The sequence below is a fragment of the Siphateles boraxobius genome, unplaced genomic scaffold (genome assembly GCF_051911475.1).
Source record: "Siphateles boraxobius isolate OS27281-9 unplaced genomic scaffold, OSU_SipBor_1 89, whole genome shotgun sequence".
NCBI lineage: Eukaryota > Metazoa > Chordata > Actinopteri > Cypriniformes > Leuciscidae > Siphateles > Siphateles boraxobius.
This window is the reverse complement of record NW_027509218.1, coordinates 2,273,423-2,417,601: the sequence shown is the minus strand read 5'-3', so window position 1 is coordinate 2,417,601 and position 144,179 is coordinate 2,273,423. Positions and strand designations below refer to the sequence as shown.

At 44.6% G+C, this 144,179-nt stretch overlaps 1 protein-coding gene across 1 annotated transcript; it reads left to right on the top strand.

The window, feature by feature from the left end:
• Window positions 1-81,837: 81,837 nt before the first annotated feature.
• LOC143731971 (E3 SUMO-protein ligase ZBED1-like) lies at window positions 81,838-84,181 on the top strand. Its single transcript, XM_077222591.1, has 2 exons — window positions 81,838-83,047; window positions 83,270-84,181. Exons 1-2 carry the CDS (start codon window positions 81,975-81,977, stop codon window positions 83,526-83,528), a joined length of 1,332 nt encoding a protein of 443 aa, XP_077078706.1. The 5' UTR covers window positions 81,838-81,974; the 3' UTR covers window positions 83,529-84,181.
• The last annotated feature ends 59,998 nt before the right edge of the window (window positions 84,182-144,179 follow it).

The following is a 144,179-nucleotide window of genomic DNA, read 5'->3' as shown; positions in this document are numbered from 1 at the left end:
TTTAGTGGGACCTTAGGAATATAACCCGGTCTAGGGTAGAGGAATGCTTTCACCATACTAGGTGCAAATTCCAGACATGAAGGAGCAACCGACAGAGCATGTAAATCACCAATTCTCTTGATAGACGAAATAGCAAGGAGAAATATAATCTTTAGAGTGAGGAATTTTTCTGAAACCTCCTCGATGGGCTCGAAGGGAGCCAAGGCCAGACCCTCAAGTACAATGGCCAAATCCCAAGCCGGTGCTCTAGATTGCAGTGCAGGCCTGAGCCTCAATGTACCACGGAGAAAACAAATAATAAGAGGATCTCTCCCAAGAGAAGAAGCCCCGAGAGGGGTGATAAGCAGATATAGCCGCTACGAACACCTTTAAGGTGGAGGGAGATAATCCAGCAGAGAAACGGTCTTGAGGAAATAGAGAACTGTACCAACCGGGCAGTTAACAAGATTTAAAAAACGTTCTCCACGCCATGTAGAGAACAGTTTCCATTTCAATGTACATAGTTTTCTCGTGGAAGGAGCTCTGGATTGAAGGACGGTCTCAACGACCTCAGTTGAGAGACCGGATTCTATGAGCTGGGCCCCCTCAGAGGCCAAGCCCACCGTTTCCACAACTCCGTTTAACCCTTTTCTATTATGTGCAGGACCCATAGAGAAATATTTGGCAGAAGTTTCCACGCTGCCAGAAATTCCGATAAGGGAACCAGTCTCTCGAGACTGGCCTCTAGATTTGATTGAACAAACATTTCGGCGCCCTGAAGCGGCGAACCGGCAGGGAACAACCGAACTGACCGTTCTACAACCCTCCTCAGAGGATTGCACGGGGACGCTGACACCTCTGCGCCCTGAAGCGGCGAACCGGCAGGGAACAACCGAAGTGGCAGCGCTGCGACCCTCCTCAGAGAGTCGCACCCCAGCAGAACTCCCGGGAGCATTGATAACGGGGGGAATGTGTACAGGTGCAGCCTCGGCCACACCTGCACCATAGCGTCCAGTCCGAGAGGAGCTGGATATGTGAGGGAAAACCATAGCGAAAATATCGACCTGAGCTTGACCAAAGATTTCCCATAGGAGCTCCACCACCACGGGGTGAAGTCTCCATTCCCCGGGCCTCAGCCCCTGCCTCAACAGGATATCTGCTCTGATTTACGAGATCGTCAGTGTGTTGTCCGGACCCTCCGCCGAGCGACCACTCATGATCACTTCCGACTTGTGAGGGATGCATCTGTCGATAGCATAATGCGTCGACAAGAAACCCCCAACACTGGGCCTGGGCGAGGAACCAAGGTTCTTCCACATGACCGAGGCACGTAGGCATAGCCGCGTGACCTTGATCATGTGAAAACGGATTTCCCCTCGGAGAAAACCCCTTGGTCCTGAGCCACCACTGCAGGGGTCTCATGTACAGAAGGCCAAAAGTAATTACGTTGAACGCAGCTGACATGAGACCCACAGTCTGAAACTGTTTCACAGTGAGTGACTGGCCTAGATAAACCCATATTACACCTAGAAAAGTGGTCCTCTGAGCTGGGAGGATCACACTCTTCTGGCGTTGAGTGGCAACCCCAACATCTTTAAATGAGACAGAACGACATCTCGATGCCGAACTGCCATATGCTCAAATTGAGCTAGGATCAACCAATCGGCGATATAATACAATACGCAAATGCCCTGGAATCTCAAAGGAGCCAGAGCTGCATCCACGTATTTTGTAAAGGTGCGGGGTGATAAACCTAGGCCAAATGGAAGAACCCGATACTGGTATGCTTCGCCCCATTTTTAAAGCGAACCTCAGGAACTTCCTGTGATGAATAGATACTTGGAAGTACGCGTCCTTCAAGTCTATTGTGACAAACCAGTCCTCGGACTGAATCTGTGATACAATCTGTTTGAGTGTAAGCACTTCCTGCTCAATAACCAGAGCCTGCTGTGAGTCCACTACCGTAGGGAGGACCCCTGAAATCTGGGCAGAGGAGAACCGCTGTAACCCTTTTCTATTATGTGCAGGACCCATAGAGAAATATTTGGCAGAAGTTTCCAAGCTGCCAGAAATTCAGATAAGGGGAACCAGTCTCTCGAGACTGGCCTCTGGATTTGCTTGAACAATCATTTCGGTGCCCTGAAGCGGCGAACCGGCAGGGAACAACCGAACCGACCCTTCTACAACCCTCCTCGGAGGATTGCACGGGGACCCTGACACCTCGTCGCCCTGAAGCGGCGAACCGGCAGGGAACACCCGAACTGGCAGCGCTGCGACCCTCCTCGGAGAGTCGCACCCCAGTGGGAGCCGAGGAGAAACGATTTCTCAAAACCGTCCCTCCTTTTATTTTTTCGACAGGACTTCTTGTCTAAGCATTATTAGAGATGACGACAGTCCTCTTTTTATTTAGATCTTGCCTACCTCTAACAGCTTAGTTCCTACGACCCTCCTCGGAGGATCGTAGGAAAAAGCAGGCACCTCGGCACCCTGAAACGGCGAACCAGCAGGGAGACCGAACTGACTGCTCTACGACCCTCCTCGGAGGATCGTATGGGGGCGCTGACACCTCGGTGCCCTGAACGGCGAACCGGCAGGGAACAACCGAACTGGCAGCGCTGCGACCCTCCTCAGAGAGTCGCACCCCAGAGGGCGCCGAGGAGAAACGATTTCTCAAAACCGTCCCTACCCCGGAGGGGACCACCCTTAGAAGCCTGATAGCCTCAGCATCAGGTCTTCTTCTTTGCACTCTATGCCAGTTTAAGGAACATAGATTGGTGAGGAAGAAACCTCTGGAACGCCGCTGAAAGGTTTAGTTTTCTTGAAAGCGGAGCGTCCAGAAGAACAGACATTTTAATCTTTCTTTTTCTTTATTTCTATATCAGAAAAACGTATACATATATACATATATATATATATATATATATATATATATATATATATATATATATATATTCTCGAATATATTCTCGAATAGAGTCAATGCTGACATCCTCACATTCATCTATGTCCTTAAATACTTTACCCACCAGTACTGCCTCATAAAATTTATTTATTATTAAAGATGGCTGGTGGGTAACGTCGGGGTTAAAAATGATGACGCCGACTCCGGAGAGAGAAAGCTCGCAAGCGTCTCTATAATCCAAGGCACTGTCATACCATGATACTTAATACCCATAACATTACTCTAGTTAAGACGTTTGGGTATTAAACACATAAAATAGAAACCGGTTTATTCCACAATCTCGACACCTCAGTGTGGAGATAGGGAAAAACCAGTAGTCCCCGACGAGGAGGCTGAGATACAGAGTTTTCCTGTTTTTTTAGATACCTTTCATCTAATAAACTCTTTTTATTTTCACTCTCATAATGTTCAGCTGTCCAGTAAATATTTAACTAGCAACAGCATTAGAAAAACCTCCTTTAAAAAGCTCAACAGAGTTATGAGCTGCCCATTTATTGAAAAATCAAACATCTGCCTTTTTCTTAATACTTTTATTTGTTTTGTTCACTTTTTCTTAACAAAACACTAACGATACCAATTCCTCGGAACTGGAAATCGCAGCACACTGGATCTGCAGGTGAAAGCTAAGATAGGGCGGAGCCCGTCCCAACCCACGCTGTCAGATCCGTTTACGAACCCCAAAATGTGTGTCGCCGCCGTGTCTAGGCAACAGCGGGACCCGCGCGGGTAGCGCGAACCGAACCATTCTCCTCAAAGAACGATCGGCGAGAGCGGAGCGTCTTCATAGATAGACTCATACAATGCACACAATCAGCCCCCTCGAGGACTGACTGGGCATGCTCCACTCCCAAACAAGCAACACAAAGCTGATGTGTGTCCCCACCCGTAATATAACGAGGGCAGGGAACAACACACCGTCTATAATCTTGCTTGCTCGCCATAATAATGATAGATTGGGCTTGACAGACAACAATAAATAGACAAGGACAGATATACAGAGAGCGCTTGCTGAAGGTACAGAAGCTGTCGCGGTCTGATTTCAGGGCTGCTATATAGTTTCCTGGTCTATGACGTCACCTATGTCGTAGTGGGCTTCCATTGGACTGATTTTACACGTGCTTCACGGCGTAATCACGCAGAGCGTTCCCATCGCGTCTCAAACGCAGCTCGAATTCCCTTGAAAGGGAACCTAGAATACTGTCTAACACTTGATGGCTGCTCTGTCAAGTCCTCGTCGTCGGTTAGGAACCTGGGTGTGCTCTTTGATAGAAATCGTTCATTTGAAAGTCACGTGAATAGTATCTGTAAAAGCGCATTTTTCCATCTAAAAAAACATATCTAAATTACGTCATATGCTCTCAATGACAAATGCAGAACAATTGACCTATGGCTAAGCCATGCCCCCAAAAGTGATTACCCAATCACAGTGCGCATAGCTATCCCATACACTCGGACATTCTCTGCTTCCTCGTCCATTGAAATGGCGTGATTTTTTTTCCCAAACCACTTCAGCGGAAATCCCGCCCTGCAGCCGATTCTAAAGTTTTCATTGGTCATGTCAATCACTGTACTGATTGCCTACACCAAACACTGATCCCTAAACCTACCCGTCACTGTAACCTAAACCAATGAAATCGGCTGCAGGGCGGGATTTCCGCTGAAGTGGTTTGGGAAAAAAAATCACGCATTGAAATGCATTGCAGTTAGTCAGTTTTCATTCGTTTTTATATGTTTTTCTTGTCATTTTACATTTAAAATGGTCAAACGGTGTTCATGGAGCACATGCAACTCCGACACTAGGTATCCCGAGGGCAACGGTGTGTATTTTTTACCCTTTCCCAAGCCACATCTCAACCGAGATAAGTGTCTGGATTAAGTTATGTGGTAGACCACAACACCAACTAAACGTGGATAAATTAAACAAGGATGTCTACATCTGTTCTAAGATAAGTCAACAACGTATTTGAACGTTATCTTTAACATCTCTAATGTAACGTTAGCCTAACATTAGAAAACGGTAACGTTAGCTTCTAGCTGCGTTGTACATCATGTCACTTAGCTTCATTAACGTATCTGTAAATAATCGAGATAACAAATGTTAGCAATGTTGTGCTGAATGATTCATGTAAATACTGTAGCACCAAAATAACGGAGAGGTACTCTTGGTAAAGATGGTAAAAAGGCTTGTCCTGGAAACATATGCAACTTAGACCTGTACATATTTAATTTTATCATGAACCATTAATTACATATTAAAGCACAACATTTTAGACAACTTTCTACCAAAATATATATCTATATAATCTTCCTGTCTCCAAAAATCAACAATTACCTCCTGTGAAATGTCTCTTACTGTGACAGCTGCCTTAGCGCCTGTCACCGAATGTTGACTGTTTGTCCGAGTGAGTGGAGGGGGCGTGGCTTAGCCATAGGTCAATTAGTTAATGTGTCCATGACATCAAGGATAGATTATTGCAATGCTCTTATGGGTTGTTTCTCTGCACACTTAATAAACAAATTACAGCTGGTCCAAAACGCAGCAGCTAGAGTTCTTACCAGAACCAGGAAGTATGACCATATTAGCCCGGTTCTGTCAACACTGCATTGGCTCCCTATTAAACATTGTATAAATTTTAAAATATTGCTGATTACTTACAAAGGACTAAATGGTTTAGCTCCCCAGTACTTGAGCGAACTCTTAACGCATTATACTCCTTCACGTCTATTGCGATCTCAAAATTCCGACCAGTTGATAATACCAAGAATATCAAAATCGACTGTTGGCGGTAGATCCTTTTCCTATTTAGCACCAAAACTTTGGAACAATCTTCCTAACATTGTCCGGGAAGCAGACACAGTCTGTCAGTTCAAATCTAGACTAAAAACACATCTCTTTGGCTTAGCATACACATAACACATTATAGACTTCTATAATTCAATGTTATGCTGCATAGTTTATATCAGCCGGAACAGGGAACACTTCCCATAAATCCTGATGTACTTTGTACATCATAAGAAGGATGGCGTCTACGCTAATATTTGTCTCTCTGTTTATCCCGAGGTTTACCGCAGTCTGCTGGATGCAGGCCGTATCCGGATCTGATGAAGGACCTGCACCTGGACACGACGACAACGCAGTCCTGAAGTGTCAACTAGTCACTCCCTTGTGAAGGCCTCCTTCCCTTTACCTCTGTACTGATAAAACCTTGTCGGGATTATTCCGATTCACGTGGCTTCGCGGAAGCGATAAAAAATTCTCAGAGCCACCAGGCATTGTTTTATGCAAAGGAGCGGCCGAATCGCATTAAAGAATTTTCTGTTAGAACGGTGTCATGTTAGCGGCCCCTAAGTTAATAAGTAATGATCGTTGCGACGGAAGTGAATCAATCAAAACTAAGTTTAGCTGGACAATAACTTTATTCTAGAGATGCTGTAAACAATCTCTGTTACTTTAATTTCCTATTATCACTGTAAAGCTGCTTTGAAACAGTCCATATTCTTAAAAGCGCTATATAAATGAAGGTGACTTGACTTGTACTAAACCTGTTAGTGGGGTAAGGGACCTTGTGTTGGTGTTTTTGTATTGATGTTTTTCTTTTTTATTTATTGTATTTTTATATCTGTTTATTTTCTTTGAATTGATTGTTTGTCTCCCTGTTGTTGTTAAAATACAATAAATAAATCATAAATAAAATTAAAAAGACAATGTGTCCTATAAGTATTTTGCTGTCAGATCACTGATAGTTCACTCACTTGGAATTCACACATTCAATGGGTTTGTGCTCTTTTGCATTGCAGACTATTTTTAAGCAGACTGTATTTTTATTCCGTTGACAAGAAAATAACAGTACCAATTGCTTTCTTCTGGGAGAAGCTACAGATTTTTACACTCTAAATTAAATAGGTATAAGAACTCATTTGTGTATGTATCAGTGAAAATTGGCAGTAGTATATCAAATTGATTATTGGTGCTATAATGTGTGTACCTTTTAATATTTATGTGAATGTAGCAACATGCATCCATACCAAATCTTGAGGGGACGATGAAGTATACTTTGATTTTAAATAGTAAATACCTTAGTAAGAAGTATGGTACAATGATGTATCAGATGTTAATACCATAACACTTTCATAGAAACCATGGCACTGCATGATTATTCATACACCAGAGTATTTACCTACAGTATCACTGATAAAAATGATTCTGCCGTGAAGTAAACACTACGGAAAAAAAAAAAAAAACAATTGTAATTTCTACCTAAATAAGTTAGTTCAGGCAAGAATTTATAAAATAAAGTAAACTCTATATCAGTACTCAGTTTAAGCATGTAGATATTAAATTAAATATCAATGTTTGCAATGAAGTAAAACCTACTCAACTTTCTAATACTTGTGTTCCCATCATGCACGGGGGCATGCATAATTAATAAGGTTGAAATTTTCACTGTTTTCCAGCCGTTTTAACCCAGTTTTATCATTGCTTTTGTTGTTAGGTTTAGTAAAATAAAATTACACATTCATACTCAGAAATGATCCGATGAATGTTACCATGTTGTATATAAAGTATTGAGATCTCTATGGGTACCATATTGCTTCTATTATGTAGATATGTTGTATAGACAATGTATTATTGCACTGTACTGTATTATTTACTGTAGCGTATGGACCAATCAGACACATACTATTTATTCATTATATACAAAGGTTTATGAAACTCCTCACACAGCCCAAATGAACAAACACAAGTGAAAGAAACAGTGTCATGTTACAGGGCATGATAAGGAGATTTTACGACCTCCGAGGAATGTGGCCACATACTCAAGAGAGAGACTATGAAACAGAAACCCTCTTTAAAACAGACTTTGCTGCGTTAATCATGGACTAACTGATCTATAAATGAACATGCATAAAACTGTGAAAGAAACAGTGTAAATGGTTTACTGTCTCGTGTACTATTAGGTATATATTATGGTATGTATCCTGGTATACAACCAACTAACGATCAATGTAACCTCACCTGTATAATGCCTCCTACCTAAATAATCCTCATTTAATGACTCACACTTTGATGTACATCACCTTCTTCTAGAATGCAGTGTGGATGTGTTATAGCTATTTTAGCATTAATGAAGGTATAATCATATTATGGGACAAAGATCCGTAAATCAACTAAGAGCCACTTTCCCTCTCAGACATGTCCCCTTTCTGATTGGTCGAGTTCAACCCTTAGGGGAGGATCTTCTCCAGGCCTTATTAGAGACAGTCCACATGTGACCTCGCTCTCTTAGTTCTTTCATCCAGCCGGAACACTGTTCTGGGGATACTGGGGAAACCCCTCCCCCTCCACGGGGGCCCAAGGGCCCAGCAGGCCTCGATTCCAACCAGAGGTGGGCTCAGGCAGGAGAGAGAAGACTCTCTCACAAAGAACCAAGGACAATCTCAGGAGTTTTGGAACAAAGACTCCAACCAACAACGACTCCAATCACCCATCCTTCCGACTTCCTCACTTCTCCTGGGTGCTCGGCGTGGCCTCAACAGAGTCCCAGGCCTTGCCCAAACCAGCCATGCGGTCCTGGAGAAAGAGAACGCTCAACCAACTTCCACTTGACACTGCCGGAACCATCAACGACTTCAATTTTCAACAACTTCAAGAATTGTTCCCATTACAAATGCAAGTATTCAATTCAATGAAGTGTGAAATGAAATTCTGATGGTTCTTCTCATAGACCCTCTTCCGGTTTCCAATTTCATTCTATCACTAACCTATTTATGTATTCATGTGTGTATGTTGTTTAGTTTATTTATATTCATATAAATATCTATATTTAGTTAATAAAACTTGTACATAATATGTATTTGGTTCTGTTTTGCTTGCAATACAAGTCACTTTACGATCACGGTTTTTGCTACTGGCTCAAAGTACAAGTACAGGCGAAGAAATAATTATTCTTCGGTGGCCATGGAAGATACCCTTTTCTTAGAATAAATGAATAATCAAAAGAGTTTGTTGGAAGAACTGATTAATTGATTGTAATATTAATTCAGCCACATCAAGTTAATCCAATTAACTGACCCAAATATTTATAATTAATAATAACAAGATATTATTGATTATTAATATTTCCAAAAAGCTGAGTTCCTTACATATATGGTGGAGAATTTTAAGGCATCGTATTAAACATTGTATGCAAGCAGACAGTAATCAATCATATGTTGTCCCATAAGTTTTATTAACATCTCATACATGCACGTACAAGTTTCTGAGTAAATCAGCAAAACTATAGCTTGAATATGCCTTCCTACGAATGGCAGAAAGTTCACAAATGCTATAATGCATATTTAAATCGTACGATAAGAAACTCCTGATATTAGCGAAGAAAGCCTAATTTCAGATATAAATCGAGCATAAGCCTTCTCTGACGAAGAAATCTCAGATTAGCCGCGCGCATAAATGGTACCAGAACTAATTAACCTGATATGGACGAAGAAATCTCCATTTTCAGCATTTTTGAATGTGATCTGAGCGATGTTCCTCAATCACCGATTAAGGCCTTATTATGCGTTACGTCATTGTATTCATATTAAACCGCTGAAGCGCTCATATGAAACAATCGCGTCGAATTAGTGGTATAAATTCTAGCTTAGCTAACTAGTAATTTGCCATTGTCTATGAAAGAACGGTGCTGTTTTGATTTGTTAAAAAGAGTCACTCACACGCAACGTCGTGTCTAAGCGAGAGACTCAGTGCAAACTGTCAGCACAGCTCCCCCGCTGCTCCGGCCGATCTGTGTTGTTGGTTGGCATTGCGTCCGGAACGCGAGCAGGCGTTCCTATCTAGTTTTTCTGACAACAGCACCAATCTCACAGACCCTCGTGTAAACAAGCGACGGTTGTAGCCAATAGCTCCCTCAATCCTAACTTACACGCATGACTTACAAGTAAAACCCTCTACCTCGAGTGATAGTTTTAGCACCGCCTAAAAACTTAGACACGTTAGAGCGTAAAGTGTAACCTTAAACCAAAGACTATAGATTTTGCGTGATTTGAACTGAGTGATTTGAACACGAGTAATGAGAGTCAAAGCTCTTCGAGGCTTTGAATCAAAGGAGTCAACTGAGTCACAAATGATTCTTTGTTTGAAGCGCCCTCGCTGGCGACCCCTGCTGGTCAAAACAGTGGAAGTGTAGCGGAAACTCAAATCAACGGAACACCTTTTACAAACCAATCGCAAAGGTTTTATCAAAAGGTGTAATCAGGTAATGGCAATCCGCGAGCTACCTAATATCGTTTAATATGAGGTGTCTTTCAAGGCATAATATCTTAGTAAACCGTAGGGCTCGTTTTATGAAAGCTTGACTTGAAAGTCAATCAGACCCTTTATCAAATGCGTCATTAAATGTGTACGAATCTATAAAGTGATACGAGATCACATAGAGACCAGATACACAATGGTTCACGAACCGTTGAAATTTAAAACAATTTCGAAACAGCTATGACGCGTAACGAAGCCCAGTTTAATAAAATCACGTGACCTTAGCAGTGATACACTCCGAATGATTTGAGACGAATGATTCACCCTGGTGTCAGAGCTTCACGAAGCACGTCTCATAAGAGGGTTAAACCACCCTCTTCTCTCTCTCTTTCTCTCTCTCGACCCCTTCCTCTTGGTTTCACTTTCAGATTGAAACCCAGATACTTTGGGTTTTTATTTGTGTTTCTTTTATTTTTACTTAAATCTACCCCTATTTTATTTTGTGTATTTACACCTGTTGAGCCTGAATAGTCCTATTCAGTTAAATTGAATTTAATTAAATTGGGAATTTAATTAAATCAATTTGCTTAGTCAAGTTCCCCTCTAGTTACCAGAGCTATGAGAACACACAATGTTTACATACATTTTTTTTATTTTTTTTTATTTTATTTCAATTTAGTTATTTACGTTTGTTTCAGCCTGAATTCTTATATTCAGCTAAAGAAAAAAAGAAGGGCTTAACTAAATTTGAAATTTAATTAAATTACTTGATACGCTTCCCTTTCCTTTTAGTTTTCTTAGAGCTATAAGGACGTTCTAACTTTACCTTTACCTTATTTTAGATCACTAGTCACTATCCTCATCTTCTCTCTCTCTATAGGATTACAATATCTAGCGACTGTTGTTTCCATAGCGAGTTACACAGGTCATTAATATCCTACTTCCTGTCTGTGTTTTACCCATCCTCACTCCTTAGCACCAAGCTAAGTACATGAAGTACGGCTAAACACAAACGCACAGTAGGCCCCAGACAGAACTGGAAACACTTCCCATTGTTTCTTCTTCTTCTTTTGGACCTTGAGATGTCTGATGTGTCCCTGGTAGCTTAGTCTAACAGCAGCATAACCCATAAGTGACTCCTGTTTACCTATGTCTCCTAGCTAAACCTAAATAGGTAAAACACTCCTTTCTTCCCCTTCTTTTCTGGTTTCATCCCATTGTTTTAATTTGGTTTTGCTCTATCTGTTACTCTCGTAGCACAACATGTGAGAAGAACCATCAGCATTTTTGAGTAATAGGTTATGACATGTAAGAGCCCAGTCATCAGTCGATGCTGCTTAAAGCACGTCAACTAAGATACTCAAAACTTTTTTTTTGTTGTGTGTGCTCACCAACACTACATTTTAGCTGCTCCACATAGCCATTCTCCCACACAGATAGCTCACCACCTCTGTAGAAACTTGCATTTGCCTTTGCCATTTCTCTCTCGTGTTCCCACAAGTGTTCCAGTAGGCCTCAGACACCCAGCCCTGCCACCAGGACCACCTGAAGACCCGGCAGAGCAGTGTCATGGACATCCTTCAGCCTGAAGCAGGCAACGACCTGCCACGGCAGAGGAAGGAACAGTTAGGCAACAATGAAAGCAGACGTCTAACACCCAGCCTGAGCCACCAAGAGCTGACCAGCATTATCTTCTCCTTGGCCACGCTCCCGCAGGCCTCAAACAGGAGGTAAATGAACTAACGCTGCCAGCCACAGGACTCCACAGAGAACGAACCCTGCTCAACGGGAGAAGGCACAGGACAGATGCAAGGACCCTGACAGAGCAGAGCAACTGAAAGAGATCATCAGTTTTCAGGCGGACGACAGCTCTGAGCACCTGCAAACCGACGGGTAAAGAACTGTTTCACTCAAAGAACTTAAAGAAATGGTTGAACTCAAAGAGAGCTAAAGCCATCAATGTGCAGCGGAAGTCCGAACACTGACTTAGCGATGCTGTAACATTATTGACGCACTCCATGTGGTCCAAAGAGAGCTGCAACAGTCCAAACCACTGCAAATGGACCACACAAGAAAGATGGACCCTGCTGACCTTCACATTAGCAGCGTAAGCTTCCCCAGCCCTGCACAAAGGGGGGGAGGAGCCAAAGCCCTCGGCTTAACACTTCACCAGACAGTGTCCTGAGAGCCCCTGCAGCTGCAGGAGGAAAAGGTAACTCAGACAATCCCTGAAATGGCACATGAAGTGACACTCAACAATCTCAAGTGAAAGGTCAGAGACATCCCTGCCAATCCACGCGACATTGATTTTCACCTGCAGTCTGCACCTGCAGCCGGTGTGGCACACCGAGACAGACTCCATCTGATCTAGACACATCCAGCCCAGCTGGGCCCTGCCCAAACACCAAGCAGGACAGACCTAGAAGGGCCTGTGCTACCACCACCGACTCCGAACGAGTTTTCTGTGGAACTTACAACGAACCTGTGACGGAGGAGGACACCAGCTTCAAGAAACTTTTCCTCCAAAACCAGTTAGTCACCATATTTTCACCTGCCCCCACGCAATGCCCACTCAACGATGCGTGACCTGATGCAGAAGGCCTCTAACACAGAAGGCCTCCCCAGAAAAGGTTCCTAAGACCCCATTGATTCTGAACTGCAAAGCCAGAAGGCACACAGCATGAAAACAATGCAAGACTCTGCTAAAAAGTCCCTGGTCAACATAGGACATAAAACTTTTAAAGTAGATGAAAATGTGTGCTCAAAGAGCAGCAAGACTCTGCATTAGTAAAAGTAGAATTTTACTGATATAAAGAAAATCTTGAATGGACGTGTAAGCCTCACCTGCCAACAGACTATGCACGACTCTTTTGAAACAAACATTTGCTACATGCTGGTTGAATTGGCACTGCTACACATTAGTTTCCATGACAATGAAGGGTTACAGGAAACACTAGCTCCAAATAGGGCATACCTTGACGCCATAGTGTAGGAAAACCACCTGAGTTTTAAACTACTGTTAACCTACAGGCGTGCATTTGACCATTGCGGTCCAACTGGAACACAACATGCGATACGCATTTTGATCACTGGTTGCTGGCTTGTCTAAATGCAGATAAAACGATAGCGGGAATTGACATCTCTACTGTAAGTGAAAGAGTTTTAGATTTCCAACTGGTATCAGTAAGTTCAGCATTAAAGCGTAAGTCTGTTTGACAAAGGAATCTCATCTCAGCAGCTTGTAAACTGTACCGATATCTATCCTGCTTTGGTTAAAGAAATCCAAATTGCAGTATTGCTAAACCTGTTTCTGACAAAGAAAGCTCAGGAGAGTGTTATATATACGTAGACCTGGGTGATGCTCCCCTTTCTACAATGTAAAGGCCTTACAAATTATTGTTAGATTGATGTAATTCACCTAAATTTTTAGCTGCATCCACAAGCAGAGAGCTACCTAGTGATCAAAACTGTTCACTCGCTGAAAAGTCAGCATTTATGCATGAGAGGGACGTAACTATATAGGCTTAGACAAGCTTTGACTTACAGCAAATCTATTTCCTTACTCTGTAAACAAATAGAATAAGGTGTGTAAAGTAAAGAGAAGAGTTCCATGAGTAAAATTAGCAAATGCCAAAACACATTAGCATTTTACTGAATGTAACATCAAGTTCTTGAAAGACTTAAAGTATAGGCGCCCCCTTTTAAACCGTTTAAACATTCATAATTCAGTAAAATGTGTAGACATTCTTCAGGTACTGTTGAATTGTTCTGACATGCACTGGTTCCCATGACAACGGCTTGTCACAGGAAGTGCTAACTCGTGACGTCATTTTGTAAACAAACCAGCCTAGGTGGCTAAGCTAACTTAACCTAGCGTCCATCCAGCTTAGGCTAAGCTAAGCTAACCTAGCATCAATCCAGCTTAGGCTAAGCTACATAATAACTTCTACAGTTAGCGGTTAGCATCATTTACTTGAAGCCTTAATTACAGCTTTTATGTATACAGCGCAAAGTATTCTAAAATACTTTCTTTAACCCCATTTAGGGTTTCTAATTTTTCTCTTTCCTTACTTTCAATTCTTCTCAGCTGAATTTCACCTTCACTAGTTTAGGCATAGTCCTTGCTGAGCGCTGTAGGCTAAATTTGCAGATGCCCTGTCAATTAAACCCAAGTTTAATTACATGTAAGCTGTGTAGCTAGAGAAGAATTCTTATAGTTATGAGAATTTTCATCAGCATGTTGACTAAACCTTTGGAGGGACACACACGGTGTGGTCTTAAACACGCAACAGCTGTGACCCACTATGGAGTGTTGGTCCAGGCAAATCTAAAGGTTAGTCACTAGTGCTATTGATTACTCTCAATTTCAGATCATTCCGGCTGTTTTGATCACTTACTTAAGTCCTTTTTATTTTTATTTTACTTCGATAATAATAGCAGTCAGCTATTCACTTGTCTATACTGTCATGTATATGATTTATTTCCATTTCTTCTCTTGTTCAAATGTGGTTCCATTTCCCATAGGGCCCAGAAAGGAACCAGAGACACCTTTATTTGTGATTTTGTTTATTTTCAACAAGTGCACTAATTTTTATGACCCTGCAACACAAGTAACTTCAACGATTACTAGGGCATAACTATAGTCCTGAGGATTGATAATAAGCATAATTTGAATAGGAAAGCTGTCCTTTTTCCTCCTATTCTTCACTTCGTCAAGCCGTAGTGAACCACCAGTTAAGTCCAGAGAAATATTTTAGTCATAAGAACCATCTTAAGTCATTTATTTCATCTCGGCTATGCCCTTTCCAGGAAATACTCTCGGAACCACACAAGTCTTAGCCTCCTAACATTCACAGCTAAGATGATAAGGATACAATACACACTTCACTAGCTAGCTACACATGAAATACCTAGCTTTATGCTACATATCTAGCGAACCCATTAAACCGTGGCTCTGAACTTTCTAGGGTCATGCATTAGTCTCTCACCACAGGTGTGCCAAAATGTTGCAGATCCTCTGCTTAACCTGACCTTAACCGGTTAGGAGAACGAAAAGACTGACAAGCCATCGCGAGGAACACTGTTCCACCCATGGCTGCTGACATCCGACGGCACCGGAGCCAACGGAACTGCACCATGAGAGAAGAGGACAAACGACCCATGACCCAAGCCAGAGTTACAGCAACACCGGGGTGATCAAGATTCTCATCTCCTTACCCCACCTTATGGGTATAAAACAGAAGGTAAACAACCTCACATAATAGATCACAGCGTCCCACAAGGAGCGGACCTGTGCCCAAAGCCTTACAGACCAGCTAGACACTGAGGTTCGAACCAGATTCAATGCAGCTGGACTGAGCATGCCCAGGACCAGCACAGAACTGTCACCATGGCAACAACCCAGGTACCAGCCAAGCCCCTTGGAGAAGCCATGGAGGACAGCACCCTCAACCTGCAAACACCACAGGAAGACCACGGCTGTCAACGACAGCATCCTCTTCCATACCCTTCACACAGGTGTCAATCTGAGGCTCCGCAAGGACAGCTGGACGCACCTGCCTCAGAGTTACTGGAGCCGCTGACACACGCAAAATAGCTTCCTGCACAGGACTCACCCGAGGAGTCCTGTAAGGTACAAGCTTCCGACTCCTTGCCCACCCCAGCTTAGGCAAGCTTGCGTCGGCACCACCATAAGGACAGAACAACACTTCAATCCTTCAGACCTCTCGTGACTGAGAGGCTAACAACCACCTTCTGACCTCCGGCCACCAGCACCATGTCAGCTTGAAAACCTCTCTATGCTACATAGAGGCCTAACCACTTCCTGCAACCACAAGGAAACACCTGCCCCAAAACTAATGAACTTCAGAATGTCCCAACACCTGCTGCCTCAACACCTGCTGCAGAGACCTGGACTTGGCTACTGTCCACATCACCAGCCGTGGAACGACCACCGCTCCAGAAGACACGAGCAACCAGAGGCCACCATGGCCTTCCAGCCTTCTATGACAAGTGTGTGTCCGATCTCTCTGCACTTCCAACTTCGCTCATGGTTGTCCTTGAGGGGGGACAACAACGATCGAGAGGGGGGATCTGTAGGGTATGGACCAATCAGACACATACTATTTATTCATTATATACAAAGGTTTATGAAACTCCTCACACAGCCCAAATGAACAAACACAAGTGAAAGAAACAGTGTCATGTTACAGGGCATGATAAGGAGATTTTACGACCTCCGAGGAATGTGGCCACATACTCAAGAGAGAGACTATGAAACAGAAACCCTCTTTAAAACAGACTTTGCTGCGTTAATCATGGACTAACTGATCTATAAATGAACATGCATAAAACTGTGAAAGAAACAGTGTAAATGGTTTACTGTCTCGTGTACTATTAGGTATATATTATGGTATGTATCCTGGTATACAACCAACTAACGATCAATGTAACCTCACCTGTATAATGCCTCCTACCTAAATAATCCTCATTTAATGACTCACACTTTGATGTACATCACCTTCTTCTAGAATGCAGTGTGGATGTGTTATAGCTATTTTAGCATTAATGAAGGTATAATCATATTATGGGACAAAGATCCGTAAATCAACTAAGAGCCACTTTCCCTCTCAGACATGTCCCCTTTCTGATTGGTCGAGTTCAACCTTTAGGGGAGGATCTTCTCCAGGCCTTATTAGAGACAGTCCACATGTGACCTCGCTCCCTTAGTTCTTTCATCCAGTCGGAACACTGTTCTGGGGATACTGGGGAAACCCCTCCCCCTCCACGGGGGCCCAAGGGCCCAGCAGGCCTCGATTCCAACCAGAGGTGGGCTCAGGCAGGAGAGAGAAGACTCTCTCACAAAGAACCAAGGACAATCTCAGGAGTTTTGGAACAAAGACTCCAACCAACAACGACTCCAATCACCCATCCTTCCGACTTCCTCACTTCTCCTGGGTGCTCGGCGTGGCCTCAACAGAGTCCCAGGCCTTGCCCAAACCAGCCATGCGGTCCTGGAGAAAGAGAACGCTCAACCAACTTCCACTTGACACTGCCGGAACCATCAACGACTTCAATTTTCAACAACTTCAAGAATTGTTCCCATTACAAATGCAAGTATTCAATTCAATGAAGTGTGAAAATGAAATTCTGATGGTTCTTCTCATAGACCCTCTTCCGGTTTCCAATTTCATCCTATCACTAACCTATTTATGTATTCATGTGTGTATGTTGTTTAGTTTATTTATATTCATATAAATATCTATATTTAGTTAATACAACTTGTACATAATATGTATTTGGTTCTGTTTTGCTTGCAATACAAGTCACTTTACGATCACGGTTTTTGCTTCTGGCTCAAAGTACAAGTACAGGCGAAGAAATAATTATTCTTCGGTGGCCATGGAAGATACCCTTTTCTTAGAATAAATTAATAATCAAAAGAGTTCGTTGGAAGAACTGATTAATTGATTGTAATATTAATTCAGCCACATCAAGTTAATCCAATTAACTGACCCAAATATTTATAATTAATAATAACAAGATATTATTGATTATTAATATTTCCAAAAAGCTGAGTTCCTTACATTACTTATGTTCTAAGTAAAGCATACACTTTAAAAGCATGGCGTAATTCAGTGTTATATTAAAATGTACTTGAAACCGAGTATTGCAAATCAGAATCAGAATCAGAATCAAGGGTAGGATCCAGAACTTAACTTAAAGTAACTTAACTGATTAATTTTACCTAAATAGGTAAGTAGATTTGACTTAATTCCATGTGTGAAATTTACTTAAAAATCTGCATGCAAAAAACTTAAGAAATTATTTTTTATTAAATTAAATTAATTATTAAATTAAGAAAAATAGTTCCCCTTCAGGGACTACCGCTGCGTGAAATCGCAGTGGGAACGCCCTCAGCGTGACGCGTCTGAAGCATGAATGAAATCAGTCAATGGAGAGAATGAGCGTACGGCGAGTGACGTCATCGACCAGGAAGCTATAAATATCCCCTGAGTACACAACACGCCAGCTTTTAGTTACTTCAGCAGCTCTGTGTGTGTCTGAATCTGTCGATTGTGTTTGTCTGTTTTGTCAGGAGTTTTCGCTATATATTTTTTATATAAAAAAAAACAATATGAGCGAGCAGTATAAGAAGTGTGTTCCCCCCTGTACTCGGCACATCACGGGTGGGGATTCACACGAGCTAAGTGTGGCTTGTTTGGGAGTGCAGCAATGCCCAGTCGGCTCTCGAGGGAGTCGATTGTCAGCATTGCGAGCGTTTTCCCTTGAGAACTCTGCGCTCGCGGCGATCGCTCTTCGAGGAGAGTGATTTGCTGCGAGCTCCCCGAGGCTCGGGTCCCGCTTCTGTTGAGGCAGAGTGGCGGCGCTTGTCTTGGGGCTCGCAGATGGATCTCGCTGGCGACGTTGAGACGGGCTCCGCCCTATCTCAGCTATCTCCGACGAGATCTAGTGCCTCTCACCCGGCTCTGTAAGCACGCGCTGCGGCGGTTACTTCTGCCCGGGTGGAGGCACATGATGATGTTGAATTGAGATTTTCCAGTTCTGAGGAGCTGGATGTCGAAAGTTTATTATCAGAGAAAACTAGTTTATCACATTATACTGCAAATGAAGAAGGTTTGATGGATGTATTATCTCGGGCTGTTGAAAAGCTAAAAAAAAAATAAAAAAAAATAACAGTATCGAGTGGCCAGCTGATAGACAGGTTTCTAGAATTAAAAGCAATCTAGATGATAGATTTCTGTCTGCACGACCTCAACCTTCTAGCCGGTGCTTACCGTTCTTCCCAGATCTTCATGCTGAGTTTTCAAAGACCTGGGTTAGACCGGTTTCAAGCAGAATTTACACAAATCAGTCCAATGCTTATGGTAACATTGTTGGTGCTAAATCTGCTGGTTATGTGACGATACTGTAGGCGGAGGAGACGCTTGCGAGCTATCTCTCTCCTGCTTCATCGTCTTCACTTAAAGCACCGGCTCTTCCACCAAAAAATAAATAAATAAATAAATATATATACCTCTGTGCTGGTGGGGAAGGCTTACTCGGTGGCTCGGCAGGTGGCTGCATGCTCAAAGGAAATCTGAGGGGGGTCCCCGCCGAGAGAGACTTGCGTTCACCTCCCTTAAGGGTGCCCTGTCTCTCCCGGCGCCCTCAGGGGCCCGTCCTACTAACCCTGCCGAAACAGGGCGTAGAAGGGTCTGGCGAGTGCTTTCCCGAGGGACGCTCGCCGCCTCTAAGGAGGGTTCTAGTGTGTTCAGACCAGTCGTTCCCTGCCGGTGCGCCGTTACAGGGCACTGTGTCTGTCACGCAGAATGTTCAACCAGAGCAAAGTCTTTCTTCGAGTTCGTCTTCAAAAAGAGCACAGCAGAAGCGGAGTGTCACGTCTAGTGCCCCCCTGCAGAGAAACTGGAGGGACGAGGCGGGGTGCTCTCCGGCGCGGCCTTCTCGGGGCAGGACTGATCTGAGGACAGTCATTGTCGCCAGAAAGGCCGCGTCGAAAAAGTCCTGACGGGCTGAACGTCAGGACTCTGAGGGTGGTCCCCATCGGGAAAAACTTGAGTTCACCGCACAAAAACACGGTGCCCTGTCTTTCTCGATGCCCTCAGGGGTCTGTTCTACTAACCCTGCCTATACAGGGCGTAGAGAGACTCGGCGAGCGATTTCCCGAGGGACGCTCGCCCCCTCCAAGGAGGGTTGTGGAGTGCTCAGACCAGCTGTTTCCTGCCAGTATGTTACAGGGCGCTGTGTCTGTCACTCGGGATGTTCATCCGGAGGCCAGCCTCGAGAGGCTGGTTCCCTTAGTAGAGTTCCTGGCGGAATGGGTCCCCCACCCAGCAGGGAGTTAGGATACTACTTCATCGAAAAAAAAAAGTCCTGACGGGCTGAACGTCAGGACTCTGAGGGTGGTCCCTATCGTGAAAGACCTGAGTTCACTGCACAAGAACACGGTGCCCTGTCTTTTCCGATGCCCTCAGTGGTCTCTCTACTAACCCTGCCTTCACAGGGCGTAGAGAGACTCGGCGAGCGATTTCCCGAGGGACGCTCGCCCCCTCCGAGGAGGGTTGTGGAGTGCCCAGACCAGCTGTTCCCTGCCAGTACGTTACAGGGCGCTGTGTCTGTCACTGGGGATGTTCAAATCAGATCCGAGGACTGGTTTGTCATGATAGATCTAAAGGACGTTTACTTCCATGTATCTATCCTCCCTCAACACAGGAAGTTCCTGATGTTCGCTTTCGGGGGCGAAGCGTACCAATATCGGGTTCTTCCGTTCGGCCTAGCACTGTCACCCCGAACATTCACGAAGTGTACGGATGCTGCTATAGCCCCGCTGAGGTTACAGGGCATCCGCTTTCTGTACTATATAGACGATTGCTTGATTCTAGCTCAATCGGAACAACAGGCGGTTCGGCACCGAGATGTCGTTCTTGCTCATATCAAGTGACTGGGGCTGAGGCTCAACGCCAAAAAGAGTGTTCTTTCTCCATTACAGAGAACCACTTTTCTAGGTGTAGTGTGGGATTCAACGACGATGCAGGCACGATTGTCACCTGCTCGTATTGCTTTGATTCTCGCTGCAGTAGATCAGGTCAAGCTAGGCCAGTCATCCACTGTAAAACAGTTCCAGAGACTGCTAGGTCTCATGGCAGCTGCGTCCAACGTGATACCTCTTGGCCTCTTGCACATGAGACTGTTACAGTGGTGGCTCAGGACCAAGGGATTCTCCCCGAGGGGAAATCCGCTTCGCATGATCGTGAGTTTGCGACGGTGTCATCACGCCCTGATCATGTGGAAAGATCCTTGGTTTCTGTCCCAAGGCCCTGTGTTAGGAGCTCCTTGTCGTCGCGTTATGCTAATGACAGATGCCTCTCTCACGGGTGGGCTCAGGGTCTGTGGGAGGACCATCATCGTCTGTGGCACTTAAACTGCCTAGAGATGTTGGCGGTGTTTCAGGCTCTGAAACACTTCCTCCCAGACCTAAGGGGCCACCATGTTCTTGTCCAGACAGACAACACATCGGTGGTTTCTTATATCAACCATCAGGGGGGTTTGCGTTCTCGCCCGCTTTACAAACTGGCACGTCAGATCCTTCTATGGTCCCAGGGGAAAATTCTTTCTCTGAGAGCTTTTATCTCCCGGGGTATTTAAATCAGGTGGCAGACATCCTGTTAAGACAGGGGCCGAGGCCCGGGGAATGGAGTCTTCACCCCGAGGTGGTGGAACTCCTATGGAAACATTTCGGTCTTGCCGAGGTAGACCTATTTGCTTCTCGAGAAACATCACACTGTGGTTCTCTCTCAGCCATCCAGCCCCGCTGGGGTTGGATGCGATGGTACATCCGTGGCCGAGGTCACGCTTGTACGCTTTTCCCCCGATCGCTCTGCTCCCAGGAGTTCTGGAGAGGGTTCGCCGGGACGGGCTCAGTCTCCTGCTAATAGCCCCGTTCTGGTCGGCCCGGGTATGGTTTGCGGACCTAGTGTCTCTCCTCAACGGCTCTCCCCTAGAGATACCGATCAGGAGAGATCTGCTCTCTCAGGCGAGTGGGTCGATCTTTCACCCCCGTCTAGAGCTATGGAGGCTGTGGGCTTGGCCTCTGAGGGGGCCCAGCTCATAGATTCTGGTCTCTCGGCTGAGGTCGTTGAGACCATCCTCCGATCCAGAGCTCCCTCCACGAGGAAGTTATATGCCGCGAGGTGGAAACTTTTCACCTCTTGGTGTGGAGAGCGCCAGCAGGACCCAGTTAACTGCCCGGTTGTTACAGTCCTGGATTTCCTGCAGGACGTCTCTCCACAGGGTTATCCCACTCCACACTGAAGGTGTATGTGGCGGCCTTAACTGCTTACCACACCCCTTCAAGTGGAGGTTCCCTCGGGAAACACCCGCTTATGTCTCGCTTCCTTCGTGTCACCTTGAGGCTGAGGCCTGCAGTTCGCACAAGGGTACCAGCTTGGGATCTGGCCGTCATCTTAGAAGGTCTCTCCCTTGCTCCTTTCGAGCCCATCGAGGAAGTTTCGGAAAAGTTTCTTACTCTAAAGACTATCCTTCTTCTCGCTATCTCATCTCTAAAAAGAATTGGAGATATTCAAGCACTTTCGGTGGCTCCCTCGTGCCTGGAATTTGCTCCTGGTTGGTTAAGGCCTTTCTCTTTCCGAGACCAGGTTATGTTCCTAAGGTTCCAACTGTTTCAGTTAGACCTATAGTTCTGCAGGTTTTCTGTCCTCCGCCTTTTCTGACGTCAGACCAGGAGAAAATTAATTTGCTGTGCCCAGTTTGGGTTTTGATGCTTACGTCCACAGAGCTGCCCTGTGGAGGAGATCGGAACAAATGTTCGTCTGTTTGGGTCACCTAAGAAAGGGTGTCCTGCATCTAGAAAAAGGATGAGCAAGTGGGTGGTCGAGGCCATCCCACTTGCTTATGGTTCGGCCCATCAGCCTTCACTTTGGCTGTAAGGGCTCATTCCACCCGGAGTATGGCTGCTTCTACAGCTCTTCTTTCAGGAGCTTCTCTTCAGGACGTTTGTGATGCGGCAGGCTGGTCCTCACCGCACACTTTCGTTAGATTTTATTCCCTCGATCTTAGCTCCACTCCCGGGGCTCAGGTTCTCTCGACGGTTTGTGTCTCCTAATGACACACGACGGGGATTTGGTCGTATGGGGATGTGGGTATTGCGTTCCCACTGCGATTTCACGCAGCGGTAGTCCCTGAAGGGGAACGTCCCGGGTTACGTATGTAACCCTAGTTCCCCGAAGGGACGGACGCTGCGTGTCCTGCCATACTCTCGGCATCCCCTTGGGTCGCTGCTTCAGTAACTTTTAAGCTGGCGTGTTGTGTACTCAGGGGATATTTATAGCTTCCTGGTCGATGACGTCACTCGCCGTACGCTCATTCTCTCCATTGACTGATTTCATTCATGCTTCAGACGCGTCACGCTGAGGGCGTTCCCACTGCGATTTCACGCAGCGTCCGTCCCTTCGGGGAACTAGGGTTACATACGTAACCCGGGACGTTTTCAGAGTAGGGCACTTCAAATAAAACCATGGCTCTTCCATCCTGCATTTGAAGAAAAAAATATGTTAGTGTAGTTAATATGGAGGTGTGTTGTCAGTCATAGGCTCATGAGATATATCCTCTAGAGCTTTATGAATAATACAGTAAGTCAGTAGAGGAACTGAAAAGAGAACTCCAAGCACCTCCCACTCCACACACACCGGTCTTCGACCCCTGCATTCTGCTCGCTGAAACACTAACTCTCACATCACCTGCCTGCACAGGTAATCAATCCGCCCGGACACGTACCTGTAATTAGAAGGTGATAATGAATGTGTCCATCAAGATAAGGCATTTTTTGGCATTGTGCATCAACATGTTTTCTCTGCCAATAGTTCTTGGAGTGGAACCGATGATTTCATTGTGATGCTATACACTACTATGGAGGGATGGATTATTGGGTCAGATTGAAAACTAAAAGTCTAAAATTAAAAGTCTTAAACGAAAACGTACTCGGTTACGTACGTAACCTCGGTTCTCTCTAGAAGAGGGAACGAGTATTGCGTAAGTTGCTTACACTACGGGTAAAGTCATCTTTTCTCGAGATGTGAAGCCAAAAAATTATCCTTAATTTTGTATTTATTGTCAATGCAGTGCGTAACCGAGTACGTTCTCTTATGAGAGGTTCCCTCGTATTGCGTAAGTTGCTTACGCTACGGGAACCCCTTGTCAACGCCGTTTGCGCCAAGCATCTACTTCATGAGTCCCAGGGAATCCCGGGGAACATAGATAAGTGGGTTTCAGGTGGCCAGCAACACGGGCCAGCACATATACATACGCACTCACAGGGAATACAGAGCGGCGTTGCCGGTCTATATAAAGCATATCAACCTATATAGTGCAGCTCAACCAGGAGAGTCACGTTAAGTCACGTGAGAGTAGTCTGCGCACGATCAGATCTGGGCAGAACATACATCCAACTCATACTGACAGAAGTCTAGCCTGCAAGGCGGGAACTTCCAGGTTATAAAACCTAACAAATGTGGATGGGGAGGCCCAGCCCGCCGCCTCATAAACGTCATGAATGGAAATCCCACTGGACCAAGCCCACGACGAGGCCACGCCTCTAGTGGAATGAGCCCTGATGCCCAAAGGGCATTGCAGACCTTTAGACACATAAGCATTCGCTATAGCTTTCACTATCCATCTGGATAGGCTCTGTTTCGAGGCGGCGAGACCCTTGGTGCGCCCACCAAACGAAACGAAGAGCTGCTCTGAACGCCTGAAGGGGGCGGAGCGCGTAATGTAAGCCCTCACCGCCCTGACAGAGCTCTCACTATCGGATGCTGGCAGAGCCGATAGGGAAATGACCTGCGCTTTGAAGGGAGTGCCCATCACCTTAGGGACATAGCCATGTCTTGGCTTGAGGATGACTTTAGAGTCATTAGGTCCAAACTCAAGACACGCAGCGCTAATGGATAACGCGTGTAAATCCCCCACACGTTTAACTGATGACAGAGCTGTCAGAAAAACGGTTTTGAGTGAAAGGTACTTCAGGTCCACGGAATCTAGCGGTTCGAAGGGGTATGCTATCAGGGTCTCTAGGACCAAAGAAAGATCCCATATAGGAACCGACGGGGGTCTAGGGGGATTCATCCTAGCGGATTACCAGCTCGTTCCTTCCTATTGACTGGCCGTGCGTCGACTCAGCGAACGCTGCAACGCCACCACAAATACTTTAAGCGTAGAGGGGGACCTGCCCCTGTCCAACACCTCTTGAAGGAAGGTAAGCAACCACGATACCCCACATGTCCGTGGGTCCAGATTTCTGTCGGCACACCATTTGGAGAACACAGACCATTTAGACGCGTAGAGCCTCATAGAGGGAGCTCTGGACTGCGTAATAGTGTTCATAACACCTACTGGCAAGACAACGGGTACAACAAGGTGGACCTGCCCCTGTCCAACAGCTCTTGAAGGAAGGTAGGCAACCACGATACCCCACATGTCCGTGGGTCCAGATTTCTGTCGGCACACCATTTGGAGAACACAGACCATTTATACGTGTAGAGCCTCGTAGAGGGAGCTCTGGACTGCGTAATTGTGTTCATAACCCCTACTGGCAAGACAACGGGTATCCGTTGATTAACCATACGTGCAGAGGCCCGCGCTCTGGATGGGGATGTCAGACTGAGCCGCGATCTTGAGAGAGGAGATCTCTCCTCACCGGAATCGGCCAAGGGGCTGTGCGTGACAGCCGCATCAGCTCCGGGAACCAGATTTGGTTCTCCCATCGCGGGGCTATAAGGAGCACCGAGTGGTGCGTTTCCCTGATCCTCTTGATTACCTGTGGCGACAGAGAGACCGGAGGGAAAGCATAAAGTGGGCAGCTGGGCCAGATATGGGCCAGCGTATCCTCGTTCTTTGAAAAGAACATCGGGCAGTGAGCGTTTGCTTTTGACGCAAACAGGTCGACTTCCGCTTTGCCGAAAATGCGGCATAGCAGCTGGACTGTCTTGGGGTGCAAGGATCATTCCCCTGGGGGAATGTTGTCCCTGGACAGTTTGTCTGGGACGTCGTTCAGGTGGCCCGGCACATGCGCCGTTCTCAGCATCTCTCGGTCTCGTATGAACGGGAGAAAGTGCTTCAGCGCGTTCTCGACCGCTATCACCTCCAGACAGTTTATGTGAAGGCATTTCAATCGGTTTGACCACAGGCCAAAGACCGGTCTGCCCTCGCAGAGAGCGCCCCAACATAAGGTAGAGGCGTCCGTCGAGATGACTTTTCGGTATGAGACGGCTCCCATCGTCACCCCCCGCTGGTACCAGTCGGCCGCTAACCAGGGCTGCAGAGCCAAAATGCAGCTCTGAGTCACTCTGATTCGTCTGCAGCCGAAAGCCCAAGCTCGGTGAGGCACTCGAGCATTCAACCCAGCGTTGCAACGGGCGCATGTGCAGCAGGCCCAGCTGGAGCACTGCTGCAGCTGATGCCATACAGCCCAGCATCCTCTGAAATGTTTTCAGAGAAGTGACGCTGCCCTTCTGGAAAGACGCGGCCAGGTGTCGCACACGGCGCGCAAGCTGTGTCGACAAACGGGCTGTGATAGCCACAGAGTCCAGTTCTATCCCCAGAAAGGAAACTGACTGACTGGGCAGTAATGAGCTCTTGGTCCAGTTGTCCGTGAGACCCAGGCTTTCCAGATGACTGAGGAGCACAGTTCTGTGAGATAAGAGTTCTATCTCTGACTGTGCCCGAATCAGCCAATCGTCCAAATAGTTCAGAATCCGCATGCCCTGATTTCTCAGGGGGGCGAGAGGCGCGTCCATGCACTTCGGAAATGTAAGGGGGGCTAAAGACAGGCGGAACGGGGGGACGGTGTATTGATATAGCTGACCGTCGAAGGCGAATCTCAAGAATGGCCTGTGACGGGGTATTATCTGAATCTGAAAGTAGGCATCTTTCAGATCGAGAGATATAAACCATTCTCACGGGCGAATTTGCGCGAGAATTTGTCTGGTCGTGAGCATTTTGAACGGTCTTCTCATGAGAGCTTTGTTCAGATATCTCAGATCTAAGATAGGTCTGAGAGCTCCGTCCTTCTTGGGTACGAGAAAATAGCGGCTGTAGAAGCCTGACTCGCTCAGAGAAGGCGGTACCGGTTCTATGGCCCCTTTGCACAGCAGTTTGGCTGTTTCTGCACAGAGTAGATGCGCTACTTCCGCTTTCACTTTTGTCGCGGTCCGAGCTCGAAAGCACGGGGGCCGCCGAGTGAATTGTAGCGAATAGCCCTGTCTAATTGTGCTCAGCACCCATTCTGATACCCCTGAAATGGCTTCCCATGCTTCCACATGTATAGCTAGGGGCATAATGGACTCCGGATTCCGATCGTGTTGTGGTTTTCAATTTTTCCGAAAAATAACTTCGCAGAGATCTTTGATGCCAGAAATAATTAGACTTTATTTTCGAACGCCGTCCCGTTCCATAGAACGGCGCTCTAACGCTCTGGCCCTCCGGCCGACTGGCCGACTGGCCTTCCAGTGCGCTCCCGAGTATATTTTGGTTCAGAGTTATATACATACATCTTCTTCCAAAGAAGGTAACACACCCTATAGATAGTTTTGGGTAAAGGTCTTTTACCATGTGACTTCTCAGAATAGAATTTTCTGCAGCAAACAACATTCCATTCAAGGTCTTTCACATACACAGAGGAAATCCAAAGTCACAGACAGAAGAAATAATTGTGTCCAAATATATAGCAAAATTACTTGTTTTCTAAATAATAAAATCTTCAACAATCGCCGCACTTCGTGGGCTCGGGAAACTGAACCGGAGGTGTGGGCGCGGCGCGCGTGCCTTTGGTGCTTGGATACAGCGGCTCACTGACAGCGATACCTGGCTGTTTCATGTGTGACGTCCCGATTACTCTGAACAGGGAACGTTTTGTGAGAACTTTGTGATGTGCGAGCAGCGCCTGGGGCGGTGTGTTTGTTAGTAAGCGTGAGCCCTCGTAAACGGGCACGAGACTTATGTTCATAACCTCATCCGATATGAGGCGATGTGTGACAGAGTTGGTAGCGAGTAGGCGTGGGCACAGGGATGTGGGCCCATTTCCTACATTCAACACTTGAGCCGCATTTTCCAGCTTTATGAGAGTGGGCTGAGTGTGTGAGACACGGGGGGTATAGTGCTTGTGTGTAGGGTTGAAGACTGAGATGTCAGTGCACCAACGGCATGAGCCGGATAACCAGACATTATACACTTTTTGAGATTTCTCTGGGTCGCCGGCGGTTGTGTGCAGGCAAGAGGGCTGTGATGCCGGCTCGTTGGCTGCTAAATATACTGCTGCAGTAGCCTTCTCTGAGGGGACTGACAGGGCGAGATACTTTGACGGTGGTCCGGCCGCAGCGGGACTCAGCCATCTTTTCCTCCCTGTTGCTGCTAGGAGGACTTCAGCGATACTCTAGGCCGAGGCCCTCGTGGGGAGGCGGCCTGTGACGGCTGGACGAGCGCGACCTAGGGCGGCCGCCCTGTCGTTGCTGCGAAGAAGGAGGAGGCTGGGCTGGATGCTGGCTAGTGCTTCACGCAGGAGGCTGGTCACGCGAGCGGCCTGCAGTTGAGCTAGTGCGTCGAGGCAGGAAGAGGGTCATGGCCTGCAAGGTCTTTTGTACTTCGGAGAACCGGTCGACGATCCTGTTAACCGCTGGGCCGAAGAGACCTGTAGGGGAAAGCAGCGTGTTAAGAAACACGGCGCGCTCAGATTCCCTCATGTCAGCGAGCGTCAGCCAGAGGTGTCTCTCTGTGACGGTGAGCGAAGCCATGCACCTTCCGATCGTCTGAGTCGCTGATTTCGTAGCACGAAGGGAAAAGTCCGTCGCGCTTCTTAAATCCGTGACGGCGGCTGGGTCCCTGCCTTTCTCGACCCATTCACAGAGGAGATCGGCTTGAAGGATCTGAAGCACAGCCATAGAGTGCAGGGTGGAGGCAGCTTGTCCGGCGGCTGAAAATTCGCGGCTGATGAGAGCTGACGTGGTCCTGCAGGCTTTAGACGGGAGGGCAGACTTTGAACGCCATCTTGCATGGGGTGGACAAAGGTGCGCTGCTACCGCCTCCTCCACTGGGGGAATAGAGTTGTACCCCTTTTCGGCAGCGCCGTCCACTTGAGAGAGCGCCGAGGAGACGTGAGAGTGGAGCCTCGCGGAGAATGGTGCATTCCACGACTTAGCAAGCTCCGTGTGGAGCTCCGGCAGAAAAGGTGCAGGCCTGGATGCGGGCGCTTGGGGGCAGTGATGTAAGAAACAGCCATCCAGTCTGTAGGGCACGGGCTCTTTCGGCGGTTACCACTCGAGGCCGAGCTGGTCGATGGCCATGGACAGAAGGGGCATAAGCTCCGCATCCACGCCAGCACGCGTGCGGCTGGATTCCTTGGCCGAGGAAGAGGCGGAGTGGTGAGAACCCGACTGTGGCGGGGGAGGCGTGGTTCAGCGAGGTCTGCGACGAGAGAGAGAGTGGCGAGACGAGCGGCGGTAAGTGGGTCAAGTGCAAAATGACTAACACCTGTGTCTCGTTGCAGTAATTGGCGTGGGGAGACCGTATAAAGTCAGACGGAAACCAGCATTCGGGGAGAGAGGGCTGAGGACTCGTGGGGATCGTGGAGATCGTGGAGGAAAGAGGACTGTGCTGACGTTGCCGAGTACTTTGATTTGTGAAAGAGATTTATGTTGACGAGCGCATGTGGCGCGAGTGTAATTTGTGTTCAGCGAATAAAATAACCACGAGCCTCAGCCAGCCGACCCCGGTCTCCTTCCTTCTCGCACATACATAGAAGGGAAGTACTACACTGGTGCCGAAACCCGGGAAGGAAGGAGAACGCCGCCGCCAAGATGCAAACTCCGTCAGGAACATCGGGAACGCCATTTGCGGACATCATTACATCGCTCGCGGGTCTGCATCAGGAGAACCACCAAGCCCTGCTGGACTTGCGGGCGGATCAGGAAGGTCGGTTCCAAGCCATGATGCAAGCCCAGCAGGCGGACCGCGAGCTGTTCCGGAGCTTGCTGGACCGGGAGGTTCGGACGGAAGGGGCTTTCCCCAGCTCCACTCCAGGCGCTCACATGGCACTCATGAAGATGGGTGCCTCTGACGATCCCGAAGCCTTCCTGGATTTATTTGAAAGAACGGCTGAGGCATGTGAGTGGCCATCGACCAGCTGGCCGGTACGGCTGATACCACTGCTGTCGGGGGAAGCCCAGAAGGCTGCTCAACAACTGCCCGTCCAGAACCTCCTGGTATACGCCGATCTAAAACGAGCCATTCTCCAGAGGGTCGGCCTTAACCCCGAACAACACCGTCAACGTTTCCGTTCACTCGAACTGGCAGAAGTAGGCCGACCCTTTGTCTTGGCGCAGCAGCTCCGGGACTCGTGCCGCAAATGGCTGTTGGCCGGAGGAGGCGGCGCCGAGGCCATCATCGACAAGGTGGTACTGGAGCAGTTCATCTCACGTTTACCGAAGAGGACTGCCCAGTGGGTCCAGTGCCACCGGCCGGCGTCGCTGGATCTGGCCATCCAGCTGGCGGAGGATCAACTGGCGGCGTGCTCCGGGGTCGGCGAACCCTTGCCATCTATTTCTCTCTCTCTCTCTTCCCCTGTCTCTCTCTCTCCCCATTCCCCTAAGCCCGTTCCTGTTCCCAGGACCCGTTTCACCGGACCACCGAGGGCACCTCCCCGTTGGAAGGCTGGAGCAGAGGGTCCAGCCGGGACGCGTGGATCCGTCAGGGGAGGGGGGCCGGGACATCCTGAAGGGCTCGACACGGTTCCTGCGCTCTCCCCACGCCAATTCCTTGACCCGCTTCCTGCCACTAGGGCGGCGGGGAGGCCTGGGCCGGCCTGTTGGCGTTGCGGGGATCCGGGCCATTTCGTGGACCGCTGCCCGGTCATGGAGGTTGGGACATTGGTCCGGATCCCGGACGTCCCACAGGCCGCCCCCGATCAAGCCGGGTTATACCAGATACCTGTGAGTATTAAGGGGGGTACCTATCAGGCCTTGGTGGATTCAGGTTGTAACCAGACCTCCATCCATCAACGCCTGATACAATCCGGGGCATTGGATACGGGCCGCATGGTTAAGGTGAGGTGTGTGCACGGGGATATAGTGGAATACCCCTTAAAGGCCATCACTATTAATTTCAGGGGACAAAATCATTGTGTGGAGGTGGCAGTTAGCCCGCGCCTCCGGCATCCGTTAATTTTGCGAACGAATTGGCCAGCTTTTGAACTATTATTGGGTTGTTTGACAACGGATGTCTCTGGGAAAAAGAAAAGGCGGGGAAGGGGGGCGAGCGCTCAGGTTGGAGAGGCTGTTCCTGGACCCAGCGGAACTGGTTCAGGGGAACCGAGCGGCGTGGCGAGGCTAAACCTCTCCACCCGCGATGACTTTCCCCTGGATCAGTCCCAAGATGAGACGCTCAAACATGCGTTTGAACAGGTCCGTTCCATCGATGGGCAGATCCTCCAACCTGACCGCCCGCTCTCCTATCCTTATTTTGCCATTATTAAAGATAGGTTGTATCGGGTGACCCAAGACACTCAGACAAAGGAAGATACAACCCAATTGTTAGTACCACGGGGCCGTCGGGAAATGCTTTTCCAGACGGCACATTGTAATCCGATGGCGGGGCATCTAGGGATGACAGCTACGTTAAATCGTTTAATGACCCGATTCTTCTGGCCGGGCATTCACGAGAACGTACGCAGGTGGTGCGCGTCGTGTCGTGAATGTCAGTTGGTAAACCCACCGGCCGCCCCAAAAGCGCCGTTGCGCCCTCTACCTCTCGTGCAGGTCCCCTTCGAGAGAATTGGTATGGACCTCATCGGGCCATTAGAACGATCGGCACGGGGACATCGCTTTGCGTTAGTTATAGTAGACTACGCAACGCGATATCCTGAAGCAGTGGAGCTACGCACTATATCAGCGAAAAGTGTGGCAGACGCCCTGTTTCGTTTAATCTCCCGCGTGGGAATCCCGAAAGAGATTCTCACGGATCAAGGCACCGCGTTTATGTCACGCACGTTAAGCGAATTATATGAGTTATTGGGCATTAAATCGGTGCGTACCAGCGTCTATCACCCACAAACGGACGGACTGGTCGAACGATTTAATCGCACATTGAAAACAATGATTCGTAAATTCGTACAGGAAGACGCGAAAAATTGGGACAGATGGCTAGAACCCCTCTTATTCGCCGTGCGAGAGGTCCCGCAAGCCTCCACGGGGTTTTCCCCCTTTGAGCTTCTTTTTGGACGTCAGCCCCGTGGGGTGTTAGACGTCCTAAAAGAGACTTGGGAGGACGGACACTCAGATAGCAAAAATGAAATTCAGTATGTCATGGACCTGAGAGCAAAACTCCATACACTGGGGCGGCTCTCTATGGAGAATTTGCTTCAGGCTCAGGACAGACAAAGCCGGCTGTATAACAGGGGAACTAAGCTTCGAGAATTTACACCGGGAGATAAAGTGCTCATTTTACTACCAACCTCCAGCTCCAAATTGTTAGCGAAGTGGCAAGGACCCTTTGAGGTCACACAGCGGATAGGGGATCTCAATTATGAGGTAGTACGAACAGACAGGGGTGGTTCACGGCAAATCTACCATCTCAACCTCCTAAAAAAATGGAGTGAGGAGGAGTCAGTGTTGCTTGCGACGGCAGTGAGTGGAGAGGAGGATCTCGGGCCAGAGGCGATCATCAAAGGGAATTCTCTCGCCCTGGCCCCGGGGAGGGATCACCTCTCGTCCTCGCAGCTCACTGACATCACAAGGTTGCAAAGAGAGTTTGCCGATGTGTTTTCACCCCTGCCTGGTCGTACTAATCTGATCCAGCACCATATTGAGACAGAGCCGGGCGTGGTAGTTCGCGGCCGGCCATACAGATTGCCTGAACACAAAAAAAAAGTTGTTCAGACGGAATTAGAGGCAATGCTGGAGATGGGAGTAATTGAGGAGTCCCACAGTGACTGGGCAAGCCCGATAGTTTTAGTTCCTAAAACGGACGGCTCGGTACGGTTTTGTGTGGACTATCGCAGGGTGAATGCAGTGTCGAAATTCGACGCTTATCCAATGCCGCGGATTGACGAGCTGCTTGATCGGTTAGGTACGGCTCGCTTTTATTCGACGCTGGACTTAACGAAAGGATATTGGCAGATCCCCTTGTCTCCCATGTCCAAAGAAAAAACAGCCTTCACCACGCCGTTTGGATTACACCAATTTGTAACACTTCCTTTCGGGTTGTTCGGGGCTCCCGCCACGTTTCAGCGTCTCATGGACAGAATTCTGCGACCCCATGCTCCATATGCCGCTGCATACTTGGATGATATTATCATCTACAGTAATGACTGGCAGCGGCATGTGGAGCATTTAAGGGCCGTCCTCGGGGCGCTGAGACGGGCGGGGCTAACGGCCAACCCGAAGAAGTGTGCAGTTGGGCGGGTGGAGGTAAGATATCTGGGCTTCCACTTGGGTCATGGTCAGGTGCGTCCCCAAATTGACAAGACAGCAGCAATTGCAACCTGTCCTAGACCTAAGACCAAAAAGGAGGTGAGGCAGTTCCTGGGGCTGGCGGGATATTACAGAAGGTTTATTCCGGACTATTCGGACCTCACCAGCCCGCTGACTGACCTCACTAAAAAGGAGGTACCAGATGCGGTCCAGTGGACGGAGCAGTGCCAACAGGCTTTTACCCAGGTTAAGGCTGCTCTGTGTGGTGGCCCGCTCCTGCACTCTCCTAATTTCTCTCTTCCTTTTCTGTTGCAGACTGACGCGTCGGACAGGGGGCTGGGCGCTGTCCTGTCCCAGGAGGTGGAGGGGGAGGACCGCCCGGTGCTGTACATTAGTCGTAAGCTCTCGAAGAGAGAGACTAAGTACAGCACCATAGAGAAGGAGTGTTTGGCCATCAGATGGGCGGTCCTCACCCTGCGCTATTACCTCCTGGGGCGGGAGTTCACCCTCTGTTCGGACCACGCGCCCCTGCAGTGGCTCCACCGCATGAAGGACACCAACGCGCGGATCACCCGTTGGTATCTCGCTTTACAGCCTTTTAAGTTCAAGGTGATCCACAGGCCGGGGGTGCAGATGGCTGTGGCTGACTTCCTCTCTAGGAATGGGGGGGGGGCTGCAGGCCGGATGGCTCCCCGGCCTGAGTCGGGCGGTGGGGGTATGTGGCGGGGGAGGCGTGGTTCAGCGAGGTCTGCGACGAGAGAGAGAGTGGCGAGACGAGCGGCGGTAAGTGGGTCAAGTGCAAAATGACTAACACCTGTGTCTCGTTGCAGTAATTGGCGTGGGGAGACCGTATAAAGTCAGACGGAAACCAGCATTCGGGGAGAGAGGGCTGAGGACTCGTGGGGATCGTGGAGATCGTGGAGGAAAGAGGACTGTGCTGACGTTGCCGAGTACTTTGATTTGTGAAAGAGATTTATGTTGACGAGCGCATGTGGCGCGAGTGTAATTTGTGTTCAGCGAATAAAATAACCACGAGCCTCAGCCAGCCGACCCCGGTCTCCTTCCTTCTCGCACATACATAGAAGGGAAGTACTACACCGACCAATCCTCACTGTCCGAGGCCAGGAGAGAGCAGCTGTCACCTGCGGCGTCGCCATCCGCCTCGTCCCCTGAAGCGGTGGCAGTGAGAGCGGGAGCCGGCATCTGCGCGTCCGGGAGGGGGGGCGGAGAAGGCGAGGGAGAAGCTTGAGGGAGAGGCTTAACGAGCGCTTAACCGCCACATCAATCTCCAGCTGTCTCTGGGAACGGCGCTTCTTCTTGCGCGGTTTCACAGAGGACGGAGAGAAAGCTTCAACATTGAAAACTTCGAGTCGAGCCCACAGGGTCGACATCGGAAGTTCCTCACAATGGCGAGACGAGAGCGCGAGGGCTGCGTGTTCCAGGCCCAGGCAGAGAGCGCAGATCACATGACGGTCTCCGCTGCTGAGCGGGGCTCGGCACGAGCCACAGTAAGTGCGAGAGATTTTTAGAAAAACATCTCGTTCTCTTTTAGATAGAAGGGTGTCGCAGCGGCGAACACGCATAGTAGAGCAAATGTAGCGTATCTGGACTGTGTCAGGACGACTCATTAACTTATACATGTAAGAATGCTTCTAACCTCTCTGACTCTGGTCCATAACTCAGGCCGGGCATCACAGAGTTTGTTCCTAATGGCGTTCATTGACACTTTCATAGCGAACTGAGTTAAAACCAAGCCTCCCCCTTTCCAGCAAGAAGGAACTTGTGTACAACAAACACACACACACACACACAGCCGGGGGTCAGGCCTCAAAAGAGATCGCTATCTCCTCAGAGCCAGGCCAAGGGGCCAGAAAGCTCTCTACGAAACACACACACACACACATTCCGCACCCAAGCACATGGCCTATAATGCCACTGCTTCTCGTGTTTTTCATGAGCATGAGTAGAAGTTAAAACATACAGTCAGGATGTTACATATCCCTTCTTAAGATACAAATGCCATTACCTAATACACACAACATTAATTCCGTGAACATAACAATTGTGCTTAATGCATACATAAGCATTCTGAAAAGTACAGTCTGTGGTCATCATTAGTGTTATTGGCGTAATGTAAACAAGTACGGGCAGCATTTAAATGACATAAGATGTGGATGTAGATAAGTCATTAGTTTTATAATCAGAAAAAATGTTTTGATTTTTGTATGATTCAAGTAACTTGAAGGTGAACTAGTTGTGAAAAAGACAGAGCAGGCAGTCAAACTGATTTCACAGTGTTTCGGAAGTATCAGGTAAGTAACAGGTTTGTAAACACATTTTCCTTTCCACATTTAGTAAACATTTTCTTTTCACATTTAACTTTTTTTTTTTTTTTTTTTTTTTAGGGCAGCGATCCACCTACACCCTTTACATTACAAGTCAAGGACTTGTCTTGGCCTGGAGATGCGGCCAAACCGTGTTGTGTAATTGGGCTTTTGTTGGTTTGTTGGTTGCGGGTGGTCTGCAGGTTCAGGTTGTGGTGGCTGTGCGTTATTGGTGTGTGTTTCTGCATGCTGTGTGTCTTTAGTGTCTGGAGCATCTCTGCTTCCGCGGAGGTGCCAACGGTTGCGTCGTAGAGTTTGTCCATCTTCTGTCTGGATGTGGTAGCTCCTATGTGTGTGTGCATGTTGTGTTACCATTGCAGGTCTCCAGGAACCATCCTCTTGACGGAAGCGAATAGGTGTGCCAGCAGGAAGGAGAGGCAATGGCTTGTTGGCGGTGTTGGCACGCCTTCCGTCTGTCTTGTATAGTTTCTGAGGTGCTACCTTTGGCTGCAGATGCCTACTGGTCGCTGGGAGTATGGAGCGTAGTCGTCGGCTCATCAAAAGCTGGGCCGGTGACTGGAGGTTCTCCACTGGGGTGTTCCTGTACTCCAGCAGAGCGAGGTAGGGGTCTGTGTTTCCGGCTTTTGCCTTGTCCAGGATGCGCTTTGTTGTCTGGACAGTCTTTTCAGCAAGGCCGTTGCTCTGTGGGTAGCATGGACTTGTGGTGGTGTGGGTGAAATTCCACGCGTTTGCGAAGCAGCGGAACTCCTCAGAGCTGTAGCATGGTCCGTTGTCACTGATGACTGTCTCTGCGATGCCGTGACGGGCGAACGCAGACCTGAGTTTGGCGATTACTGCAAGTGAGGTGCAGCTCGTGAGTTGCTCCATTTCAAAGAATCTACTGTAATAGTCTACAATGACGATGAAGTTTTTGGTGTTCCATGTGAAGAGGTCTGTGCCTACCACTTGCCATGGTCTCTCGGGTACGTCATGTGACCACAGGGGTTCTTTTTGGTTAGCATCACGTCGTTCCTGGCATATACAGCACTGTTCTACTATGGCTTCTATTTGTTTTCCCATTCCAGGCCAGAAAAGGAGGTCTCGTGCTCTATGCTTGCTTTTCTCCACACCCATGTGTCCTGCGTGTATGCGCTGGAGCATGTCTCCCCTGAGGCTCTGGGGAACTATGATTTTCTCACCTTTGAAAAGTATTCCATCCATTTCAGAAATTTCATCTCGGTGGTTCCAATATTCCTGGATGTCGAGCGGGCATGTCCTCCTTTCGTCAGGCCATCCGTTCTGTGTGACTTTTCTGAGTGTAGCGAGCTGTGCATCTTGTGCGGTTGCATCCTTGATCTCCAGTAGCTTGCTGTCACTCACTGGAACAGTACTTATGAGTGTATGTACCTGTGCTTCCATGCTTTCCATAAGGCTGCTGTCTTGGTTCTCGATGGATTTCCGGGACAGGGTGTCGGCCACTGGGATGTCCTTTCCGGGCCGGTGGATGATGTGAATGTTATATTTCTGAAGCTGTAGTATCATCCTCTGTAGCCGCGGTGGTGCTGCGGCCAGCGGTTTTCGGAGGATTGCTTCCAGGGGTTTGTGGTCAGATTCTACAATCACGCTCCGGCCATACATGTATTCGTGGAAACGCTTACAGGCGAATAGAACTGCATACAGTTCCTTTTCTATTTGGGCGTAGTTCGCTTCGGTGCTATTGAGTGACTTGGAAGCATAGGCGATGGGTTTTCCGTCCTGGAGCATGACAGCGCCGAGGCCGCATTTTGAGGCATCTACCTGGAGTCTGAGTTCTTTTCGTGGGTCAAAGTATGCGAGCACAGGGTGATCTGTTATCAGTTTTTTCGTCTGCGTGAATGCTTTGTCGTGGTTTTTGTCCCATAAAAATTCACTGTCCTGCTTTAGCAGTTGCCGTAGTGGTGCGTTTATCTCGGAGAGGCGTGGTGCGAATCTGGCCAAATAGTTAATCATCCCAAGGATGGTTTCCAGCTCCCCTCTAATTGTGGGTGGCTGCATTTCTCGTATCGCTTTCACCTTCGCCGGGTCTGGCTTGACGCCTTCTCGCGAGAGCGTGTGACAGAAGTAGCTGACCTCTGATACACATATTTGGCATTTGTCAGGATTTAGCTTTACCCCTCTTTCTCTTGTGCGCTTTAGCATGGCCCTGAGGTTGTTGTCGTGTTCAAACTTTGTCTTACCGAAAATGAGTATGTCGTCGACGATGGCAGCTACACCTGTGAGGCCTTCATATGTCTCGTCGACACGCCTTTGGAATTCGTCTTGGGCTGAGTTAATTCCGAATGACAGCCTCAGGAACCTGTATCTGCCAAAAGGGGTATTAAATGTTGTTAACCTGGAGGACGTTGTACTCAGCTTTATGGCACAGTAGCCTGATCTGGCGTCGAGGGCGCTGAAGTACTGCGCTCCGGCGAGCTTTGTGGTGACGTCTTCTAGAGTCGGCAAGGGGTAGTGGGGCCTTTTTATTGCCTTGTTGAGTTCTCTGGGCTGGCATTAATTGCATACTTCCCCTAGCTTGGGATATGCTTCCCAGTGTACCTTGGTATTCCTGTGTTAAATGGAGTCCTTCGTCCAGTCTCGACAGGGATCTCAATTTACGCAGGGCACTGGAAGACAGCTGAGAAGGTGGCGTGATTAGACTGGTAACCCCATTCGTCGTCATCCGACGTAACTCGGAGTGACAACGAAAGGGAACGTCTACGGTTACGTATGTAACCCTCGTTCCCTGGGTAGGGAACGGAGACGTTACGTCTGCCTGCCACTTTCCGCTGTACCGCGGGGATCGCCTGAGCTCAGTCTTGGCTCCTCAGCGAAGAAACATATCTGCTTGCTGCCGGCTTCCTCCTTTTATACCCACGAGGTGGGGCGGAGTCGCGCCATGCAAATTCCGCAGACCCATGGTATTTCTTTGCCATTGGCTCGTTTTGTAATACGCGAAGTTGATAGGCTTTCTAAGCGAAACCCCATTCGTCGTCATCCGACGTAACGTCTCCGTTCCCTACTCAGGGAACGAGGGTTACATACGTAACCGTAGACGTTTCTGTCGGACGTGGGTGCTAGCCTCTACTCTGACACCATGTAATGTTTGCTCACTGGCTAAATCATACTTTACATATAATAACTGGAATGGACTTGGACCGTTAGAACTGTGTGCTTCTTTATTCTCATTTCAGCATTCCACACCATGTAGTCTCGCGAGCATCGCGAGACTTGCCACAGGGCTACGGTGTCCCTTTTAGGACATACAGTCAGGATGTTACAGTAGGGTTTGAGAATATCATCTCGGCTTCGCGTATGAACAAAGCCGTGGTTGTGTTTTTAAAAACGGAAATGATGATTAATAAATTGACAGTGAGCGGAGTATGGGTAAAAGGCAGCTTTGCTACAGTAACCCCGCTTTCTGGCCCGGCGACGAAAATAATAATCTCAAACATCCCGACGTTTATCTCTAATGAAGGAATTGCAGAGATTCGGCAAAATTGCAAGCCCTGTAAAACTTATTTCATTGGGCTGTAAAAACGCTGCACTAAAACATGTGCTTTCCTTCAGAAGACAGGTATATATGTTTCTGAGTTCGCCGGAACGTAATTTAGAGGTGTCTTTTCGTGTAAACCATGGAGAGATGGTTTATGCAAGCGCGGAGAACTGGAAGTGTTTTGAATGCGGAGAAATTGGGCACAAACGTGGCGTATGCCCCCAAAAAAATGAACAGCAAAACGATAGACAAGGAAATGAGGAGAAGGATGGAGGGGTAATAGAAAAGGTGAACGAGCAGAACGAAGTGATTGAGGATAATGTTAATAATGAGAATGTGCAACCTGGATGCAGTGCTGCTCCAGATAGAACTGAGAATGAAACTACTGATGTTATTGATGACAATGAGGAACAGAGTGGTGTTGAAAATGTACTTGAGGTTAATGATGAAGCACAGGCAGGAGGCTCAGAGGGAAAAATGGATGAGGAATTGGATAACTTGTCTCAGTGTACTGATGATGGAATGAAAGATAGTGAGGAGTGGTTAGATACAATGAATGAAAGAGACTTGTATACTGTTGAGAAAATTAATTCCTTTCTTGATGCAACCAAAGGAAAATCAGGAGAAGAAATAGAGGATTTTTTCCCTGATAGTGATAAATTTGTTGCTTCCGTGATGAAAGCTAGGAAACTGAGCAGCTGTGAGGAACTCTCACAGCAAAAGCGGTTTCGACTTAAAAAACATATAACCTCGATAAGACAAGGTAAAAGGAAAGGAAAGGGAGGACTGACGAGGGGAAAGACATAGGAAATCATGTTGTTGAACAAAGCTTGTTTCTACCTTTCCTGTTTTCTTTTTCTCTTTATTTTCCTCATGAAGGGCACGCGGGTGGGATCCCTAAATGTGAATGGAATGAGGGATGGGAGAAAAAATAATGTATTATCAGAATTAATTCTTATAAAAAATTTAAGTGTTGTATTTTTACAAGAAACTCATAGCGACCAAAGTAATGAAGTTGACTGGGATCTATGGTGGAAAGGAGAGAAATCTCTTAGTCATGGTACCAGTTTAAGTGCTGGAGTGGCAGTGTTGTTTTTCCCTGTGATTAAAGAAAAAATAATTTCTAAAAAAGAGTTACAACCTGGAAGATGTTTAATTGTAAGGGCTGAAATTAGTAATCTACATTTTCTGTTTGTTAATATTTATGCACCAAATATAGGAGCAGATAGAGTACAGCTTTTTAAAAAATTAGAACTCTTTCTAAAACAGCAGCAAGATGATGATTTTATTATTATGGGTGGGGATTGGAATTGTACCTTAAATTTTACTCTGGACAGAAATGGGGAGGAACAGCATGCACAATCATCTTTCTGTTTAGACAGTATAATTGAAAGTTTGCATTTCTCAGATGTGTGGAGAGAATACAACCCTACACCACGTCAGTACACATGGGTGAAAGTCACCAACAATAGAGTTTTTGCTGCACGTTTAGATAGGATTTATGTATCACAAAATATGAGAAATAGAATTTTAAAAACTGCTATAATACCAACATCGATTTCTGATCATAAACTTATCACAGTAGAATGCACACTAGATAGAATAATTTGTAAAAGCTGCTACTGGCATTTTAATATCAAATTATTAGAAGATAAACATTCCTGTGAATATTTTAATGGCTTTTGGGAGACCTGGAAAAGAGAGAAGAATTATTATGAAGATATTACTCAGTGGTGGGAGGTTGGAAAAGTGCATATAAGGAATTTTTGTCAGCAAAACACATCTCATTCCTCGTTGGTTTTAAAAAATACATTAGATTGGCTAGAAAAAGAAGTTATGGAGATTGAAAAAGACATGATTGAAAGTGAACCTACAAATTTTAAAGATTTGTGGGAAAGGAAAAAAATCAACTGAGCTCAATTCTAAATGAAAAGGTCAAAAGAGCACTTGTGAGGAGTAGGTTCACTGCAATAAGAGATTTGGATGGTCCTACAACTTTCTTTTTTAATTTGGAGCGTAAAGCTGGGAAAGAAAAACTAATGTTCCCTTTCAGTCGATAACGTCAGACGTAGTCGACGTCGACTGAATTGGGATCTCGCTAGAGAGCCTATCCTCTTCGAGTACTATTGAACGAGCCAATGTAATTGGCGTGCGTGATTCGCATCACACACTCCGCCCCCGCGGCGCGGGTATAAATACGGAAGTGGATGCACGCACTAGTTGCCTTTCGCTTCGGAGCCGATCGTTAGATGTCTCTGAGAGTGCTGTTGTCTACCACGAGCGAGTGTGTCGGTGTTCTTCAGGAAGACTCTCCCAGTGCTGGTGTTCTACAGCGCGAGTGCAGCGGTGATCGCGAGCTTTGAGCTCTCAACTGCTGTTTTAACAGCAACAAATTTCTAAATGTTTGTGTGTGTTGATGGCTGGTTAGAGGGTGGAAAAGTGAGTGCTTCACTGTTTCAGTTCTCTGTTCAGTGTTGTCGCGGTCATTCCCCTGTGTGCTCCGGCACTGGTGACGGTCCTATTTTCTGAAAGAGCAACATGGGTGCGTTTGCGTCTTTTTCAAGATGTCATTCCGCCAGTGCGTTTCTCGGTGCGGTCGTTCCCTGTCTCTCTCTGATGGTCACAACTGTTGTGTCACGTGTTTGGGCTTACAGCACGCTGAGACAGCTTTTGTGGACAGCTCATGTTTTCACTGTGGGAACATGACTGTCGCAGTGTTGAGGGCGAGACTCGCCTTCGTTCGCGGAGAGCGAGTCCCCATTACCATGCCCCACCCTCGGGTGCTGTGTGGGATTGGCGACCGGAGGATAGTGTTGGATGTCCCGCCCGGTAACCATTCCCTGTGGGCTCCTCCTTCTCCCTTCCACTGCAACCACTGGAGCCTCCTGTGTTGTCTGCTGGTCCATCTGTAATGGGTGGGCCAGCGGTTTCACTCGGGGCTCCCCTGGAGGTCAGGACGCCGACTGCAGCATCGGAGGGTGAGCTGACTTCTAGAGATGATGACTCGGCTGCATTGTCTCCCTCCGGGAGTTCAATGTTGCCCGAGCCGGATCCAGAATTATCAGCTATGCTGAAACGGGCTGCCGAGTCTGCCGGGCTCGAGTGGAACCTCCACCGTGTCCCGTTCAGTCTCGGTTGGAATCTGGAGTTTGGTATCTTGGGGCGGGCCGCGCTGGTTCTCTGCTCGCCGCCCCAGTGTCTTTCTTTCCCGAAATGCATGGAGAGCTTATCAGGTGATGAACAGGATCTTTCTCTGCCAGAAACTGCCTGAATAGCTTTTGCCCCTCATTACCCTTGATGGAGGAACGGTGAAGGGTTGCGAGGTGTCCCTCCATTGGAGCGGTCTGTCGACACAGGTGCACCTGTGTCCGGCGGCCGCTGCCTTTTGGGGGGATCCTCGTCTCCCCCCTAAGGCCTGTGAGTTTTCGTCCGTTCCGACAGGCAGAGCTTACAAAGCCTGTGGGCAAGCCGCTTCCTCTTGCGTGCCATGGCGTTGCTGCAGGCTAGGGCACCCATGGCATGCACAAGGGTAATCCAGACCGTGCGCTCATAGGTGAGCACCGCAATGCATCCGACCTCACCCTCCGGGGCACGAGTGTCGTAGCGTGCGTGATCGGTCTGGCGGTGTCCACCTTGGTGGTCCAGTAGCGCCTTCGTTGGCTCAGCCTGGTTGGTATGGCGGATGCGGACAAGGTTCGGTTCCTGGTCTCCCCAATTTCCCAGGTTGGGCTGGTCGGCGACGCGGTGGAGAACTGCATCCAACAGTTCTCTGCCGCTCAAGTGCAGACGGAGGTCATCCGGCACATCCTGCCCCGGTGGCCAGCTGCTGCCTTCACCCGCCGCCGGTGGCAGCTCCTCCGCCTGCTCGTCGCCGTGGGCGTTCCCCGGCCGCCACTCCTGCTGGCCCTCCGCAGCAGCCTCCAGGCCTCAGCATGGAGCCGGCCGCAGAAGAGATGCCCAGCCCGCTCCAGGCGCTGCCAAGCCAGGTGGCAAGCGACAGCGAAAGCATTCCGGAATGGATGAGATGTTCTTGGAGTGGCACGATCACTCCCTCCCCCCGGGTGAGGGCCGGGTGGAGCCTTTGTTTGTGTCTGTTCCGCCGCTGGCTCCCTAAAAAAAAAAAAAAAAAAAAAAACGGAGCAAGCGGTACCCACACTTCAAAGAGAGAGCAATTTCATCTGTTCCTGGGTCCCAAGAGGGCCAGTCTGGCGGGTGTGACCCTGTATAGCCTTACACCCCTCAGCTCCCCCTTGGTCGCCAGCAGGCAGCTTGGTGCGTTCGAGGACCCGGTCATCCGCCTTATCACGCGCCCCCTGCCGCTAGTGGAGACAGGTAAGTGTTGCACAGCACACTAACACCACTCTCTCTACTTTGCTGCCCCACCTCAGGCTCGGCTACCCCGCTCAAGTCAGTGATGATCATCACATTAGGTGTTGAGCAGACGTGCTCCTGAAAATTCAGTGATATTCATCACACCGAGTGTTGAGCAGTGCTCCTGACTTGTGCGTGCTTATCTTATCCTGCTGGCGAAGGATTTGATATAGCCGCTCCTCCAGCCGGTACGAAGGCCAGTTGTAAACTCGTTCTTCGTGCTACTAGGTGGTGGGTCGTGACCATCTTGGCCCAAGATTGGTCTGCAGCTCCGACCTGAAAGACATGTGCTTCAGATCTCTACCTTCCGCACCGCAGGCCATCCTGTGTGTTGCGTGTAAGGGTGGAGTATCAGTACAGTGTCCTTCCCTTCGAGTGCTCCAGAGCCCGTTGGGTCTTCAGGTCAACTGGAAGAGAGTAATCTCGCCCACGGGCTGAGTATCTCTTTTTCAGTTTTGGAGATGGACTCGGTCTAACACGTCTCTCCAATTAGAATGTGTTCAGCTGGTGTTTGAAGTGAGAAAGGGTCCCACTGAAAGAACTTTCAGAGGCTCCTGGGGTATATGGTAGTTGCAGCCATTGGCTTCCTCCATATGTGACCACTTCAGCGCTAGCTTCATGATCGAGTCCCGAGGTGACCGTGGCAGAGCAGCTCACCCTGTGTGACGATAGTTCATCCCGGTCTGCTGCCAAACCCTCTTCAACAGAGGGGCCATGTACAAAGGGCGTGTTTTAACGGGGGCCTGGGCGACCCTCGACTACACGGGCATTCGTGCCTCGAGTTGTTAGACATTGCGACCGTTGCGCAAGCTTCCCTTGCATATCACAACTCACCCGTCACCTCCGCCTTGGAGTCAGAAGCTTCTGAGGACGCTTTGTTCCACTCTTCCCGCTCTACTCAATCGTGCCGCCATCGGGCCTCACGACAGTTATAGCCAGGGGAAGTGGAGACTCCATCCCCTGGGTCCAGCTGGGTCATGACCATTCCGGGGCCGCTCAGTTGCCCCTCCGGTTTCATCTTCCTGCCAGTGTTTGTATAAACCGAGCGGACTACCCTTGGACAAACACTGGCTCTCAGCTGCCCCAGGGGCCCGCAGAAATGTGTTTAACCCCAGTGAGCCTTCTAAAAGCGACTGCGACTCATGGTCGCCTTGCGCCTGCTCAAGTCAGTGAATTCATCACACTTCATGTTGAGCAGAAATGCTCCTGAAACTCAGTGAAGTTCATCGCACTCAGGTGTTGAGCAGCAATGCTCCTGTAGCTCAGTGAGTTCATCACACTCAGGTGTTGAGCAGAAATGCTCCTGTAACTCAGTGAATTCATCACACGCAGTGCTGAGCAGAAATGCTCCTGTTGCTCAGTGAAGTTCTTCGCACTCAAGCGTTGAGCAGAAATGCTCCTGTAGCTCAGTGAGTTTATCACACTCAGTTGTTGAGCAGGAATCCTCCTGAAGCTCAGTGAACTTATCACACTCAAGTGCTGAGCAGAAAATGCTCCTGAAGCCCAGTGATCTTCACATGTTGTGTTGAGCAATGCTCCTGTCTTTTTGCGCCCGTCGCTTGCACCTACGTGCCAAGTCAGGAGAGGAACAGGTCTTCGTAGTTGCCCCTTATTGGCCCAACTAGACCTGGTTCCCATCGACAGCCTTCCTCACTTCCCCTGAAAACTCTTTCAGGGACGGGGCACGATGGCACCCGCGTTCTTCCCCTGGAGATTCCGGGCGGTCTTACATCTGAACGCGGAGGTTCAGGTGGCTATCACAAGGACATGTGATCGTTACCATCACTTCTGCGAGCACCCCCTAGAAATGGGTAGCGTGCTTACGCCTATAGAAGTGGAACCTAGTCGTTGAGTGCGTCTTCTCTCCAGAGGAGATCCTGAAAGCTTTCGATCACTTCAGTGCTCTCTTTCCTGAAATTTGGGTTGGAGTAGGCTGTTTTCCTTCACCCTCAAAATGATGTTGCCTCGGTGTTTAAACGACGCTAATCGTGTTGCAGAAGTGTGCAGAAGCACGTTCTGATCGTCAGGTTCCTGAGGAGCAAGGTCTTGTAAATCCTTGCGTCCCTCTTTATCCTCTTGGGCCTTGTCCCTGGTGCGACTGCACTGCAGAGACCGCCCCTGAGCCACTGCAGGCAGTGAGTTAAAAATTCTGTTATATCAGTTCTCCTGCTCGCGTGGTCTCTACTAGAGGGTAGGGACTTGCTCGCTTTCGGTCAACGTATTGTGCCTGGAGTCTAGGCCGGCTAACTCTCACAAGCTGAGACCCCGGCTCGGATTGTGCCCAAGGTTCCTACCTCTCCCGTAATAGGAGCAGGTGGTGAGCCTGCAAGCGCTGCCCTGGAGGAGGCAGATCCAGCCCTGGCTTCTCTGTCCGTTCGCTTGGACGTGTACAGAACGCAAGCCATAGACCTCAGACCAGCTCTACAAATATCTGTTGGAATTCAGCAGAGAGGGAAGGCTGTTTCCATGCAAAGTTGCACTTAGTGCTTGCCTTCATTTCGGTAAAAATCCGAGATGCAACATGTCCACTTAGGTGTTGAGCTCCTCTATGATGAGTGTAAAGTGCTCCGCCTGGGCGTTGACGATATGCTTTGCTAAACAGATTCTAGAGTTGGGGGCTGGATGACACTTAGTTGAACCGCTGCTTCCCGTGGGCTCCCTTTTCATGAAGCCAGTTTTACCGTGAGCCCGGTTCAAGTGTCGGCTTGCTGCGCCATTCCCCTCCTAAGGACTGGATACGTGCGCCTTTCTACTCCAGTTGAGTTCCCTTAAAATTGAACCCTGTGAGTTCCTCCACACCCCTCCGACGTTGGACGTGCGGAACGTCTGGTGTTAGGCCTACCACTCATAAGCAGTGTGGAACCTGTGTTAGGCTGGGTCCATATGTTTCGGTCCCTACGGCGACCCCATATGTGTACTCTTCCACGATACAGCTCCCTGCGGCGAGCCCGTGTCTTCCCTCGAGAGAGTCTCTCTGCCATCACTGTCCAGTGTGTCTCCCCCCGTCTTAGGCTGGAGCCACCCCAGTGACATTTCATATGTTAGACTGCCCGGTTTCCGCCCAGTTCATATGTGTATTCTCCACGTTACCTCCCTCTGGGTTGGATGTGACTTCCGCAGCATCCCTTCCTTCCAATGTACGGGGAACGCTTTCCCAGTGGTCCTGTAGGAACAGCAGTGACTTCCCTGGCCTAAGCCCTGTCCTTCCCCGCCTTAAATTTGCAGGGGCATCAGGAGGCTTTTGTTTAGGCACTGGAATGTGGCAGCTTTAGTGGCATTTTCAAAGGTTATCCCAATTCAGTCGAGGTCAACTACGTCTGACGTTATCGACTGAAAGGGAACGTCCTGGTTGCGTATGCAACTCACCGTTCCCTGAAAGAGGGAACGGAGGACGTAGTCCCCTTGCCACTACCGCTGGACCACCGCTGACCCCGGGTTACTCTCGGCTCCTCAGCGAAAAAGCAACTAGTGCGTGCATCCACTTCCGTATTTATACCCGCGCCGCGGGGGCGGAGTGTGTGATGCGATTCACGCACGCCAATTACATTGGCTCGTTCAATAGTACTCGAAGAGGATAGGCTCTCTAGCGAGATCCCAATTCAGTCGACGTCGACTACGTCCTCCGTTCCCTCCTTCAGGGAACGGTGGGTTGCATACGCAACCAGGACGTTCTGCTTAAAAGACACTAATTGACATGACACCTCAGACCCGGTGAATATGAGAGGAATTGCTGTTGATTTTTATTCTGAACTATATGCTGCTGAAATTGCAGATGAACAATGCAGAAATGATCTGTTGCAAGATCTTCTTAATATAACTCAAAGAGACAGACTTTCTCTAGAAATGGATCTTAACTTTGAGGAAGTTACCAGCGCTGTCATGGGACTCTCCTCCGCCTGGACCGGATGGATTACCTTATGATTTTTATAAGACTTTTTGGAACATTATTGGAAAAGATTTTTTTGAAGTACTTCAAAATTGTCTAAGTAAAGGATTCCTTCCTACAAGCTGTCAGCGTGCAGTTTTAACGCTGCTACCCAAAAAAGGAGATTTGACACTGTTGAAGAACTGGAGGCCGGTGGCAATTTTGTGCTCGGACTATAAAATTCTCTCTAAAGTTCTAGCAAATAGATGAAATGGTGTACTGAATGGAATTGTTCACAAAGATCAGTCTTATTGTATCAAAAATAGATGTATTTCTGACAATCTACATTTGGTGCGAGATTGTATAGATTTTGCTGTTGTAAATGGCACAATGTTGGCTTCTTGTCCCTAGACCAGGAAAAGGGCTTTGATAGGGTTGATCACTTTTTTCTTTTTAAGACGTTAAAAGCTTTTGGTTTTGGGGACAATTTTATTTCTGCAGTAAAAATGTTATATACTGAAGCCAAATGTAAGGTAAAAAGGGCTGGTGGCCTCAGCTTTCCGATAAAAGTACAGAGGGGAATTAGGCAAGGTTGTCCTCTGTCTGGTCTTCTTTATAGTATAGCAATAGAGCCTCTGTTGTGCAGACTGAGAAGACAGTTAAAAAGGTTGAATGTCAATGCATCTTTTTTCAGCAACCTATTAAACTTTCTGCTTATGCAGACGATGTTACGGTTTTAACCTTCAGAGACCGACGGCATCGTCGACGACGCCACACGGCACCTCCGATAAATATTTATTTTATTCGACGAGAGATTTATCTATTTTCTTACCGTTTTTTCCAGCAGAAAGCTAACGAGCTAGGCATCACGGGGGTGTCTTTGGTGTCTTTCTAGCCTTTACAGAAGGTTTTCTATCCAGCCTGGAACTTGTGCATCCTTTCAAAGTTTTTCAGCAATAAATCCAAACGCTTATATCCAAGTATGAGCCTCTTGATGTCCATAATTTATAAATATTCCGTCATTTTTGCCGCTAGCTCGAAGCTAACTGCCATTTTGGATATCACGTGATGTTTTCACGTGATGGTTGTTGACCAATTACAGGCTGATCCGTCGTAAACATTGGTGTGCGTCATTACGCAATTTTTGATGCCATGCAGGATGATCGATTTTCAGGAGAACAGAGCTTTTTGACAGATGAGAAACTAGATTACCAGGATAGACCCAGCTGAAGTGCCATTTATTTATTTACTATAAAAAGTATTATAGTAGTATAAATGTAGTATAAAAGTATAAAAAGAATATAATAAATAAAAGAATAAATAAAATAAATAAAATAGAAATGCAAAGCCACTGGCACCAGTGAATTTCATGAGGCCCAAAACGCCTGGACTTCTTTTGGAAAAATTTAAATAGTTTTGGTTCTGTACAAGTTATAATGTTTATTCCTGTGCTCCAGGACTCCAAAGACATGAACAAACTGTTTTCCAGAGAAAATTTGCTTAGCTTTTATTTATTTGTGTGTGATTTCAATAAATATTTGAGTGATTCAATTTCCGATTTATTTTTTCATTTGTGTTTGTGGTCCCATAACTTATTTTACATTCAGGTGACATCAATGCAACACAAATATGCTGAAAGTTCAATTTGTCCTGAAAAAAAAGAGGTGTGTCAATTGTCTGTGCACAAAAGGGTTGATGTTTTACAAGCTTTTTTAGTGAATAACACCAGACGGAAAATGTATTGTAAAAATACCCTTAGGTCTCTGAGGGTGTTAATTAGAGATCATAATGATGTCAAATTGTTAGAAAAGGCGTTAGAGTGTTATAATAAAGCATGTTCAGCAAAAGTCAATTGGGGCAAAAGCGATGCTCTGTGGTGTGGTAAAGAACTTCAAAGTCCATTACTACCAGGTGATTTAAAATGGGGGAGGGCAGGTTTTAAATATTTAGGAGTCTTTTTAGGGACTGAAGAATTTAGGAAAAGAAACTGGGAGGGTTTATTGGAAAAAGTGTGTGCAAGGTTGTCTTCCTGGAAATGGCTGCTACCCCAGCTGTCCTACAGGGGAAGAGTGCTTGTCTGTAACAACTTGGCCGCAGCATCTTTGTGGCACAGAATGAGGATTCTGGAACCGCCAGAGGATATAGTAAGAAGATTGCAAAAGTGCCTGGTGGATTTCTTCTGGTCGGGACAGCACTGGTTGAAGGCATCGGTGCTGTATCTACCTATACAAGAGGGAGGACAAGGACTAGTAGACATAAGATCCAGAGTCAAAGCCTTCAGACTCCAGACCGTGCAGAAACTCCTGTATGGGGAAGATGTGAGCTGGGCTGAAGTCGCCTGTACCTTGCTGAGGAGAGCGGGGAATATGGGACTAGACCGCTAATTTATTCCTCATGGACATTAACAAGATAGACCTGTCTGGACTAACAGTTTTCTACAGGTCCATTTTAACATCTTGGACAGTTTGCAGAGTATCTCGAAAACAAAATGGTGTGCAGAGAATGTGGTTGAAAGAAGAACCGATCCTTTTCAATCCTGCATTGGACTTGAATATTTTAAAGTCAATAGCTCTAAGAAATACTCTAAAGACTGCAAAGTTATTGAAAGTTTGACAATTTTTATCTTTGGAAGGATTGATATCAGCAGACGTTTTGGCTGAAAAACTGGGTATAAGATCAATTCGGCTCGCCCAGAATATACTGACTCAGTTAAGTAAAGCCCTACCTTTGGATTACAGACTGTCTCTAGAAACGCATGATGATGAAGAACGTCTCGGGTTACGTATGTAACCCATGTTCCCTGAGAAAGGGAACGAGACACTGCGTCGGTGACGACACTAGGGGAACGCCCTTCAGCGTAGCGCGTCTGAATTTATGAATGAAACCGAATCCAATCCTATTGGCGTTGCGTGATGATGTAGCGTGTGACGGCATAAGCGGATGTATACAAAAGCACGCCGGCACACAGAAATGTCAGCTTTTGCTATGAAGCAAGTGCTCCAGGCGGGGTGAGGTGTGGCGAACCGACGCAGTGTCTCGTTCCCTTTCTCAGGGAACAAGGGTTACATACGTAACCCGAGACGTTCCCTTTCGAGGGAACTCAAACTGCGTCGGTGACGACACTAGGGGAACGAGATACCCACTATACCACAACGAACCCCGCTCATCCTAGTGTGAAGCTGTCTTCAGGCACAACTTAGGACGAAAGCACTAGTGCACCGGGTGTAGAGGGAAGGTCCAGACTGTAAAACCCTATGAATGTGTGCGGAGTGGCCCAGCCAGCCGCCTCACATATGTCATGGATAGAAACCCCTGAAAGGAGGGCTCTAGAGGACGCCATGCCTCTGGTGGAGTGAGCCCTCACGGCCATAGGTGAAGGCAAATTGCGCACCTGATAGGCCAGGGAAATAGTCTGAACGATCCAGTTGCTGATGGTCTGCTTAGAGGCGGGAAGCCCCTTCTTGGGAGACCCAAAACACACCAGCAACTGGTCCAACTTCCGCCATGAGGAGGACTTCTGGATGTAATATCCGAAGTGCTCTGACAGGGCAGAGCAGATGAAGTCTCTCCTCATCCGCCGTCACATGAGGTGGAGGATGAAATGCCTGCAGAACCATAGGCGGTGCCACAATAGATGACACCTTGGGCAAATAGCCGGGCCTGGGATGTAAGATGGCCCTAATGTTGCCTGGAGCAAACTCCAAGCACCCATTGGAAATAGAGAGTGCCTGGAGATCTCCTACCCTCCTCAGAGAAGTAATGGCCAACAAAAAGACCACCTTAAAAGAAAGGTTCTTGGCCTCAGCCGACTCCAATGGTTCGAAGGGGGCCTCGGCCAGCCCTTCGAGAACCATTGCCAGGTCCCAAGAGGGAACCCTGGTGCGAGTCGCAGGTCTCATCCTCCAGGTTCCACGGAGGAAGCGTACAACCAGGTGATGCCTCCCCAGAGGACCATCACTCAGAGGATCGTAGGAAAGCCGCAATGGCAGCCACATAAACCTTGAGTGTGGACAGGGTAAGCCCGGCAGAAAGCAGTCTTGGAGAAACTCCAGTACTGAAGCCACTGGGCAGTTAACTGGGTCCAAATCCCGCTCTCTGCACCAAATGGAAAATACATTCCTGTGGCGAGGGGGGCGTGGTTCAGCGGACTCTGTAGCAGGACGCTGCGAGGGGCGGGGCTCACGGCCAACCCAAAGAAGTGTGCGATTGGGCGCGTCGAAGTCAGGTATCTGGGCTTTCACTTGGGTCATGGGCAGGTGCGTCCCCAAATTGATAAGACGGCAGCAGTTGCGACCTGTCCAAGACCTAAGACCAAAAAGGAGGTTAGACAGTTCCTGGGGCTAGCAGGATATTACAGAAGGTTTGTACCTAATTATTCGGACCTTGCTAGCCCGCTGACTGATCTAACTAAAAAGGAGGCACCAGATACCGTCCAGTGGACGGAGCAGTGTCAGCAGGCTTTCACCCAGATAAAGGCTGCCCTGTGTGGCGGGCCGCTATTACAGGCTCCTAACTTTTCTCTCCCTTTTTCCCTGCAGACTGACGCGTCGGACAGGGGGCTGGGCGCCGTCTTGTCCCAGGAGATGGAGGGTGAGGAACGGCCGGTGCTGTACATCAGTCGTAAGCTCTCAAAGAGAGAGACTATGTACAGCACCATTGAGAAAGAAGCCCTGGCCATCAAATGGGCCGTCCTCACTCTCCGCTATTATCTCCTGGGGCGAGAGTTCACCCTCTGTTCGGACCACGCTCCTCTGCAGTGGCTCCACCGCATGAAAGATGCCAACGCGCGGATCACCCGTTGGTATCTAGCTTTACAGCCTTTTAAATTCAAGGTGATCCACAGGCCGGGTGCACAGATGGCTGTGGCCGACTTCCTCTCCCGCAGGGGGGGGGGGGAGGCTGCAGGCCGGACGGCTCCCCGGCCTGAGACGGGCGGTGGGGGTATGTGGCGAGGGGGGCGTGGTTCAGCGGACTCTGTAGCGGGAGAGCGAGGGCGGAGCCGAGCGGTGAGTAAGTGGGTCAAGTTCAAATGACGAACACCTGTTTGTGATTTCAGTAATTGGCGTGAGGAGACCGCATATAAGCGGGCTGTGCTGATAACGGAAGAGAGAGAGAGACTGGAAGCTCGTGCACGCTGGCGGTCGGGACGAAACGTCTGTTAAGCTGTGAACAGTGGAAAGAGTGCTGCCTCGTTGGATGTTTATGAAGCTGTGAACAGCGGGAAGAGTATTGCCTTACATGTGCAAATTGACTGTTTTTGTTTTGAGTTAATTTTGAGAGCGCAAGAAAGCGCTGTGCAAAGAGGACCTTTAATAAAGTGCACGAGCTCCACTACTTGCCGACCCCGAGTCTCCTTCCATCACCCACACACGAACCCTGAGTTACATCACAATTCCATTTAAGGCCGTATAACTTCCTTGTGGAGGGAGCTCTGGAAGTTAGTATGGTTTCGACCACTCCAGCTGACAGGCCGGCTTCTAGGTACTGAACCCCCTCAGAGGCCAGACCCACAGTTTCCACAGCTCGGGGTCGAGGGTGGAGAACTAAGCCTTCCGCCTGGGACAGCAAGTCCCTCCTCAGAGGGATCTGCCATGGTGGGCCTGCCAGGAGTGAAATGATGTCCGAGAACCATACTCGGGCCGGTCACAATGAGGCTACTAAGAGTAAACTGACTCCGTCTGGACGGACCCTTTCCAGAACTGCTGGGAGCAGAGCGATCGGGGGAAAAGCGTACAGACGTAGCCTCGACCACGTCCGCACGATGGCATCCAACCCCAGCGGGTCTCCGCTGGGACCACAGGAGGATCTGATGCGCCAGTCTGCACAGAGGGCGCGACCTCAGACCCCCCTGGCGGTTCAAATAAGACACCACCGACATGTTGTCGGTTCTCACGAGGACATGGCCACCATGGAGGTCTGGCAGGAAGCTCCTCAGAGCCCGGAACACCGCCAACATTTCTAGGCAATTATGTGCCAAGAGGAATGATGGCCTGCCAGAGACCTCTCGTAAAGCGGCCGTCCATGACCGCGCCCCAGCCCGTGAGGGAGGCGTCTGTCGAAATAGATACTCGGCGACATAACGCTCCCAATTTGGGACCCTGGGACAGGAACCAAGGCTTCTTCCAAATTGATAGGGAACGAAGGCATCTGCGCGTAACCCTTATCAAGCGGAATGGATTTCCCCTCGGGGAAAACCCCTTGGTTCTCAACCACCACTGTAAAGCTCTCATGTGTAGCAGGCCAGATGGTATCATGCTGGACGCTGCTGCCATGAGACCCAACACTCTCTGAAAGTGTTTGACAGTGACGGCCTGGGCTAGCTTTATCCTGGACACTGTGGTCAGGATAGAATCGATCCGAGCAGGAGACAACTGTGCTCGCATCGTGACCGAGTCGCACACCACTCCCAGGAACGTGGTTCTCTGGGCTGGTGTCAACACGCTCTTCTTCGTGTTGAGTCTCAACCCCAGGCTCTGGATGCGGGCGTGGACGACATCTCGAAGCCGAATCGCCAGCTCTCGCGACTGGGCCAATATTAACCAGTCGTCGATGTAATTGAGCACCCTGATGCCCTCGAGCCTCAGGGGTGCTAGAGCTGCATCCATACACTTGGTAAAAGTGCGAGGGGAGAGTGCTAGGCCGAACGGAAGAACCCGATATTGGTAAGCTTCGCCCCCGAAAGCAAACCTCAGGAACTTCCTGTGAGATGGAAGGATGGAGATATGGAAGTAGGCGTCTTTAGATCTATCGTGACAAACCAATCCTCGGATTGAATTTGACTCACGATGATGGGAATAGTGAGCATCTTGAACCTGAATCTCCTCAGAGACCGATTCAGATGCCTCAGATCTAAAATAGGACGCAACCCTCCATCCTTCTTTGGAACTATGAAGTCTTCCTCCCGACGCCTTCCTGGTTGAAAGGCTTTGGGCGAGAGCGCCGCCTAGAGTCCCAAGCTCAGCTTTTTTTTTTTTTTTTGAGGGGGACCTCTAGAAGCGATACTCTCCTTCAGATGGTAGGCTGAATTAAAATATCTAACCAAGTTCTAAGTCAGATACAAATTTTAATTACTTTAACTCCTCGGAATTAAATGCAGCCATAACACTGAATAAGTGAAACACGGTCTGAATGGTAGGCTGTAGGAAATAAATGCAGCCATAAACACCAGAATACTGTTTTATATTTAATTATACGATCTCGTAACCAACACGCTGCCTCTGCAAACGCGAGATTCGAGCCGTTATAATTTGGCTTTCATCCCTGGAGAAGAAAGTCAACAGGCGCGAGACTGAAACACCTGACAGCGCACGGCTGTACGCGTCAAGATATTTCTCAATGAACACAGCCAGCACCCTCAGGAGCTGACTGTGAATGCCTCGCACCTAAACAGTATTATTTATCAGATCGCGTGTGTCCCTTTTATTGCAGACCCGTAACGCGTTGCCTTAACAAACGCAAGATTCGAGTAGTACACAATGTATTTGGCTTTCATCTCTCGAGAAGAAAGTCAACAGGCGCGAGGCAGAGATACCCGAAACGCACGTGTGCGGCGAATTATATCTCAATGAACACAGCCAGCACCCTCAGGAGCTGACTGTTCATGCCTCGTACTCACACAGCAAACTGCAAAGTAGACTCGTAACCTACATGCTGCCTCGGCAAACACGAGATCCGAGCTACTAGATTCTGTATTGCAACTGCAAGGCGACCTTAAACCTACGCGCTGCCTCGGCAAACGCGAGATTCCAGCCACAGAATCTTATTGCAAAATACACTCGTAATCCAAGCGCTGCCTCGGCAAACGCGGGATCCGAGCTACTAGATTCTGTATTGCAACTGCAAGGCAAACCTTAAACCTACGCGCTGTCTCGGGAAACGCGAGATCCCAGCCACAGAATCTTATTGCAAAATACACTCATAATCTAAGCGCTGCCTCGGCAAACGCGAGATTCGAGCAACTTACTTTAACAGGACATACAAAACCAAATAGGACAGACTTGTTCATACATACACAGAGCGCTTGCTGAATAGCAAAAAGCTGACATTTCTGTGTGCCGGTGTGCTTTTGCATACATCCGCTTATGCCGTCACACGCTACGTCATCACGCAACGCCAATAGGATTGGATTCGGTTTCATTCATAAATTCAGACGCGCTACGCTGAAGGGCGTTCCCCTAGTGTCGTCACCGACGCAGTTCGAGTTCCCTCGAAAGGGAACAATTTTTTTCCTTCCCAGAGGTGTCTATTTCTGCAGAGACTGGATTATGGAATGAATCGGAGGGTGGACTGTTGTCTTTCGAGACCCCCCAACTTGGTGCTTTCAGTAATGTTGGAAAAAAGCTCTTTATGTACTGTGTGTAAAAGTTGTATACCTTCAAACGCTGGACGGTGTAAAGGAGTCTAAATAGCAGGAAGTGTTAGGAGCAAGCGCTTCCCCTAAAGGTAGCTGGCGGTCCCTGTACAAGCCTCCTACTGAGAAGAGGACTGGAGATCTTCAGTGGAGAATTGTGCATGGTATAATAGCTACTAACAGACACAGAGCACACCTTGATCCAGAGGTAGGGGAGGGTTGCCCTTTTTGTGGGGCACAGGAAACAGTTTTCCATTTGTTTTTTAATTGTGAGAGATTGCAGATACTTTTTTCTGAATTAGAGAAGTGGTGCCAAACGTTGGGCATCGTTTTCACCCCTTTGGTTTTTATTTATGGGCCAAAATATATTAGAAGTAAAAAAGAAGTAATTGTTTTACTAAACTTCTTAATTGGACAGGCAAAAATGGCCATATGGGTGTCACGTAAAGGAAAACTGAATGACACGGGGTCAACTGATGTTTTAGCAATTTTGAAAGGATTGATAAAAACACGTGTTAAAATAGAGTATTATAAACTTTTAAAACCATTTACATTATTTTAAATGTAAATGGGAAGTAAATCAATGTGTGTGTGAAGTGGATATTGATGGTAATCTACAAGTTAATGTTTAAGGTGTATAAATGATGCATGTGTGTATGTGTATGTGTGTGTATGTGTGTATGTATATATATATATACATATGGTATATTGTTATATTTATATCTATGGTATATTTTTTTCCTGTTTCTAAAAAGCTTTGATTGTAAAAAAATATTTTTGTAAAATAAAAGAGACCCTAAAAGTCAAAGTCAAAGTCTCTCTCTCTCTCTCTCTCTCTCTCTCTCTCTCTCTCTCTCTCTCTCTCTCTCTCTCTCTCTGTGTGGAGTGTTCGGGAGGAGTGTGTGAGTGACTGAGCGGCGGTTTTGAATGTGTTTCAAACTTTTTCCTTTTTCCACTTTCCTCTTTATAGATTGAGGTACATATTGGTTGAGCAGTTTTTTATTTTGCTGACTTCGTCGGCAAAAGAGTGCAGCAATGGGGTCGAATTCTGATGGATTTCCGTCCTTGACCGCATGCCACGGGTGCAAATGTTTATCAGAGGAGACAGTGAAGATTGTTAAGTTGCTGTTGGTAATGCAGTTGGTGCGGCTAACATCTTGTCTGCATCAAGAATGAACAAGGCAGTTGTTATTTTTCTGAGGGAAACGTTTATGGTTGATGATTTGGTTGAACGCGGATTATCAGTGAGAGATGCATTTATTCTGGTTTTGCTGCTGTCTAACCCCTCGAAAAAAGTTATCCTTTCAAATTACCTCCGTTCATTCATGCACTTGAGTGCATTCTTTCGAGTTGCGGCAAATTAATGTGACCAATCAAAATTATTTCACTTTGTTTAAAAACCCCAGAATTAAAGCACACCATGTAATTTAGACGTCACACGTACATTATTTTGAATGCTGAATTTCAAAATCTGGAAGTTGCTGTAAAACTGACGTTGAATGGGAAAAATTATACGATATTTATCTCTGTTGATTCAATGAAATGTTTTACATGTGGGAAACAGGGCCATGTAAGACACTCGTGTCCTTTAAATATGGAGGCTGAGAAGGAGAGTAATTCTGTAGTGGAACAGGTAAATACCGTTGTGGATAATAATGACATTGCAGAAAGTAGGCCTACTGATAATGTACAGCCAGATGAAACTGTAGTTCTATCTAATGGTGTAGAGGGTTCTGGTGTGCTTGCACAAGATGGTCCCACTGAAGATACAGATAGAGCCTCTGTCACTAGTACACATGAAGGTGTAGCAAATCATCTCTATGAAATATTAATAATCAATAATAACTGGTTATAATTGATTATGAATATTTGGATCAGTTAATATACCGTAAAACTTCAAATAATAGCCGAGTCCCAAATAGACGCCTGTCTCTTTTACACGCCTGGTGTGGCGACAGGTTTGGGTAAAAAAGGCCGGTCTCAAATAGAGGCCCGGTCTGTTTTTTAGTTTCGGGTTGTATTTAATCTTCTAAAACCTGTCAGATCGTCCGCTTTTTGGCAACCGTCAAAGCAAATATGTGTCCCGGCAAAGTCTTTTTTGATCGGTGAGTGATGTAATAGAATGACTGCTGCGCTTGACAGGGCGCAAACGAGCAGAGAGAGCGCCCCGGCCGCGTGCGCATTCTCACGTCTTCAAACAACACGAGCACTGTATTGCTCTCTATCCCTCGCGCATATTAATCAAAATCGATTGTCACGATAGTAAAAGGTCAGAAGACCGCAGTTTCACATGGAGCATTTGGAGATTTTTAGAGATTAGAGACTCTAGGAACAACATCTCAATGAACAACATCTCAACACTAAATTATAAAGGCCTGTCTCATATAGACGCCTATCTCAAATACAAGCCAGTGCAGTTCGACGATTTGGGAAAATAAAAGCCCGGGCTATTATTTGAAGTTTTACGGTAATTAACTTAATGTAGTAAAATTAATTTTTACTTCAACCCACCTGTTTGTCCCGTGGACACTCAGCGTTAATTGTTTATTAATTCTAAGAAATGTTCATTTCCGGGGAAGGGAATTGTCTTTCTTACTCTACAGTACTATTGAGAGCATGTAGTCACAATCTAAATCGTAAGGTAAACTTCGTATGCAAATACACATTGTGCACAAGTTTTATTAACAAAAACACGAAAACATAATTAAATAATAATTATGAAAACATAATTAACATACAAACAATTACACATTCATTCATGCATTCATAGGTAGATGGTTAAAGTGAAACTGGAGGTAGGAAATGGAACTATGGAAAATCCATTTAACTATGAAAAGAACCATCAATATTATAATTTTCAAAGCACCTTCTTAAAAGCACATTTGCATGGCCTTGCAGTGAACACAATTCTTGAAGTTGTTGAAAATTGACGTTTGTTGGTTCTGTGAGTGACATATGTTAAAGTTGCAATTGTTTTCTTCTCCGTTGGATGAAGGTATGATGAACTTGCGTGGTTAGTTTGACTCTGTTGGGAGAGTGAAGGCCTAGTAGTCTGTGGTCACAGTCTGCTGGGGCCCATGGGCCCTGGTGGGGGGTCCATGCAGACATCAACCCAAGGTAGCTGCAGTGAAGGCCAGAGGAAGAGAGGACTAAGAGAGCCAATGGAAGGAGTTGCGATGGACTTCTTCTGCGTTGAATGAAGACGTTGTGCCAAACTGCTGAGGTTGTCCTGGATTCTGTTGTGGTTGAGAGAGTCCTCTCTCTTCCGAATGAGACCTGGGGCCTGCTGAGGCCACGCAGGACAGCACACCACCGCGAACGTACAGAGAATACCAGATACGAGATAATACAAGGAAGAATATTACGAGTAGATGTTACTTTAGGTGACACGGTTTTTTCTCTGTTTAATGTGTATGCTCCAAATGATGGCCGGGAGCGTATTGCTTATTTTGAAAAACTATCAGATGCATTATCGCACTGTCCCCGGGAAATTTGTTATACTGGGGGGTGATTTTAATTGCACTTTAAATCAGCAATTGGATCGGAATCATAATGAACCACATCTTCCTTCAGCCAAGATTCTGAAAAGTATCATTGATTATTATAATTTTGTCAATTTGTGGAGAGATGCATTTCCTGGGCTAAGACAGTATACTTGGATAAAAGTGAATTCAAATAATATGTCTGGAGCTAGACTTGATCATTTTTATACTGAATTATGTAATAGTGGAAGGTTTTTTAGGAATTCTATTTCGCCCACTTTTCTCTCAAACCATCATTATATTTGTATGGCTATTTCTGTTCAGACCACTAAATCTTATAATTCACTTTGGCACTTTGATAACGGGTTACTTCAGGATCACTGCTTCGTCCACTCTTTTCACCTCTTTTGGGATTCTTGGAGAGAGGAGAGAGTAAATTTCCGATCTTTAAGTCAATGGTGGGATGCGGGCAAGGTGCACATACCAGGGGTGCCCTAGTGGAGAAAATGAAAGCCTTTGAACAAGAAATCCTTGGAGAAAGCAGTCACAGTGCCACAGGATTCATCTCCACTGACTCTTTTGAACGAAATAAATGTATTTTACGCAGCTTATCGGAAGAACAAAGAACAAGTTCACCTGCCTAAATAATATGGATTCTCCAACTTCTTTTTTCTTTGGACTTGAAAAAAAGCCAAGGGCACATAAGCATCTTCATCAACTGAAGCTTCCAGATGGAAGAATATTACCACAACAAACAGAAATTAATGCTTTTGCTATTTCTTTTTATGAAGATTTATACCGTTCAGAGCCATGTAATGGAGTAGAAGCTGATGTTCTTCTGAGTGACTTGCCTCAATTATCAAACAGGGCCAAGATGGATCTTGAGAGCACTTTAAAAATGGCTGAACTTTCGAGAGCTGTCCAGGAGTTGAATCCTGGAAAGTCGTCTGGTTTGGACGGTCTTTCATCCGAGTTTTATAAGGCTTTTTGGAACTTAATTGGCCAGGACATGTATGATGATTTGGCGGAAAGTATTGAAAGAGAGACCCTTCTTCTAAGCTGTCGGAGAGCGGTGTTAACTTTGATCCCCAAAAAAGGACACCTTAGTTGCTTAAAGAACTGGCGCCCCGTCTCCTTGCTCTGCGTTGATCTAAAAATCCTTTCAAAAGCATTAACCAAAATATTGAAGAACTGTATAGAAACTGTTATTCACAACGATCAGTCTTTCTGTATTCCTAACCAAAGAATATTTGACAATCTTTTTTTGGTTAGAAATATTATTACAGTGGCAAAAAGACATAACTTGGATATTGGTCTTCTGTCTTTGGACCAAGAAAAAACCTTTGATAGAGTGGACCTCTCTTATTTATTTAAGACTCTTGAGGCTTTTGGCTTTGGTCATCATTTTGTGTCTTTTATTAAACTCATCTACAGTGATATTTATAGCATGTTAAGAGTAAATGGAAACAAGACCCTTTTCAGTGACAAGAGGAATAAGACAAGGTGTCCTCTATCAGGTTTACTCTATTCTTCCTGCTCAGCTACTGTTCGGACGCTCTTGCTTACTGCTCCACGCTTTGCTCTATCGCTTTTATATTTTTATATTTTATCTTCTTTTATCACCTAATTTTAACTTCAGCAAATCAGCACAGTGCTCAAACGCTTGGATTACTACAAAAAAAAAAGCACATTTATTTTATTCGACCAGCCACCCACTGAAAGCTTACATTCCGGGGAAGAGAAAACACACCTATCATCAGGACATTCATAAGGATAAGAAAATGCCTCCTCTGGAATCTAATTGCTGCTCTAACTGCCACAGACTTTTACAAAGGATTGCAGTTCTTGAAACAAAGTTAATTGCGGGACCACCAAACCAGACGGAACACACAACAGAGCTTCGTCATGGACGCCCTCAGCATAAAGCCGGTGAGTCCCATGAATCTACTGCTCCTCGACAGGCTATACTAAGTGTAGAGAAACAAGCCGATCGACTTACAAATCGATGGCACAAACAGGGAGCGAGATCCAAAGGCACTCGAGACATCAGATTGTTCTGAGCATCACATATTGCCGCAGTAGCATCCTCTACCCAGATACGGCTCTGACAAGGATTGCAAACACTGGTCTCCTACCACCGCCTATACATCTTGAGAACAGATTTGAAGTATTAATGAATGAGGAATCCCCAAATTTGATGAATGAACACAGACTGAATCAGCCTGTAGCTAACACTGATGCTAACTGGGGCTCAAGGTCGAGAAGACAGAGGCACTCAGCTAAGACTGCAGCCGAGCCCAGGACTCTGATAGTGGGCGACTCCATAATCAGAAACATTAGTAGCAGGGATACAACTACGTGATGCCTTCCACAAGCAACAACTTCTGATGTAAACAGGGAACTTCAGAACATTCTTCAGAATCTGACATTCTTCAGAACATTCGACAGTCTTAGTCAAACGGGTTGGCACGTATGGTTGGGTTGCGGAGAGATTGTGAGATTGTGGTTAGGTCTCAGCAGCAACTGTTGGTTTATTTGGATAGGTTGTATAGTATTTACAGTCATTACGTTCCTGTGTATATTGCATGAATGACGGTGGGGCTCACCAGTGGGGCTCGACAGCCTTAGTCAAACGGGTTGGCGCGTATGGTTGGGTTGTGGAGAGATTGTGAGATTGTGGTTAGGTCTCAGCAGCAAGAGGCAAGTAGAGGCCAGTAAGCTGGGCTGAGTTGAGAGGGGGAAGGATGGGGGTGACTCTGGGATGCCAGAGTCACTGTCAAGCCCTCTTGAGGTGTCGTGGGCTAGTCAACGAAACACTGAGGACGGAAGGTGCCCACTTGAAGACCCTAGAGATGTTCCCTACTCCGCTCAATCCAGAGGGTTGTTATGGGGGGACCGCACTGTGGTTGCAGCCGTTGTGTGTGCTGACGCGCAATACACTGCAGCTATTAACACCAGACAGAAGGAGATTCACGTCACCAGATGGAAAGAAGCGTAAATGGATGGAGAAGCATAGGTTACTGTAAAGCTACGTCTTAGTTGGTGATTATCTTGGCGAAAGCCGAGTACAAATCAGCATGAAGTTTTAACACCTACTCTCGTGTAATGGAAATCATGTGTCTGTCAACAAGAGATGCTTAAATGAGAACACTAGTGTACTATTTATGAAGGCTATATCTTTAACACCAAGCATATCTGCTGACTCTTTTGATTTTCTCCTTGATTCTTTTAACTCAAAAGTTAAGAGTGTAATTGATGATATTGCTCCTGTGAAAGTCAGGAAGAAGAATGGCAGACAAAAAGCACCTTGGAGAAACTCAACAGCAGTGCAAAATATGAAAAGACAATGCAGAAAAGCAGAGCGCATGTGGCGGAAGACAAAACTTGTAGTCCATAATAACATCTACAAAGACAGCATCCATGCTTTCAATAAGGAACTAGGCAAAGCTAGACAGACTTTCTTCTCGAATATTATAAACAGCAATATAAACAACACACGCACTCTTTTTGAAACCCCCCAAGACAGATTCCCAGTGAAATGCTCTCAGAGAGCAAGTGCAGTGAGTTTGCTTCTTTCTTCTCTGAGAAAATCAATAATATCAGAAAGGGGATCAGTTTTTCCTTGATTTGCGCTGGGGTCAGACAGACCAGACAACAGCCTGAGAAAGTAGTCACCATGTCTGATTTCAAAGAAATTGATGGCAAAATTTTGGAAGAAACCGTACAGCACCTTAAAACATCAACCTGCGCCCTTGATGCACTTCCCACATCTTTTTACAAAAATCTGTTACACAGCTTAGAAGCAGATCTCCTAGAAGTGGTAAAGTCTCACTTCTCTCTGGGAGTTTTCCGAACTCCCTGAAAACTGCAGTTGTCAAGCCCCTCCTGAAAAAGAGCAATCTGGATAAGACCATATTAAACAACTATAGACCGATCTCAAATCTTCCTTTCATAGGCAAGATCATTGAAAAAGTTGTCTTCAATCAGCTGAACAAATTCTTAAGCTCAAATGGATACTTTGACAATTTTCAATCTGGTTTCCGACCGCATCACAGCACAGAGACAGCGCTCAAAAAGATAATAAACGATATTCGCTTAAATACTGATACAAGCAAATTATCAGTGCTGGTACTACTCGACCTCAGTGCTGCATTTGACACTGTCGATCACAACATACTTCTTGACAGGCTGGAAAACTGGTTGGGGCTTTCTGGCATAGTCCTAAAATGGTTCAGGTCATACTTGGTAAGGAGAGGTTATTATGTGAGTATTGGAGATCATAAGTCTGAGTGGACACCCATGACATGCGGAGTCCCTCAAGGCACAATTCTTGCGGCACTCCTATTCAACCTGTACATGCTCCCAATGAGCCAAATAATGAGAAATAACCAAATCGCTTACCACAGCTATGCAGACGATACACAGCTCTACTTAGCCTTATCGCCTAACGATTACAGCCCCATTAACTCTCTGTTCCAATGCATTGATGAAGTAAACAATTGGATGTGCCAAAACTTTCTTCAGTTAAACAAAGACAAAACTGAAGTAATTGCGTTTGGAAACAAAGATGAAGTTCTCAAGGTTAAGGCATACCTTCAGTCTAGGGGTCAAACAACTAAAAATCAAGTCAATAATCTGGGTGTGTCTCTAGAGTCAGACCTTAGTTTCAGTAGTCATGTCAAAGCAATAACTAAATCAGCATACTATCACCTGAAAAATATTGCAAAAATTAGATGCTTTGTTTCCAGTCAAGACTTAGAGAAACTTGTGCATGCTTTCATCACCAGCAGGGTGGATTATTGTAATGGACTCCTCACTGGCCTTCCCAAAAAGACCATAAGACAGTTGCAGCTCATACAGAACACTGCTGCTAGGATTCTGAGCAGAACCAGAAAATATGAACACATCACACCAGTCCTCAGGTCTATACACTGGCTGCCAGTTACATTTAGGATTGATTTTAAAGTATTATTACTGGTATATAAATCATTCAATGGCCTAGGACCTCAATACATTGCAGATATGCTCACTGAATATAAACCCAACAGATCACTCAGATCACTAGGATCACATCAGCTAGAAATACCAAGGGTTCACTCTAAGCATGGCGAGTCTGCTTTTAGCTATTATGCCAGCCGCAGCTGGAACCAGCTTCCAGAAGAGATCAGATGTGCCCCTACAGTAGTCACATTCAAATCCAAACTCAAAACACATCTGTTTAGCTGTGCATTTACTGAATGAGCACTGTACCACTGTTCGTCCGACTGTTTGTACTGTATTTTATTTTGTTTTAATTATTCTGATTTCTTTTGATTATTTCTGTATTTTATCTTTTATTCTAAACTGTTTTAATTATTCTGATTTCCTTTGATTATTTTAATTTCTTCTATGTAAAGCACTTTGAATTACAATTGTGTATGAAATGTGCTATATAAATAAATTTGCCTTGCCTATGCTATTTCTATTGTGCCTTTTTTAAGTCTGCTGAGAAAAGACTATGTGGTATTGGTGTTCCTGACTGTCCCAAAGTACCCCAAGTAAAACTTCTAGCGTATGCTGACGATGTAACTCTGATAATTAGAAATTCAAATATTGATAATATCATTTCATGTTTGAATATTTTTCAGAAAGCTACCTCTGCACGGGTAAATTGGGAAAAATGTACTTCTTTGTTGATGGGAGATTGGCATAGTTCAGGACCTCCTAATTTGCCAAAGCATTGTAAATGGGCGCAGGATTGTTTAAAAGTTCTTGGTATTTATTTTGGAACTGACCAGTACATAAAGAAGAACTGGGAAGGAGTGGTTGACCAGGTAATTGGTAAAATTCAAAAGTGGAAGTGGATTCTCCCATAGCTTTCATATAGAGGGAGATGTCTGGTGATTGATAATCTGGCAGCTTCAATGCTGTGGCATACGGTTACAGTGTTAGATCCCCCTAAAGAACTGCTTTTAAAGGTTCAAAAGGCATTTGTTGATTTCTTTTGAAATGGCCATCATTGGCTTCCTCCTGGAGTGCTTTATCTTCCCGTTGCAGAGGGAGGCCAAGGCCTTATACAAAATTGCAGCAATGAGATTACAAACATTGCAAAATCTGCTGTACTGCTCTGATGGTATGCCATGGATTGATTATTGTATGTATATTCTTAAAGAACTTGGAGGAACAGACCTTGGCAAAGAGTTATTCTTAATTGAGAAGCCTTGTGTTGAAAATGTGTATTGTTCTCTTTTTAAGTTCTATGAATTAATTTTTCAATCATGGAGTTCAACAGTGGGTGATGAAAATGATGGATGTGCAGAACCTTTGTTTTTTAACCCTCTTTTTAAGCTACAGCCTCAATTATCATTGAAATGTTTTTGAATGCTGGAATAAATAGAGTTATAGATCTGTCAGTCAGTCAGTCATCCTCATTTATATAGCGCTTTTAACAATGTAGATTGTTTCAAAGCAGCTTTACAGAGATAAACATATAATTTAAGGAAACAGAGATTGGTTTGGTTTTATAGTGGTTCTTGAAAAATGTTTTTTCCAGCTAAAGTTAGTTTTGATTGATTCACTTCCGTCTAAATGATCATTTGTTATTAAATTAGGGGCCGCTAAGACGACACCGTTCTCTCTAAACAGAATTTAAACGTGAACCTTTGATAGACGCTAATGGCGTTCACATGCGCATTAAGAATTGATTCTATAGTTATGTGCATTTGAATATATGTGCGCAGGTTTGTATTTCCCTACAAACCATGCCTAAACAAACTACTTGTCTTGTCTATAAATTTTGATGCAGAATTTTATTTTATCTTCTTGATAAGAGGTCAGTGGCGAACGGCTCAGTCACTTACTGACCAGGTTGGGATGAGGTCAGTGAGAATAGTGGAAGGGGTAGTTAAGAGTTTTAAGGCTTGCTTCCCACCTGTATTCACATCATTTGTAAATTCTGTTTTAAATAATGGGTTGTTATCAAAGACTTTTCCGGCATTATAAGTTGTCCCAAAAAATGTGGACATTGAAGAGAACACTAACGTTTTTTTGTTAAAGTGGTTTGAAATTTTGCATTTCCAAAGTTTGGAGAAGAAAACAGTTTATCATATTTGTGCTAAATCGGTACACTTTGAACAGTTGAAGGAAAGGATAGAAACGTCCCGGGTTACGTATGTAACACTAGTTCCCTGAAGGAACGAGACGCTGCGTGAAACACTGCGGGAACGCCTCTTGCGTTGTGCGTCATGAAGCACGTATGGAATCAGCCCCAATGGCAAGACGGAACGTCACGAGTGACGTCATCGACCAGGAAACTATAAAGCACACCCCTGAACACAATGGCGACAGCTTCTGGAAAAAGTCTGAAACAAGTCGATCAAGGGAATGCCGGGAGTATGGCAACGACACGCAGGGTCTCGTTCCTTCAGGGAACTAGGGTTACATACGTAACCCGGGACGTTCCCTTTCAGGAACGTCGAGCTGCGTGAAACGCTGCGGGAACGCTAATACCCACGTCGCCATAAGAGCAAGTGACCGACTGTGTGAATCAAAGATTAAATTCAGCCGAAAGCACCTGCGCCCCAGGGGTGGAGCTGAGGTCTAGGTCATAAAACCTGACGAAAGTATGCGGTGAGGACCAGCCTGCCGCATCACAAACGTCCTGGAGGGAGACTCCTGACAATAAGGCTTTGGAAGCCGCCATACTCCTGGTAGAGTGAGCTCGGACAGCCAAAGGTGAAGGCTGACCAAACGACTCATAGGCAAGTGAGATGGCCTCAACCACCCACTTGCTCATCCTCTGCTTAGACACTGGGGACCCATTCTTAGGTGGTCCAAAACAAACGAACAGCTGTTCTGATTTTCTCCACAGGGCAGCTCTGTGGACGTAAGCATCTAAAGCTCGAACAGGGCAGAGCAGATTAAGTTTTTCCTGATCAGATGATGTAAAAGGAGGAGGACAGAAGGCCTGCAGAACTATAGGTCTGGCCACATTGGTAGGAACCTTAGGGACATAACCTGGCCTGGGGTGGAGAAAAGCCTTCACCATCCCAGGTGAAAACTCCAAACACGAAGGAGCAACCGAGAGAGCCTGAATATCTCCGATTCTCTTAAGAGAAGAAATGGCAAGGAGAAAAATAGTCTTCAAAGTAATAAACTTATCAGCAATTTCTTCAATAGGCTCAAAGGGAGCTAGGGAAAGACCTTCTAGGACGATAGCTAAGTCCCATGCTGGCACCCTCGTGCGGACTACAGGCCTCAGCCTCAAAGTACCATGAAGAAAGTGAGTTATAAATGGGTGTCTCCCAGAGAGACTCCACTGAAAGAAACATGGTAAGCAGCAAGTGCCGCCACATACACCTTTAGTGTGGAGGGGGATAGCCCTGAGGAGAAACGCTCCTGCAGGAACTCCAGCACTGCACCCACTGGGCAGTTAACTGGGTCCAAAAGGTGTTCTCCACACCAAGAAGTGTAGAGCCTCCACTTCAAGGCATATAACCTCCTCTTGGAAGGAGCTCTGGAATGAAGGATGGTCTCAACAACCTCGGTTGAGAGACCAGCCCCTACGAGCTGGGCCCCCTCAGAGGCCAAGCCCATAGCTTCCACAACTCTGGGCGGGGGTGAAGTATCAACCCGCTCGCCTGAGAGAGAAGGTCCCTCCTGATCGGAATCTCCAGAGGAGAGCCGTCTAGAAGAGACACTAGGTCCGTGAACCATACTCGGGCCGGCCAAAACGGGGCTACCAATAATAGACTGACCCCGTCCCGGCGAACCCTCTCCAGAACTCCTGGGAGCAGAGCAATCGGGGGAAAGGCATACAGGCGTGACCTCGGCCACGCCTGCACCATAGCGTCCAACCCCAGCAGGGCTGGATGACTGAGAGAAAAACCACAGTGGACAGTGTGATGTCTCCCTGGACGCAAATAGGTCTACCTCGGCACGACCATACTGCATCCAAAGGAGCTCCACCACCTCGGGGTGGAGTCTCCATTCCCCGGGCCTCGGCCCCTGCCTCGACAGGATGTCCGCTCCCTGATTTAAATAACCCGGGAGATAAATCGCCCTCAATGAGAGAAGCTTCCCCTGGGACCATAGAAGGATCCGGCGAGCCAGATTGTATAACGGGCGAGAGCGCAGACCCCCCTGTTGGTTTATGTAAGAGACCACCGATGTGTTGTCGGACCGGACAAGAACATGATGACCTCTCAGGTCTGGCAGGAAGTGCTTCAGAGCCTGAAACACTGCCAACATCTCTAGACAATTTATATGCCAAAATCGATGATGGTCCTGCCACAGACCCTGGGCTGGGCGACCACTCATGATCGCCCCCCAGGCTGTGAGGGAAGCATCTGTCGTTAGCGTTACACGACGACAAAGAGCTCCCAACACAGGTCCCTGGGACAGAAACCAAGGATCCCTCCACATGACCAGAGCACAGAGACAACTCCGTGTAACTTTGATCACGCGGAGGGGGGTTTCCCCTCGGGGAGAACCCCTTGGTCCTGAGCCACCACTGTAATGGTCTCATGTACAGCAGGCCACAGGGTATAACACTGGACGCTGCTGCCATCAGACCCAGCAGTCTCTGGAACTGCTTTACAGTGAGCAATTGGCCTAGCTTTACTCTTTTTACAGCTGAGAGAATCGAAGCGATGCGGGCAGGTTACAGGCGAGCCCGCATTGCCACAGAATCCCATAGTACCCCCAGAAAAGATGTTATCTGTGATGGAGATAGAACACTCTTTTTGGCATTCAGCCTCAACCCCAATTTTTTGATGTGTGCGAGGACGACATCTCGATGCCGAGCCGCTTGCTGCTGCGATTGAGCGCTAGGCCAAACGGAAGAACACGATATTGGTACGCTTCGCCCCCGAAAGCGAACCTCAGGAACTTCCTGTGTTGCGGAAGGATGGAGATGTGGAAGTATGCGTCCTTCAGATCTATCGTGACAAACCAGTCCTCGGACCTGATTTGTGACACGATTTGCTGTAGCGTAAGCATCTTGAATTTGAGCTTGGCTACAGCACGATTTAATAGGCGCAGATCTAAAATTGGACGCAACCCCCCATCCTTCTTTGGAACGATGAAATATCGGCTGTAATAACCTGACTCCTCACTGGGAGGAGGAACCCGTTCTATAGCCTCCTTTTGAAGGAGCGTTTTCACCTCTTGTTCCATTACCAGAGCCTGCTCGGGGCCCACCACGGTGGGCAGGACCCCGTTGAATTGAGGAGGAGGAGATCTGAACTGAATGGCATAACCCCTTTCTATCGAATGCAGAACCCACTGAGATATTTTTGGAAGACTTTTCCACTCTGCCAGAAAATCTACTAAGGGTACCAGCCTCTCGAGGCTGGCCTCTGGAATATTTTGAGCAGCAGACACAGCGCCCTGTAACGGCGCACCGGCAGGGGACAACTGGTCTGACTGCTCTAAACCCCTCCTCAGAGGGGGCGAGCATCCCTCGGGAAAGCGCTCGCTGGGCCCGTCTGCGCCCCGACAGGAAGGCGAAGCCTTCCTAGACTTCTTAGACGAAGCCTTCCTAGCCATAATGACTGTCCTCAGATCAGTCTTACCACTAGAAGGCTTAGCCTGAGACTGTCACGTCTGTTCCCACTGTTTAGAAGGGGGGCCACGAGACGCGACACTCTGCCTTTGTTGCGCCCTATGTGAGGAGCTAGTCGACGGCTTGATCTGCCCTCGCCCAGCAGACCCTGGGACATGAACTTTAAGTGGGAGGAATTTTTGAAAAGCTGCAGCTTGTTTCTTTTCTTCCTGAAATTTATCTATGACCGTGTTTACCGCGTCACCGAATAAACCAGATGGAGAAAGTGGAGCATCCAAAAGAAAAACTTTCTCTTTATCCTTCATATCAGACAGATTAACTCACAAGTGTCTCTCTGCGGCCACCAGGGCTGCCATAGAACGGCCCATTAGTTCCCTGGTGGCACGCAGAGATAAATCTGCAGCCTGACGCAGTTCTCGAACCACGTCAGTGCTGACCTCCTCACTCTCACTCATATCTTTTAAAAGATCGGCTTGGTATGCCTGCAATATTGACATCGTGTGCAGACACGCCGAAGCCTGACCAGCCGCCGAATAAGCCTTACCCACCAGAGCCGAAGTATTTCTGAGAGGCTTGGTGGGTAAAGCTGGTGCCTTAAGAGACGAGGAAGACTCAGCAGAAAGATGGCTAGCTAGAGTCTCCTCCGCCTTGGGCATCGTTCCATAACCATATAACTTAGCCCCCGATATATTAGAATATGAGAAAGTCTGGGGGCTAAACACACGATAAGAGGCGGGTCTCTTCGACGACGTCGACACCTCGGTGTGGAGATTGGGAAGAAACGGAAGGCACGAAGGCAGCCGTGGAGGCTGAACGCGGGAAGGCAAAAATCGTTCGTCAAGCTTGCTTTTAGAAACATATTCCTGCCTAACAGCTGGCCACTCAATGCTTAGTTTTGACACAGCACGAGTGAGCACCTCCATAAGCTCCTCGTGTTCAGGGGAATGAGGTGACGAGTCCTCAACATCCCCTGTCTCAATACTGACAACATCCAGCTCCTCAGAACTGGATAGCTGCAGTATTGGTGCCTCAGTCTGGGGGGAAGAAACCGCAATGCGTGCTTCCACACCCGGAACTGAGGCACTGGAACTGGCAGGTAAAGGCTGAGATAAGGCAGAGCCCGTCTCAAACCCCGCTGACAGATCCATTTGCGATCCCCACGACAGCGCCGCCGCTCTGCCTCGACAGAAGCGGGACCCGAGCCGTGGGGAGCGCGAACCGAACCACTCTCCTCGAAGAGTGATCGGCGGGAGCGGAGCGTTCTTAATGGAAAACGCTCGCAATGCTCACAATCAGCCCCCTCGAGAGCTGACTGGGCATGCTGCACTCCCAAACAAACAACACACAGATCGTGTGTATCCCCACCCGTGAGAAAACGTGTACAGGGGGGAACACACTTTCTGTATTTCTGCTCGCTCGTCATACTGATATATGTGAATATATATATCATTTTTTTTTAAGTGAAAAACTCCTGCCTAGCAATCACTAAGAACAGACAAAAACACAGGGACAGATTCACACACGGAGCGCTTGCTGAAGACAACAGAAGCTGTCGCCATTGTGTTCAGGGGTGTGCTTTATAGTTTCCTGGTTGATGACGTCACTCGTGACGTTCCGTCTCGCCATTGGGCTGATTCCATACGTGCTTCATGATGCACAACGCAAGAGGCGTTCCCGCAGCGTTTCACGCAGCCCGACGTTCCTGAAAGGGAACTAAATGGAGGACGTACCTTTCAGTGCCCAGCGATGTGAATCCCTCATGGAGGCTGTTGTACAAGCCTCCTATTCCAAAAAAATTTGGAGATCTAGAATGGAGAATACTTCACAGAGTGTTGGCTACAAACAATTTTGTTTCTAAATTTAACGAAGTGATTTTACCTGAATGTTCGTTTTGTAAGGCTTCCGATACTGTATTTCATTTATTTTGTGAGTGTTCAAGGCTGGTACCACTTTTTGGACTTTTGGAAAAACTAAAAACTTTTTTTTTTTGCAAGTATAAACAGTCATGGCGCGAACAGTGTGTGGTTGTCAAATTTTTATTGGGCCAAGCCAAGTTAGCAATCCTGAAAACACATCAATGCAAAAATGCTAGTCAAGATGTGGATTTGTTGTTTCTTTTTAAATCATTGGTAGAATTTAGGGTTGCTATTGAATTTGCATATTACAAACAAACTGATAATGTACCTTCTTTTACATTGAGGTGGGGTGTGAGAGATGCTTTGGTGACAATTAGTGAGTTTGGAAATTTGTTTTTTAATTGGTGTTTTTTTGTGTTTTGTATACTAGCTCTGTAATGTTGTGGAAAATGGGGTAAATTAAAAGGGTTTTAAAAGTCAAAAGTCTCTCTCTCTCTCTCTCTCTCTCTCTCTCTCTCTCTCTCTCTCTCTCTCTCTCTCTCTCTCTCTCTCTCTCTCTAATGGACAAACGCAGAGGTCTAATTCAATCAGCTGCCCACAGGCAGTCAGTGCTGGATAACTACATCAGCGTTAAGGATCTTGACTTTATCAGAATTACAGAAATTGACAAGTGAACTTAACGTGAACCAGAAAGTGCGGGTGGAATCCCAGTATTGGCATTTCTTAATCTAACCGAGTTGGTACAGGAAAATCTATAGTTCCCTTACGAAGGGAACTCAACGATGCGTCCATCGACACCATGGGAACGCCCCCAGCGTGACTGCGTCTGAAGCATCTATGTCAACTAGTCCAATGGAAAGAATGAGCGTCACGGGCGTGTGACGTCATGACCAGGATATGATAAAAGCACATCCGGTGCAAACCGGCATTAGCTTCTGTTGCCTCAGCAAGCGATCTGTGTCAAACTGTCTGTTATATTTACTGTTGTCTGTCTGATATATATATTTATGGAAACTAAACAATTGCACAAACTCTGTGTTCTCCCTGCTCGCGCTATTTAACGAGTAGGGACACACACGAGCTTTGTGTGATGGGTTTGGGAGTAGAGCATGCGGTATCAGCCTCCGAGGGGGCTGATTGCCAACATTGTGAGAAGCTTTCGCTTCGCATGCTCCGCTCCCGCCTGTCACTTTTCGAGGAAAGTGGCCGGGCTCGCAATTCTCAGGGTGACAGGTCCCGCGTCTGCCGAGGCAGCGCGGAGAATGCATTCCTGTGGATCGCGAATAGGATCTCTTTACGGGGTTGGAGACGGGTCCGCGGATCTTATCTCCTCCCTTTCCACGAGGGATCCAGTGCTCTCTCGCCGGTCTCGGAAGCCCGCGCTGCGGTCTCTTCCGCCCGGGGAGAGAGAGAAATCAATGCTTCAGTGCTCTACCTCCGAGGAGGTAGATGTGCTGGGCATTGAAAGTGACACAATCATGGGGGAAGTGAATTTGCCATCTCTTTCCCCAGCGTATGAGAAATATATATAGCCTATATATATATATATATATGATAGTTTATATATTATATATAAAATAAAGTGAATATATATAAAAAATATATATAAAAATAATAAGCTGGTGGAAGTGTTTACTAAGGCTGTAGATAAATTAAATATTTATGGCCAGCAGAAATAAGGGGGCACTCGTCCTAAAAATAAAATAGATTAAACGAGTTTCCTTCCCTCTGTTTTTCCACCTCCATCACGGGGCCTTCCATTTTTCCCGATCTGCACAGCGAGCTGTCTAGATCATGGAAAAAGCCTTACTCCTCTTGTCTTTTAGCCCCCACATTCATGTATATTCAGATATTTGGGGGTTAAGAGGGTATGGCTATGGGGCAATACCCCGGGTAGAACAGACGCTTGCGAGCTATCTGTCTCCCGGTTCAGTATTGTACCTGAAGGCGGCGGCTTCTCTCACTAAACCATTAAAGAAAACTATTTTTTAATCTAGTGGGAAAAGCATATATGGCAGTGGGTCTAGCATGGGCCTGCTTGCACACCATAGCAGTGCTACAAGCATATCAGGCTGACCTGCTGCGGTATTTGGACAGAAGTGAGGGAGTTTGGCCCGATGGGGTTTGAGAACTCCGTCGGGCCACAGATTTATCTCTCAGGGATGGCAGCCCTTGTGGTCACTGAGAGACACCTCTGGCTCAATTTGATGGGAATCATAGAGAAAGATACAAGATAATCTCTCCCTCGCTATGTCCAACCCCCTGGGGCTGCTGGGCGTGAGCAGCTCCAGCCGTCTAGTTTCTCATACACAACACAGCAGCCAAAGCCTTCAAAGCAGAAGCCGGATCCGAGGACCGTTCTTCACGCTGAGAAGGCTGCGGCTCAAAAGAAAAAAAGGTCCTGATGTTCACGCATCAGGCCTGTGAGGACAGCCCCGACCGAAGTGGAGTGGTGTACACCTCATTTTACGGTGCCCGTGCCATTTCGGGGTCCTCACGAGACCGTTCTGCCAACCCTGTCACCCTCGGTGCTTCAGGGCGCAGCGGTCTCCAGCGAGTCGCTGATGCTATTCTGCGGCACAGCATCGGTTTCGCGCCCTCTGAGGGGGGCCTTAGAGCGGCCAGTTCAGGTAGTTCATGCCATTATGTTTCAGGCTCCGGAATTGGCTGTCTCGATAACACCAGAGACCAGCCTCGAGAGGCTGGTTCCCTTAGTAAATTTTCTGGCAGCGTGGAAGCTTCTGCCGAATATTTCTCATTGGGTCCTGCAGATTGTAGAGAAAGGATACAGAATCCAGTTTGGTTCTCGTCCTCCTCGTTACAACGGGGTGCTGCCCACAGTGGTGCATCCCGAGCAGGCTCTGGTAATGGAGCAAGAGGTAAAGGCCCTGTTAGCAAAGGAAGCTATAGAGCAGGTGTACTCACCCGACATTGCGTCGGGTCTTTACAGTCGTTATCTCATTGTTCCAAAAAAGGATGGAGAGCTGCGTCACATACTAGATCTTCGTCTGTTGGAGTGTTTGGTGCTGGAACTCAATTCCAAAATGCTGACACTCAAACAGATCGTGACTCAAATCAGATCCGAGGACTGGTTTGTCACGATAGATCTAAAAGACGCATACTTCCATATCTCCATCCTCCCTCAGCACAGGAGGTTCCTGAGGTTTTCTTTGGGGCAAAGAACACCAGTATCAGGCACTTCCTTTCGGTCTAGCTCTATCACCCCGCACATTCACGAAGCGTGTAGACGCAGCTCTGGCCCCGCCAGGCTGCAGTGCATATGCATTCTGAATTGCATAGATGACTGGCTGATTCTAGCGGAATCGGAACAGTTAGCGGTTCGGCACCGAGGTGTCGTTCTCGCTCCTATGCAGATGTTGGGGTTGAGGCTCAATGCCAAGAAGAGTGTGCTTTCTCCAGTACAGAGAACCACTTTCCTTGGTGTGGTATGGGATTCAGTGACGATGCGGGCCACTCTGTCGCCCGTTCGTGTAGCTGCTATCCTAACAGCCACAAAAGAGCTGAGGCTAGGCCAGTCACGCACTGTAAAACAGTTAGAGAGACTGTTGGGTCTTGTGACAGCAGCGTTCAACGGGATAACTTTTGGCCTGCTGTACATGAGACCTTTACAGTGGTGGCTCAGGACCAGAGGGTTCTCCCCGAGGGGAAACCCACTTCGTATGATCAAGATCACGCGGCGGTGTCTCCGCACCTTGGTTATATGGAGGAAACACTGGTTCTTAACCCAGGGTCCGGTGTTGGGAGCTCTTTGCCATCGAGTTGTGATCTCGACAGATGCTTCCCTCACCGGCTGGGGAGCGGTATTGGAAGGCCGCTCAGCTCAGGGCTTGTGGAGGAGTCATCATCTCTCTTGGCACATGAATTGCCTAGAGATGATGGTCGTCTTCAATGCGTTGAGACATCTCCTCCCAGACCTGAGGGGCCATCATGTGTTGTTCTGGAACAGTGACTGTTAGGCCTCAGGGCAGCAGCGTCCAATGTGATACCCTTTGACCTGCTGTACGTGAGACCTTTACAGAGGTGGCTCAGGACCAGAGGGTTCTCCCTGAGGGGAAACCCACTCCTTACGATCAAGATCACGAAGCAGTATCCCCGCGCCTTGGTTATATGGAGGAAACTCTGGTTCTTGACCCACAGACAACACGTTGGTGGCATCTTATTTTGGTCCCTCAAGAAATTACGCTGTCTGAGGGCAGTGTATATTCCGGGGGGGGCCAGAATATTGGAGCAGACACCCTGTCGAGGCAGGGGCTGAGGCCAGGGGACTCCACCCCGAGGCGGTGGAGCAAATATGGGAGTTTTACGGCCAGGCAGAAGTGGATTTGTTCTCGTCTCAGCATACGGCGCACTGTCCACTCTGGTTATCCCTCACTCAACCAGTCCCCTCGGGGCTGGATGCTATGGTGCAGACGTGGCCGAGGCTACGTCTGTACGCATTTCCCTCCGTTGCTCTGCTCCCAGGAGTTCTGGAGTGAATCCGCCAGGATGGAATAAGCCTATTTAGTAGCACCACCCTGGCCGAGCTGAATTTGGTTTGCGGACCTAATTTTTCTCCTCGACGGACCTCCCTTGGAGGTCCGGATCAGGAGAGACCTTCTGTCTCAGGCAGGGGATGCAATATTGCACCCCCGGCAGGGGATTTGGGAACTGTGGGTTTGGCCTCTGAGGGGGCCCAACTCATAGAGAGTGGTCTCTCAACCGAGGTTGTTTAGACCATTCTAAGCTCCAGAGCTCCCGCTACGAGGAAACTATATTCACTATTTCGAGAGTTTTTCACTTCTTGGTGTTACCAGCGTCAGTGGGATCCGGTTAACTGTTCAGTAAACACAGTATTCGAGTTTCTGCAAGAACGCTTTGTATCAGGTCTATGTCCTTCCACGCTTAAGGTATAATATGTGTGGCGGCCATTGCGGCTTTCCACGCCCTGGTGGGTAGTACATTTTTGGGTCGAGACCCCCTGATCACTCGTTTCCTTCGTGGCACTTTGAGGCTGAGGCATGCAACTTGCACTAAGGTGCTGGCTTGGGACCTTGCTATTTCGTCCCTATAAGAGTCAGACCTTCAGGCCCTTTCGGTCCCCACCTGCCTTGAGTGCACCGGGATGGCCAAGGCAATCTTACCCGAAACATGGATATGTTCCAAAGGTGCCTACCATTATTCCGAGGCCTATTGTGCTGCAGGTTTCTGTCCTCCCCCATTTTTCGGACCAGGAAAAGCTGAACCTCTTGTGCCAGTGCGAGCACTGGACACTTATGTTCATCGGACTTCTCTGTCGAGAAAATCCAACCTATTGAGCATATAGATAGTCGAGACTATTCTTCTTGCTTGTGAGTCTTCTGGCTAACCATTTGGTGGTCAGGACTCATTCCACTAGGAGTATGGCTTCTAAGCGTATTATCTGGAGTTCTCTCCAAGACGTTTGTGATGCGGCGGGCTGGTCCTCACCGCTCACATTCATGAGGTTTTACAGCTTGGACCTGGATGCTGCCCCAGGATCCCAGGTGCTTGGTGCAGTGTGACAACAGGCTGACACTCAGGCATTTGAAAGTCTGGCGCTTTGGGTATTCTCGTTCCCATGGCGTCGATGGACGCATCGTTGAGTTCCCTTCGTAAGGGAACGTCTCAGGTTACTATTGTAACCATAGTTCCCTGAGAACAGGGAACGAGACGATGCGTCACCCTGCCATACTTCCTGCATCCCTGTGATCGGCTTGCTTCGGCAATTTTCGAAGCTAATGCCGGTTTGCACCGGATGTGCTTTTATCATATCCTGGTCATGACGTCACCCGCCCGTGACGCTCATTCTTTCCATTGGACTAGTTGACATAGATGCTTCAGACGCAGTCACGCTGGGGGCGTTCCCATGGCGTCGATGGACGCATCGTCTCGTTCCCTGTTCTCAGGGAACTATGGTTACAATAGTAACCTGAGACGTTTTCTGTATCAGCTCGTGCTCGATCTCTGCTGCTTTTTCATCTTGCTCCATCGCTTCAATCCCAAAATGAAACAGATAATGCTAAAATATGAAGCAAAAATGAAAAGATGGTTAAAAAAAATCCCTGATGTGGAACTCTTATTGACAAGAAACACTGCAATTTTGCAATATGTGAAGACTACACAATATGTTTCCCCCCTTAAAATTCATTTATTCCATGTTTGACTTTGTTCTTTCCTCTTTTGTTATTTGTCCCTTCTCTCTCTTCACACTTCCATCAATGGTCAGTGACTATTTAATATTTTAATCTGACTGTCTCCAAATTTTCTTTTCTTTCATTGTTCATTTCACTTTTATTCTGTATCACCTCTAAATGTCTCTCTCATAACCCACACATTTCTTTCATCCTCCCATTCTCCCATCAGCAGTGCTTTTGTTCTTCACCTCACAAAACATAAACAAAGAAATATTCACATGCTCAAAATAACACCAACACTCAAGCACTGCAAAACATAAGCACCGACATTGTGTTTTCCCGTTTGTATCTTGACACTTTTTGGTGACAGCAGCGAACTGGAAAATCTGCTGTTAGTGCCATCTGGACTGGTGTGGACCAGTGGGTCAGACCAGTGTCTGAGAGCATGGGTGATATATCATATATGTCTTTTATTATCGAAATACATTATAGCATAGAAAAAGTCATGTTTAAAAAAAAAAAAAACATATAAATGCAGATCAACAATGTGTGAGATGAGAGTTATATAGCTATATTTTATAATAAAATTAAAATTACCTTGTTTTAATAGCACTTTATATATATATATATATATATATATATATATATATATATATATATATATGCACAATCTGTCACGCCCAGAGTTTAAACTGAACTTTTTCAACAATTAGCGAAAATAATAATAAATATAGCTGCGAGCAGCGATTGCGGGCCCAAGCCGGTGGCAACGCAACCCCAGTTCCTTTAGTTACCTAAAGGCACCAGGGTGGTGGTGCCGCCGGCTTTGGCCCTGCATCGCTGTTCGCAGCTATTTATATATATATATATATATATATATATATATATATATATATATATATATATATATATATATATATATAAAAAGAAGCCGCCACCCTGGTGCCTTTAGGGTTATTGTGCACGACGTGCAAACACGTAACCCTGCTTTGACTGTCGAAAAGAAGTGTGCTGTAGAGCTTGCATCAGTTTGGGTGCATCAAGTGCGCATCGAGGGCACATATCAACCACAAAGTGCGTGAGCAACCTTCTGAAACCTAAAATGAAAAATGAGACACCTCATCCATGGGTCTCATGGATTTAACGGACACATGAAATAAGTACACAAGACCGAGTATTCATATGAAGTGTGCCATTTGGGACAGGGCCTATGATCTTGAACCACAATAGCCACATATATGAGATAATTTAAATATAGAATCATTTTTAATGTCATAGGATGTCATAGCTCAATATGTTTTTCAGCACTTAAATGTGTAAATGTAGAAGCCCAGTATTTATCTGGTGGTCTTTGTATAGGTTTATTAATGAAATTATATTTTACGCTTATGTGTCATATGATATGCAATGGAAGTAAATTTTAATGTTTAACATGGGTGTATTCACAACACATAGCATACGATATAATATCTTAAGATTATTCATCATTATGTTGTCTCTGCCTTTTCTGTTTTAATGATATTCAGAACAGAAAAACTAAATGTTCCTGATAATTTTAATTAACACTAACTTTATTCTCATCTGAATTATAAATAATTGATTTCCGTATAAAATGATTTCAGCGCCTCTCTCTCTCTCTCTCTCTCTCTCTCTCTCTCTCTCTCTCTCTCTCTCTCTCTCTCTCTCTCTCTCTCTCTCTCTCACTCACTCACTCACTCACTCTCTCTCTCTCTCTCTCTCCCTCTCTCTCTCTCTCTCTCTCCCTCTCTCTCTCACACACACACACAAAGTTCTATCGCGCCAGCGCGCTTCTCTCACGCGCACACACACACTCCAGCTTAAGAGAGAGGCGCGCGCCATCAAACTGTTTGTGTGTGTGTGTGTGAGAGAGAGAGAGAGAGAAGCGCGGGCGCGATCGAACTGTGTGTGTGTGTGTGCGCGCGCGTGTGAGAGAGAGAGAGGCGCGGGCGCAATCGAACTGTGTGCGTGTGTGTGTGAACAGTGGAAGCATACTCCGTAATTTTTTTCATACAGGACATCATTCAGACTGCAAACTGTTTACTTATATTTGTGTACACTCGCTATAAAACACAACATCCTCAGTCACATACGTAAAATATTTATATATAAATTTAATTTTGGACACAATAGGGCAGTATAGCCCTAGCCCCCCCCCCTTTCCTTCTCACCCTCCCTACACAGACACACAGAGAATGGCAGGGAACACTCTCTCTGTCAGAGAGAGGGAGAGAAAATTCTCAGAATCCACATTCAAACCACAATATCTGACTTTCTGTTGGTCGGAACTAATAACTGTAAATTAGAAAGTTGTTCGGCTTGAAGAAAACAATATACACGCCAAGTTTTGTAACTGTAGGTAAAACTAACTAAGTTATAACACACTTTATGTGTCCTTTTTTAGTCATAAATTCATTTCCTCGCCACGGCCAAACCGTTCGAGATATCGAAAATCCGCTGGCAATTTATCATCCTCAATGTCTTGCCTTCATGCTGACCGAGTTTCGTGGTGTTTGGATTAATTCTCTAGGAGAAGTATATAAAAAATAAAAGCATGCATTTTCCAAACAACCGATAATAGCTGACTTCCTGTTGAGCTGTCGTTAAACTTAGAGCACGAAAGTTGTTCGGCCCGATGAGATCTAAATATGTACCGAGTTTCATATTATTACATGCAAGCATGTTTGATATATGGACAAGTGTTCGAATCGCATTCCAGGGGGCGCTGTCGAGCCCCCCTGCCACGTCCGGGTACCAGCTTCAGCCCGGCCCTGATGGCCGCGGGTTCTGACCTGTGTGCAAAGTTTCAAGAGTTTGAGCACTTTAAGGGCCCCAAAACCTTGAAAAAGATAAATAAAAGCATTCTCACTCAGCAGACAAATCCCCCTCCCCTCAAACACACGGAGAGACGTAGGGTCAGAGAGAGAGGAAGAGAAAATTCTCCAAAACATCCACATTCAAACCAAAATATCTGACTTCCTGTTGGTCTGAGCTAATAACTGTAAATTAGAAAGTTGTCCAGCTCGATATGAACAATATACATACTGAGTTTTAAGATTGTAGATAAAAGTATAGACCTAACTCCCCCTCTTTTGTCAAAAGGTGGCGCTACTGAGCCCCTGCACCACACCTGTTTCTGAAACTTTGCACATGTCTACTGGCTAATAAATGTGATGTGTCTGTCGAGTTTCATGCAATTTCAAGTATGCTAAGAGTCTCAAAAGCATCAAAAAAGAATCTTAAAGTTTGATGCGTTACCACGGCAACAGTATCTAAGATATCAATAATCCTTTCACAGGTCTACATCTGCCGTGTGTTTAAATTATACACATAAAGTTTTAAGCAAATCGGGTAAAAATAAGATGGTGATTTAAAAGCATTTTGAGAGTGACACACTTCCTGCTGCCAGTTGGTGGCGCTATAACTTTTAATCACAATAGTCACATCCATGTGATCGGCCTCTTACAGCGAACACACTGCTGAAGTTTCATCAAGATCAGTCAATGTATGCAGAAATTATAACACACTTCCTGTTTACATTATTCGCCATAAATTCGTTTCCTCGCCACGGCCAAACCGTTCGAGATATCAAAAATCCCCTGGCAATTTTTCATCCTCAATGTCTTGACTTCATGCACACCGAGTTTGGCGACGATCGGGTGAATTCCCTAGGAGAAGTTTTTCAAATTCCTGAGCATGAGTTTCCAAACAACCCATAATAGCCAACTTCCTGTTGGGCTGGCGTAAAAAGTAAGAGTACAAAGGATATATGAAATGATGAGATCTATATGTGTACCGATTTTCATATTAATTCATGCAAGCGTGTTTGATATATGGACATGTTTTCGAATCCCGTTCCAGGGGGCGCTGTCGAGCCCCCCTGCCACGCCCAGGTACCATCTTCCGTCCGGCCCTGATGGCCGCGGGTTCTGACCCGTGTGCAAAGTTTCAAGAGTTTTTGAGCACGTTAAGGCCCCCAAAAGTGCCCCAAAGGTAGTAAAATAATAATAATAATAATAATGATAAATATAGCTGCGAGCAGCGATTACGGGCCCAAGCCGGTGGCACCGCAACCTCGGTGCACCAGGGTGGCGGTACCGCCGGCTTTGGCCCTTCATCGCTGCTCGCAGCTACATTTATATATATATATATATATATATATATATATATATTAGGGCTGTCAAAAATAGCGCGTTAACGACGTTAATTCGTTGTTTGTCGTTAATTACGTCAATTTTTTAACGCATCTCGCGCATGCGCAGTGTGACAAATTATTCAGGTCAGAAAAGTGGTTGGGACGGGAGCTAGAGGCGAGATGGAGCAAGGTGAGCAAAGTGGGCCTATTGACGGATTCAAATATAAAAAGAATGATGATGGTACAGTTAACAAGTGCAAGGTTATTTGCAAGATTTGTAACAAGGAGTTTCAATTTCATCGGACCTGTTCAAGCTTGAGGTACCATGTCAACGCCAAACATGCGTTTGCTGGGTCGTCAGGTTCAGCAAGTGGTTCGCGCCAGACCACGCTGAATTTTCGCGGGCCATTAACAAAATCAACCTCAGATAATTTGACCAACAAAATAGCAAAATGGATTGCAAAGGATTGTAGACCCGTTAGCATTGTAGAAGACTCAGGTTTCATTGATGTTTTGCAAGTGGCGTCTCAAGACTCATCCTATAGGCCACCGTCAAGAGCCACAGTTATGACGAAAATCCACAAGCTCTATCAAAACGAAAAAGAAAAAAGGAAAGAGGTCTTGGCTCAAGTAAATCATATTGCCCTGACAGGAGACCATTGGACATCAGTGAATAACAACAATTACCTCGGAGTAACTGCACATTTCATCAGTGACACGTGGGAACTGAAGTCTTTTGCGCTGACTATATTAAAAACTGAGGAGCGTCATTTTGCGGAGGCTTGTAAAGAACAGTTCCTATCTGTTGCACGTAAGTGGGACATCGAGGGCAAGACGACAACAATTGGGACTGTCAGTGCATGCAACATGGTTGCCACAATTCGACTTACACGCTATGAACACATGAACTGTGTCGCTCACATGGTGCAGAGAAGCGTCACAGTGAGTCTTGCTGACAGTGGCTTTGTAAATGCTTTGGCCAAGGCTCGCAAAGTTGTCGGTCATTTTAAGCACAGCCCAGCAAATGCTGCGGAGCTTCAAGCACAACAAGTCAGCCTGGGAAAGAAGCAAGAGCCATTGATCCAGGATGTTCCAACACGTTGGAAATTGACGCTGGAAATGGTAAAGCGCGTGAGCAGAAATAAAGAGGCTGTCATCGCAGCCCTGGACAATCAGGATCACAAACTCGTTTTGCCGACCGCAGCAGAGTGGGATAAACTGCAGAGGCTGGAGACACTTCTAGAGCCATGCAGGTAAATCAGTCTGTAACTTATCAAATAACATTGCTTTGATTTTTTTTCTGGAATGAATTAAACCAAGTCAAATATCAATAACATGTATGTAAATAATAATAATGATAATAATAATGATAATGATGATAATAATAATAATTATTATTATAATAATAATATGTTGATAACCACTGTTCTAATAATAGACTGTCTCTGTGCGCATGTGTGTGTTTGTGTGCGTAGGTATGTAACTGAGCTCCTGGGTGGAGAGGCCTATGTCTCCTGTTCTGTGGTACTACCTTCTCTCTGCCACTTGCGTCTCAAGATGGAAGCCTGTGATGAGGACCCTGCATATGTGGTGAGATTCAAGACCAAGTTCAAGGAGGACCTAGCATCCCGTCAAGAACAGCTCAACAATGCATGGCTCCAGATTGCAACAGTTTTGGATCCTCGTTTCAAAGACTTGAAATGCCTGCCCAAGACAGACAGGGAAGCGGTGTGACCACACTTGAATGGATGCTGCAACAAGAATCACCCAGAAAGTCTTCACAGACACATGATGATGGGCCACCCAGGAAGAAAATCAGCCTTCTGCAAATGGGCTCAGATTCAGAATCAGAAGATGAAGAGGTCCAACCTGCCATACAGAGGTACAGAGCAGAGCCCACCATTAAATTGGATGACTGCCCCTTGAGGTGGTGGGCATCTCATTCAGGAGCCCATGAGAAGCTGGCCTCACTAGCTCACAAATATCTAGCCACTCCTGAAATCACTGTTCCCTGTGAACGACTTTTCTCAGTTGCAGGTCACATTGTGAACAAGAAAAGATCAGCTTTACTCTCAGAAAATGTGAACAAGTTAGTTTGCCTCAGCAACTGGCTGAAAGATGATGAAGCTCAGTAGATTTGAAAGGTGATGTTCAAACAAAAAGACCAGTTTCAGTGCAACATGTTATAGTAGTTAGGAACTGGATTTTTGAGCAACTGGATTAAAGAATGGAGGAAAAGGTAAAAGATTGTTCTTTGGCTTGATTTAAAAGTTTTATTGAAAATGTTTTTTTTCCACATAAAAACGCAACAGATGACTCAAATTGTGCAAAAATATGGTAGGTCACTGTTATGATTTGAATACATTTATTGCTTTCTGTTCAATTGAATGCTGTAAATTGTACATCCTGGTTAAGAGGAATGCGCATGCATACTTTGTGGTTGCCGGGGTGGTGATGGCGTAGTGGATAAGACACATGCCTTTGGTGTGAGAGACCTGGGTTCAAATCCACTGTGAGACACCAATTTGTCCCTGAGCAAGACACTTAACCCCTAGTTGCTCCAGAGGCGTGCGACCTCTGAAATATAGCAATTGTAAGTCGCTTTGGATAAAAGCGTCAGCTAAATGAATAAATGTAAATGGGACAGGGCCTATGATCTTGAACCACAATAGCCACATATATGAGATAATTTAAATATAGAATCATTTTTAATGTCATAGGATGTCATAGCTCAATATGTTTTTCAGCACTTAAATGTGTAAATATAGAAGCCCAGTATTTCTCTGGAGGTCTTTGTACAGGATTTATTAATGTAATTATATTTTACGCTTATGTGTCATATGATATGCAATGGAAGTAAATTTTAATGTTTAACATGGGTGTATTCACAACACATAGCATACGATATAATATCTTAAGATTATTCATCATTATGTTGTCTCTGCCTTTTCTGTTTTAATGATATTCAGAACAGAAAAACTAAATGTTCCTGATAATTTTAATTAACACTAACTTTATTCTCATCTGAATTATAAATAATTGATTTCCGTATAAAATGATTTCAGCGCCTCTCTCTCTCTCTCTCTCTCTCTCTCTCTCTCTCTCTCTCTCTCTCTCTCTCTCTCTCTCTCACTCTCTCTCTCTCTCTCTCTCTCCCTCTCTCTCTCACACACACACACAAAGTTCTATCGCGCCAGCGCGCCTCTCTCACGCGCACACACACACTCCAGCTTAAGAGAGAGGCGCGCGCCATCAAACTGTTTGTGTGTGTGTGTGTGAGAGAGAGAGAGAGAGAAGCGCGGGCGCGATCGAACTGTGTGTGTGTGTGTGCGCGCGCGTGTGAGAGAGAGAGAGGCGCGGGCGCAATCGAACTGTGTGTGTGTGTGTGTGAACAGTGGAAACATACTCCGTCATTTTTTTCATACAGGACATCATTCAGACTGCAAACTGTTTACTTATATTTGTGTACACTCGCTATAAAACACAACATCCTCAGTCACATACGTAATATATTTATATATAAATTTAATTTTGGACACAATAGGGCAGTATAGCCCTAGCCCCCCCCCCTTTCCTTCTCACCCTCCCTACACAGACACACAGAGAATGGCAGGGAACACTCTCTCTGTCAGAGAGAGGGAGAGAAAATTCTCAGAATCCACATTCAAACCACAATATCTGACTTTCTGTTGGTCGGAACTAATAACTGTAAATTAGAAAGTTGTTCGGCTTGAAGAAAACAATATACACGCCAAGTTTTGTAACTGTAGGTAAAACTAACTGAGTTATAACACACTTTATGTGTCCTTTTTTAGTCATAAATTAATTTCCTCGCCACGGCCAAACCGTTCGAGATATCAAAAATCCGCTGCCAATTTATCATCCTCAATGTCTTGACTTCATGCTGACCAAGTTTCGTGGTGTTTGGATTAATTCTCTAGGAGAAGTATATAAAAAATAAAAGCATGCATTTTCCAAACAACCCATAATAGCTGACTTCCTGTTGAGCTGTCGTTAAACTTAGAGCACGAAAGTTTTTCGGCCCGATGAGATCTAAATATGTACCGAGTTTCATATTATTATATGCAAGCATGTTTGATAAATGGACAAGTGTTCGAAACACATTCCAGGGGGCGCTGTCGAGCCCCCCTGCCACGCCCGGGAACCAGCTTCAGCCCGGCCCTGATGGTCGCGGGTTCTGACCTGTGTGCAAAGTTTCAAGAGTTTGAGCACGTTAAGGGCCCCAAAACCTTGAAAAACAAAAATAAAAGCATTCTCACTCAGCAGACAAATCCCCCTCCCCCCAAACACACGGAGAGACGTAGGGTCAGAGAGAGAGGAAGAGAAAATTCTCCAAAACATCCACATTCAAACCAAAATATCTGACTTCCTGTTGGTCTGAGCTAATAACTGTAAATTAGAAAGTTGTCCAGCTCGATATGAATAATACACATTCTGAGTTTTAAGATCGTAGATAAAAGTATAGACCTAACTCCCCCTCTTTTGTCAAAAGGTGGCGCTACTGAGCCCCTGCACCACACCCGTTTCTGAAACTTTGCACATGTCTACTGGCTAATAAATGTGATGTATCTGTCGAGTTTCATGCAATTTCAAGTATGCTAAGAGTCTCAAAAGCATCAAAAAAGAATCTTAAAGTTTGATGCGTTACCACGGCAACAGTATCTAAGATATCAACAATCCTTTCACAGGTCTACATCTGCCGTGTGTTTACATTATACACATACATTTTTAAGCAAATCGGGTAAAAATAAGAGGGTGATTTAAAAGCATTTTGAAAGTGACACACTTCCTGCTGCCAGTTGGTGGCGCTATAACTTTGAATCACAATAGTCACATCCATGTGATCGGCCTCTTACAGCGAACACACTGCTGAAGTTTCATCAAGATCAGTCAATGTATGCAGAAGTTATAACACACTTCCTGTTTCCATTATTCGCCATAAATTCGTTTCCTCGCCACGGCCAAACCGTTCGAGATATCAAAAATCCCCTGGCAATTTTTCATCCTCAATGTCTTGACTTCATGCACACCGAGTTTGGAGACGATCGGGTGAATTCCCTAGGAGAAGTGTTTCAAATTCATGAGCATGAGTTTCCAAACAACCCATAATAGCCGACTTCCTGTTGGGCTGGCGTAAAAAGTAAGAGTACGAAGGATATATGAAACGATGAGATCTATATGTGTACCGATTTTCATATTAATTCATGCAAGCGTGTTTGATATATGGACATGTTTTCGAATCCCGTTCCAGGGGGCGCTGTCAAACCCCCCTGCCACGCCCGGGTACCATCTTCCGTCCGGCCCTGATGGCCGCGGGTTCTGACCCGTGTGCAAAGTTTCAAGAGTTTTTGAGCACGTTAAGGCCCCCAAAAGTGCCCAAAAGGTAGTAAAATAATAATAATAATAATAGTAAATATAGCTGCGAGCAGCGATTACGGGCCCAAGCCGGTGGCACCGCAACCCCGGTGCCTTTAGTTACCTAAAGGCACCGGAGTGGCGGTGCCGCCGGCTTTGGCCCTTCATCGCTGCTCGCAGCTATATATATATATATATATATATATATATATATATATATATATAACAAGCCGGTGGCACCGCCACCCCGGTGCCTTTGGGGTTACTGTGCATGACGGGCAATAACGTAACCCCGCTTTGACCTTTGAGAAGATGTGTGCTGTAGAGCTTGCATTGGTGTGGGCTCTGCAAAAGTGTGCATTGAGGGCACATATCAACCACAAAGTATGCGTGAGCAACCTTCTGAAACCTAAAATGAAAAATGAGACACCCTACGGTCTCATGGACTTAATGGACACATGAAATAAGTACACAAGTTTGAAAGTTATATGAAGTGTGCCAAGACAGAATATTTGCCTGATCTGATTAGAAAAATAGTTTGTGTGTGTGTGTGTGTGAGGCGTGATTGAACAATGTAGACATAAAAACATACTCCGTCCTTTTGTTCATACAGGACATTATTCAAACTGCAAAGTGTTTACTTATATTTGTGTACAATCGCAATAAAACACAACATTGTGCTTTTGTCAAACTGTACTGCTAAACTACAACTGTCACCCAACCAAAATCTCTTACACACACACACACACACACACACACACACACACACACACACACACACACACACACACACACACACACACACACACACACACACACACACACACACACACACATAGTTTAAAAGCAAAAAAATCTTTTGGACATTCATCATATTGCATTGGTTTTCATTTCTTGTCCTCGAACAGAGCCCTAATCTGTTTATTTTTTCAGTTACACATTCTACATTGATTAAAAAAGAAAAATCAAATGTGTTTTTATTTTATACATAAATAAATAATCTATCATTCAGATGAGAATAAACTTTGTGTTAGTTCAAATTTTAAGGAAAACAAATATATGATCTGAAATATAGCACATTCATTTAAAATTCATTCAGGTTCAATTACCAAACATACAAATCTCAATGTAATTTAAAGCAAACAATACATTTAAAATATATGGGTTGTATGCTATTTTTTTTATATAAAAAGATATATATCCAAAAAGACAAGGCCTAAACTTTAACAAGGGTTAAACAATCACTGTAACAGACACAATCACACACACACACACACACACACACACACACACACACACACACACACACACACACGTCAAATCACTTACATTTTAGATGCAATATTGACTTTTTTTCTGTTTCAGCAGCGAAAATAGTTAAACAAAGATCACAGCAGAACCATCGAGGATCTCACAGTAACGCGTTCTCATTACTGAATGATTCAGCATTTTGAACGAATCGGTTGACTCAAAGATTCAACGACCAATCCATAATCTGTCTCATTCATGAATGACTCAGCCGTTCGAACGAATCGTTTGAACGAATGAATCAATGACTCGCTCATTAAGACGGTCGCCTGGCGACACCTAATGACGGTTTAGTGATATGTTTAAAAGTATCATTCTTTCCAACGATTGTTAATTAACTCATATTTGAAACATAAGCTATATATATATATATATACACACATGTATACACAAAAATAAAAGAAAAACACATTTGAAGCGTGTTTGCTTACTAAATTGTGAGCTGAACGAAAGTTGCAGCAAAGATCAGCAACAGGAGTCAAAATTCATTAATCACGAGAGTGAAGAGCTGACTGAAAAAAATGATGACGGAATATTTTGTGTAAAAGCGCCTATTTAAGCGAATCTGTCATTTACTCATTTGTTGTTGTGTTTTACCTAAAAACCGGAAACAGTCGGCCCCCGATATGGTGCTAATTTTAAAGTGACACTAAAAAGTATGCGGCTGCACTGGCATTCATAACGGTGCGCGTCCATGGCGACGAGCGAGCAGAACAGAGCGAACGTTTTTTCATTTCTACTTCCATAGAAATTCATTCGAGCGCACTGCGAGCGCCACCACTATAAATGTCCGTGCGGACGTCCTTATACTTTACTTTCACTTTTATATTAGCGATTTAAAAGGCCTCGCTGGTGTCTAACGTCGATTAACCGGTGGGAAAAGATCCTCACAGCCACATACCTAATATATTTATATTTAATTACAATAGCCATACCTGATAAAAAAGTTTTATGTACTGAGTTGATATCATTTTGGACACAAGAGGGCAGTATAGCCCTTTGTATTACTTGATGTATTTATTTTTTAACTGAATAGCACATTCTGGCTGTTTTTAAACTTGTACATTATTCTTAAATTGAAAACAAGAATAAAATGGGTTTAGTTCTGATATTTGTGTAATTTTATCTAGAAATAAATGGTGTGTAATTAATTTTTTAGAAGATATGAGGCTTTTAGTGTTTACTTTTTTTACATGACTTTAATCCCTCGCCATAGCAAAACAATTTGAGATATTCAATAGCCATTCACAATTTAGCTTCTTTAATGTATTTTCATCATGTTGAAAAAGTTTGGTGGGAATTGAATAAACCACTTAAGAGGAGTGGGTAAAAAATCAGAGGCTGATTTTGCCAAAAATCCACATTAAGACCAAAATAGCCCACTTCCTGTTGGGCTGGCTTAAAGTTGTTTGGCCCGATGAGATCTATATGTGTACCGAGTTTCATAATATTACATGCAAGTGTGTTTAATTTATGGACCAAATTTTCTGACCAAGTTTATGGACCAAGTTAATTTAATTAATAAACTAATTATATAAAACTATTTTCAATGCACTACAATTCAACTGGTTATATGCCTTTACTTATTAATACAACTTATTTAAAAAATACAAGGCGTAAGACATTTATTTTCTTTTTTAATGCAGGCCAGACCAAACAGCAGTGAAATGGTTAATCTAGCTCCCCTCCCCCTCCCCACACTCACAGACACACACACACACACAGAGACGTAGGCTCAGAGAGAGAGAGACATAAAATGACAATTTTCAAACCAAAATATCTGACTTCCTGTTGGTTGGAGCTATTGAGTGTAAATTAGAAAGTTGTCTGAATGGAGGAGAACAATACACATACCGATTTTTATTACTGTAGATAAAATTAATCCCCCCACTTTTGACAAAAGGTGGCGCTACTGAGCCCCTCACCACGCCCGTTTCTGAAACTTTGCACATGTCTACTGGCTAATAAATGTGATGTGTCTGTCGAGTTTCATGCAATTTCAAGTATGCTAAGAGTCTCAAAAGCATAAAAAAAGAATTTTAAAGTTTGATGCGTTGCCACGACAACAGTATCTAAGATATCAAGAATCCATTCACAGGTCTACATCTGCCGTGTGTTTACATTATAGTAGTGAAGTTTGAAGCAAATCGGGTTAAAATAAGAGGGTGATTTCAAAGCATTTTGAAAGTGACACACTTCCTTCTGCCAGTTGGTGGCGCTATAACTTTGACTCACAAGAGTCACATCCATGTGATCGGCCTCTTACAACGAACACACTACTGAAGTTTCATCAAGATCAGTTAATGTATGAAGAAGTTATAACACACTTCCTGTTTCCATTATTCGCCATAATTTCGTTTCCTCGCCACGGCCAAACCGTTCGAGATATCAAAAATCCCCTGGCAATTTTTCATCCTCAATTGCTTGACTTCATGCACTCCGAGTTTGGTGGTGATTGGACGAATTTCCTTGGAGAAGTGTTTCGAATTCCATTGCATGCGTTTCCAAACAAACCATAATAGCCGACTTCCTGTTGGGCTGGGGTAAAAAGTAAAAGTACAAAGGATATATAAACCGATGAGAACTATATGTGTACCGAGTTTCATATTATTACATGCAAGCGTGTTTGATTTATGGACCAAGTTTTCGGACCTCGTTCCAGGGGGCGCTGTCGAGCCCCCCTGCCACGCCCGGGTACCATCTTCAGCCCGGCCCTGATGGCCGCGGGTTCTGACCTGTGTGCAAAGTTTCAAGAGTTTTCGTGCACGTTAAGAGCCCCAAAAGTGCCCGAATAGTCGTTAGAATAATAATAATAAATATAGCTGCGAGCAGCGATTACGGGCCCAAGCCGGTGGCACCGCAACCCCGGTGCCTTTAGTTACCTAAAGGCACCGGGGTGGCGGTACCGCCGGCTTTGGCCCTTCATCGCTGCTCGCAGCTATATTTATATATATATATATATATATAAAAAGCCGGTGGCACCGCCACCCTGGTGCCTTTAGGGTTATTGTGCACGACGTGACACAAAATATCTGCTGGCTATCTGCCGAACGGCTCTGGTAGTTCCGCTTCAGCACTGATGATGTTGTAGAAATAGTGCGCTCTGGTTGGTCTGGATTATTCGGGATTTTTTATTTTATACAGAAATAAGTTATTTATAATTCAGATGGGAATAATGTTAGTGTTGATTAAAATGAAGGAAAACAAATATATTGATCTGAAATATAGCACATTAATTTTAAATTTATTTAGGTTCAATTACCAAACATACAATCTTAATTTAATTTAAAGCAAACAATACATTTAAAAGATATGGGTTGTATGCACTTTTTTTTTAATAAAAAACGATATATATCCAAAAAACAAGGCCTTAAAGGGTTAAACTCTTGTCACTGTAACAGACACAATCTCTCTCTCTCTCTCTCTCACACACACACACACACACACACACACACACACACACACACACACACACACACACACACACACACACACACACACACACACACACACACACACGTCAAGTCACTTCCATTTTAGATGCAATATTGAATAAGCAGAAAATTCGGATTTTCTGCTCTGAAAATATAAATAAGCATAAAAATTGAATAAGCACTTTTAATATTCTAAACAGAATAAGCACTAGTCGCTAATGAATAAGTACTAGTACTTAATGGAATAGATACTAGTATCTAAAAAATAAGTACTAGTAGCATGAAAATAGAGACTAGTAGGTTAAAATGATAAAATGTTAAAACGGCTTGCCATATTGGCTCAGAGAGAGAGAGAGAGAGAAAATGACCTTTTAGATACTAGTACCTATTAATAGATACTAGTATTTATTCAATAAATACTAGTACTAAGTCATTAGATACTAGTACCTATTAAATAGATACCAGTACTTATTCATTAGCTACTAATACGTATTCAAAAGAATATCTAAAGAATAAGCACTAGTATCTAAAGAATAGGCACTAGTACTAAAGAATAAGCACTAGTCGCTAATGAATAAGTACTAGTACTTAATGGAATAGATACTAGTATCTAAAAAATAAGTACTAGAAGCATGAAAATAGAGACTAGTAGGTTAAAATGATTAAATGTTAAAACGGCTTGCCATATTGGCTCAGAGAGAGAGGGAGAGAAAATGACCATATTCAAACCAAAATATCTGACTTCCTCCTTGTCTGAGCTAATGACAGTTAATTAGAAAGTTGTCCGGCTTGATCTGAACAATATGCGTACCGAGTTTTATGATTGTAGGTAAAACTATAAAACTAACCCCCCCACTTTTGTCAAAAGGTGGCGCTACTGAGTCCCTGCACCACGCCCGTTTCTGAAACTTTGCACATGTCTACAGGCTAATAAATGTGATCTGTCTGTCGAGTTTCATGCAATTTCAAGCAATTTCAGGCATGCTAAGAGTCTCAAAAGCATCCAAAAAGAATATTAAAGTTTGATGCGTTGCCATGGCACCAGTATCTAAGATATCAATAATCCTTTCACAGGTCTACATCTGCCGTGTATTTACATTATACAGATGAAGTTTGAAGCAAATCGGGTTAAAATAAGAGGGTGATTTCAAAGCATTTTGAAAGTGACACACTTCCTTCTGCCAGTTGGTGGCGCTATAACTTTGACTCACAATAGTCACATCCATGTGATCGGCCTCTTACAACGAACACACTGCTGAAGTTTCATTAAGATCAGCTAATGTATGCTGAAGTTATAACACACTTCCTGTTTCCATTATTCGCCATAAATTCGTTTCCTCGCCACGGCCAAACCATTCGAGATATCAAAAATCCCCTGGCAATGTTTCATCCTCAATGTCTTGACTTCATGCTGACCGAGTTTCGTGGCATTTCTTTGAATTATCTAGGAGAAGTACTTTAAATTCCATTGCATGCGCTTTACAAACAACCCTAAATAGCCGACTTCCTGTTGGGCTGGGGTAAAAAGTAAGAGCATGAAGTATATATGAACCGATGAGATCTATATGTGTACCGAGTTTCATATTATTACATGCAAGCGTGTTTGATTTATGGACCAAGTTTTCGGACCCTGTTCCAGGGGGCGCTGTCGAGCCCCCCTGCCACGCCCGGGTACCACCTTCAGCCCGGCCCTGATGGCCGCGGGTTCTGACCTGTGTGCAAAGTTTCAAGAGTTTTCGAGCACGTTAAGAGCCCCAAAAGTGCCCCAAAAGTGCCCGAATAGTCGTTAGAATAATAATAATAATAATAAATATAGCTGCGAGCAGCGATTACGGGCCCAAGCCGGTGGCACCGCAACCCCAGTGCCTTTAGTTACTTAAAGGCACCGGGGTGGCGGTACCGCCGGCTTTGGCCCTTCATCGCTGCTCGCAGCTATATTTATATATATATATAAACAAGCCGGTGGCACCGCCACCCCGGTGCCTTTGGGGTTACTGTGCATGACGGGCAATAACGTAACCCCGCTTTGACCTTTGAGAAGATGTGTGCTGTAGAGCTTGCATTGGTGTGGGCTCTGCAAAAGTGTGCATTGAGGGCACATATCAACCACAAAGTATGCGTGAGCAACCTTCTGAAACCTAAAATGAAAAATGAGACACCCTACGGTCTCATGGACTTAATGGACACATGAAATAAGTACACAAGTTTGAAAGTTATATGAAGTGTGCCAAGACAGAATATTTGCCTGATCTGATTAGAAAAATAGTTTGTGTGTGTGTGTGTGTGAGGCGTGATTGAACAATGTAGACATAAAAACATACTCTGTCCTTTTGTTCATACAGGACATTATTCAAACTGCAAAGTGTTTACTTATATTTGTGTACAATCACAATAAAACACAACATTGTGCTTTTGTCAAACTGTACTGCTAAACTACAACTGTCACCCAACCAAAATCTCTTACACACACACACACACACACACACACACACACACACACACACACACACACACACACACATAGTTTAAAAGCAAAAAAATCTTTTGGACATTCATCATATTGCATTGGTTTTCATTTCTTGTCCTCGAACAGAGCCCTAATCTGTTTATTTGTTCAGTTACACATTCTACATTGATTAAAAAAGAAAAATCAAAAGTGTTTTTATTTTATACATAAATAAATAATCTATCATTCAGATGAGAATAAAGTTAGTGTTAGGTCAAATTTTAAGGAAAACAAATATATGATCTGAAATATAGCACATTCATTTAAAATTCATTCAGGTTCAATTACCAAACATACAGATCTCAATGTAATTTAAAGCAAACAATACATTTAAAATATATGGGTTGTATGCTATTTTTTTTATATAAAAAGATATATATCCAAAAAGACAAGGCCTAAACTTTAACAAGGGTTAAACAATCACTGTAACAGACACAATCACACACACACACACACACACACACACACACACACACACACACACACACACACACACACACGTCAAATAACTTACATTTTAGATGCAATATTGACTTGTTTTCTGTTTCAGCAGCGAAAATAGTTAAACAAAGATCACAGCAGAACCATCGAGGATCTCACAGCAACGCGTTCTCATTACTGAATGATTCAGCATTTTGAACGAATCGGTTGACTCAAATATTCAACGACCAATCCATAATCTGTCTCATTCATGAATGACTCAGCCGTTCGAACGAATCGTTTGAACGAATGAATCAATGACTCGCTCATTAAGACGGTCGCCTGGCGACACCTAATGACGGTTTAGTGATATGTTTAAAAGTATCATTCTTTCCAACGATTGTTAATTAACTCATATTTGAAACATAAGCTATATATATATATATATATATACACATGTATACACAAAAATAAAATAAAAACACATTTGAAGCGTGTTTGCTTACTAAATTGTGAGCTGAACGAAAGTTGCAGCAAAGGTCAGCAACAGGAGTCGAAATTCATTAATCACGAGAGTGAAGAGCTGACTGAAAAAAATGATGACGGAATATTTTGTGTAAAAGCGCCTATTTAAGAGAATCTGTCATTTACTCATTTGTTGTTGTGTTTTACCTGAAAACCGGAAACAATCGGCCCCCGATATGGTGCTAATTTTAAAGTGACACTATAAAGTATGCGGCTGCACTGGCATTCATAACGGTGCGCGTCCATGGCGACGAGTGAGCAGAACAGAGCGAACGTTTTTTCATTTCTACTTCCATAGAAATTCATTCGAGCGCACTGCGAGCGCCACCACTATAAATGTCCGTGCGGACGTCCTTATACTTTACTTTCACTTTTATATTAGCGATTTAAAAGGCCTCGCTGGTGTCTAACGTCGATTAACCGGTGGGAAAAGATCCTCACAGCCACATACCTAATATATTTATATTTAATTACAATAGCCATACCTGATAAAAAAGTTTTATGTACTGAGTTGATATCATTTTGGACACAAGAGGGCAGTATAGCCCTTTGTATTACTTGATGTATTTATTTTTTAACTGAATAGCACATTCTGGCTGTTTTTAAACTTGTACATTATTCTTAAATTGAAAACAAGAATAAAATGGGTTTAGTTCTGATATTTGTGTAATTTTATCTAGAAATAAATGGTGTATAATAAATTCTTTAGAAGATATGAGGCTTTTAGTGTTTACTTTTTTGACATGACTTTAATCCCTCGCCATAGCAAAACAATTTGAGATATTCAATAGCCATTCACAATTTAGCTTCTTTAATGAATTTTCATCATGTTGAAAAAGTTTGTTGGGAATTGAATAAACCACTTAAGAGGTGTGGGTAAAAAATCAGAGGCTGATTTTGCCAAAAATCCACATTAAGACCAAAATAGCCCACTTCCTGTTGGGCTGGCTTAAAGTTGTTTGGCCCGATGAGATCTATATGTGTACCGAGTTTCATAATATTACATGCAAGTGTGTTTAATTTATGGACCAAATTTTCTGACCAAGTTTATGGACCAAGTTAATTTAATTAATAAACTAATTATATAAAACTATTTTCAATGCACTACAATTCAACTGGTTATATGCCTTTACTTATTAATACAACTTATTTAAAAAATACAAGGCGTAAGACATTTATTTTCTTTTTTAATGCAGGCCAGACCAAACAGCAGTGAAATGGTTAATCTAGCCCCCCTCCCCCTCCCCACACTCACAGACACACACACACACAGAGACGTAGGCTCAGAGAGAGAGAGACATAAAATGACAATTTTCAAACCAAAATATCTGACTTCCTGTTGGTTGGAGCTATTGAGTGTAAATTAGAAAGTTGTCTGACTGGAGGAGAACAATACACATACCGATTTTTATTACTGTAGATGAAATTAATCCCCCCACTTTTGACAAAAGGTGGCGCTACTGAGCCCCTCACCACGCCCGTTTCTGAAACTTTGCACATGTCTACTGGCTAATAAATGTGATGTGTCTGTCGAGTTTCATGCAATTTCAAGTATGCTAAGAGTCTCAAAAGCATAAAAAAAGAATATTAAAGTTTGATGCGCTGCCACGACAACAGTATCTAAGATATCAAGAATCCATTCACAGGTCTACATCTGCCGTGTGTTTACATTATAGTAGTGAAGTTTGAAGCAAATCGGGTTAAAATAAGAGGGTGATTTCAAAGCATTTTGAAAGTGACACACTTCCTTCTGCCAGTTGGTGGCGCTATAACTTTGACTCACAAGAGTCACATCCATGTGATCGGCCTCTTACAACGAACACACTACTGAAGTTTCATCAAGATCAGTTAATGTATGAAGAAGTTATAACACACTTCCTGTTTCCATTATTCGCCATAATTTCGTTTCCTCGCCACGGCCAAACCATTCGAGATATCAAAAATCCGCTGGCAATTTTTTCATCCTCAATTGCTTGACTTCATGCACACCGAGTTTGGTGGTGATTGGACGAATTTCCTAGGAGAAGTGTTTCGAATTCCATTGCATGCGTTTCCAAACAAACCATAATAGCCGACTTCCTGTTGGGCTGGGGTAAAAAGTAAAAGTACAAAGGATATATAAACCGATGAGATCTATATGTGTACCGAGTGTCATATTATTACATGCAATCGTGTTTGATTTATGGACCAAGTTTTCGGACCCCGTTCCAGGGGGCGCTGTCGAGCCCCCCTGCCACGCCCGGGTACCATCTTCAGCCCGACCCTGACGGCCGCGGGTTCTGACCTGTGTGCAAAGTTTCAAGAGTTTTCGTGCACGTTAAGAGCCCCAAAAGTGCCCGAATAGTCGTTAGAATAATAATAATAATAATAATAATAATAATAATAATAAATATAGCTGCGAGCAGCGATTACGGGCCCAAGCCGGTGGCACCGCAACCCTGGTGCCTTTAGGGTTATTGTGCACGACGTGACACAAAATATCTGCTGGCTATCTGCCGAACGGCTCTGGTAGTTCCGCTTCAGCACTGATGATGTTGTAGAAATAGTGCGCTCTGGTTGGTCTGGTTTATTCGGGATTTTTTATTTTATACAGAAATAAGTTATTTATAATTCAGATGAGAATAAAGTTAGTGTTGATTAAAATGAAGGAAAACAAATATATTGATCTGAAATATAGCACATTAATTTTAAATTTATTTAGGTTCAATTACCAAACATACAATCTTAATTTAATTTAAAGCAAACAATACATTTAAAAGATATGGGTTGTATGCACTTTTTTTTAAATAAAAAACGATATATATCCAAAAAACAAGGCCTTAAAGGGTTAAACTCTTGTCACTGTAACAGACACAATCTCTCTCTCTCTCTCTCTCTCTCACACACACACACACACACACACACACACACACACACACACACACACACACACACACACACACGTCAAGTCACTTCCATTTTAGATGCAATATTGAATAAGCAGAAAATTCGGATTTTCTGCTCTGAAAATATAAATAAGCATAAAAATTGCATAAGCACTTTTAATATTCTAAACAGAATAAGCACTAGTCACTAATGAATAAGTACTAGTACTTAATGGAATAGATACTAGTATCTAAAAAATAAGTACTAGTAGCATGAAAATAGAGACTAGTGGGTTAAAATGATAAAATGTTAAAACGGCTTGCCATATTGGCTCAGAGAGAGAGAGAGAGAAAATGACCTTTTAGATACTAGTACCTATTAATAGATACTAGTATTTATTCAATAAATACTAGTACTAAGTCATTAGATACTAGTACCTATTAAATAGATACCAGTACGTATTCATTAGCTACTAATACGTATTCAAAAGAATATCTAAAGAATAAGCACTAGTATCTAAAGAATAGGCACTAGTACTAAAGAATAAGCACTAGTCGCTAATGAATAAGTACTAGTACTTAATGGAATAGATACTAGTATCTAAAAAATAAGTACTAGAAGCATGAAAATAGAGACTAGTAGGTTAAAATGATTAAATGTTAAAACGGCTTGCCATATTGGCTCAGAGAGAGAGAGAGAGAGAAAATGACCATATTCAAACCAAAATATCTGACTTCCTCTTGGTCTGAGCTAATGACAGTTAATTAGAAAGTTGTCCGGCTTGATCTGAACAATATGCGTACCGAGTTTTATGATTGTAGGTAAAACAATAAAACTAACCCCCCCACTTTTGTCAAAAGGTGGCGCTACTGAGTCCCTGCACCCTGCCCGTTTCTGAAACTTTGCACATGTCTACAGGCTAATAAATGTGATCTGTCTGTCGAGTTTCATGCAATTTTAAGCAATTTCAGGCATGCTAAGAGTCTCAAAAGCATCCAAAAAGAAAATTAAAGTTTGATGCGTTGCCATGGCACCAGTATCTAAGATATCAATAATCCTTTCACAGGTCTACATCTGCTGTGTATTTACATTATACAGATGAAGTTTGAAGCAAATCGGGTTAAAATAAGAGGGTGATTTCAAAGCATTTTGAAAGTGACACACTTCCTGCTGCCAGTTGGTGGCGCTATAACTTTGACTCACAATAGTCACATCCATGTGATCGGCCTCTTACAACAAACACACTGCTGAAGTTTCATTAAGATCAGCTAATGTATGCTGAAGTTATAACACACTTCCTGTTTCACGTTTCTCGCCATAAATTCGTTTCCTCGCCACGGCCAAACCGTTCGAGATATCAAAAATCCCCTGGCAATTTTTCATCCTCAATGTCTTGACTTCATGCTGACCGAGTTTCGTGGCATTTCTTTGAATTCTCTAGGAGAAGTACTTTAAATTCCATTGCATGCGTTTTACAAACAACCCTAAATAGCCGACTTCCTGTTGGGCTTGGGTAAAAAGTAAGAGCATGAAGTATAGATGAACCGATGAGATCTATATGTGTACCGAGTTTCATATTATTACATGCAAGCGTGTTTGATTTATGGACCAAGTTTTCGGACCCCGTTCCAGGGGGCACTGTCGAGCCCCCCTGCCACGCCCGGGTACCACCTTCAGCCAGGCCCTGATGGCCGCGGGTTCTGACGTGTGTGCAAAGTTTCAAGAGTTTTCGTGCACGTTAAGAGCCCCAAAAGTGCCCGTATAGTCGTTAGAATAATAATAATAATAATAATAATAATAATAATAATAAATATATATATAGTTAGTTACCTAAAGGCACCGGGGTGGCGGTGCCGCCGGCTTTGGCCCTTCATCGCTGCTCGCAGCTATATTTATATATATATATATATATATATATATATATATAAAGCCGGTGGCACCGCCACCCTGGTGCCTTTAGGGTTATTGTGCACGACGTGACACAAAATATCTGCTCGCTATCTGCCGAACGGCTCTGGTAGTTCTGCTTCAACTCTGATGATGTTGTGGAAATAGTGCGCTCTGGTTGGTCTGGATTATTCGGGATTTTGTATTTTATACAGAGATAAGTTATTTATAATTCAGATGAGAATAAAGTTAGTGTTGATTAAAATGAAGGAAAACAAATATATTTATCTGAAATATAGCACATTAGTTTTAAATTTATTTAGGTTCAATTACCAAACATACAATCTTAATTTAATTTAAAGCAAACAATACATTTAAAATATATGGCTTGTATGCACTTTTTTTTTTATAAAAAAAAAGATATATATCCAAAAAGACAAGGCCTTAAAGGGTTAAACTCTTGTCACTGTAACAGACACAATCTCTCTCTCTCTCACACACACACACACACACACACAAACACACACGTCAAGTCACTTACATTTTAGATGCAATATTGAATAAGCAGAAAAATCGGATTTTCTGCTCTGAAAATATAAATAAGCTTAAAAATTGAATAAGCACTTTGAATATTCTAAACAGAATAAGCACTAGTCGCTAATGTATAAGTACTAGTACTTAATGGAATAGATACTAGTATCTAAAAAATAAGTACTAGTAGCATGAAAATAGAGACTAGTAGGTTAAAATGATTAAATGTTAAAACGGCTTGCCATATTGGCTCAGAGATAGAGAGAGAGAGAGAGAGAGAGAGAGAAAATTACCTTTTAGATACTAGTACCTATTAATAGATACTAGTATTTAGGCTCTAGATCCACTCCGAAAGTCACTTCGTGATCATTTAACCGCTTCATTTGAGAAAAACTATCATTATGACATAAACAAACAAACTCAAAAGGTCTTCACGGCAACCCGTCAAAATAAAAGTTCGGTTTAACTTGACAGAAATATATTACCGTTGTACAGTAGAATTTAGATATGTCCCAATGTAATAATACTAACACTAATCCAAATAAATTATCATCAAAACTGAATTTAAGGAATAATCCATGTTTTAATTTTAAAGTCCCCGTGAACCGGAAGTTGCAAACGACTTTTCTCCAGTGTTGTGACGTATTTCCGAGAGAAACGGAATACTAAATGAGGCAAAATGGTGGGCGTGGCTTTTTCCCCAACTAGCACCTGATTGGATCTAGAAAAGTAGGTGTTTTCATTCAGCCTGTCTACTGTCAGTTGGAGGGGCATGATTACGGATGTTAAGAAGACGCCCAAACCGTGAAACCTACGTCATCAGGCAAGGTCCTCCAACGCAGAGGGGAGGGGAAATTTCAGATTTTGATTAAAGATTACGAAGCCAAACAATTTTTTTGTGTGGATTGACTTGCATGGATGAATTGTTCACCACAAAACGATCAATTTAAGCAAACAAAGTAAGTATGGTCAATTTTGAATTCATGGGGACTTTAACAGTAAAGCTCATTGTGCAGCACGTTATTTGACAAAAAGTTTATTTAATTTCATATGATTAAAATTGATGATAAATGATCAAATTTGTGTTTTATGTCTTCATTTTATTACCAGAAAAAACACAACACAGAATTAGTGTGACATTTTTTTTCATATTTTTTTTTAAATGTTGTATACGTTTAATGATTCATAATACACTATTTCAATTAATTAGACATGCTTTTTGATTGCTAAAAAATTTACACCACGTATTCGTAATACACCCGCTCCGCAACACTAGCAGTTCCCCCAATCCCCCCCCCCCCCTGAAAAAAAATCCTAGGGGAAACACTGGGCATTCATAACGGTGCGCGTCCATGGCGACGAGCGAGCAGAGCTGAGCGAACGTTTAGTTAATTTATTCATTCGAGCGCTCTGCAAGAGCCACCATTATCAATGTGGACGTCCGTATTTAAAAGCTCTCGATCCTCAGTCACATACCAAATATGTATATAATTTTGAACACAAGAGGGCAGTATGGCCCTATGTATGAGTTGGTGTTTAAACTAAACTATCACTCAAAGAGCCCACCCCCCCTCCCCTCCTCCCCTCCCCCCCTCCCCACACAGACACACACACACACACACACAAACAGAATGGCAGGGGGACAAGAAATCCATTCAAACTACAATATCTGACTTTCTGTTGCTCTGAGCTAATGACTTTAGATTAGAAAGTTGATTGGCTTGATGAGAACAATATGCGTGGCAAGTTTTGTAACTGTAGGTAAAACGAGCAAAGTTATAACACACTTTATGTGTCCTTTTTTAGTCATAAAATTAATTTCCTCGCCACGGCCAAACCGTTCGAGATATCAAAAATCCCTCCGGAATTTAGCATCATCAATGTCTTGACGTCATGCTGACCGAGTTTGCTTGAAATCCGATTAATTCCCAAGGAGAATTAAATAGAATTTCAGGGGTATGCGTTTCCAAACAAACCATGATAGCCGGCTTCCTGTTGGGATGTCGTAAAACTTAGAGCACGAAAGTTGTTCAACCCAATGAGATCTATAAGTGTACCGAGTTTCATATTATTACATGCAAGTGTCTTTGATTTATGGACAAGTGTTCGAATCCCAGTCCAGGGGGCGCTGTCGGTCCGCCCTGCCACGCCCGGGTACCAGCTTCAATCCGGCCCTGATGGCCACGGGTTCTGACCCGTGTGCAAAGTTTCAAGAGTTTTAGAGGATGTTAAGGGCCCCAAAAGCCCCCAAAACCTTGATCAACAATAATTAAAAGCTTTGTCACTCAAACAGACACATCCCCCTCCCCCCACAGACACAGAGGTATGCAGAGAGAGGGAGAGAGGGACAGAGATTACTCCAAAACATCCCATTCAAACCAAAATATCTGACTTCCTGTTGTTCGGAACCAAAATCTGTAAATTAGAAAGTTGTCCGGCTTGATCTGAACAATATGCCTACCGAGTTTTAAGATTGCAGGTAAAACTATGAAACTAACCCTCTCACTTTTGTCAAAAGGTGGCGCTACTGAGTCCCTGCACCACGCCCGTTCCTGAAACTTTGCACATGTCTACTGGCTAATATATGTGACATGTCTGTCGAGTTTCATGCAATTTCAAGCATGCTAAGAGTCTCAAAAGCATCAAAAAAGAATTTTAAAGTTTGATGTGTTGCCACGGCAACAGTATCAAAGATATCAAGAATCCATTCACAGGTCTACATATGGCGTATGTTTACATTATACAGATGAAGTTTGAAGCAAATTGGGTTAAAATAAGAGGGTGATTTCGAAGCATTTTGAAAGTGACACACTTCCTGCTGCCAGTTGGTGGCGCTATAACTTTGACTCACAAAAGTCACATCCATGTGATCGGCCTCTTACAACGAACACACTGCTGAAGTTTCATCAAGATCAGTTAATGTATGCAGAAGTTATAACACACTTCCTGTTTCACATTTCTCGCCATAATTTCGTTTCCTCGCCACGGCCACACCGTTCGAGATATCAAAAATCCCCTCGCAATGTCTTGACTTCATGCTGACCGAGTTTCGTGGCATTTCTTTGAATTCTCTAGGAGAAGTACTTTAAATTCCATTGCATGCGTTTTACAAACAACCCTAAATAGCCGACTTCCTGTTGGGCTGGGGTAAAAAGTAAGAGCATGAAGTATATATGAACCGATGAGATCTATATGTGTACCGAGTTTCATATTCTTACATACAAGCGTGTTTGATTTATGGACCAAGTTTTCGGACCCCGTTCCAGGGGGCGCTGTCGAGCCCCCCTGCCACGCCCGGGTACCATCTTCACCCCGACCCTGATGGCCGCGGGTTCTGACCCGCGTGCAAAGTTTCAAGAGTTTTCGTGCACGTTAAGAGCCCCAAAAGTGCCCGAATAGTCGTAAGAAAAATAAAAGAGGAGAAAAAAAAAAAAAATAATCCTAAGGAAAACAATAGGGCCTTCGCCTTTTCAAGGCTTGGGCCCTAATAATAATAATCCTTAGGAAAACAATAGGGCCTTCGCCTTTTCAAGGCTTGGGCCCTAATAATAATCCTTAGGAAAACAATAGGGCCTTCGCCTTTTCAAGGCTTGGGCCCTAATAATCCTTAGGAAAACAATAGGGCCTTCGCCTTTTCAAGGCTTGGGCCCTAATAATAATAATAATCCTTAGGAAAACAATAGGGCCTTCGCCTTTTCAAGGCTTGGGCCCTAATAATAATCCTTAGGAAAACAATAGGGCCTTCGCCTTTTCAAGGCTTGGGCCCTAATAATAATAATCCTTAGGAAAACAATAGGGCCTTCGCCTTTTCAAGGATTGGGCCCTAATAATCCTTAGGAAAACAATAGGGCCTTCGCCTTTTCAAGGCTTGGGCCCTAATAATAATAATAATAATAATCCTTAGGAAAACAATAGGGCCTTCGCCTTTTCAAGGCTTGGGCCCTAATAAATAATCCTAAGGAAAACAATAGGGCCTTCGCCTTTTCAAGGCTTGGGCCCTAATAATAATAAATAATCCTAAGGAAAACAATAGGGCCTTCGCCTTTTCAAGGCTTGGGCCCTAATAATAAATAATCCTAAGGAAAACAATATGGCCTTCGCCTTTTCAAGGTTTGGGCCCTAAATATAGCTGCGAGCAGCGATTGTGGGCCCAAGCCGGTGGCACCGCCACCCAGGTGCCTTTACCTAAAGGCACCGGGGTGGCGGTGCCGTCAGCTTTGGCCCTTCATCGCTGCTCGTAGGCTATATATATATATATATATATATATATATATAAAAAAACAAGCCGCCACCCCGGTGCCTTTAGGGTTATTGTGCACGACGTGCAAATACGTATCCCCCGCTTTGACTGTTGAAAAGAAGTGTGCTGTAGAGCTTGCATCAGTGTGGGCTCTGCAAAAGTGCGCATTGAGGGCACATATCAACCACAAAGTATGCGTGAGCAACCTTCTGAAACCTAAAATGAAAAATGAAACAGCCTACGGTCTCATGGATTTAACGGACACATGAAATAAGTACACAAGACCGAAAATTCATATGAAGTGTGCCATTTGGGGACAGGGCCTATGATCATGAACCACAATAGCCACATATATAGATCATTTAAATTTACAGTAATTTTTAGGTCAATATGTTTTGCAGCACTTAAATGTGTAAATCCAGAAGCCCAGTATATCTGGAGGTCTTTGTCCTTTGCCTGTCAACCTGGTTTGTCTCTGCCGTTTCTGTTCTGCCCTGTTTGCCATTGTTCACCCTGCCTGTCTTGACCATTCTTAATAAAAAAGCTGCAAATGGATTCCCCTGGCCTGACCCTGCCTCGATACAACACATATGCTGCATCTGCTCGCTATCTGCCGATCGGCTCTGGTAGTTCCGCTTCAGCACTGATGATGTTGTAGGAATAGTGCGCTCTGGTTGGTCTGGATTATTCTAGAATTTTTATTTTATACAGAAATAAGGTATTTATAATTCAGATGATATATATATATATATATATATATATATATATATATATATATATACAGACACAGAGAATATTATTTGCCTTACCTGATTAGAACAATGAAAAAATCAATTAAAAAATAACTAGGGAATCACTAAACCAAGAGAATTATTCTGATTTGATGATACACTCAAAATATTACACAAGCAATCCTTTAAATTTAATGATATACAGAACAGAACAAGAATTTTTAAAAACTATAAACAAGAAGTAACCGAAATAATGTGAAGCGAAAGTGAAAGTAAGTGGTGTTGGGCTCACGTAACTCTCTCATTAGAATCAAACTGTTTCAACATTTGCGATGTATTTGGATGCTAAACTATTCTTTATTATAGGCTTTGTACTTCACTCACGTTCCAATATGTGTGTGTGTGTGTGTGTGTGTGTGTGTGTGTGTGTGTGTGTGTGTGTGTGTGTGTGTGTGTGTGTGTGAGAGAGAGAAAGAGAGAGGCGCGGGCGCGATCGAACTGTGTGTGTGTGTGTGTGCGTGTGTGTGTGTGTGTGTGTGAGAGAGAGGCGCGGGCGCGATCGAACTGTGTGTGTGAGTGTGTGCGTGTGTGGGAGAGAGAGAGGCGCGGCGCGATCGAACTGTGTGTATGTGTGTGTGCATAGGCGCCGATTTATGTTTTCCTCCGTGGGTGCTCATGGGCGCACACCCTTTGAAAAAAAAATAAAATAGGCAAAAAATGTTTGCATTTCAGAACCTTAGAACAGCGGACAGCGGCCGCCACGAACACACACACCTATTTACTTGATAATAAAGCCGTAAAGTAGGCTATCTTTCAACTCAGGAGCGCCACTTCTCACAAATACAGACAGGATTGGAGATGAAAAGTTTAACAGACACGTCACCACGATCAGCTTCGTGGGAAATTAAGAATCAATGTCACACTAGTCCACACAGTAAAAATTAGATTTGTTGACTCACCATTGCGGTTAATTCTTCAGGAGGAACGTGTCTCTGCGTACAGCAGTGTGCTTGATGAAATTATCAGCGATGATGTCCAGGTCCTGCTTTCGAGCCACTTCTTTGTAAGAGTTCATTATAACGATGTGATTTAGTCGGGCTTGCCCCATTGTTGACCGTAGATACGTTTTCAGTCGGCGCATCCCAGAAAATGACCTCTCTGAGCAGCAAGATGTTACAGGGACAGTCAGAGCCAGTTTCAAAAGCTTTGTGATTTCTGGTAGTAACGTTCTCAAGTGCTCACCTCCTTCTCCTTTCATAAAGTCATATACATCTTGAAAAGTTGCAAGATGAACACCTTTCTGTTTTGCCAAGTCCAAACACATGTCTCTATGCAATGTCAGCCTGCTTCCATCCATATCATCCCCATAGAACTGAATCATGTCTTTACAGTCGGCCTTCCCGGTTACAAAATTTTCAACATCTTGCATGTGCTTGAAAACAGAAGGATTAAATCTGCAGTTAAGATATGCTGATGCTGTATCCATGACCTCAAAGTACTGCTGCCGGTACATTGCCTCTGGTGTTTGAAAACTGTGTGCCGCACCTCCACTGTCCAATCGCCGGGGGATTCTTCTTAGTCTGGGCACATTTGGGCTATCCAAGTCAAGGACATGCGCTTCTGCTGTAGTATTTTTCCAAAATTCTTGGAATCCTTCACGAAGACACTTTATGTCTTCTCTCAGTGTGTCAATCAACTGCCTAGCTTTCTGTAGGTGCAGCTGGCTGTTTTGAAGTGCAACATTGACTGTTTCCATGCGAGAGAAGAATTTCAGCATGAGTTTCAAGGAGAAAAAGCTGCTAAATTTTAGCAGGTGCGTTAGAAGACCCTTTGCTTTCCCTCCTGCCTCTCGCCTCTCTTTTTCAGACAGGTCCTCCAGAAATTCCAGCAGCACACTGTAGTTGGATGCAATGGATTGTAATGAGGCCGTTTTCAAGGTCCATCTGGTAGGGCACAGAGGTCTAAGAGACGAAGCCTTGTCATCTTGAAACTCCTGGAACCAGGCCAGTCGCTTTGGTGAATTTCTGATGAGCGTGACCAGGTCACGTATATTTGTCAAAAAGTTGCGACATGCGGGTATGTTTTCGGAGACATCATGAACAACCAAATTCGCAACATGTGCGGTGCAATGGATGTACTGTGCTCGAGGCTCCAGCGTCTGCATGCGAGCCTGCAGACCTGTTCGAATACCGGACACATTTGATGCGCCGTCATAGCACTGTCCTCTGCATTTATTGACTGGCAGGGCGAATCTCATCAGAACGTCTTTTAAAAGCTGAAAAAGTGTGTCTGCTGTTGTTTTTGGTGTCTCATAAAATCCTAAGAAACGTTCTTCTGGCTCCAGATTTTCAGTCACATAACGTAAGCAAACAGACACTTGTTCTTTGACTGTAATAACGATTGTCTCATCCATAATTACAGAGAAAACCCCAGCAGACTGTAGTTCTCCAATTAGCTTTCTCAAGACATCATGAGCCATCATTTCAATCATCTCGTTTAGGATGTCATGAGAGAGCCACTTGTTCTCCGGACGAGCCAGCCATGACTTTAACTCAGGGATATCTTTAGCACGCACATATAGCATCTGCATAAAATTGGACTCTTGGTCAGTTTTTCCTCTAATGGCCACTCCCTGACAGCAAAGAAATTGGAGAGTAGAAAGAATAGCCAGCAAAGCGATTCTGGCATCAGCCATCTGCCTTTGTTTACCAGCAGAGAGCGAAGCAGCAACATTAACACCTGCATTAGTAGCTGCCATAATGCTAACGGCAGTGCGATGCAAATTGCTCTTTTCATGTGATCTAAATCGTTCGAGTGATTTAGGCCAGCTCGAAAAACCATCTTGAATGAAAGCTTTTAAAGATTCTTGGTCGTGGGTTGATGATGGAAGAGGGACATTCATGTTTTTAGCTGTAGTGCAGATGTTACAAAACACTTTATTTTTTGTGGAGTCATAAGCTATCCAGGGGAATTTTTCTTTCCAACTAGCCTGATATGTCCTTTCCTTATGTTGTCGTCCATCTTCACTGCAAATCCTAGCCTCGCTGTAGCTCCTACCTTCGCTGCTTCTAGCTTCGGTGTTGTGTGCTTCTGACAGGGCACTTGTCGTGGATGTCGATGCACTCGCATCATTATTAGGTTTTTCTTTTTTAATAAGAAATTTTTCCATTTTAGTCTCACTCTGAATCTGATTACCGCGAAAGCAAATACATGGGGTCACTAAAGAGGCGTTTTCATCCGAGTAATGCTATGATTGGTGGATAGGATATGGAGCAGGCGACTGACAGCGACATAACCAATCACAGTGTGACAGACGCTTCACATAGCACCAACTGCACTGTTTAATTTTAAATGAATGTAGCCTACTGGCAGTCTGGCACACGTAGGTGCTCGGTATTTTCCGTGGGTGCTCGGTAGTTTCCGTGGGTGCTCGAGCCCGGAGCACCCACGGTATCGGCGCCTATGTGTGTGTGTGCGTGTGTGGGAGAGAGAGAGGTGCGGGCACGATCGAACTGTGTGTGTGTGTGTGTGTGTGCTTGTGAGAGAGAGAGGTACGGGCGCGATCGAACTGTGTGTGTGTGTGTGTGTGTGTGTGTGTGTGTGTGTGTGTGTGTGTGCGTGCGTGCGTGCGTGCGTGCGTGCGTGCGTGCGTGAGTGAGAGAGAGAGAGATGCGCGGGCGCGATCGAACTGTGTGTGTGTGTGTGTGAGAGAGAGAGAGAGAGAGAGAGAGAGAGAGAGAGAGAGAGAGAGAGAGAGAGAGAGGATTAAATTCACCTTTATTATTACAATTTACTCGCTGTTATTACGAAAGATTTACAAAAACACACAAATTGTTTGTTTTTTTAAATAAATGAATGATTACTTCCCCCCTTTTTTTTTTTTTTTTTTTAAACCTCAGAACCAATTCATTATCATACAGTGTACATAATACTTCATTTATTCCCCATAATATGAGAGAGAGAGAGAGAGAGAGGATTAAATTCACCTTTATTATTACAATTTACTCGCTGTTATTACGAAAGATTTACAAAAACACACAAATTGTTTGTTTTTTTAAATAAATGAATGATTACTTCCCCCCTTTTTTTTTTTTTTTTTTAAACCTCAGAACCAATTCATTATCATACAGTGTACATAATACTTCATTTATTCCCCATAATTCTCTAAACTTTGGTAGAGATTCCACCAACTTGTAGTATGCATACTCCACCCTAATTTGAGAAGCTAACAAACCTAAAAACATAGGCACAACGCTTGTTGACCTTTTCCCCAACAGTCTGTTTTTCCTTGTCTTCCAAATAGCCAATTTTGCAGAGCCAGATAAAAAATTAATTTAAACCGTCACATTTTTCTTTTGCAATGAATACTTTGGCCCGAAAATGAACAATTGAAAAGAGAAAACTTCACCCAGGGACATAAAACAATTTCTTAAAAAATCAAAAAGATTATCCAATCGTGAACACTGCACAAAAAGATGAAAAATTGACTCTGTCTCAGAACAAAATGGGCAACCCACCCCAACACTAGGATTGAGATGTACCACATGTCTCCTTGTAGCTATTACCCCATGTACAATCCTCCACTGGAGGTCACCTGTCCTCTTGTCGATCGGACATTTGTACAGGGTGCGCCAGCTGCCTTTAGGGGAAGAGTCAGATCCAAAGAACTGTGTCCATCTTGTTGAAGAAACTCCATTCAAAAACTGCATGTTGGAAACTTTAACACATATCAAATAGAGAGATTTCTTTCCAGCAGAATCAAAACCTTCCAAAACTGGTGTTTTCAGAGTCAGTAAACGGCTTTCATCTTCTACCCAGTCTTCCACAGCCGGGCTTACATTGATTAATGGAAAAAGATGACCATGCCCCTCAACCCACTCATTTAGAGCGTCTGGGTCTTTCTTTTGACTCAAGTCTTTCAAATCACTTCTCAGGATATGTCCCAGCTTGTTGCACCCAGCCGCTAAAAGTCGTGCTCGCACATTTTCAGATGACAACAGTCTTGAAGATAAAAAGGAGTTAAAAAACAAAGGTTCCTCAAACAACCAATGACCAGCAGGTGTATTTGATGATCTTGACACGATAAAGACCTTCCAGGCCTCCAGCACAGATCTATAAAAGGGGGTGAGATCCGCCATTTCTTTCTCTTGCAATTGCATTAAAAACAAATGTTTGTCAAAGCCCATTCCACCTGCCCTCCTCAAAAGAGATGTTGCAGTGTCCATCCAGGCAGAGTTTTTATTAAACAAGAGTCTTTGGGCTGTCTGCAGCTGAAAAGTCATTATCCTGGACTTAATATCCACTAAGCCCTGCCCGCCTTCTTGTACTGGGAGATACAAAGCCGCTGCTCGAATCCAGTGTTGTCCTGACCAGAAAAAAGTCACCAACCTCCTTTGAATGCTTTGAATTAATCCTGTAGGTGGCTTCAGTACACACAGCTTATGCCAAAGAGTAGAAGCCACTAAATTATTAGCAACCAAAACTCTTCCCCTGTAGGACAACTGGGGTAGCAACCATTTCCAGCGAGACAATCGGGTAGACACTCTTTCCTCTAAACCCTCCCAATTTAACTTTTGATACTCACTTTTCCCAAAATAAACACCTAAAATCTTTAATCCCTCTCTTTTCCATGTAAGATCTCCTGGCAACTTTGGAAGATTTTCAACAGAAAACTGCCCTGCCCAAAAAGCCTCACTTTTTTCCCAGTTCACTCTCGCCGATGAGGCCTTCTCATACACATTGATTGCATTAATCAGAGCATTAATGTCTTTTTCATGATTAACAAACACAGTCACATCATCAGCATAAGCACTTACAGTAATACTTGAACTCTGAGATAAACCAGGAGCAATAAAACCAGACAAAATTTTACGTAAATTAAAAAGAAGAGGGTCAATAGCAATGCTATATAGTTGCCCTGATAAAGGACAACCTTGTCTGATACCCCTTGAGACTGGGATTGGCCGGCTTAACCCACCTCCCACTTTAACAATGCAAGCAGCACCAGAATACAGCAATTTAACCATGTTTAAGAAAGAATCACCAATACCAAAAGCTTTTAAAACATAAAAAAGATAACCATGATCAACCCGATCAAAGGCTTTCTCTTGATCTAAAGAAATTAAACCAACTTTCAGTTCAAAACTTTTACAAATATCTAAAATATCCCGAATTAAAAACAAATTATCCATTATTGTTCTTTCTGGGATACAATCAGTTTGATCTTTTTGTACAATCAAGTTGAGATATTTTTTAAGTCTATTAGCAAGACATTTAGACATAATTTTGTAATCCGTAGTCAGTAGTGCAACAGGCCTCCAGTTTTTTAAAAGAGATAAATCTCCCTTTTTTGGTAATAAAGACAGCACAGCGCGTTGACAAGATATAGGCAAACAAACATCTTTGCTACATTCACAGAAAACCTCATACAAATCTTCTCCAATACAGTTCCAGAAACGCTTGTAAAATTCAGACGGCAACCCATCAATACCAGGAGATCGTCCAATACCAAGCTGACCAACTGCAGTAGTGAGTTCTTGAAGAGATAGTTCAGTGTCCAAGGCAGTCTTAGAGTCTGAGTCTATTTGAGGCAAGTCTTGAATTAGCTGTTCGGCACATTCAATATCACATTGTTCAGCAGCATAAAGACTGGAAAAAAAAGTCACTGCATGATGCCTCATCTCCATAATATTACTGGTCACCCTCCCATCAGGAAGGCGAAGACATGACATCTGTTTCTGTTGTGCCACTTTGTGCTCCAAATTAAAAAAATAAGCACTAGGAGCATCCATGTCATTAACAGAGACAAAACGAGACCTTACAAGAGCTCCCTTTACCCTTTCATTCAAAAACAACGCCAGTTCTCTTTTTTTTTCTTGCAGGTTGTTGAAAGATTAGGATCATATCTATTAATTAGATCCACCTCCATATTTGATATGTCCTTTTCAATTGACTGAATATTTTCTCTCAACTTAATAGTGGAATTAGCAGTATGTTGCAAACAAAACAATTTAATGTTTGTTTTCCCTATTTCCCACCACTGTTTTAAATTTTCAAAAGTGCCTTTACACAATCTCCACTGTTGCCAAAAAGTCTCAAAATGTTTGCAAAAATTAAGATCTAGAAGCAATTTAGTGTTAAAATGCCAATAAGAAGACCTCTTTGTACACTTGGACATATTTATAGTAAGAGAAACCAAATGATGATCTGTGTACCCTACTGGAATAATACAACAATCAATACTCCGACTACTAAGATGATTGGACATATAGATCCTATCCAATCGAGCAGCGCTGACTCTGTTATCTGTCATTTTAATCCAAGTATATTGTCTCACTTGTGGATGTTTGATCCGCCACATATCTAAAAGATCTATTTCTCTAATTATTTTTGATAATTGAGATGAAGACTGAAGATGAGGTTCTTCACTTGTGCGATCAATAGTAAAATTCTCAGTACAATTCCAATCACCTCCCATGATTATATTCCCATCTGCACATAACATTAGAGCATTTCTTAACATGCTGAAAAATTGTTTTCGTTCATGTCCCACATTAGGTGCATATACATTTACAAAGTAAAAAAGAACTCCATCAATGTCAGCCTTTGCTACTACTAATCTTCCATTTACAGGTTCCACTCACATTTGTTTTATGGCTAAGTATATATTGCCCTTTCCACCATAATCCCCACTCAAATTCATTAGCAATATCGCTATGTGTTTCTTGAAGGAAAATAACATTTAATTGTTTTTGCTCTATTGTTTCAGATACAAGAGCACGCTTACATTCATCCCTTCCACCATTAATATTGAGTGAGCCAACCCTCAATACTTCCATAAAAAAAACTGGAAGAAAAAGCAGACAGGCAGAAAAGAGCAGAAAAATAGAAGACACCATGTGAAGCTTAAAAAAAACAGCAATTACTACAGTACTTCTGACGTTCTCTTTTTCTCTATTTTCTGAGCCTTTCTAACAGTGGTTAAGTGCTTCTTTAGACGAAACCTCTTCTTTTCACTCAGGAGATCAACCCCCACAGTCTTCTGAAGAAATGTAACTGACTTAACAAATTTCTCTACATCAGGAAAGAATTCCGTAACATCAACCTGCTTTCCAAAAGTATTATCCAGAAACTGATCAATTTCCTCTAAAGTATATAAAGAGAGTTCCTTCTGGGGATCTTGAGAGCTCTCCTCAAACCCATACTGTGAACAGGAGTCCATATCCACCACAGAAGCAGACTCATCTGACAAATCATCCTCTGCTGCTGTCATTGAATCTGTTCGACTCTTCTCTGCGTCACACACATACTGAGCAGAACAAGTACTTGGCAATACATTCTCGTCACATTTATTGTCCTGTTCAACAACTAAGTGTTCTTTACTCTTAACCACATCATCACCAGTATATGAACTTGTTGCCGCTACTACTGGTATCTCTGAGGTATTCACCGCTACATTTAAAGCCATGTTTACCTCTGACTGCCTTACCTCCGTGAGGCCTGAAAACTCCTCCTGACCTGTTTGTATTGATGAAGCCTGAGCATCATTCTCTATCACTGGGCCGATGTTTTCCTGTCCACGATCTTTATGCGGACACATCTGCCGTTTGTGACCGACATCACCGCATTCAAAACAACGCAAGCTTCCGGTAGTTGCATAAATCATATATGCTCCCCCTTCATGTTTTATGCGAAAAGAAACGTTAAGTGTGCGATCTGGTGATTCTAAAAGCATGTAAACCTGTCTCCTGAAAGACATAACATGCTTCAATGACGGGTTCTTACACCCCAGAGAAATCGCTCTGAAAGGACTCGCAATCTTTCCAAACCGCACTAATTCACGCTATAATACATCATCAGAAATGAACGGCGGGACATTCGAAATCACTACTCTACTCGATGCATTATGCAGCGGTGTAACTTGCACTAGTTCATCTTTAATGATAAGCCCACTTTCAATCACTTGATTTACAAGTTGTTGTTGTTTCAAAAAAACGACTACGGCTCTATTCATTCTAGAAGCAGAAGAAATATTATCATGTCCTACCTTCTCTCCTACCGCAACTAAAACATCCTCCACCGTTACTTCGTCCTCCGGCATAACATACACTGTAAAAATGAATACGAATGAATATGCTAAATCTAATCAATAAAATTGAGGCAACAGATTACAAGCAATATTATTAATTAATTTTAACAAATTAGAATTGAGTAATAATTAACCAAATTAATTCCTTAAAAGTTAACCATTTAAAATGAGTAAAATTTACACATTTTTTTAAACAAAAATATCGGAATAACAGACTGACGTCAAAGATGAATTAAGAACACTTTTTTTTATTGCCAACATTGAAGACACCTGATGTTAACAAGCCGAATCACTGAAGGAGAAAACCGTAATTGGTATGTTACCATTATGGAGATTAATGTTTGCTTTAGTTGGGCTCTTGACTCTTAAATCATTGACTTTAAATTTTGTTTGGTTGTTGTACTTCAGTTATAACAGCCAGATGAACAAATAGAAAAGGTGATCTGATGGTGTTGGTTGTGTTTTAACATAACCATTATTTCACAATCATTTGACCTGAGTCATGGAACTCATTTAGAGCCCAATTTAGGTTTACTTTATTAATTATAGCAGCACTGTCCTTGTACAGCATAATATTTGTAACCTTTACAATGTAATCCTACGAGTTTTTTAAACATATCTCAAATACAATTTTTTTTTTTTTTAGTTTTTAGACACACAGACATCAAGAATCAGCCTGTGAATCTCAACAATGGTGACAATTATAAAGCATGTTGCAGTGCATTCTGCATGCCACCAATCAAAACTCATTCATGGCTCCCATCATGCATTGCTGCATGAATAAATAATGAGCTTGTGTTCAGAGTTGATCTATTTGTCACCATTGTTGAGATTTATACGCTAATTCTTGATGTCTGTGTGTGCCAACATAAAGTACCTTTAAAAATGTCTGATTATTGATTTGGTCTCATTGAAAACGCTAAAAATATGAAGCTGTACAAGGACAGGGCTCCTATATTTATTTACTTTTAAATATAAAGCAAACTTAACTGAGAAATAGGACTCTATATGAGCTCAGTGACTCAGGTCACATGATTGTGAAATATTGATTATGTTAAAACACAACCAACACCATCAGATCACCTTTTCTATTTGTTCATCTGACTGTTATAACTGAAGTACAACAACCAAACAAAATCTAAAGTCAATGATTTAAGAGTCAAGAGCCCAACTTAAGCAAACACTAATCTCCATAATGGTAACATACCAATTACGGTTTTCTCCTTCAGTGATTCGGCTTGTTAACATCAGGTGTCTTCAATGTTCAATCTTCAAAAAAAAGTGTTCTTAAATCATCTTTGACGTCAGTCTGTTATTCCGATATTTTTGTTTAAGAAAATGTGTAAATTTTACTCATTTTAAATGGTTAACTTTTAAGGAATTATTTTGGTTAATTATTACTCAATTCTAATTTGTAAAATTTAATTAATAATATTGCTTGTAATCTGTTGCCTCAATTTTATTGATTAGATTTAGCGTATTCATTCGTATTCATTTTTACAGTGTACACCTGAAGCCATTGCGCAGAGAGATAGATGGCGTCTCCACATGGAACGCCATCTTCCTCTTACACGACTCCCACTTTCCACAAAAAAAGCCTAACTAATACCAAACCATACAAAAAGAAAAAAAGAAAGAAAAAAAGATTGAAGAAAAAAAAAAAAAAAAAAAAGGTGAAACTTTCACCGCTTCACTCCCGCCCAGCACCACTCTCACCCACAACCTCCCAACATGCACCACGTGAGAGAGAGAGAGAGAGAGAGAGAGAGAGAGAGAGAGAGAGAGAGAGAGAGAGAGAGAGACGCGGGCGCGATCAAACTGTGTGTGTGTGTGTATGTGTGTGAGAGAGAGAGAGGCGCGGGCGCGATCGAACTGTGTGTGTGCGTGAGACAGAGAGAGAGGCGCGGGCGCGATCGAACTGTGTGTGTGTGTGAGAGAGAGAGAGAGGCGCGGGCGCAATCAAGCTGTGTGTGTGTGTGTGAGTGTGTGTGTGAGAAAGAGAGAGGCGCGGGCGCGATCGAACTGTGTGTGTGTGTGTGTGTGTGCGTAATACATGTAATAAATAAATAAAAGTGCGTATAAATATAATTTTCGACACAAGAGGGCAGTATAGCCCTATTTATGATTTTGTGTTTAAACTATAACTGGAAGAGACCACCCCACGCCCCCCCTCCCTTTCCTTCTCACCCTCCCTACACAGACACACACACACACACACACACACACACACAGAGAATGGCAGGGAACACTCTCTCTGTCAGAGAGAGGGAGAGAAAATTCTCAGAATCCACATTCAAACCACAATATCTGACTTTCTGTTGGTCGAAACTAATAACTGTAAATTAGAAAGTTGTTCGGCTTGAAAAAAACAATATACACGCCAAGTTTTGTAACTGTAGGTAAAACTAACTGAGTTATAACACACTTTATGTGTCCTTTTTTAGTCATAAATTCATTTCCTCGCCACGGCCAAACCGTTTGAGATATCAAAAATCCGCTGGCAATTTATCATCCTCAATGTCTTGACTTCATGCTGACCGAGTTTCGTGGTGTTTGGATTAATTCTCTAGGAGAAGTATATAAAAAATAAAACCATGCATTTTCCAAACAACCCATAATAGCTGACTTCCTGTTGAGCTGTCGTTAAACTTAGAGCACGAAAGTTGTTCGGCCCGATGAGATCTAAATATGTACAGAGTTTCATATTATTACATACTAGCATGTTTTATATAAGGACAAGTGTTCGAATCACATTCCAGGGGGCGCTGTCGAGCCCCCCTGCCACGCCCGGGTACCAGCTTCAGCTCGGCCCTGATGGCCGCGGGTTCTGACCTGTGTGCAAAGTTTCAAGAGTTTTCATGCACGTTAAGGGCCTCAGAAACCTTGAAAAACAAAAATAAAAGCATTCTCACTCAGCAGACAAATCCCCCTCCCCCCAAACACACGGAGAGACGTAGGGTTAGAGAGAGAGGAAGAGAAAATTCTCCAAAACATCCACATTCAAACCAAAATATCTGACTTCCTGTTGGTCTGAGCTAATAACTGTAAATTAGAAAGTTGTCCAGCTCGATATGAACAATATACATACTGAGTTTTAAGATTGTAGATAAAAGTATTGTCACGATTCCTGTCTTATGTTTTCCTTGTCTTGTGTTGACTTTTGTTATTTCCTGTCCTGTGCCATGTTTTGTAGTCCTTTGTAGTTTTTCTTGTTTTTTAGTCTCTCCAGGTGTTTCTAATTAGCCCCGCCCCCTTGTTATCTTGTTTGCCTGTGTATTTAAACCCCTCTGCTTCAGTTGTGTTTTGTCGGTCGTTGTTTTGATGTTGCTGGTAGCTGTTCCGTGTTCCTGTCCTGAGTCCATTGGATTACCTGTTTGTTTTATTAAAGTGCTTGCATTTGGATTCTCTCTCCGCTTCATTTCTACCACATCGTAACAGAACGACCGACCATAAATATGAATCCAGCACCACGGATCTCGCCTGATCTACATAGGCTAGACCGGGAGTTCGCTGGACAGATCGCGGCCTTGGCCCTGGAAAGCCTTGATCTGTTCCAGTACACCTGGGGGTTTGTTCCCCTCGCTGCCTCCTGCTCTCTGGGTGATGAGGCGATTAAGATGTGTTACCGGCTGGGGGCTAAGGAGGTCGACCCGAGGGAGCTCCCCGATCTCTCCGGTCTGGACTGGAGAGAGGCACTCTCCAGATGTCTGGAGAGCTTCCTCCCGTGGCACGCCACGTCATCACCTGTTCTTCACGTTCACCAAGACATGCCTGAGCTTCACCACGACATGCCTGAGCTTCACCACGACATGCCTGAGCTTCACCACGACATGCCTGAGCTTCACGTCAGCCACGTCCGGCCAGAGCTTCACGTCAGCCACGTCCGGCCAGAGCTTCACGTCAGCCACGTCCGGCCAGAGCTTCACGTCAGTCACGTCCGGCCAGAGCTTCACGTCAGCCACGTCCAGCCAGAGCTTCACGTCAGCCACGTCCAGCCAGAGCTTCACGTCAGCCACTTCCAGCCAGAGCCTTCACCGCTGGTCCCGTCCAGCACAGAGCCTTCACCGCTGGTCCCGTCCAGCACAGATCCTTCACCGCTGGTCCCGTCCAGCACAGCGCCCTCCCGCTGGTCCCGTCCAGCACAGCGCCCTCACCGCTGGTCCCGTCCAGCACAGCGCCCTCACCGCTGGTTCCGTCCAGCACAGCGCCCTCACCGCTGGTCCCGTCCAGCACAGCGCCCTCATCGCTGGTTCCGTCCAGCCCAGCGCCCTTTCGCTCTCGGAGACGGAAGAGGAAGAGGACTTCCCGCGTCCCGCAATGCCTGGAAGTCTTCCCTGTACTTCCTGTCAGCCCAGAGTCCTCGCCGCTGGTCCCGTCCGATCCAGAGACTGTTCAAGTCACGTCTGCCGATCCAGAGACTGTTCAAGTCACGTCTGCCGATCCAGAGACTGTTCAAGTCACGTCTGCCGATTCAGAGACTGTTCAAGTCACGTCTGCCGATCCAGAGACTGTTCAAGTCACGTCTGCCGATCCAGAGACTGTTCAAGTCACGTCTGCCGATCCAGAGACTGTTCAAGTCACGTCTGCCGATCCAGAGACTGTTCAAGTCACGTCTGCAGATCCAGAGACTGTTCAAGTCACGTCTGCCGATCCAGAGACTGTTCAAGTCACGTCTGCCGATCCAGAGGCTGTTCAAGTCACGTCTGCCGATCCAGAGGCTGTTCAAGTCACGTCTGCCTATCCAGAGACTGTTCAAGTCACGTCTGCCGATCCAGAGACTGTTCAAGTCACGTCTGCCGATTCAGAGACTGTTCAAGTCATGCCTGAACCTGATCGCTCTATGTTTGTTTCTGTGTTTACGTCTGTCCTTGTGGCTGTTTCTGTTCTGGTGTCTGTTCCAGAACCGGAGCCAGTGTCTGTTCCCGAGCCATTCTGTGTGTTGTCTGTTCCCGAGCCAGTGTGTGTGTTGTCTGTTCCCGAGCCAGAGCCAGTGTTTGTGTTGTCTGTTCCCGAGCCAGAGGCAGTGTGTGTGTTGTCTGTTCCCGAGCCAGTGTGTGTGTGTTGTCTGTTCCCGAGCTAGTGTGTGTGTTGTCTGTTCCCGAGCCAGTGTGTGTGTTGTCTGTTCCTGAGCCCGAGCCAGTGCGTGTGTTGTCTGTTCCCGAGCCAGTGTGTGTGTGGTCTGTTCCCGAGCCCGAGTGTGTGTTGTCTGTTCCCGAGCCCAAGCCAGTGTGTGTGTTGTCTGTTCACGAGCCAGAGCCAGTGTTTGTGTTGTTTGTTCCCGAGCCAGTGTGTGTGTTGTCTTTTCCTGAGCCCGAGCCAGTGTGTGTGTTGTCTGTTCCTGAGCCCGAGCCAGTGTGTGTGTTGTCTGTTCCTGAGCCCGAGCCAGTGTGTGTGTTGTCTGTTCCTGAGCCCGAGCCAGTGTGTGTGTTGTCTGTTCCTGAGCCTGAGCCAGTGTGTGTGTTGTCTGTTCCCGAGCCAGTGTGTGTGTGGTCTGTTCCCGAGCCAGTGTGTGTGTTGTCTGTTCCCGAGCCAGAGCCAGTGTGTGTGTTGTCTGTTCCTGAGCCCGAGCCAGTGCGTGTGTTGTCTGTTCCCGAGCCAGTGTGTGTGTGGTCTGTTCCCGAGCCCGAGTGTGTGTTGTCTGTTCCCGAGCCCAAGCCAGTGTGTGTGTTGTCTGTTCACGAGCCAGAGCCAGTGTTTGTGTTGTTTGTTCCCGAGCCAGTGTGTGTGTTGTCTTTTCCTGAGCCCGAGCCAGTGTGTGTGTTGTCTGTTCCTGAGCCCGAGCCAGTGTGTGTGTTGTCTGTTCCTGAGCCCGAGCCAGTGTGTGTGTTGTCTGTTCCTGAGCCCGAGCCAGTGTGTGTGTTGTCTGTTCCTGAGCCTGAGCCAGTGTGTGTGTTGTCTGTTCCCGAGCCAGTGTGTGTGTGGTCTGTTCCCGAGCCAGTGTGTGTGTTGTCTGTTCCCGAGCCAGAGCCAGTGTGTGTGTTGTCTGTTCCCGAGCCAGTGTGTGTGTTGTCTGTTCCTGAGCCCGAGCCAGTGTGTGTGTCTGCTGTTCCTGAGCCGGTGTCTGCTGTTCCTGAGCCGGTGTCTGCTGTTCCTGCGCTTGAGTCACCGCCCTGGCCGCCCGAGGGGTCTTCATCGCCCTGGCCGCCCGAGGGGTCTTCACCGCCCTGGCCGCCCAATGGGTCGTCTGCTTCGCCCTGGCCGCCTGAACTGCCTGCTCCACCCTGGCCGCCTGCACATCCTGCTCCACCCTGGCCTTCCGTCCTGCCACAGTCTCCAGGTCCTCTTCCGCTTCATGGGCCTGGCCCTCCATCCCGCCCCCGGGTCCGCCTCTGCTCCACCTCCCTCCTGGACTGTTCATGAGGAGCGTCTGGAATCCGCTCCTTAAGTGGGGGGCTATGTCACGATTCCTGTCTTATGTTTTCCTTGTCTTGTGTTGACTTTTGTTATTTCCTGTCCTGTGCCATGTTTTGTAGTCCTTTGTAGTTTTTCTTGTTTATTAGTCTCTCCAGGTGTTTCTAATTAGCCCCGCCCGCTTGTTATCTTGTTTGCCTGTGTATTTAAACCCCTGTGCTTCAGTTGTGTTTTGTCGGTCGTTGTTTTGATGTTGCTGGTAGCTGTTCCGTGTTCCTGTCCTGAGTCCATTGGATTACCTGTTTGTTTTATTAAAGTGCTTGCATTTGGATTCTCTCTCCGCTTCATTTCTACCACATCGTAACAAGTATAGACCTAACTCCCCCTCTTTGTCAAAAGGTGGCGCTACTGAGCCCCTGCAAGACGCCCGTTTCTGAAACTTTGCACATGTCTACTGGCTAATAAATGTGATGTGTCTGTCGAGTTTCATGCAATTTCAAGTATGCTAAGAGTCTCAAAAGCATCAAAAAATAATCTTAAAGTTTGATGCGTTACCACGCCAACAGTATCTAAGATATCAATAATCCTTTCACAGGTCTACATATGCCGTGTGTTTACATTATACACATAAAGTTTTAAGTAAATCGGGTAAAAATAAGAGGGTGATTTAAAAGCATTTTGAAAGTGACACACTTCCTGCTGCCAGTTGGTGGCGCTATAACTTTGACTCACAATAGTCACATCCATGTGATCGGCCTCTTACAGCGAACACACTGCTGAAGTTTCATCAAGATCAGTCAATGTGTGCAGAAGTTATAACACACTTCCTGTTTCCATTATTCGCCATCAATTCGTTTCCTCGCCACGGCCAAACCATTTGAGATATCAAAAATCCCCTGGCAATTTTTCATCCTCAATGTCTTGACTTCATGCACACCGAGTTTGGTGACGATCGGGTGAATTCCCTAGGAGAAGTGTTTCAAATTCCTGAGCATGAGTTTCCAAACAACCCATAATAGCCGACTTCCTGTTGGGCTGGCTTAAAAAGTAAAAGTACGAAGGATATATGAACCAATGAGATCTATATGTGTACCGAGTCTCATATTATTACATGCAAGCGTGTTTGATTTATGGACCAATATTTTTTACCCCTTCCAGGGGGCGCTGTCGAGCCCCCCTGCCACGCCCGGGTACCAGCTTCAGCCCAGGTACCAGGTTCTGACCCGTGTGCAAAGTTTCAAGAGTTTTCGAGCACCTTAAGGGCCCCAAAAGTGCCCAAAAGTTAGTAAAATAATAATAATAATAATAATAATAATAATAATAATAATAATAATAATAATAAATATAGCTGCGAGCAGAGATTACGGGCCCAAGCCGGTGGCACCACAACCCCGGTGCCTTTAGTTACCTAAAGGCACCGGGGTGGCGGTACCGCCGGCTTTGGCCCTTCATCGCTGCTCGCAGCTATTTTATATATATATATATATATATATATATATATATATATATATATATATATATATATATATATATAAAGCCGGTGGCACCGCCACCCTGGTGCCTTTAGGGTTATTGTGCACGACATGACACAAAATATCTGCTGGCTATCTGCCAACGGCTCTGGTAGTTCCGCTTCAGCACTGATGATGTTGTAGAAATAGTGCGCTCTGGTTGGTCTGGATTATTCGGGATTTTTTTTATTTTATACAGAAATAAGTTATTTATAATTCAGATGAGAATAAAGTTAGTGTTGATTAAAATGAAGGAAAACAAATATATTGATCTGAAATATAGCACATTAATTTTAAATTTATTTAGGTTCAATTACCAAACATACAATCTTAATTTAATTTAAAGCAAATAATACATTTAAAAGATAAGGGTTGTATGCACTTTTTTTTTAATAAAAAAAGATATATATCCAAAAAACAAGGCCTTAAAGGGTTAAACTCTTGTCACTGTAACAGACACAATCTCTCTCTCTCTCACACACACACACACACACACACACACACACACACACACACACACACACACACACACACACACACACACACACACACACACACGTCAAGTCACTTCCATTTTAGATGCAATATTGAATAAGCAGAAAATTCGGATTTTCTGCTCTGAAAATATAAATAAGCATAAAAATTGAATAAGCACTTTTAATATTCTAAACAGAATAAGCACTAGTCGCTAATGAATAAGTACTAGTACTTAATGGAATAGATACTAGTATCTAAAAAAAAAAAGTACTAGTAGCATGAAAATAGAGACTAGTAGGTTAAAATGATAAAATGTTAAAACGGCTTGCCATATTGGCTCAGAGAGAGAGAGAGAGAGAAAATGACCTTTTAGATACTAGTACCTATTAATAGATACTAGTATTTATTCAATAAATACTAGTACTAAGTCATTAGATACTAGTACCTATTAAATAGATACCAGTACTTATTCATTAGCTACTAATACGTATTCAAAAGAATATCTAAAGAATAAGCACTAGTATCTAAAGAATAGGCACTAGTACTAAAGAATAAGCACTAGTCGCTAATGAATAAGTACTAGTACTTAATGGAATAGATACTAGTATCTAAAAAATAAGTACTAGAAGCATGAAAATGGAGACTAGTAGGTTAAAATGATTAAATGTTAAAACGGCTTGCCATATTGGCTCAGAGAGAGAGAGAGAGAGAAAATGACCATATTCAAACCAAAATATCTGACTTCCTCTTGGTCTGAGCTAATGACAGTTAATTAGAAAGTTGTCCGGCTTGATCTGTACAATATGCGTACCGAGTTTTATGATTGTAGGTAAAACTATAAAACCAACCCCCCCACTTTTGTCAAAAGGTGGCGCTACTGAGTCCCTGCACCACGCCCGTTTCTGAAACTTTGCACATGTCTACTGGTTAATAAATGTGATCTGTCTGTCGAGTTTCATGCAATTTCAAGCAATTTCAGGCATGCTAAGAGTCTCAAAAGCATCCAAAAAGAATTTTAAAGTTTGATGCGTTGCCACGGCAACAGTATCAAAGATATCAATAATCCTTTCACAGGTCTACATCTGCCGTGAATTTACATTATACTGATGAAGTTTGAAGCAAATCGGGTTAAAATAAGAGGGTGATTTCAAAGCATTTTGAAAGTGACACACTTCCTGCTGCCAGTTGGTGGCGCTATAACTTTGACTCACAATAGTCACATCCATGTGATCGGCCTCTTACAACGAACACACTGCTGAAGTTTCATTAAGATCAGCTAATGTATGCTGAAGTTATAACACACTTCCTGTTTCACGTTTCTCGCCATAAATTCGTTTCCTCGCCACGGCCAAACCGTTCGAGATATCAAAAATCCCCTGGCAATTTTTCATCCTCAATGTCTTGACTTCATGCTGACCGAGTTTCGTGGCATTTCTTTGAATTCTCTAGGAGAAGTAAATTCTCCTTTAAATTCCATTGCATGCGTTTTACAAACAACCCTAAATAGCCGACTTCCTGTTGGGCTGGGGTAAAAAGTAAGAGCATGAAGTATATATGAACCGATGAGATCTATATGTGTACCGAGTTTCATATTATTACATGCAAGCGTGTTTGATTTATGGACCAAGTTTTCGGACCCCGTTCCAGGGGGCGCTGTCGAGCCCCCCTGCCACGCCCGGGTACCATCTTCAGCCCGGCCCTGATGGCCGCGGGTTCTGACCCGTGTGCAAAGTTTCAAGAGTTTTCGAGCACGTTAAGGGCCCCAAAAGTGCCCGAATAGTCGTTAGAATAATAATAATAATAAATATAGCTGCGAGCAGCGATTACGGGCCCAAGCCGGTGGCACCGCAACCCCGGTGCCTTTACCTAAAGGCACCGGAGTGGCGGTGCCGCCGGCTTTGGCCCTTCATCGCTGCTCGCAGCTATATTTATATATATATATATATAAACAAGCCGGTGGCACTGCCACCCCGGTGCCTTTAGGGTTACTGTGCATGACGGGCAATAACGTAACCCCGCTTTGACCTTTGAGAAGATGTGTGCTGTAGAGCTTGCATTGGTGTGGGCTCTGCAAAAGTGTGCATTGAGGGCACATATCAACCACAAAGTATGCGTGAGCAACCTTCTGAAACCTAAAATGAAAAATGAGACACCCTACGGTCTCATGGACTTAATGGACACATGAAATAAGTACACAAGTTTGAAAGTTATATGAAGTGTGCCAAGACAGAATATTTGCCTGATCTGATTAGAAAAATAGTTTGTGTGTGTGTGTGTATGAGGCGTGATTGAACAATGTAGACATAAAAACATACTCCGTCCTTTTGTTCATACAGGACATTATTCAAACTGCAAAGTGTTTACTTATATTTGTGTACAATCGCAATAAAACACAACATTGTGCTTTTGTCAAACTGTACTGCTAAACTACATCTGTCACCCAACCAAAATCTCTTACACACACACACACACACACACACACACACATAGTTTAAAAGCAAAAAAATCTTTTGGACATTCATCATATTGCATTGGTTTTCATTTCTTGTCCTCGAACAGAGCCCTAATCTGTTTATTTTTTCAGTTACACATTCTACATTGATTAAAAAAGAAAAATCAAATGTGTTTTTATTTTATACATAAATAAATAATCTATCATTCAGATGAGAATAAAGTTTGTGTTAGTTCAAATTTTAAGGAAAACAAATATATGATCTGAAATATAGCACATTCATTTAAAATTCATTCAGGTTCAATTACCAAACATACAAATCTCAATGTAATTTAAAGCAAACAATACATTTAAAATATATGGGTTGTATGCTATTTTTTTTATATAAAAAGATATATATCCAAAAAGACAAGGCCTAAACTTTAACAAGGGTTAAACAATCACTGTAACAGACACAATCACACACACACACACACACACACACACACACACACACACACACACACACACGTCAAATCACTTACATTTTAGATGCAATATTGACTTTTTTTCTGTTTCAGCAGCGAAAATAGTTAAACAAAGATCACAGCAGAACCATCGAGGATCTCACAGTAACGCGTTCTCATTACTGAATGATTCAGCATTTTGAACGAATCGGTTGACTCAAAGATTCAACGACCAATCCATAATCTGTCTCATTCATGAATGACTCAGCCGTTCGAACGAATCGTTTGAACGAATGAATCAATGACTCGCTCATTAAGACGGTCGCCTGGCGACACCTAATGACGGTTTAGTGATATGTTTAAAAGTATCATTCTTTCCAACGATTGTTAATTAACTCATATTTGAAACATAAGCTATATATATATATATATATATATATATATATATATATATACACATGTATACACAAAAATAAAATAAAAACACATTTGAAGCGTGTTTGCTTACTAAATTGTGAGCTGAACGAAAGTTGCAGCAAAGATCAGCAACAGGAGTCAAAATTCATTAATCACGAGAGTGAAGAGCTGACTGAAAAAAATGATGACGGAATATTTTGTGTAAAAGCGCCTATTTAAGCGAATCTGTCATTTACTCATTTGTTGTTGTGTTTTACCTGAAAACCGGAAACAATCGGCCCCCGATATGGTGCTAATTTTAAAGTGACACTAAAAAGTATGCGGCTGAACTGGCATTCATAACGGTGCGCGTCCATGGCGACGAGCGAGCAGAACAGAGCGACCGTTTTTTCATTTCTACTTCCATAGAAATTGATTCGAGCGCACTGCGAGCGCCACCACTATAAATGTCCGTGCGGACGTCCTTATACTTTACTTTCACTTTTATATTAGCGATTTAAAAGGCCTCGCTGGTGTCTAACGTCGATTAACCGGTGGGAAAAGATCCTCACAGCCACATACCTAATATATTTATATTTAATTACAATAGCCATACCTGATAAAAAAGTTTTATGTACTGAGTTGATATCATTTTGGACACAAGAGGGCAGTATAGCCCCTTCTATTACTTGATGTATTTATTTTTTAACTGAATAGCACATTCTGGCTGTTTTTAAACTTGTACATTATTCTTAAATTGAAAACAAGCATAAAATGGGTTTAGTTCTGATATTTGTGTAATTTTATCTAGAAATAAATGGTGTATAATTAATTTTTTAGAAGATATGAGGCTTTTAGTGTTTACTTTTTTGACATGACTTTAATCCCTCGCCATAGCAAAACAATTTGAGATATTCAATAGCCATTCACAATTTAGCTTCTTTAATGTATTTTCATCATGTTGAAAAAGTTTGGTGGGAATTGAATAAACCACTTAAGAGCAGTGGGTAAAAAATCAGAGGCTGATTTTGCCAAAAATCCACATTAAGACCAAAATAGCCCACTTCCTGTTGGGCTGGCTTAAAGTTGTTTGGCCCGATGAGATCTATATGTGTACCGAGTTTCATAATATTACATGCAAGTGTGTTTAATTTATGGACCAAATTTTCTGACCAAGTTTATGGACCAAGTTAATTTAATTAATAAACTAATTATATAAAACTATTTTCAATGCACTAAAATTCAACTGGTTATATGCCTTTACTTATTAATACAACTTATTTAAAAAATACAAGGCGTAAGACATTTATTTTCTTTTTTAATGCAGGCCAGACCAAACAGCAGTGAAATGGTTAATCTAGCCCCCCTCCCCCTCCCCACACTCACAGACACACACACACACACAGAGACGTAGGCTCAGAGAGAGAGAGAGACATAAAATGACAATTTTCAAACCAAAATATCTGACTTTCTGTTGGTTGGAGCTATTGAGTGTAAATTAGAAAGTTGTTTGGCTGGAGGAGAACAATACACATACCGATTTTTATTACTGTAGATAAAATTAATCCCCCCACTTTTGACAAAAGGTGGCGCTACTGAGCCCCTCACCACGCCCGTTTCTGAAACTTTGCACATGTCTACTGGCTAATAAATGTGATGTGTCTGTCGAGTTTCATGCAATTTCAAGTATGCTAAGAGTCTCAAAAGCATAAAAAAAGAATATTAAAGTTTGATGCGTTGCCACGACAACAGTATCTAAGATATCAAGAATCCATTCACAGGTCTACATCTGCCGTGTGTTTACATTATAGTAGTGAAGTTTGAAGCAAATCGAGTTAAAATAAGAGGGTGATTTCAAAGCATTTTGAAAGTGACACACTTCCTTCTGCCAGTTGGTGGCGCTATAACTTTGACTCACAAGAGTTACATCCATGTGATTGGCCTCTTACAACGAACACACTACTGAAGTTTCATCAAGATCAGTTAATGTATGAAGAAGTTATAACACACTTCCTGTTTCCATTATTCGCCATAATTTCGTTTCCTCGCCACGGCCAAACCTTTCGAGATATCAAAAATCCGCTGGCAATTTTTCATCCTCAATTGCTTGACTTCATGCACACCGAGTTTGGTGGTGATTGGACGAATTTACTAGGAGAAGTGTTTCGAATTCCATTGCATGCGTTTCCAAACAAACCATAATAGCCGACTTCCTGTTGGGCTGGGGTAAAAAGTAAAAGTACAAAGGATATATAAACCGATGAGATCTATATGTGTAACGAGTTTCATATTATTACATGCAAGCGTGTTTGATTTATGGACCAAGTTTTCGGACCCCGTTCCAGGGGGCGCTGTCGAGCCCCCCTGCCACGCCCGGGTACCATCTTCAGCCCGGCCCTGATGGCCGCGGGTTCTGACCTGTGTGCAAAGTTTCAAGAGTTTTCGTGCACGTTAAGAGCCCCAAAAGTGCCCGAATAGTCGTTAGAATAATAATAATAATAATAATAAATATAGCTGCGAGCAGCGATTACGGACCCAAGCCGGTGGCACCGCAACCCCGGTGCCTTTAGTTACCTAAAGGCACCGGGGTGGCGGTGCCGCCGGCTTTGGCCCTTCATCGCTGCTCGCAGCTATATTTATATATATATATATATATATATATATATATATATATATATATATATATATATAAAGCCGGTGGCACCGCCACCCTGGTGCCTTTAGGGTTATTGTGCACGACGTGACACAAAATATCTGCTCGCTATCTGCCGAACGGCTCTGGTAGTTCTGCTTCAACACTGATGATGTTGTAGAAATAGTGCGCTCTGGTTGGTCTGGATTATTCGGGATTTTGTATTTTATACAGAAATAAGTTATTTATAATTCAGATGAGAATAAAGTTAGTGTTGATTAAAATGAAGGAAAACAAATATATTTATCTGAAATATAGCACATTAGTTTTAAATTTATTTAGGTTCAATTACCAAACATACAATCTTAATTTAATTTAAAGCAAACAATACATTTAAAATATATGGCTTGTATGCACTTTTTTTTATAAAAAAAAAGATATATATCTAAAAAGACAAGGCCTTAAAGGGTTAAACTCTTGTCACTGTAACAGACACAATCTCTCTCTCTCTCTCACACACACACACACACACACAAACACACACGTCAAGTCACTTACATTTTAGATGCAATATTGAATAAGCAGAAAAATCGGATTTTCTGCTCTGAAAATATAAATAAGCTTAAAAATTGAATAAGCACTTTGAATATTCTAAACAGAATAAGCACTAGTCGCTAATGTATAAGTACTAGTACTTAATGGAATAGATACTAGTATCTAAAAAATAAGTACTAGTAGCATGAAAATAGAGACTAGTAGGTTAAAATGATTAAATGTTAAAACGGCTTGCCATATTGGCTCAGAGATAGAGAGAGAGAGAGAGAGAGAAAATTACCTTTTAGATACTAGTACCTTTTAATAGATACTAGTATTTAGGCTCTAGATCCACTCCGAAAGTCACTTCGTGATCATTTAACCGCTTCATTTGAGAAAAACTATCATTATGACATAAACAAACAAACTCAAAAGGTCTTCACGGCAACCCGTCAAAATAAAAGTTCGGTTTAACTTGACAGAAATATATTACCGTTGTACAGTAGAATTTAGATATGTCCCAATGTAATAATACTAACACTAATCCAAATAAATTATCATCAAAACTGAATTTAAGGAATAATCCATGTTTTAATTTTAAAGTCCCCGTGAACCGGAAGTTGCAAACGACTTTTCTCCAGTGTTGTGACGTATTTCCGAGAGAAACTGAATACAAAATGAGGCAAAATGGTGGGCGTGGCTTTTTCCCCAACTAGCACCTGATTGGATCTAGAAAAGTAGGTGTTTTCATTCAGCCTGTCTACTGTCAGTTGGAGGGGCGTGATTACGGATGTTAAGAAGACGCCCAAACCGTGAAACCTACGTCATCAGGCAAGGTCCTCCAACGCAGAGGGGAGGGGAAATTTCAGATTTTGATTAAAGATTACGAAGCCAAACAATTTTTTTGTGTGGATTGACTTGCATGGATGAATTGTTCACCACAAAACGATCAATTTAAGCAAACAAAGTAAGTATGGTCAATTTTGAATTCATGGGGACTTTAACAGTAAAGCTCATTGTGCAGCACGTTATTTGACAAAAAGTTTATTTAATTTCATATGATTAAAATTGATGATAAATGATCAAATTTGTGTTTTATGTCTTCATTTTATTACCAGAAAAAACACAACACAGAATTAGTGTGACATTTTTTTTCATATTTTTTTTTAAATGTTGTATACGTTTAATGATTCATAATACACTATTTCAATTAATTAGACATGCTTTTTGATTGCTAAAAAATTTACACCACGTATTCGTAATACACCCGCTCCGCAACACTAGCAGTTCCCCCAATCCCCCCCCCCCCTGAAAAAAAATCCTAGGGGAAACACTGGGCATTCATAACGGTGCGCGTCCATGGCGACGAGCGAGCAGAGCTGAGCGAACGTTTAGTTAATTTATTCATTCGAGCGCTCTGCAAGAGCCACCATTATCAATGTGGACGTCCGTATTTAAAAGCTCTCGATCCTCAGTCACATACCAAATATGTATATAATTTTGAACACAAGAGGGCAGTATGGCCCTATGTATGAGTTGGTGTTTAAACTAAACTATCACTCAAAGAGCCCCCCCCCTCCCCTCCTCCCCTCCCCCCCTCCCCACACAGACACACACACACACACACACACAAACAGAATGGCAGGGGGACAAGAAATCCATTCAAACTACAATATCTGACTTTCTGTTGCTCTGAGCTAATGACTTTAAATTAGAAAGTCGATTGGCTTGATGAGAACAATATGCGTGGCAAGTTTTGTAACTGTAGGTAAAACGAGCAAAGTTATAACACACTTTATGTGTCCTTTTTTAGTCATAAAGTTAATTTCCTCGCCACGGCCAAACCGTTCGAGATATCAAAAATCCCTCCGGAATTTAGCATCATCAATGTCTTGACGTCATGCTGACCGAGTTTGCTTGAAATCCGATTAATTCCCAAGGAGAATTAAATAGAATTTCAGGGGTATGCGTTTCCAAACAAACCATGATAGCCGGCTTCCTGTTGGGATGTCGTAAAACTTAGAGCACGAAAGTTGTTCAACCCAATGAGATCTATAAGTGTACCGAGTTTCATATTATTACATGCAAGTGTCTTTGATTTATGGACAAGTGTTCGAATCCCAGTCCAGGGGGCGCTGTCGGTCCGCCCTGCCACGCCCGGGTACCAGCTTCAGTCCGGCCCTGATGGCCACGGGTTCTGACCCGTGTGCAAAGTTTCAAGAGTTTTAGAGGATGTTAAGGGCCCCAAAAGCCCCCAAAACCTTGATCAACAATAATTAAAAGCTTTGTCACTCAAACAGACACATCCCCCTCCCCCCACAGACACAGAGGTATGCAGAGAGAGGGAGAGAGGGACAGAGATTACTCCAAAACATCCCATTCAAACCAAAATATCTGACTTCCTGTTGTTCGGAACCAAAATCTGTAAATTAGAAAGTTGTCCGGCTTGATCTGAACAATATGCCTACCGAGTTTTAAGATGGCAGGTAAAACTATGAAACTAACCCTCTCACTTTTGTCAAAAGGTGGCGCTACTGAGTCCCTGCACCACGCCCGTTCCTGAAACTTTGCACATGTCTACTGGCTAATATATGTGACATGTCTGTCGAGTTTCATGCAATTTCAAGCATGCTAAGAGTCTCAAAAGCATCAAAAAAGAATTTTAAAGTTTGATGTGTTGCCACGGCAACAGTATCAAAGATATCAAGAATCCATTCACAGGTCTACATATGGCGTATGTTTACATTATACAGATGAAGTTTGAAGCAAATTGGGTTAAAATAAGAGGGTGATTTCGAAGCATTTTGAAAGTGACACACTTCCTGCTGCCAGTTGGTGGCGCTATAACTTTGACTCACAATAGTCACATCCATGTGATCGGCCTCTTACAACGAACACACTGCTGAAGTTTCATCAAGATCAGTTAATGTATGCAGAAGTTATAACACACTTCCTGTTTCACGTTTCTCGCCATAATTTCGTTTCCTCGCCACGGCCACACCGTTCGAGATATCAAAAATCCCCTCGCAATTTTTCATCCTCAATGTCTTGACTTCATGCTGACCGAGTTTCGTGGCATTTCTTTGAATTCTCTAGGAGAAGTACTTTAAATTCCATTGCATGCGTTTTACAAACAACCCTAAATAGCCGACTTCCTGTTGGGCTGGGGTAAAAAGTAAGAGCATGAAGTATATATGAACCGATGAGATCTATATGTGTACCGAGTTTCATATTCTTACATACAAGCGTGTTTGATTTATGGACCAAGTTTTCGGACCCCGTTCCAGGGGGCGCTGTCGAGCCCCCCTGCCACGCCCGGGTACCATCTTCACCCCGACCCTGATGGCCGCGGGTTCTGACCCGCGTGCAAAGTTTCAAGAGTTTTCGTGCACGTTAAGAGCCCCAAAAGTGCCCGAATAGTCGTAAGAAAAATAAAAGAGGAGAAAAAAAAATAATAATCCTAAGGAAAACAATAGGGCCTTCGCCTTTTCAAGGCTTGGGCCCTAATAATAATAATAATAATCCTTAGAAAAACAATAGGGCCTTCGCCTTTTCAAGGCTTGGGCCCTAAATAAATATAGCTGCGAGCAGCGATTACGGGCCCAAGCCGGTGGCACCGCAACCCCGGTGCCTTTAGTTACCTAAAGGCACCGGGGTGGCGGTACCGCCGTCTTTGGCCCTTCATCGCTGCTCGCAGCTATATTTATATATATATATATATATATATATATATATATATATATATATATATATATATATATAAAAAGCCGGTGGCACCGCCACCCTGGTGCCTTTAGGGTTATTGTGCACGACGTGACACAAAATATCTGCTGGCTCTCTGCCGAACGGCTCTGGTAGTTCCCTTTCAGTCGATAACGTCAGACGTAGTCGACGGTCGACTGAATGGGGATCTCGCTAGAGAGCCTATCCTCTTCGAGTACTATTGAACGAGCCAATGTAATTGGCGTGCGTGATTCGCATCACACACTCCGCCCCCGCGGCGCGGGTATAAATACGGAAGTGGATGCACGCACTAGTTGCCTTTCGCTTCGGAGCCGATCGTTTGATGTCTCTGAGAGTGCTGTTGTCTACAACGAGCGAGTGTGTCGGTGTTCTTCAGGAAGACTCTCCCAGTGCTGGTGTTCTACAGTGCGAGTGCAGCGGTGATCGCGAGCTTTGAGCTCTCAACTGCTGTTTTAACAGCAACAAATTTCTAAATGTTTGTGTGTGTTGACGGCCGGTTAGAGGGCGGAAAAGTATGTGCTTCACTGTTTCAGTTCTCTGTTCAGTGTTTCAGTTCTCTGTTCAGTGTTGCCGCGGTCATTCCCCTGTGTGCTCCGGCACTGGTGACGGTCCTATTTTCTGAAAGAGCAACACCGGTGCGTTTGCATCTTTTTCAAGATGTCATTCCGCCCGTGCGTTTCTGGGTGCGGTCGTTCCCTGTCTCTCTCTGATGGTCACAATTGTTGTGTCACGTGTTTGGCCTTACAGCACGCTGAGACAACTTTTGTGGACAGCTCATGTTTTCAAAAAAAAAAAAAAAAAGAGAGTTTGAACATGACTGTCGCAGTGTTGAGGGCGAGACTCGCCTTCGTTCGCAGAGAGCGAGTCCCCATTACCATGCCCCAGGTGCACCTGTGTCTGGCGGCCGCTGCCTGTTGGGGGGATCCTCGTCTCCCCCCTAAGGCCTGTGAGTTTTCGTCCGTTCCGACGGGCAGAGCTTACAAGGCCTGTGGGCAAGCCGCTTCCTCTTGCATGCCATGGCGTTGCTGCAGGCTAGGGCACCCATGGCATGCACGAGGGTAATCCAGACCGTGCGCTCATAGGTGAGCACCTCACTGCATCCGACCTCACCCTCCGGGGCACGAGTGTCGTAGCGTGCGTGATCGGTCTGGCGATGTCCACCTTGGTGGTCCAGTAGCGCCTTCGTTGGCTCAGCCTGGTTGGAATGGCGGATGCGGACAAGGTTCGGTTCCTGGTCTCCCCAATTTCCCAGGTTGGGCTGGTCGGCAACGCGGTGGAGAACTGCATCCAACAGTTCTCTGCCGCTCAAGCGCAGCGGGAGGTCATCCGGCACATCCTGCCCCGGTGGCCAGCTGCTGCCTCCACCTGCCGCCGGTGGCAGCTCCTCCGCCTGCTCGTCGCCGTGGGCGTTCCCCGGCCGCCGCTCCTGCTGGGCCTCCGCAGCAGCCTCCACCCAGGCCTTAGCATGGAGCCGGCCGCAATAGAGACGCCCAGCCCGCTCCAGGCGCTGCCAAGCCAGGTGGCAAGCGACAGCGAAAGCATTCCGGAGCGGGCCGCCCAGGAATGGATGAGATGCTCTTGGAGTGGCACGATCACTCCCTCCCCCCGGGTGAGGGCCGGGTGGAGCCTTTGTTTGTGTGTGTGTCTGTTCCGCCGCTGGCTCCCAAAAAAAAAAAAAAAAAAAGCGGAGCAAGCGGTACCCACACTTCAAAGAGAGAGCAATTTCATCTGTTCCTGGGTCTCAAGAGGGCCAGTCTGGCGGGTGTGACCCTGTATAGCCTTACACCCCTCAGCTCCCCCTTGGTCGCCAGCAGGCAGCTTGGTGCGTTCGAGGACCCGGTCATCCGCCTTCTCACGCGCCCCCTGCCGCTAGTGGAGACAGGTAAGTGTTGCACAGCACACTAACACCACTCTCTCTACTTTGCTGCCCCACCTCAGGCTCGGCTACCCCGCTCAAGTCAGTGATAATCATCACATTAGGTGTTGAGCAGACGTGCTCCTGAAAATTCAGTGATATTCATCACACCGAGTGTTGAGCAGTGCTCCTGACTTGTGCGTGCTTATCTTATCCTGCTGGCGAAGGATTTGATATAGCCGCTCTTCCCGCCGGTACGAAGGCCAGTGGTAAACTCGTTCTTCGTGCTACTAGGTGGTGGGTCGTGACCATCTTGGCCCAAGATTGGTCTGCAGCTCCGACCTGAAAGACATGTGCTTCAGATCTCTACCTTCCGCACTGCAGGCCATCCTGTGTGTTGCGTGTAAGGGTGGAGTATCAGTACAGTGTCCTTCCCTTCGAGTGCTCCAGAGCCCGTTGGGTCTTCAGGTCAACTGGAAGAGAGTAATCTCGCCCACGGGCCCGAGTATCTCTTTTTCAGTTTGGAGATGGACTCGGTCTAACACGTCTCTCCAATGAGAATGTGTTCAGCTGGTGTTTGAAGTGAGAAAGGGTCCCACTGAAAGAACTTTCAGAGGCTCCTGGGGTATATGGTAGTTGCAGCCATTGGCTTCCTCCATATGTGACCGCTTCAGCGCTAGCTTCATGATCGAGTCCCGAGGTGACCGTGGCAGAGCAGCTCACCCTGTGTGACTATAGTTCATCCCGGTCTGCTGCCAAACCCTCTTCAACAGAGGGGCCATGTACAAAGGGCGTGTTTTAACGGGGGCCTGGGCGACCCTCGACTACACGGGCATTCGTGCCTCGAGTTGTTAGACATTGCGACCGTTGCGCAAGCTTCCCTTGCATGTCACAACTCACCCGTCACCTCCTCCTTGGAGTCAGAAGCTTCTGAGGAGGCTTTGTTCCACTCTTCCCGCTCTACTCAATCGTGCCGCCATCGAGCCTCACGACAGTTATAGCCAGGGCAAGTGGAGACTCCATCCCCTGGGTCCAGCTGGGTCATGACCAGTCCGGGGCCGCTCAGTTGCCCCTCCGGTTTCGTCTTCCTGCCAGTGTTTGTATAAACCGAGCGGACTACCCTTGGACAAACACTGGCTCTCAGCTGCCACAGGGGCCCGCAGAAATGCGTTTAACCCCAGTGAGCCTTCTAAAAGCGACTGCGACTCATGGTCGCCTTGCGCCTGCTCAAGTCAGTGAATTCATCACACTTCATGTTGAGCAGAAATGCTCCTAAAAGTTCATCACACTCAGGTGTTGAGCAGCAATGCTCCTGTAGCTCAGTGAGTTCATCACACTCAGGCGTTGAGCAGAAATGCTCCTGTAGCTCAGTGAATTCATCACACGCAGTGCTGAGCAGAAATGCTCCTGTTGCTCAGTGAAGTTCTTCGCACTCAAGTGTTGAGCAGAAATGCTCCTGAAGCTCAGTGAGTTTATCACACTCAGGTGTTGAGCAGGAATGCTCCTGAAGCTCAGTGAACTTATCACACTCAAGTGCTGAGAGGAAAATGCTTCTGAAGCCAGTGATCTTCACATGTTGTGTTGAGCAATGCTCCTGTCTTTTTGCGCCTGTCGTTTGCACCTACGTGCCAAGTCAGGAGAGGAACAGGTCTTCATAGTTGCCCCTTATTGGCCCAACTAGACCTGGTTCCCATCGACAGCCTTCCTGACTTCCCCTGAAAACTCTTTCAGGGACGGGGCACGATGGCACCCGCGTTCTTCCCCCGGAGATTCCGGGCGGTCTTACATCTGAACGCAAAGGTTCAGGTGGCTATCACAGGGACATGTGATAGTTACCATCACTTCTGCGAGCACCCCGTAGAAATGGGTAGCGTGCTTTCGCCTTTAGAAGTGGAACCTAGTCGTTGAGTGCGTCTTCTCTCCAGAGGAGATCCTGAAAGCTTTCGATCACTTCAGTGCTCTCTTTCCTGCAAAATGGGTTGGAGTAGGCTGTTTTCCTTCACCCTCAAAATGATGTTGCCTCGGTGTTTAAACGACGCTCATCGTGTTGCAGAAGTGGGCAGAAGCACGTTCTGATCGTCAGGTTCCTGAGGAGCAAGGTCTTGTAAATCCTTGCGACCCTCTTTATCCTCTTGGGCCTTGTCCCTGGTGCGACTGCACTGCAGAGACCGCCCCTGAGCCACTGCAGGCAGTGAGTTAAAAATTCTGTTATATCAGTTCTCCTGCTCGCGTGGTCTCTACTAGAGGGTAGGGGTCAACGCTTTCGGTCAACGTATTGTGCCTGGAGTCTGGGCCGGCTAACTCTCACAAGCTGAGACCCCGGCTCGGATTGTGCCCAGGGTTCCTACCTCTCCCGTAATAGGAGCAGGTGGTGAGCCTGCAAGCGCTGCCCTGGAGGAGGCAGATCCAGCCCTGGCTTCTCTGTCCGTTCGCTTGGACGTGTACAGAACGCAAGCCATAGACCTCAGACCAGCTCTACAAATATCTGTTGGAATTCAGCAGAGAGGGAAGGCTGTTTCCATGCAAAGTTGCACTTAGTGCTTGCCTTCATTTCGGTAAAAATCCGAGGTGCAACATGTCCACTTAGGTGTTGAGCTCCTCTATGGGGAGGACGCCTGGGGGTTGACGATATGCTTTGCTAAACAGATTCTAGAGTTGGGGGCTGGACGACACCTAGTTGACCGCTGCTTCCCGTGGGCTCCCTTCTCATGAAGCCAGTTTCACCGTGAGCCCGGTTCAAGTGTCGGCTTGCTGCGCCATTCCCCTCCTATGGACTGGATACGTGCGCCTTTCTACTCCAGTTGAGTTCCCTTAAATTTGAACCCTGTTGAGTTCCTCCACACCCCTCCGACGTCGGACATGCGGAACGTCTGGTGTTAGGCCTACCACTCGTAAGCAGTGTGGAACCTGTGTTAGGCTGGGTCCATATGTTGCGGTCCCTACGGCGACCCCATATGTGTATTCTTCCACGATACGGCTCCCTGCGGCGAGCCCGTGTCTTCCCTCGGCAGAGTCTCTCTGCCGTCACTGTCCGGTGTGTCTCCCCCGTCTTAGGCTGGAGCCACCCCAGTGACATTCCATATGTTAGACTGCCCGGTTTCCGCCCAGTTCATATGTGTATTCTCCACGTTACCTCCCTCTGGGTTGGATGTGGCTTCCGCAGCGTCCCTTCCTTCCAATGTACGGGGAACGCTTTCCCAGTGGTCCTGTAGGAACAGGAGTGACTTCCCTGGCCTAAGCCCTGTCCTTCCCCGCCTTAAATTTGCGGGGGCATCAGGAGGCTTTTTTTTAGGCACTGGAAGGTGGCAGCTTTAGTGGCGTTTTCAAAGGTTATCCCCATTCAGTCGACCGTCGACTACGTCTGATGTTATCGACTGAAAGGGAACGTCCTGGTTGCGTATGCAACCAACCGTTCCCTGAAGGAGGGAACGGAGGACGTAGTCCCCTTGCCACTACCGCTGGACCACCGCTGACCCCGGGTTACTCTCGGCTCCTCAGCGAAAAGCAACTAGTGCGTGCATCCACTTCCGTATTTATACCCGCGCCGCGGGGGGGGAGTGTGTGATGCGAATCACGCACGCCAATTACATTGGCTCGTTCAATAGTACTCGAAGAGGATAGGCTCTCTAGCGAGATCCCCATTCAGTCGACCGTCGACTACGTCCTCCGTTCCCTCCTTCAGGGAACGGTGGGTTGCATACGCAACCAGGACGTTCCGCTTCAGCACTGATGATATTGTAGAAATAGTGCGCTCTGGTTGGTCTGGATTATTCGAGATTTTTTATTTTATACAGAAATAAGTTATTTATAATTCAGATGAGAATAAAGTTAGTGTTGATTAAAATGAAGGAAAACAAATATATTGATCTGAAATATAGCACATTAATTTTAAATTTATTTAGGTTCAATTACCAATCTTAATTTAATTTAAAGCAAACAATACATTTAAAAGATAATGGTTGTATGCACTTTTTTTTAATAAAAAAAGATATATATCCAAAAAACAAGGCCTTAAAGGGTTAAACTCTTGTCACTGTAACAGACACAATCTCTCTCTCTCTCTCTCACACACACACACACACACACACACACACACACACACACACACACACACACACACACACACACACACACACGTCAAGTCACTTCCATTTTAGATGCAATATTGAATAAGCAGAAAATTCGGATTTTCTGCTCTGAAAATATAAATAAGCATAAAAATTGAATAAGCACTTTTAATATTCTAAACAGAATAAGCACTAGTCGCTAATGAATAAGTACTAGTACTTAATGGAATAGATACTAGTATCTAACAAAATAAGTACTTGTAGCATGAAAATAGAGACTAGTAGGTTAAAATTATAAAATGTTAAAACGGCTTGCCATATTGGCTCAGAGAGAGAGAGAGAGAGAATGACCTTTTAGATACTAGTACCTATTAATAGATACTAGTATTTATTCAATAAATACTAGTACTAAGTCATTCGATACTAGTACCTATTAAATAGATACCAGTACTTATTCATTAGCTACTAATACGTATTCAAAAGAATATCTAAAGAATAAGCACTAGTATCTAAAGAATAGGCACTAGTACCAAAGAATAAGCACTAGTCGCTAATGAATAAGTACTAGTACTTAATGGAATAGATACTAGTATCTAAAAAATAAGTACTAGAAGCATGAAAATAGAGACTAGTAGGTTAAAATGATTAAATGTTAAAACGGCTTGCCATATTGGCTCAGAGATAGAGAGAGAGAAAATGACCATATTCAAACCAAAATATCTGACTTCCTCTTGGTCTGAGCTAGTGACAGTTAATTAGAAAGTTGTCCGGCTTGATCTGAACAATATGCGTACCGAGTTTTATGATTGTAGGTAAAACTATAAAACTAACCCCCCCACTTTTGTCAAAAGGTGGCGCTACTGAGTCCCTGCACCACGCCCGTTTCTGAAACTTTGCACATGTCTACTGGCTAATAAATGTGATCTGTCTGTCGAGTTTCATGCAATTTCAAGCAATTTCAGGCATGCTAAGAGTCTCAAAAGCATCCAAAAAGAATTTTAAAGTTTGATGCGTTGCCACGGCAACAGTATCAAAGATATCAATAATCCTTTCACAGGTCTACATCTGCCGTGTATTTACATTATACAGATGAAGTTTGAAGCAAATCGGGTTAAAATAAGAGGGTGATTTCAAAGCATTTTGAAAGTGACACACTTCCTGCTGCCAGTTGGTGGCGCTATAACTTTGACTCACAATAGTCACATCCATGTGATCGGCCTCTTACAACGAACACACTGCTGAAGTTTCATTAAGATCAGCTAATGTATGCTGAAGTTATAACACACTTCCTGTTTCACGTTTCTCGCCATAAATTCGTTTCCTCGCCACGGCCAAACTGTTCGAGATATCAAAAGTCCCATGGCAATTTTTCATCCTCAATGTCTTGACTTCATGCTGACCGAGTTTCGTGGCATTTCTTTGAATTCTCCAGGAGAAGTACTTTAAATTCCATTGCATGCGTTTTACAAACAACCCTAAATAGCCGACTTTACGGGCCCAAGCCGGTGGCACCGCAACCCCGGTGCCTTTAGTTACCTAAAGGCACCGGGGTGGCGGTACCGCCGTCTTTGGCCCTTCATCGCTGCTCGCAGCTATATTTATATATATATATATATATATATATATATATATATATATATATATATATATATATAAAAAGCCGTGGCACCGCCACCCTGGTGCCTTTAGGGTTATTGTGCACGACATGACACAAAATATCTGCTGGCTATCTGCCGAACGGCTCTGGTAGTTCCGCTTCAGCACTGATGATATTGTAGAAATAGTGCGCTCTGGTTGGTCTGGATTATTCGGGATTTTTTATTTTATACAGAAATAAGTTATTTATAATTCAGATGAGAATAAAGTTAGTGTTGATTAAAATGAAGGAAAACAAATATATTGATCTGAAATATAGCACATTAATTTTAAATTTATTTAGGTTCAATTACCAAACACACAATCTTAATTTAATTTAAAGCAAACAATATATTTAAAAGATAAGGGTTATATGCACTTTTTTTTAATAAAAAAATATATATATCCAAAAAACAAGGCCTTAAAGGGTTAAACTCTTGTCACTGTAACAGACACAATCTCTCTCTCTCACACACACACACACACACACACACACAAACACACACACACGTCAAGTCACTTCCATTTTAGATGCAATATTGAATAAGCAGAAAATTTGGATTTTCTGCTCTGAAAATATAAATAAGCATAAAAATTGAATAAGCACTTTTAATATTCTAAACAGAATAAGCACTAGTCGCTAATGAATAAGTACTAGTACTTAATGGAATAGATACTAGTATCTAAAAAATATGTACTTGTAGCATGAAAATAGAGACTAGTAGGTTAAAATTATAAAATGTTAAAACGGCTTGCCATATTGGCTCAGAGAGAGAGAGAGAGAGAATGACCTTTTAGATACTAGTACCTATTAATAGATACTAGTATTTATTCAATAAATACTAGTACTAAGTCATTAGATACTAGTACCTATTAAATAGATACCAGTACTTATTCATTAGCTACTAATACGTATTCAAAAGAATATCTAAAGAATAAGCACTAGTATCTAAAGAAGAGGCACTAGTACTAAAGAATAAGCACTAGTCGCTAATGAATAAGTACTAGTACTTAATGGAATAGATACTAGTATCTAAAAAATAAGTACTAGAAGCATGAAAATAGAGACTAGTAGGTTAAAATGATTAAATGTTAAAACGGCTTGCCATATTGGCTCAGAGATAGAGAGAGAGAAAATGACCATATTCAAACCAAAATATCTGACTTCCTCTTGGTCTGAGCTAATGACAGTTAATTAGAAAGTTGTCCGGCTTGATCTGAACAATATGCGTACCGAGTTTTATGATTGTAGGTAAAACTATAAAACTAACCCCCCCACTTTTGTCAAAAGGTGGCGCTACTGAGTCCCTGCACCACGCCCGTTTCTGAAACTTTGCACATGTCTACTGGCTCATAAATGTGATCTGTCTGTCGAGTTTCATGCAATTTCAAGCAATTTCAGGCATGCTAAGAGTCTCAAAAGCATCCAAAAAGAATTTTAAAGTTTGATGCGTTGCCACGGCAACAGTATCAAAGATATCAATAATCCTTTCACAGGTCTACATCTGCCGTGCATTTACATTATACAGATGAAGTTTGAAGCAAATCGGGTTAAAATAAGAGGGTGATTTCAAAGCATTTTGAAAGTGACACACTTCCTGCTGCCAGTTGGTGGCGCTATAACTTTGACTCACAATAGTCACATCCATGTGATCGGCCTCTTACAACGAACACACTGCTGAAGTTTCATTAAGATCAGCTAATGTATGCTGAAGTTATAACACACTTCCTGTTTCACGTTTCTCGCCATAAATTTGTTTCCTCGCCACGGCCAAACCGTTCGAGATATCAAAAATCCCCTGGCAATTTTTCATCCTCAATGTCTTGACTTCATGCTGACCGAGTTTCGTGGCATTTCTTTGAATTCTCTAGGAGAGGTACTTTAAATTCCATTGCATGCGTTTTACAAACAACCCTAAATAGCCGACTTCCTGTTGGGCTGGGGTAAAAAGTAAGAGCATGAAGTATATATGAACCGATGAGATCTATATGTGTACCGAGTTTCATATTATTACATGCAAGCGTGTTTGATTTATGGACCAAGTTTTCGGACCCCGTTCCAGGGGGCGCTGTCGAGCCCCCCTGCCACGCCCGGGTACCATCTTCAGCCCGGCCCTGATGGCCGCGGGTTCTGACCCGTGTGCAAAGTTTCAAGAGTTTTCGAGCACGTTAAGAGCCCCAAAAGTGCCCGAATAGTCGTTAGAATAATAATAATAAATATATATATAAATATAGCTGCGAGCAGCGATTACGGGCCCAAGCCGGTGGCACCGCAACCCCGGTGCCTTTAGTTACCTAAAGGCACCGGAGTGGCGGTGCCGCCGGCTTTGGCCCTTCATCGCTGCTCGCAGCTATATTTATATATATATATATATATATATATATATATATATAAACAAGCCGGTGGCACCGCCACCCCGGTGCCATTGGGGTTACTGTGCATGACGGGCAATAACGTAACCCCGCTTTGACCTTTGAGAAGATGTGTGCTGTAGAGCTTGCATTGGTGTGGGCTCTGCAAAAGTGTGCATTGAGGGCACATATCAACCACAAAGTATGCGTGAGCAACCTTCTGAAACCTAAAATGAAAAATGAGACACCCTACGGTCTCATGGACTTAATGGACACATGAAATAAGTACACAAGTTTGAAAGTTATATGAAGTGTGCCAAGACAGAATATTTGCCTGATCTGATTAGAAAAATAGTTTGTGTGTGTGTGTGTGTGTGTGTGTGTGTGTGTGTGTGTGAGGCGTGATTGAACAATGTAGACAATGTAGCAAACTGCAAAGTGTTTACTTATATTTGTGTACAATCGCAATAAAACACAACATTGTGCTTTTGTCAAACTGTACTGCTAAACTACAACTGTCACCCAACCAAAATCTCTTACACACACACACACACACACACACACACACACACACACACACACACACACACACACACACACACACACACACACATAGGTTAAAAGCAAAGAAATCTTTTGGACATTCATCATATTGCATTGGTTTTCATTTCTTGTCCTCGAACAGAGCCCTAATCTGTTTATTTTTTCAGTTACAGATTCTACATTGATTAAAAAAGAAAAATCAAATGTGTTTTTATTTTATACATAAATAAATAATCTATCATTCAGATGAGAATAAAGTTAGTGTTAGTTCAAATTTTAAGGAAAACAAATATATGATCTGAAATATAGCACATTCATTTAAAATTCATTCAGGTTCAATTACCAAACATACAAATCTCAATGTAATTTAAAGCAAACAATACATTTAAAATATATGGGTTGTATGCTATTTTTTTTATATAAAAAGATATATATCCAAAAAGACAAGGCCTAAACTTTAACAAGGGTTAAACAATCAC

Coding starts and splice junctions, on each gene's coding strand:
- LOC143731971 (XM_077222591.1), top strand. CDS start 81,975: ATGGAGCAAGGTGAGCAAAGTGGGCCTATTGACGGATTCAAATATAAA. Junction 83,048..83,269: donor ACACTTCTAGAGCCATGCAG/GTAAATCAGTCT, acceptor TTGTGTGCGTAG/GTATGTAACTGAGCTCCTGG.